This window comes from Falco biarmicus, chromosome 5 (assembly GCF_023638135.1).
Source record: "Falco biarmicus isolate bFalBia1 chromosome 5, bFalBia1.pri, whole genome shotgun sequence".
Lineage (NCBI taxonomy): Eukaryota > Metazoa > Chordata > Aves > Falconiformes > Falconidae > Falco > Falco biarmicus.
Window position 1 is genome coordinate 23,761,807 of NC_079292.1, and position 141,783 is coordinate 23,903,589.

General features: G+C 46.1%; 4 protein-coding genes across 10 annotated transcripts in view; 2 read left to right on the forward strand and 2 right to left on the reverse strand.

The window, feature by feature from the left end:
• The window catches only part of PHYH (phytanoyl-CoA 2-hydroxylase), a 13,256-nt gene extending 1,362 nt beyond the window's left edge, over window positions 1–11,894 (forward strand). Inside the window, exons 2-9 of the mRNA XM_056339722.1 lie at window positions 2,594–2,649; window positions 3,221–3,331; window positions 3,450–3,615; window positions 4,305–4,386; window positions 6,163–6,344; window positions 7,129–7,278; window positions 8,601–8,732; window positions 10,878–11,894. Coding sequence (XP_056195697.1) covers window positions 2,594–2,649; window positions 3,221–3,331; window positions 3,450–3,615; window positions 4,305–4,386; window positions 6,163–6,344; window positions 7,129–7,278; window positions 8,601–8,732; window positions 10,878–10,931 — 933 coding nt within the window. The 3' untranslated portion in view covers window positions 10,932–11,894. The remainder of the gene's footprint in view (window positions 1–2,593; window positions 2,650–3,220; window positions 3,332–3,449; window positions 3,616–4,304; window positions 4,387–6,162; window positions 6,345–7,128; window positions 7,279–8,600; window positions 8,733–10,877) is intronic.
• A 3,035-nt stretch (window positions 11,895–14,929) lies between these two features.
• On the reverse strand, window positions 14,930–37,565 carry MCM10 (minichromosome maintenance 10 replication initiation factor). Of its 4 annotated transcripts, XR_008822032.1 has the most exons (22): window positions 37,522–37,565; window positions 36,393–36,445; window positions 35,276–35,596; window positions 34,395–34,499; window positions 33,664–33,798; window positions 32,950–33,136; window positions 31,987–32,152; window positions 31,089–31,256; window positions 29,473–29,589; window positions 27,902–28,101; window positions 26,858–26,958; window positions 25,732–25,833; window positions 25,507–25,624; window positions 24,317–24,545; window positions 22,633–22,774; window positions 21,830–21,948; window positions 20,829–20,942; window positions 19,815–19,963; window positions 19,562–19,601; window positions 19,064–19,178; window positions 15,542–15,685; window positions 14,931–15,382 (listed from the first exon to the last, which is right to left on the reverse strand). XR_008822032.1 is itself a non-coding variant. In XM_056339963.1 (21 exons), exons 2-20 carry the CDS (start codon window positions 36,397–36,399, stop codon window positions 19,095–19,097), a joined length of 2,604 nt encoding a protein of 867 aa, XP_056195938.1. In that variant the 5' UTR covers window positions 36,400–36,445; window positions 37,522–37,565; the 3' UTR covers window positions 14,930–15,685; window positions 19,064–19,094. The 4 variants fall into 4 exon arrangements, 3 of the variants coding, with proteins under 3 accessions (XP_056195938.1, XP_056195935.1, XP_056195937.1); XM_056339963.1 differs by having other exon boundaries at window positions 14,930–15,685; XM_056339960.1 differs by lacking the exons at window positions 14,931–15,382; window positions 15,542–15,685 and having other exon boundaries at window positions 17,718–19,178.
• A 5,453-nt stretch (window positions 37,566–43,018) lies between these two features.
• Window positions 43,019–63,048, reverse strand: OPTN (optineurin). 4 transcript variants are annotated; one of them, XM_056340916.1, is made up of 14 exons: window positions 62,900–63,048; window positions 61,941–62,120; window positions 59,894–60,096; window positions 57,154–57,312; window positions 55,734–55,810; window positions 53,560–53,691; window positions 52,364–52,448; window positions 48,819–48,934; window positions 47,990–48,139; window positions 46,880–46,973; window positions 46,062–46,220; window positions 45,234–45,364; window positions 44,221–44,300; window positions 43,019–43,980 (listed from the first exon to the last, which is right to left on the reverse strand). In XM_056340916.1, the coding sequence occupies exons 2-14, from the start codon at window positions 62,104–62,106 to the stop codon at window positions 43,859–43,861; spliced, it is 1,674 nt and encodes a 557-aa protein (XP_056196891.1). In that variant the 5' UTR covers window positions 62,107–62,120; window positions 62,900–63,048; the 3' UTR covers window positions 43,019–43,858. The 4 variants fall into 4 exon arrangements, with proteins under 4 accessions (XP_056196891.1, XP_056196890.1, XP_056196889.1 ...); XM_056340915.1 differs by lacking the exon at window positions 62,900–63,048 and adding an exon at window positions 62,674–62,749 and having other exon boundaries at window positions 57,154–57,309; XM_056340914.1 differs by lacking the exon at window positions 62,900–63,048 and adding an exon at window positions 62,674–62,748.
• A 27,021-nt stretch (window positions 63,049–90,069) lies between these two features.
• CCDC3 (coiled-coil domain containing 3) lies at window positions 90,070–136,685 on the forward strand. Its single transcript, XM_056341778.1, has 3 exons — window positions 90,070–90,860; window positions 91,826–92,000; window positions 134,073–136,685. The coding sequence occupies exons 1-3, from the start codon at window positions 90,448–90,450 to the stop codon at window positions 134,346–134,348; spliced, it is 864 nt and encodes a 287-aa protein (XP_056197753.1). The 5' UTR covers window positions 90,070–90,447; the 3' UTR covers window positions 134,349–136,685.
• Window positions 136,686–141,783: the final 5,098 nt, after the last annotated feature.

Sequence of the window (141,783 nt, forward strand, 5' to 3'; positions counted from 1 at the left end):
TTTCCTCCCAGAAAAATGCCTCTTCTTTTACAAAAGAAGAAGTATCTTGACAGCAACACTGGTCACCCCTGGAGAAACAAAAAGTGAAAAGCACGGGGTCTCTGCCCTGCCCTGGCGGAGTGCAGCTGTGTGCGCCCACCCCTGCGCTCAGTGAGCCCTGCAGCAGGGGTTAGCTGCCTTCTGCCGGCCCACCCCAGGCTCCCACCTTCCCAGCCTGGAAAAGACGGCATCCTGACCTTCCTTGTTTAAAATCAAACCTGTGTAATAGAGCGTTTAAGACCATCTTGTTTCCTCCTGCGGTTGCTGTTAGGGATTGGTATGTCAGGGGCTGGTGTGTGTTGGTGGTGTTGGTGTACTGGAAGATGAGTTATCTCTGCGTAACAGCAGAAAAACTCCGCCTTCACAGAGCTGCCTTGTGTGGTCCCGGGAAGGAGAGGCAGCATCAGAAGGTGAAATGCAGCAGATTTTTCTTAGGAGCTTGATGTAGGAGCCAGAGGGGAGTGCTGAGCTGGTAACACCAGCACTTACCTCCTTACAGGAAGGCAGGTGAGAAAAAGCCGCTTTCACTGGTGCTTGTGGAAAACCTTCATTCCTACAGCTGTGAAGTCAGCTCGCGTGCTGCCTCTGGGCCACGGGGCAAAACCCAGCACACTGACTGCAGAAGTGAAGGTTTCCTCAAAATGCAAACAGGTAGGGGAGGTTCAGAAATCAACTGCACCTCTTGAGTGATTTGGGTGTTTGGGTTCTTCAGGTCCAACCCTGCTCTGCTGCTGGCAGAGAGGGGGCTGTCAGGCCAGGACCACCTCACCAGCTGTTCGTGAGATGGCTTCCAAGAGAATGACACACGTTTACTGTGCTTGTCTTAGATACGCAGGAATTTGCACCATCCCTTGAGACTCCGCAAGGAGATGCTTTAGGAAAGCTTCTGGGGATCTTGAACGTGCTTTGCCTGTGGTTTGGTCTGTCCAGGAGTGTTTACTTGCTTCTGAGTCCACCCAAGTGTTATATTGCCTGCGCAGCTGGCTGGCATGTCTGTGAATACCTTAATCCCAAAAGGGGCGTCTGAGCGGGAGGGAAAAGTTTAAATACTAAATGTCCTCACCAAAAGGAGCTGCTGGAGGTGGCATCTCCTTCCCAGCCTGCGTGCCTCTTGTTTTTGGTTGTCCAAGCAACCCGCGCTTGTCCTTTGAGCATTGCAAGGTGGCAAGAGCAAAACCAGTGAGAGGAAGAGGCACTGCAAAAACCAGGAGGAAGGTGCTCAAATGGAGCCCAGGGCCTGGAGGACTTGCCTGCTGTTCCCTGCTTGTGGGAGGTGGAGGAGTGTTGGGGAGGGCATCGCAGCTGGGCTTCAGCCACTGCCTGTGTCTCCATTAGTCCAAGTGCCTGTGGACATTTAGGAGCCTGAGTGGCCAGGAGTCCCATTTTGAGTCCTGAAATCGGACCTGAAATGTGGCGTGTGGCGCAGCAGTGCCCTCAGTTGGGGAATACCTTGCTCTGGGCTCTGCTGGGATGGTTTCTACCTGGTCTCCCCATTCATTCCGTCTCTCTTCCATCGGATTCTCAGCACCTTTTCCTCCTTCTGGCTCATCATTTTTGCGTGTTTGATGTTTCTTCTCCTACCATATATGACTCTTGACCAGCTAATGTTTAAGCTTCCCGGTGTAGGGTCCATAGACACAATTGTGGTTAAACCTGTTCCTTACTCCAGAAGGGTGCATGCTTTTATGGCACATTTAGGAGGTAGTGATGGGCAGTAGAGGAGTCTTTTAAAACCCCGAAACACAGGGGTCTCCAAACAGGCATGTGCAGACCCAGAGCTCTGCATGAAAATGTTCTTTTTTTGGCCTTGCCCCGGGTGACACTTCCCTACCATGCACAAAGCTCTTGTGAGGCTTCATTAGCAAGTGGGATTTAATTGCTCCCTCACAAGAATGCCTCTCTCTGCACAGGAGGACACAACTGCATTTATTTAACCCTGCTGAAGTGCATTTTGAGGTGGGGGACGAGCCCCGTGCTCTCCTCCCTGAGAGGAGATTTGGTCCCTGTCAGGTTTGGGAGGGACCAAATCTCAGTGGTACCTGGAGCGAGGGCGAGGGTTTGCACCTCATGGGAGCGTGAAGTCGCAGATTCACCCCCTATGACTGCTGGCTCTGAATTTGGGGTGTAGGAGGGGAGGGGTGGAGCAGCACTCCCCGGAGGCCGTGCAGGTTTTGGGTAGGTCTGGTGCCCTCTCGAGCGCAGGGAGGGAAACCGAGCAAGCAGACACGACTGAGCGTCTCACTGGGTGTCTTGATGTCGTGGGAGGTGGATGGAGGCGTGTGGGCTGCTCTGGGGTCTCAGGCGTTTTGTACTGGCTTTGCTACATGCGTTGGCAAGGCTGTACTGTGCTGTTGTTTTATACTTGTCTGCCAGATGTGCTACTCCGAAGCTGGAAAAGATATTTTTAGAAGCAAAATAAACAAGAACACGAGTTGAATGTCCAGCACGGCATTTATCTTTAAGATGAACTGCATTGTAGGATTCAGGATGTGTGTGTACAGATGTTCTTATAATCTATTGTGCTTGAGTGTATACTTCTTAATTTCCATCCCAGGCAAGCTTTCCTACTTCAGCCCAAGTTAGCGCTGTTCCTCAGCCAGGGAGGTTTTGGTAAGCTGCATCTTCCTTTGTAGACATAAAAAAAATAACCCGCAGGACTAAATGCATTTTTCCACCCTAACACGTGTTGATCACTCAACATTGTGTCGCCTTTCACTTTTCAAGGGTATCTTTTCCTTTGTTTAACTGTAGTTTCATAAAAAAGCTTAACAACATATCTGGAAAATGTCTGAGTGGATTATCTGACTGCAGAGGCTATTCTCATGTGCTTCAGCATCTGTGTTGAGAGTAAGGCTGCTGAGGACAGATCCCAGCTTTCCTGCTCACTTCTCCACTTTGGGAAGGCATGAGGGGGACTCCTGGAATTCTGTCGCAGAAGTAGTGGGTGGCTGTGGGCAGAGATGCTGCAAAGCCATGGACACGCTGTGCCAGCTCTGCTGGGGCATGAGAAACACTGCACACCTGCAGAGCTGGGGTGGGCATGGAGGTGGGGCAGGTTTCTCACTGATTCTCCCCAGCTGCTGCTGATCTCCCGCATGTCACCATCTTCCTGCCAGTCTTGCCAACACTGCTTCTGTTGCTCTGCCTGGCCCTACTAACGTGTTTCTCCTCTGTGTCCCAGCTACACCCTGGACAACGATGTCCTCACCACAGAGCAAAGGCAGTTCTACGAAGACAACGGCTATCTGCTCATTAAGAAGCTTGTTTCTGATGAAGACATTGAGCGCTTCAGGTACAGGGTGCTTGCCTAAGGTGATGGGAGATCCTATGTGCAGCAGTATTCCAAGGGAGCTCTGGGAAGCTGGATGAAGCTGAATTCTCCCAACACAGATGTTCCCTCTGCTTTGCAGGAAGGAGTTTGTGAGGATCTGTAAAACAGAAGTGCATCTACCAGGAGCTATGATTATGAAAGATGAGTCCCTGAGATCCCAGTATGGTCAGTCTGAAAAAGTAGTTAATAAAGTGCAGGACTTCCAGGAAGATGAAGAGTTGTTCAGATACTGTACTCTGCCAGAGGTAAAAAAAAAAAAACAACAAACCCAAACCAAAAAAAACCCCAACACTCAAAAGGGAGATGGTGGTGGAACAGCCTGTATGAATGTATCTATGTTTTGTTGCCTCTGTAAAGCTTTTTTTTGGTTCCACTAAAGCTATATCCTTTATGCTTTAGAACCCCTGTATGTCACTCCCATAAGTACCTATGTGAGGAAGGAATATCAAGCCATCTTTTAAGAGTGTTCTGCACGAACATGGGATGGGTGGTGGTCAGGGAAGAAGACTTAAAGGAGCGCCTCTCTGGTCCTGTGGTGCAGAACCAGTCAGGAATGTGACTAGCCCAAACTGTGCCAGGCTAGTAGGATAGATCAGCATTTTCTGAATGTCTTTTATCCAGGCAAAGCATCTGTCCTCTGGGCGGATCCAGCTTTGTAGCCAATGTTCATGTTGTGGCAGACAGCCACAGCTTCATGGAGGTATGGCCCTCCCCATCTTTCCAAGCCCACCCAGCAGCCTGCTGCACCATCTTCCACCTTGGCCCCCTGCATGCCCGTTTGTGTGTCACGCCAGCTCCTGCCTCCTGTCCTGGCCTCCTCTGCCTGTGCCCTAGTCCTCAGCCAAACATCCAGGTCCCAGTGCTTCCTCAGCAATCTTTCATCTTGTCTTTCCTGTTCCTAATAGTTGGTTTTTTTCTGTTTTCTTCCACATAGATCCTCAGATATGTTGAGTGCTTCACAGGGCCAAACATCATGGCAATGCACACCATGCTGATAAATAAACTTCCAGATTCTGGTAAGGAAAACTTGGATAAGAAGAAAACTGTTGCATGTATGCAATCTGTCTGGCCAGAATTCAACTTAGTGGTTTAGAAAAGCTGTTTGAAAAAAATGAGACAAATTGCAACTAAATAACTTTGAAAATGTACAAAGCCACTTTGGAAATAGTTTGTTTTCTTTTTACTTTAGCTTATTGAGTTAACATTTGTCTTTCAACGTTCAGTGGGTGTTTGCTAAAGATGGTGGTTGTCTTGGCTGCACCACTCACATGTTCAAAGTGGGCAAGTGAGCTCTCCACTCAGCCAGCTGCACCTGCGTAGAGGCCCACGGTTTAAAACATGACAGGCTTTTTCAGCCCAACTTGCTGAATGCATTGAAAACAAGCGCTTCCATGGACCCCAGTAAAAGGCAATAAATACAGAGATCATCCTTTGCCTGGAGTTTATACGCTCCCGACCTCACTGACAGTTGTTGTGCGCTCAGTGCTTTGATATGAAGATACTTGAATAAGTGCCAAAAGAAGGGTTTTGAAGCCTGGCTTTGTCTCCTGCTGTTGGAATTTGAGATCGTAATTGATACAAGGGTGATGGGCAGGGAGAGAGGAAGAGAACCAGACTAACCATATTACAGTTTTTCAAAGTAGCTTTGACTCTGCATAAGCTGTTTTGGTTTAGCAAAGCTGAGACCTGAGCTATGTTTCTTACTCTTGGGTGTGCAGCTTCTGAGCAGATACATAGTGCACTGGGTTATTAAAATACTGAGTTTGTTCAAGTCGTCTCCACTTGTCATCTTAGATACTCCACAGAAAGCTGTGCCATTTTGGTTTGGAAATTCAACAGGAGACCATACATTTTTAAAGTAAATACAAACCCATAATTTAGGACAAGAAATGGGAAGCTGCTCCGTATTTGCAAGGTCTCCATTCAGTATCTTTGAGGAGTACTTTAGGAGAGGTGCAGCTCTCAGGAGAGTTTTCCAGGCTGCCCAAAGTCTAAATAGTATGGCAAATGAGGCAAGTGGAAACATCCTAACTATATCTATTTGAGGAGCAAACAATGGCAAAATAAATATATAAATAATATATAAAAAGCTGTTTTGGTGTGGATGATATGTTTCCATTTTCATAGTGGGAAAAGAAGTAACAAACAAAACTTCAGGAACAGTAATTTTTGTTTAGGCTTCAAGGAAAAAGAGCCTCTAGGGTGAAGGCTAATAGATTGCTAGGTAGCCAGTCTAAGGAGGCTGCGGCCCATAAATTGAGATATATATTTTTTTAAAAAGAAGGCTAAATAAACATGTGTTTGGTGCAGCACAGACAGGGTTGATTCTGCTTGCAACACAGTGATAGATCAAGTGAGTACAGGCGGCTGTTTGAAAGTCTTTGTACTGGGAAAGGTTTGTGCAAGACTGTGCTGGTTAAAGTTCACAGAACTGGAGAGCAGCCAAAGTGAATGGTGAAAACTGGGCGGGGGGGGGTTGGTGGTGAAGGCCAGCAAAAAGAGTCTTCTGAGGGACTGGAAAGCCAGGCAGCCTCCTGGCATTCATTGTGTCCCTGTGCCACTGCTGACCGAAGAGCCACCACTGCGCTCCTGGTCCATCTTGGGATGGGTGTAAGCTAACCCATCTGGCTTCCAAGGCAGTGGTGGGCTGGAGCAGACGCTGGGTACACAAAGTCTCTCCAGTGGTGAGCAGCAGCTTCTTTGGACACGTTAGGATGAGTGCAGTGGTTTAACGGGAAGGAAAAGGCTGTGTTACATTCGATGAGGTTGAAGGTTTTGAACCTGTGTTGCAGATAAACAGACTTTTCTTCACCCCATGCATCAGGACTTGCACTATTTCCCCTTCCGGCCTGCAGCCCGCATCGTGTGCTCCTGGACCGCCATGGAGAGGGCCGACCAGGACAATGGGTGCCTGGTCGTGCAGCCAGGGACGCACAAGGAGCCCCTGAAGCCTCATGGCTATCCCAAGTGGGAGGTAGAGTGTCACTGGGAGCTTGGGAAGGGCGTGTGTGTTGGGACCACATTTTGGCTGGGGAGAGTTCACTGTGGAGGGGTGATGCGCAGGTCAGAGCTTAGGTTTTCATGGTTCTTCTGTTTATGCAAGCACTGACTTGTTGCTTCAGGAGAGACTTGCTTTGTTGGCCTCACTGCATGTAACCCGGATAGATTTGCCTCTGTTCCCACTTTCACCTAGAAATTGTCCAGCATGTCATGGCGTAACAGTGTAAACACATGCAACCATTTTCCACTGCCTTTGCCAAATCTGAGGACTCTTTCTCTCCTATGGATTTGTTCCTGCGTGGTGAGCATGTGGGCTGTCCCAAAGAGGAGAGATTGGATAGTAAACAGCTGGATGCAATTAGATATCAAGCAGTATTGTCCTCTTAAGAACAGATGTCTCCTGACCTGGCCTGGTGCTGGTGAGGGTTATACTAGGAGCAGAAGGCTGGACTTGAGACCACTGGTGGCATCAGGCCACACTTGTGGGATTTACCAGTGCTCTCCCCTGTTCTCTCCAGCTGGGAAATATTAGTAATTGTCTGAGTACAGCCTCAGAAAATTGAAAAAGTATTATTTTGCTGTACCTCAGGCTTGAAGTAGGAAGACTTGTAGGCAAGTGGGCAGGCTTTTAGTTGGGCATACCAAATACACTGCCCGGAGGAAAGCACATTAGTAGTTGTCCCTGCTGTCCCTTGCACTGAGAATCGGCACTTGCTCTAATTTTAACCAAGTGGTTTCAACTCAGCCTTTCTTTCTAGGGTAAAACCAACAAACTTTTCCATGGACTGCTTGATGAAGATGAGCAGAGTCCCAGGGTTCACCTTGTCATGGAGAAGGGAGACACAGTGTTCTTCCATCCCCTGCTCATTCATGGCTCTGGGATAAACAAGACATCAGGTTTCCGAAAGGTAGGAAACCATCTCTTGATACAGCTCTTGATATTTTTGATTTTTTTTAAACTGATCAAACTATCTTCCCCCTACCCAAGCTCATGAATATGCAGATGAACTTTTAAATGAGTTTTTAGCTTCCTAGTACACTTTTAAACTCTCCTTTTTAATCTTTTTATTTTTAAACATCTCTGTCTTTTGGGAGAAGAGCATGCTGTGAATCTGTTGGAGAAAAACAGAGCAAAAGCAGAAACTAGATAGCGAATCTCTGTGTGAAGCCTGGCTGGCTGTACTTGCTTTTCCAATAGTTGCCTTTCAGCTGTCCCAAATATCAAGAGCTTCACTAACTTTCTTCCGTCTGCATTCTTGGTATCTCGTCTCTGGATAGCAGGAGTCTTCATCATCCAAAAATTAAGTTATTTATATGATAACGTGATCCATTTTTCTATTAAAGATTTGTTTACACATCGTCTGTTTGTTTTGCGTTGCTATTATTTAACTGAAACAGGCAAAAGTGCCCTCCTTTTTGGAGGCCTGTTCCTTTTTCAGAAGTGGATTCATCCAGGCATGTAAGGGAACTGTAGCCTCTAGTGTAGCTGCTAGTTGCAATGCAGATATTTCCCCTCATGCATGCCAACTCAGGCTGCTGTATTTTGCTTTACCTCCACTGACTACTATAGGGCCCATTCTGTCAGCCCTAGTAGCAGGTTACTGGTGTGGAATTCCTTTCTGGATAGTCCTGTATCCCGCTTCCTCACACTGTGCCAAATCCCAGCATTTGTCTGCCTTTGGGATAAATCAGTGAGCATCCTGGAGCTGGCCAGCTATGGTCCAGCACCCTTTGAGATCTGGCATGATCTCGCCTGCAGCTGGCATTGCTCGTGTAGTGTAATGAGAGAACAGCTTTCTTCTAGTGGGGCGTTTGTATTTATTTCCTCTAGACTCTGCTTAAGCAAGAGCTGATTCCAGATTAAGTGGGTTGATGTGACTGTCTGGGTGCAGAAGGTAAGAATCCTTACTGAACACACAGGTCTGCTCCAACCCTGACTTTCTATTCGCACTCTATTTGCTGGTATTCTGAGATCAAGTAGTACAGTTCATGCTGGGGAAGTGTTTGGGAGAGAAGGGAAGGAAGAAAAGCACATCAGCCAGCGAGAGTATTTCTCCAAGGGGACAGACGCTCTCAGGAGAGCTGGAGAGCTTGGAAAGGAGGAAGGAATTTGCTGCCATGATCTGTAAGGAGCAGGTGGGGTGTCCACAGTCTGGGATGCACGAGATTTTTTAACACAGCTCATTCATAATCAATGTGGTAGTAAGTGCTGCCCAATTTCCTCACGCAGAGCATAAGCTGTCACTTTGCCAGCTCAGAGTGCTACTACATTGACGTCAAGAACACGACTCAAGAGCACCTGGAGAAAGAAATGGCAGAAATGGTTCACAAGAAATACAACATGGCTTCCATGGAACTCAGGGTAAGACCTGGCTGTATGCTGTGTGTTACAATCCAGGTCAGTTCCCTTTCCTAAGTCTCTCTCATGTGACAGATTTGTGCTTTTTGCTATACCCAGGTTGGCAGATCAAGCTGTGCCAAGCAGAGGTGCCTGGCAGAATAAAAGACCTGATGTACAGAGGATGACCAGCAGGCCTTTTTGGGGCCTTTTTGCTCCTAAGGCTGCTTCTTGCTATGCTGGAGAGGTGGCCCTTCTCTCTGGGCAGCCCCTTCACATCCCTTGAGCTCTAGAAGTTCCTCCAGCTCTGCTTGTCCAAACAGGTTTTGTGAGGATGCCTTATCCCTTCCAGTGCTGGCTGAGTTGGTAGAGACGGGATCAGCACTTCATTATGTGACTGCAGCTGATGTTGTAGCAGAAGTGAGGAGACACAGACGCTGCTGCCGTGAAGGCTCAGCTCTGAGGCTGCTCACGTGCACCTCTTACGCCATTCAAGGGGGACCAGGCTTCGCCCCGCTGGGTAGCAGTGGGGAGGGCTAATGTGGCAAGGCAGGAATAGAGTGAAGTCTATGCAACCTTTGCCCTTCACTGCATCTCCTGGTTCATGGTTTGTTGTGCGGAGTGTGTCTGAACCAGAGCTCTTTGCGGTTATATATGGCCTGCACAATGTGAATAGGACGATGGGGTCATCTCTTGCCCTGATTTCACAAGTATAAGAAGGTACAATAAATTCAGTGCTTGTCCACAGTTTCTGTGTCTACAGTTCTTACAGTTTCTCCTCCTAATGGCAGGTGAATTTTCCTTTTAAAACAAGCAGTCACATCTGACTGCAGTAGTAGACTGACTTTTTTTGGTTAAATATAATCCTAGACTTGAGGCTACAGCAGGTATGTCAGCAGCGATATACATCTGCCTCAAAAAAAAAAAAAGGGGGGGGGGGGCGAGTAGTGGGCTCTTGCTGAATAACTGAAACCACTGTGTAAAATAGAAAGCAAATCTAAATTCTTCAGGGATTCAGCCACTGAAAGAAATATAAACCTTGTTACTGGGGTGGCAGTGTTCTGAATTTCTTAATCTGCAGCAGTTCCCAAACATGTGCACAGCCAGTATCAAGGCAGTAAAGTCTAGATGTAATAGGCAGCAATTTTCTTTTAAAATGTGCGTATTTTACAGATATTACACTATCTAGGGCATTCTGTGGGAGAGGACGTTCTTTTTCACTTTTGAGGTTTTTGTTTTGGTTTGTTTTTTCCCCACAGTGTGCTGGCTGTGGTGGGGGTTCCAGCTGTGTTTTGCAAGCCTGATCTTCCATGTTGTCAGCAAAGTTACAGCTTGCTTGACTTTTCCTGGAGTTATTTAGGTACACAGTGAGATACCAAGTGATACATAATCAGGCTCTCTCCTCCTGAATGGAAATGAGGATGTGGCCATACAAGCCTCTGATGAACCTGTGTTTTCATGTAGCTTTAAGCTTTTTTTCACTAGAACTGGAGCTTTCTCCCGAAGTGCCCAGCTCTTACATTTCACCTTCACAAGACTAAAGATAAGAACCAAATAATCCTCACACGAGGAAACTGAGGTAGGAGCCTGCCCAAGACTTACCTCCGTGAAGCAAACAGCAGTGGTCTTCTCTGATTTATAACCGGCAGAGATGCCTGCCCAGCATCTGATTTATGGCTAAGGGCTTGCATTTGTATCTGTTATTCCTGCTGGTTTCTGCTGCCCAAGGAGTATCGCTTACTCATGGGCAGCAGTATGCAAGGCATAGTCAGTTGGTGAGCTTTATTGATCACCCAGAGGCGCACAAGGGAGGCACTGTGTGCGCAAGCAGGCAAGGGCGACTTCTGCAAGGGTAATGTTCACTGTGCTGCTCATGTTTCCTCTTCTGCCTCCTTCCAGAATTGAACCATGGGCACCTTGCCACCCCTGTAACACCCGTGAATAAACTCTCCTGAGGATGCAGGTTGCACTGCCTCCTTAGTTGGGGCTGTATTTTTGTTCTGGATGTTTAGTATTTGAAATTATATTCAGCAAATGTTTTGGTATGTTTTTCTGGATAGGCAGCTAAGCTGAGAATGCTGTGTCTGTTTCCACCTCTGTAAATTGGAATCTTGGTTACCGTTTTGCTGGCCCTTAAGGCTTTTCCTTTGTGTTATTTTTGTTTTGAAGGATATGTGGAACTTCCGAGCACGGCTTGTGCAAGGGGAAAGAATCAACCTGTAGAACAACCTCTGAAGAGCAGGATGGAAATCACATGCCCGAGAACAAGCTTACCTGGTCAGAGAGTGCAGACCCTGCCTTGGCAGGCAGTGTTATGTGTGCTTTGATGATGTCTGTATTGGTAACTTAGCCAAATGCTGCATCATAAAATCATTTTATGCTAATAGAAAATAATTGCACTAAAGTTGAACAGCTGATGTACGTCAAAGAAAACCTAACCTAGAAAAAGAGATTTGCTGTGGTTATCTTAGACAATTGAAGAATTAAGGTCTTGAAAGACACCTTGATTTTCTCAATGTTTTCATTCTTGTTTTTTAAAAGTTTCTCACATGACGTACCTTTGAAATGATACTATACTAACATAAGATGTTATGCAAACGCTTCCAATGTTTCCAACTTCCTTTTCTATGCAAAATAATCAGTTTCACACAAGCCCTCAGTATGAGCTCACCTGGGAAGTTATTAGTACAGCTGATGATGATGGAGATATTGGTACCAGAAGAATCAACGGTGTAAGTAAAGAACAGGATAAAGGGGAAGCAGCAACCACGCACATAGAAAAATGGGATTAATGGGCTGGAACGTGACCTCTAGCAGCGTTCCTCAAACATGACCTGGTGTGGCATCGTATCTTACCGATCAGCACTGGCACAAGTGAAATACGTGGCTGACAGGGTTGGGAGCTACTGGGCCAGCAAACCATCATCCCATTGGACTTGTACAACCCATCCAAGGCTGTATGAAACGAGACAGTCCTCCTTTGAGTCTGGCAGGTCTGGGAAAATGTGCCTTTTGGTGCTGCCAGGTCAGGGAGACAGTTGGATGCTCCTCAGGATGCACTGGTGGCAGGGTGAAGTGACATGCACTGGAATAATCCTCTTGCCTTTCACAATGTTTTTCCTTGCTTTCTGAAAGGTTATTTTGCTGTCTATTTTTCAAAATGCACATTAAATCAGAGCAAAACTGCGTTTGGGGGCTGCGTTGTATTATTTCTGTCACTCAGAAATTCTGACAGTGAGTGCATCGTTGAATACCCCAGTGCAAAACGGCGATCTTCTCCAGTCCCACCTCCACCCAAAGAAGGTGCCAAAACAGCACCTGGAGGGCTTTCATGGCTCCTGCTCTGCTATCCTGCAGCTCAGGAGGTCACTCCAGTTGAGACAGGAGATCAGGTGCAGTACTGTCCTCCAAAATCTCCACCAGGGAACAAAAGGCTGCAGGTCAAAGCTGGTACAGTCATTTCATGCATGACAGCCTAAGGCAGAGGAGGGGTTTGCCCTTCTTTCTCTTTCTGCAGTGTCTATAGGTTTTCTTGTTTGTTTTTATGCTTTTTAAACAAGGTGAGGTTTGAGCACAGTTACTACGTTGGTCCTAAATCCTTGGTGGTGGGGTGCGGTGTGAGGACAGACCTCTCGGCAGCTTCTGGTTTGACCACACCACCAATAAGTCTGACAAGGGGGAGACTTTAGGACAGATCCCCAGCCTTGGTCGGTGGGTGATTTTGAGAATCCTTGTTCCTGCATCTCTTCCCATGCCCTCTCTATAACCCTGACACTGATCCTGCTCTTGGGGACATGTGCCATGATGCCTCTCCAGACTTGGACCTTCTCGGCCTGGTCTTTGCTTGCTGCATGGGCCCAAGTGAATTTCCAGTGAGCTGGGCATGCCTCTCTCTGTTGACTTTTCTGAGCTCTTGCTCCTAACCAAGCTGCTGCTTTCCTTGGGATTTTTGTGAAGACTTGCAGTATCCTGCCTGGTTCACAACACAGGATTCATGGAGACGCTTCATTGTCTGGCATTACTGGTGTAGCTGAGTTGACTGCAGAGGGACCTGTGTCTACAGAGAAGAGCTACAAATTCCCAGAATTTCCAGACTCTGAATTTCTCTTACTGACTGAGAGAGAGAAGGAAAGGAAGAAATTTAGCTTTGTTTTAAAAATGTGTGCATCTTGGCCTATGAATTTAGGTTTAAATTTCCTCTTTCAGAAGAACAAATCCATCAAAGACCTTGCAGATCGTCTAACAGCAGTTGTCCAACCTGAGGAGAGACTGATGTCACTCCTTTCTACAACAGGCTGAGGATACTCCAGAGCCTGGGGAGGACTAAGCTTAAGCAAGCTGCCCTCAGCTGTGTGCAGGGCCAGCACAGCTGCATCCTAGCTATGCCGAGGAGTCAGATCCCTGCCCCCTGAAATGACCCTGGGCAGAGCCACATGCAGCGGGGCTTCCTGGCTTCTTCTCAGCAAAGCTGCATGCTCATGGGTGTAGGACCATGTCCCTGGGAGAGTAAGGCTCTACAGGCACTTCCAGGATATTTGAGCAAGGGCTGGAGTCCAAAGGATGCTTCATCAGTTCATGTAAATATGACCTCCTGTGTGAGAGATCTACCTGGTAAGTGCTTGCTTGTTCCTGTTCCCACCCATCCCAGCCAGCAGAGATTCTGCAGTCACAGGTTTCCAAAGCACATGTCCCACCAGTGGAAATTCACCTCAGTCTCCAGCACTTGGCTTACTGGATAAAAACCAAAACTACAGCCATGTCTCCCAGGGTTTGGCTTCCTGGCAGTAGTGCAGCTGATGCGGGCATGTCAGGCGGGTGGCTGCAGAGGGAGCTGCAGCCGCAGGAGAGCTGCAAGGTCTCATCAGCCTTTAGGTCTAAACTCCCTCTTTGAGCTACCACCACTGCAGCTGGAAGGGGAGGAGGAGAGGAAAAGCCATCAAGTCGCCTGCTTTTTCCTCCCAGGAGGAAACCTGCCCAGCGTGCCACAGCCCTATGAAAAACAAGTGCAGGGACCCAAGTGCTATTCTCAGACACACTGCCCATCCCTCAATGATTTTTGCAATCCCAAAGTATCAAGCTATTTCCATCAGAAAGGGATTTATTATTTTTCTATCCTGTGAAAATCTCCTGTGTAAAAAAAGAAAAGCCCTGCCAAGAGGACTGTGTTCAGCCTGTGGCCTCCGTCTTTTTTGGAGTCTGAAGAGACTGAAGGGGAGCTGACACCACTTTGCAACGAGGATATGCTGCATTCAACCCACTCCCGCTCTTTGCAGCAAGGGCTGTCCTGCCACCTTCCCTCCTGCCAGGGCCTCGACCCGCTGGCTGTGAAGCTGGCCCAGGCCGAGGGGCAGGATGAAGGATAGCAAGCTCCAGCAAGACAAACCCCACCTTTCAGCAGTGTCTGCTTCACAGCACAGAGCTTGAGGTAAAAGTGAGGATGAACTGGCTTCACACTGATGGCACAAGCTCATCTGAACTGTGACGTGGCAGGGCTGAAGTCCGCTTCGCAAGGTGGTGAGGCTCTGTGGCACAGGGACAACAGAGGACATGTGCAAGGATGTCCAAAATCATCTTCTGAACTGTGCTACAGGTTTGTTATGGATCATTATTCAATCTCTTCTCTCAGAGATTGAGTTGTATTTATCTTCTCTCAGATATCATTCACAGAGTTAATGTAGGCAGATGAGAGTACTCAGTGCACTGCTAAGGACAGTGTACGCTGAAGGTATAATTTTTAAATATGTCCCAACTTGAGAGGAATACAAGACCTTTGCAACCTCTGCAGCTCCTTATTTCTAAGCTGGCTTCACTTTTCCACTTTTCCTTCTCTCCGTGCTCCAGGATTTCCCCTCCAGGCTTTTTCTTTCCCAGCAGGACACTGTCAGAGGATGGGAGCCATGACGCTATTTAACTTAGCAAACCACCCATGCCAGCACAGATGTGGTACATGACTGAGCATGGCAGGTTCTGCATGCTTGTCGGCTATGTCCTCACAGCCATCAAGGCAGCTGCTGGAAGCTGTGAATGAGCAGGGTACAAGAAAGGGAGTGTGTAGAAGCGTGCTTGAACTTTTCCCACCTACTTCCCAACCTTGAACAACAAGCCCTCTTCTTCCCAAACCTTCCTGTTCCTTCACTCCTGCCCTTTTCCCAGCCAGGGTGGTGAGATCCACAGCTTCTTGAGAAGGGAGGTCATCTTCACCTCCCCTTCTGTGCAGGGGAGGTGAAGATGAGGAAACAGCACCCAGAGACTGGCATCTTGATGCTGCCCATGCTGTGGTTGAGCTCTGCCCCTGGTGTTGTGCACATCTTGTAAGTGCTGGGCAGTGACCTGGGGTCCTAGCAATGTCTCCTCATTGTCGAAGTCATCATGGAAAAGCCAAAGCCAACCACTTGGCTGGACACCATTCTATAGCGCTTATACCCATGTCTGGGTGCAGCCCCTGCTCCTGTATCCTTTCGGGGCTGGGGCTGGAGTGGAGAGGGAGGAGAGGGGTGAGTGGAAAGAAACAGTGGTCTCCACTTCAGCCATGTTGTGACCTGGACAGCACAAGTCATGATCTTCTTCCAGACCCTGAAACGGGGCACAGAGGATCCTGGAGATCTTTCTTGGATGCTTGATGTAAGAAAGCAAACAGTGCTGTATTTGGTATCCCCAGCCTCCTCTCTCACCATCTGAAAGGTGGTAACAGAGAAAAATCCACATTCATAATTGCCTGTACAAGACCTTTGCTCTTACACCTGTGAATTTGCAGCTCTGAAATAAGCCAGAAGGAAAAGCAGCATTTGAACTTGGCGTTTTGCCTCAAACTGCAAGCACACAAGGAAGCTTACTTGCTGCGTTATTTGAGAGTTTGACTTTCCCAGGTTGACATCTTTTTCTTGGGTGGCTAGGGTGAGGAGGTTGTACGGGGCAGTCTGGATTTCCTGGCTCCTTTGCAGGTTTGTGAAGGAGTTTCTCCTGAAGAGTGCAGGGTACTAGGAGGAGAGAGATGAAATGGCTTGTTACAACAAAGATGTTGGGGTTTTTTTTCCAATTTGACAATGTTCCCCAGCATCCTGCGAATCGTAAGTGAAGTTATTTGAAGATATTTTTTCCTATGCAAAATATCCCGCTCTCCTTGCTCTGAGTACTCCCCTGCTCCTTGTCCATGGAAGCAGCGTGGGTACCCCAAAACCAGAGCTGCTCCTTTCTTGGCTCTAAGTCTATGAAGACAGAACAGAAAAATATAAGCAGCTGTGCTGGAGAGGAAGCCGTGCAACATGTTGATACAGCAGCAAGTCTGGCAGCCTGTGCCAAGAGCTGTCAGGCAGGCGACAAAAGGCATTAGCAAACACCAGGGCAGGGAGGAAAGTCTGGAAGAAATCTAACAGCAAGGTGCGAAGTTAATAGTGATAATTGTCCTGGAAAAGCCACGTCCCCGGAGACACTAGGGATTTCCCTTCCCTCTGCATTTGCCCATCATTCTAGAAGTCAAGTTTTGAGGTTTTGTCTAAGAAACCATGAACAAAGGTTATTTTGCCATTTTTGAGTCACTGTTAGTCATGTAAATAGAAAAAAGCACTAACTACCCAGGCTGTTTCTTCAGCCAGCAGGGAAGGACTCCAGCTGCACCTTGAGGCTCTCCCATGTGGGCATCACTGGACTGTTTTCAGGGCAAAATGAAACAGGATCTGCACCACAGCTTTGCACGGGAAATGAGAATTAAAGAAAAAAAGCTTTGCCTGCACTCTTGTCCCACTTTTACTCAATTTTGGAAGGGAAAGGCCAGGCAGCAAGTAGGCTGGGAAAAATAAAACTATGTGAAATGGCTGGGTGAGTCCAGCTTGCTAGGTTATTACGAGAGAAGTTGGGCATCTTCCTGCCCGTTTCATATATACACATGGAACTTTGTAGCTGGAATAACAACCTTGAAGACAGGAGAATGTTTCCTGGCTGGGGAAAGGGCTGATTTATCAGCTTACTACTCTGCAGATCTTAATAATGGCTCTGAGACTGCACATTCAGCATTATATTTTCAGTGTGATTTTGCTTAATGATTTAGGGGACACAGCAGTTCCAGCACCACTGCTGTCTTGATTCACCAGTGATGCTAACTGCAGTGGCTGAGGTTTCTGTAATGTTAATCCAGTTTAACGACTCACGTTGCTCGACCTGCTGGCTGCTCTCTTGCTAACACAGCCTGGCACGCAGCTGGGCTTCACTGCAAGGTCGGCAGCCTTTATAGCATGTTCCCAAAATTGGGACAGATTCAGTGACAAGGTAGACCGCTGGGCTTGTCAGGTCACGCCTAAGCTGCCTCCTGTGGATCTCTTGACACAGCTCTTGCTTGTCAGTGGAAACGTATTGGTACAGACTGCAGGCCCCACAGGCAGCTCTGGCAGTGCTGGGGCTGTGCGTTCACGTGGCAGCATGCCCCAGCAGTTAGCTCCCCTCCTGCCTGCTTCTCCTGGGCTGCAGCAATCTCTGGCACAGCGAAAGTATCTCCAAAAATAGACTGAGGCACGTAAAATCTAATATATCAATCTCCCTCACTCCGTTTACTGCTGGGGTTCAAGCAATAGGCCTTGGCTTCTTGACCCTGTTCTTGCACACAAGGGTGAACCGAGAGTACTGCCCAAGGAGGCACATACCTTTTTTAACGTATCACAGTCCAGGGGGCATTTATGAAGATAAGTGTTACCCCACCTCTGACAGAAATTTTTGCAGAAATCTTGTCTCTGCTGGCCAGAGAGAGAGAGAGGAACTGGAAAAAGCCTGAAGCTTTCAACATGCTGGCTGAAGGCTGATATCAATGTGGAATTTCATGCTGGTTTTGTGAACCCCAGGTGAGAAACTCTGGTTGGTCTAAATGAAAAAACTACATGGCAGCCAGAGTTGCAGACCACAAACCGATTCCTTTTGGTGATTTAGCACAGAGCTCTCAGGCAAATGAAAATGTTAAATGTTGAGGCAGCAGCTCATCCTTTTCCTCAGAGAAATGATATGATACCATACAAACCCAGGGAGTGCTTTATTTGGCACTGTATTTATTCTGAATGAGGAATCATCAGGAGACATTGCCAAGCAATGTGAAGGGTTAAGTGTTTAGTCACCTACCAGTGACACCACACTCATCAAATAGTATCAACAGGAGACTGAAACGAATGCAACATGCCAAGCAAAGCTGCCCAGCAAAAGCACCAGTAGATTAAGGCTGCAGAATACTGAGGTCAATCTGTCCAGCTGCTTCTCTTCCAGCCCCTGTGCAAGCAAACACAAGCAGTATTGACAAAGCCACTGGGACACATGATTGTTGGTGGCTGTTTCACCAAATCACTGAGGTACTAGTGGTTTTAGGTGCTAAGAATACCCTGTGATCCACATAAGCTAGGGGCAGCAGAAGGATCAGGTCCAGGAAATGCTGGCCAAATGCCACAGACATCCCTAGAGATGTGCTTTAAGAAAAACACCTGTATGAAGACAACCCTTCTCAGGAGCCACCCCATGGAGATCTCATCCTGTTTGGTCTGAGATAGCTACTGTCCTCCAGGGAGCTGTGCCAGCAACCAAGATTGACATGGGGATGACTGACAAAGATTTTGGAAAAATTTAAACTGGGTAAAATTAAAAATGGTGCTAAATTCATTAAAATGCTTTTCAAAGTGGGAGCTGCAGGTTTGCAGCTGTAAAGTTGCTGTAGTGTGGATGGTGCTGGGAACCCGGTATGGGCTGTGTGCTAGGGAAAGGGCTTTCAAAACAACACCTGGTAATCTACAATGTAAACAATTCTGGCTTGCAGTACCAAAGGGCTTTTTAACACATAAGCCAGGGAGACCACACAGGAACTGTTTGACATCTGTTCTTAAGGGTTCAGAGTGAGTAATTTTGGAGTCAATGAAGACTGCTCTATGCCTACAACCTTCTTGCACACCTTTTTGGCCCACAGCAGAAAAACTGTTGACAGGCTTGCATTTATGTACCATGGTATTAATTTCACAAGTGCTTATAGAATTTACAGTCCTCCTAGTTCACAATGATTTGTCACTTAAAACTCTGGTGAAGTCACTCTACACCAGCCATTCAACATAAATTGTGGGATCCCTCGGTATTTCTTGGTACAAAGATTTAACTTGGAAAAGAGACAAAGTTGTCAGTAAGAAAGAACAGGCATGAATGTGTATTTCACATGCAGCCTTATTCAGTCACTTTAAAAAAAAATCAAAGCTGAATGTCTGTGCAGTGGTCAGTGGCCTGGTGGAGAGTTTGTATGTCCTCATTAGGAATTGATTCCCCCTGCTCATTCATCCTTAAAACCAGAAACTGGACATTCCAGTGAAGAAATGTGTGGTTTAAACACAGAAATCCATCTTTACATTGGGATGTGTATGTGGAATCAACTCCAGGTCACTTAAGACTATTGAGAAATTTTGGTTGTTCTTCCCCTCTTGGCAAAAGTGTTTCTCCACCAATCTTCGGACCTTTTTTCTCCTAGAAACACAAACATGGAGAAAAGAAGTTACATGTGTAGCGAGATGTCTCCCAAACACTTCTTTGTCAGAAGCTGTGGTAGGGCTAAATTATCCAGTCAAATACTGACAGATAGTCAAGGAACCTTGACATTCTGAATTCTTGCAACTTTGGTCAAAAGCAAATTTCCCACAGTTAAATAAAACAAAACTTCAAGAACAGAAAGCGAGAAGAGAAGGTCCATTAAAACACAGCCTGCAGGCACCTGTATGTACCTGACAAAATGCAAAGCTGCTTGGTTTTGCTGGGAGCTCATAAGGGCACTGAGGGAAAGCATGGGACAGAAGTACCAAGAGAAGCAGCCAGAGTGCTGAGGCATGCAGAAAATGCTGGCTCACACTTACCTTTAGCATCCCGTCTCTCTCCCATTTGAAGAGGCCACAGCTGAAAGATGGAGATGGCAAGTGAGGATCACTGTGGTGTGTGCTTGCTGCACAGAATGAGGGGGTACAAAACTAGCCCCGCACCATTCCCACACTGCTTAATGCAAAGGCTGACATTCCCATTCCAGGACATGGTTACATGACTCCCAACATGCTACTTGTGAATGGACAGTACAAACACTCCAGTCGCTATTTCACAAGGCTCATTCCTTACCTAAAGCAGGGCTTTTTCGGGAGCTTGTCAAGGGAAATAGCTCTGTTTCCACAAGGACACTTGAAAAATCGCTTGATGGCATCATGCCAGTGGTAGTCATGGTTATCCTGCACACATGTCTCCAGAGGCTTGAAATAGGTGTAATTACACTGTTCAGGAAGGAGAAAGAGAACTGTGAGCACTTCAACAGAGTGTGAGACCTGTTCTGTAGACTGGAAACAGCTGAACATTCAGAGGAAAGTATCTGTCTGCTCCCATCCTGAAGGGCCCACCAGTATGAGATCCTTGGCCCAGGCTTTATCACTGCTCCTTCTAATGCCATCCTCCCCACTTTGCCACCACCCTGTGGCTCTGTTCCCAGCACCTCACAGGGCATGCAGGGGCCCTCTGAGCAGCCCCAAAACAGACAGGAAAGGTAGCAAGGGAAAGTGCAAAGCACAGCGGGGCCCGAAACCCTGGGAACAGGAGGTAACTTGGCAGTCCTGGGTTAATGGTTGGACTTGCTGAACTTAAGGGTCTTCTCCAACCAAAATGATTCTAACTCCTCCCTTCCTCTCAGTACATTTGAGATAGTAATAAAGCTCCACTCCTCTTCCTGATGGCAAAATTTATGGAAAAGCAGATAGAGGAATCCCACCCAGTGTTACTTCAAGGCACTTCACTTATTTTGTCATGTAATATGGGGAACCAAGGGTCCTGGTACAAAGAACTTCAGATAAGAAATTGGTTAAGTATTTCCAGGACACCAACACCCAAAGAACCCACTGGCATAAATATCAAGTTGAGACGTTCAGCACCGCACTAAAGCTTGCCTTGCCAGTGTCTTCATGTCTCAGTTACTCAGTCCATGGACTGCTCTCAGCAACAGGCATAAGAACACAACTGTCTCCATTTGATCCCTGCACTGGACTACGGCCAAGACAGTGACAGTCAGGACTCTGTAGGATGGTCCACATCATTTTGTACAGCCCACGTTCCCCTTCACTGCTGTTACCCTGGCTCCCCTTCACTCACCACTTTACATGTCACAACTCGACATTTCACTGCTTTAATGTTCCTCATCTTCTCTTCCAGTTCTTCCTTTTTCACCAGTGGCTGGAAGTATTGTTCCTGCAGTTCAGCCTCAGCCTGTGCAGGCACACAAAAAGACTTGTGGGGAGACCAGTATGGGGGAAGCCACTCCATGAATGGCTGTAGGGCAAATAACTACTAGGCCTGCTTGAAGAAGACTGCGGTCTGGGAGCCAGAGAAACACCAGTCATCTCTTGCTTCCAGAAATCCACAGAGTGCACATGCTGTGCTTCAACACTGCAGTGAGCCACCCCTGAGATGTGTGAGTGGGAAGACATGTACCCATGGAACAGCATGTACCACTGAAGTCAGCACATAGCTACGAGGACAGTGCAGGGAGAGGTCAGGTAGACAGATGTAATGAATGGAATTGGTTCTTAGCCAAAATATTACTCCTCAAAAGACCTTAAAACAACCAGGACTTCATACCAACACATGTCCAAGACAAAAGCCCTGTGCCACTGGAGGTGCTTTACCCCTGGGAACATGCTCAGCAAAGACCCCGATGGCAGAAATGAAACCTCTTTACTCTTCAGGGCAACTGCTGGCATTTTACAGGCTCCATGACTTACATGAGTCCCAGACGAAGGTGGCAGCTATCTTTATGCAGCCAAAATGTCAAGAAATTAGGGACAAAATAGGCACATGGCTAATTGGGTTTTAAGGCAGATGCATTTCTTTGATCAACCACTAACCAGGAGCTTCACAAATTCTTCCAAACACAGAAAAAAAAAAAAACCAAAAAGGCAACCATGGCTACAGCAATAACACTGACTTGCAGGCACTGTGCCCTGTGTGCTTAAGAGACCCCTGAACTCTACTCATCAGGACAATTTGGTGCCTATGACATGTTTTGAGTGCCTGCTTCTTGCTGAAATCATTATGAGGAGTCCAGACAGCTCCCTTGTTCTGAGCCCTCAGTCACGGCTGGACTGAGGCCATACCTCTTTCAGGACATCTGTGTGCTTGGACTTGGCATTCAGGATTTTTTTGAACTCTTCTGACTCCAGATAGGCCAGCTGCTCACGCAGTTTCTTTTGGGCAGGCTCCAGTTCATCCATATCTAGGGAGACAAAAAGGCTCAGTCCCAGAGACCAAGTTCAAAACAAGGTTTTTGATCTCCAAGTATGGTCACTGCAGTAGATTTTGGAAGTGTCAGGTCTCTCAGGCAGCTGTTCAGGTCAAATAGCAGCCTTTCACAGTTCAGGAACATGAAGCCAAGTTCAAATATGGCTTCAGGAAAAACAAAAGCGTTTTAAAAATAACATTGCATCTTCTCTCAAAGCACTGTACTAGGACTGCACGCTACTTCCAGGGCAGCAATCAGTGTTGCCCCCTTGACTTATTGAGAAGCTTTAATGGGAATTAAACAATTCATCCACCATCACACAGTAAATCACCTGCAGGCAAACTCAAGTTCCCACAGAAAATTCAGATGCCTTCCCAGGTGGGACTATTTCTTGGTTTCCCTTGATTAAGTCAGTTGTGCATCACAGATGCTCAAGTGCCAAAAGAAAGGGAACAAATATGAGGACAGGGAGCTATCAAAGGTAACATCTCACACTCTCTCCACAGAGTTAAAGGGTTTGTTGCAACAATCTCTAAGTTCTAAACAGACCTAATTTGGCGTCCCTTTGGCATAGCAATTAAGCCCTTAACGCAGCACCTAGCACTCTGTTCAGCAGAACATAAGCATACATTTTCTATTCTAGAAACTACCACCACACACCATTCTCTGCTTTGGTACCTTGTGGCTGAGCAACATTTTTCTCAACTCTTTCAACAATTTCTAGGACATCATCAACATCAGCTCGTTTCCTCTTGACACTGTTTGGATCAGTTTTAGCAAGAATCTGGCCTTTTGCTCGTAGTCGTTGTACCGCAGCCAGCTAGAAAACAGGAAAAAGCAGTGAATGTGTTGGTGACCAGTCTGGCCCCCATGTTCTGCTTCCAGAAGTAGCACTGGAAGTCTGTCAAATGAAGAAGACAAGATCCATTGGCTTTAGCACAGAGCTGGCTGAAGACGGGCCCAACAAAATTCCCAGCTCTGCTGTACATCTAATTCACCACATCACCCAACCTCTTGTGACTTCCCAAACCATAAAATCACTCCTCCAGGGGTGTTACCAGGCCTGATATCTCTGCAGCTGTGCTTTAACTGCTTCACAAATCATTAAGCTTTTCAGAGGAATCAAATCACTTTATTTCCACATAAATTGGTAACAATTAGGAACTAACAAAATTGTGTACAACTATTCCTTTCCATACTCCCAGAACGCTAAGATACCATCTTCCTTGCTGAAAGAGAAGTTTCTTTGACAAACATATGAACAGGTTTGTGCCAAGGAAAGACACAGTCTGTTCTGGCTAGAAATCAAAATTATCCAAACTCATGGCACAACCCAGCTAAACTACTTCACTGTTGCTTACCCTTACATGGCAAAAGGAAAACACACCACACTACACTAGCAATGCCAAAGAACAAACATGCAGAGTCTAGCATTTCAGGGATTTACAGCACAGAAACCCTGCCCTTTCCCAGCACTTCAGGGTTTTCATGCTTGTAAAACAACCAATAGCAACAGGCCTTGCCCTCCTTCTGTAAAAATCACTTCAGCACCTCCCATCCTGGTCCAGGACCTATCCACAGCCTCAAGCTTTAAGAGGTTCCAAACCCCCAAAACACAAGAGCAAAAACACAGAGCAGCTCTGTCCCACCTGCATGAAGAACAGAATACAAGACCAGCCACACAGCTGCTCCAAACTGCTCTTCAAAGGTAATTTGCCCAAGGGGTGACAGACTATGTCAGGTCATAAAGAACAGTCAACTCTGCTCAGAGAAGCTGCCAACATGCACAAGGAAGTGTTTTTTCAGCAGATAGCTTAGCATTAGGTTCATGACTTAAATGAGACGCTCTATCTCTCCATCTACTTTTCCCAAGTCCCATCCCAAGAGCATGCTCTGTCCCCTGTCCATGCCCAATTGGCATTTGCTGAAATTGCCAGTTGTGTCAGTGGTTTCAGTGATGCTTGCCTTCAGACAGGATCAAGAGCGAGTTCATGAGCATCACACACGAGACAGATTGTAACAACTCACTGCTGACCAATTCAGGTGGATTTTGAACAAATGAGAGACACTAGCTCTGGTGGCCAAATATCACCCACACAGGCTCCTCTTAAGCAGCTGTTCCACTGCTCTGAAGGTTGACTACAGGTAAGATGGTAGCACAGACCTTGGTACTAACAGCTGTCAGGAACCACAGGTTTCTTGTGTACTGTAATGCAGACCAGTCTGATCCCACAAATCAGAAACTTCACTAACATCAGAGATGAGCTGGCCTGTATCTGACCAAAGACTCCTCTACTACTGCAAACCAAACTTCCCTTAGCCTCCCCTTCCCAATATTTAAAGAGATTCAAAGAGCTGTTACCTTTTTGGCTTCTGCCAAGCTGTCTAGCTTTGGTGTTGGAGGTGGAGACCTGTCAAAGAAGAGGATATCTTCTCCTTCTGAGAATCCTGTGCCTAGCCTGGGCCTTTGAGGAGTTGACATTTTTCCAGCTTTGGGAAACTCTGCTCCAGGTATTGGGGAACAGAGTGAGGACTCTCCAGAGGAGGACAGGACAGCAGGGCTGCTGGCTTTATTTGTGTTCTGGAGAAACCTTGTAAGACAAGAATTGCAATAGGGACACAAGTCAAAGAGACAAAAAGGTTTAAGAAACCGATAGGAATGGAAGGGATGCAGACTCTAATTTTTCACTATTTGGCCTTTTATTGCTAGAAAAACATGCAGCAATATAGGGAACCACAAGAGTAAAACAAGACTAATAAGGAACTCACTGGGTTGCTGAAATCAAGAGTGACTTGAAGAAGTCACCAGAAGGAGTGAACATCCAATTGCCTTGAAAACTAATGTCAAAGAGAAGTGTCAAATGAAGCTGGGAAGTGGGAACAGAAAGCACTTGGAAAAATGGGCTTCTTTGCAGGACAAGCAGTTAAGCAGGGGGACTCTTTGCCACCATAGTCACATAAATGTTTAGGTTTACACAGGTCACAATGGAGGTTGGACAGGTTAATGGGGCGGGGGGGGCGGGGCATGGAAAGTCTCTTCAGAGAAATTTTATCAGATACCACCTTTAGCTTGGCAAGTCCCTGAAATACACACTGTTGGAGGCTGTAAGAGTATTTAGAGGAAATATGTCATGATTGTGCCTAGTCATTTTATTCTCCTTCATGTTCTGTTTTGGCTCCCGTTGAGCCTTTTGAGGCTACTTGGCTACATCGATCTTGGTCTCACCACAGTGGCTCTTCTGAGGTTCTTCTTAGGCTTGTTAACAATATATGCACAAAACACTGTGCAAATCTTGAGGTTCAGAAGACCCCTGCAAGCCAAAATGAACACAACCAGGACTCCTGACCCCAGTTTCCTACTCTAATCAGCCTCTTCCCATCATGCCTTCCAGTTGCCAAGCACTGTGCTGGAACATTTCCATTTGGTTCTCCACTAAATATTGGGATATTTCTAATCTAATGAAGTTTTTATTAAAACAGCAAAACACCTCCCACAGTTATACTTAGGGCCACAATAACGGAATGCTTCCTGTGAAAATATGTATGTATTACCGCCTCTGAATCTCTTCAGATCGTTTTTTTCTGGCCTCCAGCAATTTCTGTTTCTGTTGCTTGAGCAGTGCTGAAGCAGAGATGGACTGAAAACTGGCCCCTTGCTTCTTTTCAGCACCTAGGAGAAAAAACAAACCACACCACATTAAAAAGCCACTAATGTTTGCTGAAAAGAAGGCTGGGTGATTTCAGGAATGGGTCTTCCTTCAGGCAAAAGGACAATACCTGCTCTGGTCCAGTGTTTGCAGAGGTTTCGTGCTCCAAAAGTTGGCTGTGCCAGCAGTTCCTTGAACTCCTCAGAACATTGCATGGGTCTGTTTGCTGCACCTGGAGCACAAGAGGCAGAAATACAACAAATTTAGAGCCAGAAAGGAAAGCAGACCTGGTTTTAGAGATGTAGTCTAGGTTGGAAGAAACCCCTGCAGGTCATCTGGGTGAGCACCCCACCAAAGCAAGGCCAGTTTCCATATTATATTTGGGTGCCCAAGGCCTTGTCCTCACAGAGCACATCACGATGACTTTCCTACCCCTTCAGCAATTTCAACAGTCAGCTCCGCATCAGTCTTGGTTGTCTGTGGTACTCCCACCATTCCCATTTTCAGAATGCTTGAAAGCTGTGAATCCACCAAATCTTATCCCTGGAGAATTAAGAGCAGCTAAAAGCTAGACAAAGGACACACACTATGTTGTCCAAAATGGAGGCAACTGAGGGAACTGAAGGATGTGAATAAGACATCTAAGTGGCATCTAGATCTAGAGCACATAGTTTGAATAAGCTGTCATCTGCTCTCCACCGAGCATAAAGAGGGCATAATATTAAGTGCATTACAGAAACAAAATGGAGGCAGAAAAGATCTATTGGTGACATCCCAAAAGTCATGGAAGGCACATGCTTTGAAGATCCCAAAAGAAAAGCACTAGAAACAAGCTGGGTACTCAGGAGGTCCCCTGCAGCACAGACCTAACTGATTTATACTTAATATTATTAGACGCTTTCAAGATTGAGAGAAGTCATGCATTCCAATAAAATAAAGTAAGTTCTTAAAACTTCCAGTTCCCATTAATCTGGCAAAGATCTGTTACTGTTCAAAGACAGAACAGGAGACTTAATTCAGGAGCATTGATCAAAAAACAGACACATGGAGACACACAGCTGCTTAGTCACATTTGCCTTGCAGCTGCGATCTCAAGAGGGAAGAGGAGTTTAGATCAATTGAGAAAGCAACCTGCAAATGGCTATCTCTTTAGCAAACCAATTGCCAGATTCAATCAGCGAGTAACAGGGTCCTGGGATACATCTACACATCAAGCTGGAAATATCTGAAGGGTAAAGGTATGGGTAACTAGGTACCAATTTTCTGCCTGGTTTCCTGGACAATTGCATCAACACCTCTCACGACCAGGTTGGCGAGAGTGGTTTGAATCTTCCTTTTCGGCACCACAGCTGCTGCACTAGAAAGAAGAAACAAAACCAGAATATCAGTTTTCCCCATGCTTAGAACAAGGGCAGGAGAATGCTAGATTCAACAAAACTCCAGCTACCCTAAAAGGTGCCTCTCTCATCTGTCTTTGGGAACAGTGTGGATCTAAATCCAAATTCTAGCACAATGTTTAGGTTCTCCCATTTCTCTCTAGGTTGAGACATGCATTTCCTATGCAGTGATGGAAAACTAAACATAAGTAATAGCTAAGCTTTTCTCAGTTCTAGGGATAAAAAAGAAGCTAGAAATGCTTTGTCACTGTGGAGTCACACCAGTTATCAGAGGGCAGTTGTAAGGGAATGAAAGCCATGTGCAAGCAAAGGGCTTGATTCAGCTGTTACTCAGAATTTGGATGGAGGACCTGGCCCCTCCATGCTAGTTATAAGATGCATACTCATCTACTGATCCTGGTCACTTAATAATGAACAGTGCACTACTACCATCTCTTCATTAACACACAGCGATACTATTTTATTTCAGTCAAGAAAGAGGAGGAGGAAATACAGAATACACGGAGTCTTGGATTAAACACAACGAACCATAACAAAATATGGTAAGGGAATGGCACTGAAAAATACTTATCTCGGACACTCAGATGGTTGGGATCTCATGATTAATTCCACTTACTGAAATGCAATGCTGCCTGGCTTCACAACACAGTATTAATTCAGAGGTAAAAACACCCCTTACCACATCTTAGCACTGATTGTTAAAATTTTCCTACCAAATAGCAGCTCTGTTACCCCATGGGACCAGGAGGATTATACCAATCATGGGGCATTTATTCCTATTCAGTTAATGTAGTTAAGTCAAAGGGATCTCTGACTACACAGACACCCTTAGAGATAGCTTCAGGCTTACTGGCATATCAGAAGTTCTGTTTGAAACCAATGGAAATAAGTGGTTTATCTTACATTGAGGCTGCATATGCTGCTGAAGAGACACCTCCATAGTAAAACCCATCCTGACACAGCTTCTCCTTCAAACTGGGATTTTTCCGACCAACTTTTTTGGGAATGCGGCCACCAGAGAAGGTGGACTGCAGGTCTGCCCGCTTCGAGCTGAGTTTCTTGTACTGGGATTGTATGTGATACTGACAATATTCACAGTCATTCTAAAAAGAAATGGGAGAAGTCTGTTGCAGAACACCAGCAATTACAATTTACTTCATTCCTCTCACCCACATGCATCCTTCTATGGCTAAACTGAATTAACATCTCTGTTGTAGTACTCCAGCATTCGACCTACTCAGCAAGCGTTTGCCCACACTCCAGCAATGAAAAACAAAAGTAAAATTGCCCGTGCTAATCACTGGAAAACCTGTACATCGAAGAATTTTAAGGTTGTTCCTTGGCTCAAGTCAACTGATGTCCCAGGTCCTCTTGCCCAGATTCTTACTCTTCACTCTGAACTGTACACTATTTTCTTACTGGTATGAACACAAAAAACCCCTAACACCAAAGCAAGATATTTCATATACTCGTTTTTTAATTCATTCATCAGTTTCCACTGTCAATCCAAGGGAGTTTAGAACTGAAGATAGTGAGCCTGCCAGTCAGAGACAGCAGTGCCATAAACGTGCTCACACTTGGGGTGTTTAACTTTTAAAAAAAAAAAACCCTGTCCATTCTCATTGATGTTCATCTACCCCAGATTTGTATAACTACAATTACCACACAATCAAACATTTTTTTGTCACTAATTGGACAGCCTTCATAAGGTTCTTCTGCCAGACAAGCTCCATCTACAGTTTGTTCCAGGTGGCACTGGAACATCTCACTGAAATTGAGAATCTTGTGCACAGCCACCTCCTGCAGTGGGTCTGCTATCACAGCCTTCTTTTGCTACAAGTACCTTCTGTATTTGTCATCCTCCCACTCCACACACTGAGTTCCTCCCCAGTTGTTCTTTCCTTCATTTTCTCTGCTCCTTCTAAGTGCTACCCTACTGCTAACTACAACCCTTCTGACTTAGGGTTCCTTTTCGGTATCACAACATCACTATAGCCATGAAGTGGCATAATCCACAAGTTCTTTAAACTAGTAAAAGCCAGTACGGTCCCTAAAAGAAGAATCCCAACACCTTTTTCCTCTCATGTCCAGGGCCCCACATTCAGGTATAAATATTCTGGCAGCTTACAGGCATGCTGGACCAGGGAACTCATTGGGTTAAAACCACCTCTAGTGCAGTGCAGAGAAGCTTGCATTGGTGCAAAGGAGAATGAAAGTGTGTGGAGACAGTGGCAACCATGGGTCAAAGCCACCTCATTTCACTGCAGCACCAACTCAGCATTTCAGGAACTACTGTGCTGCTCCTACAGGGCCATCACAGAAACAGCTCCTCTGGGTTTCATTTCTCAGTGTCTCCACCCACTTTAGTTACAAGTCAAGAACCAGAAACACGTCAGAGTCAGAGCATCAGTATAAAATCAGCAACCAGAGTTTTACCAACAGCTTAAGGATGGCCTAACTACTGAGATACAGACCAGGTTCACAATCTGCGCACAAGGATCACCATTCTTCTTCCTGGCTTTGCAGGTGCCCATGTCCAGAGCTTCACCCATGAGAAGGATCTTCTGGGGATGGTCAACCGACAAACACAGCTAGAAAGAAATCAGAACATGCCTTGAGGTGGACTGGACAGGCTTCTCTCTAGATGTCACTGGTTTGGCTCTGGTCCACTTTGGTACCTCTGGTATTAACAAAGCAATATTAAAATGCAGTTTAAGAGAGCCACATGTCCTGTTCAGATTGAGAAAAAGTTCAGTTAAAAAGAAAAAAGTTAATTTCTTTCTCACAAAGAGATGAAAGACATTGGATTTCTGTGCTTAGAGCCTCAGGAAACAAAGGACCAGCAAAAGCAGACCTAGTTGTGCTGTAGATGATGGTCCTGTACAACTACTTGGCTCTGACACCATCATGACAACCACACTGGGGAGTGAATGGGAAGGAGATGCACGAGAGCTCTGTGCAAGAACAGCATCTACTTCATGCATCCAGAGATACCAGGAATTGTAGTGTAGTCAGACAGAACCATTTCAGTCATCATGCACAGCAGCTACCCATTTTAAAACATAACCTTCCTAATCAAAGGACACATGAGATAACAAAGAAAAATTCGTTAGTCACACATGAAGTGTCTGACTCCAAGTCAGACAGAACCAGGAAGTGTCTGTAGCTAAGAAACACTTTGACAAGTCAGTTTTAATGTAGTTCCAAATGTGTACATTTCAGCTAAGAGCAGCCATTTTTAACAGTTAAATACAGCCCTTACATTAAATCTGGTATGCCTTTCTACTCACCAACAGGACGTTCTAATCTTTATTCATGTTAATTTAAGCAATTATATACCTTAATAGACAATTAATGAGATTCTTAATTTTTTCATTTGGAGAATTTAAAATGCAAAACACTAAATCACCAGCTACTAGACTGAAATTCCCCTTGACAGAAGACAGTAAAAACAGTTTCCATTCCAGTGCAATTAAAAAGATATTACAAAAAATTAATTTATTAGCAAAATGAAGACACCTTAAATGTTTTGATGCATACAGAGAAGTAATTCATCATGTTTTGATTTTATAAATAATTGATTAAACAAGCGAAGTACTATGTATCTATACATAATACATCATCTGTTTAACAAATCAAATATTGCTTCTTATCAGTCATGATTTTGGAACCACAAAACATTTTGCAATCACATCTCATGCTTAAATTAGCAAAGAGAAATGAGCTTCCCCACCTTCTTCAGCTTTGAGAGACCTCTAGGGTGAAATAGGCATTGCAAATAGCTGAATAAACTGAAATGAGAACACATTCCCTACATCCGTGGAAGAGCCAACTGCTACTGAAATCAGATTAAAAAACCCACTTGAATAAATTCTGGGTTTAGATACCTAACAGGACTTCTTGAAGTTCATTCTTCCAGAAGGCCAGGAGCACATACACATCACACAAATAATCTGAATGCAATTCAAACTGTTTAGGCACACTGCTGTAAATTCAGACTTAACATGCTATAAAGCTAAATCTCGGATATGAAAAAGTTCAGATACAAGTTTTTATCTACAGCTGATGGGCAAGTGAAAAATCCTCTCACCTCACTGGAGCCTTCTTTAGGTTTCATAGGATTAGCATTGAGCAGCCCGATGACTGTGCCTTTGTCTGTCTTCCAGTGCTCTTTGTGGACGTCACCAAACAAGAAGAGCGAGACACATTGACTGAGATCCCGTAGGTCATTCAGATGCCAGATACTGAAGGTTCTGCCCTGGAACAGATATTTGCTTTCCTTTCAGCTGTCAGTACAGGGATATTGCATTCCCTCTTGCTGCTGCTTTTAAAGAATTATTCTGATTTCCCAGCCCTGGGTCTTCCTGACGCAGAAAAGCACAATTTGTGACCTCAGAACAGGTTAGCTACAGCATCTCCAGCCATACCACATAGCCAGTTCTGGGATTCTTAAAGGCCAAAATAGCACAATAATACTGCTACCACCAATCTTCCTGATATTAAAGCTGGACAGCACACTTGCTTGCTGAATGAAGAGGTTTCTACCCCACTGAACAAACAAACCCGAGGCATATCCAGATCTCTGTTTCATCAATGACTTCCTATAGAACATGTACAGCATCTAGGACAGAATAACCTCTTGGGAAATTATGGCAGCAGAATGTGTGGCACATTTAAAACATGAGGGCTGTCTAGAAAGACTGAGAGCCCGAGTCCTTTTTTTCCACACTGTCATTTAGCATACAACAGTAACATATAATGGTTACATTAGCCAATGCTACTGTCTGGGACAGTTGTACCAGATAAGCTAAGGACTTACCCTGAGGAGTAAAAGCAGCATTACTCCATGAAAACAGGTGAGCCTAGATCTTTAATACAGTAACTTTTCATTAACTACATGGAGCTGGCCAATTAAGTTGAAGATCTCATTAGTTTCTCAGGGAAGAAGACCACTTGAACTGAGGAAGGGATACAATGAAGTTACTTACGTTATTTGCACTCTGAGGAGTGACCTTCTTCACTATGACTCCAAATGTTACCCAGTCTATTTCCTCCAGATTTTCTGCAGCAAGTTTGCTCTTCAGCTGAGACAGACGGATGAGCTTCCGGTTAACCATTTTCCTGTCCATTTCAGCCGAAGACACCCGGGGATTTCTAGATCAAGCAAAAGCACGTAAAAGAACACATCCATTGGCATAAATGGACAAGGCAATCAAAGCCATCCAGCGTTCTCCTGGGGAGACTACATCTTGCTGCAAAATGCCTCTGTACCTCATTTCACCCTGAGGTCACGTGAAACAAAACTCTTCGGTTCAGGACACTGTACAAATATCAGAAAGCTACTGATCACAGTGCTTTTTGTCCAAATAGTTGCACTGCAACTCAGCCCTGAGCCTGCATTAAACTCCGCTCATTTCAGGAATGACTGAGTAGGACTGATTGAGCTGCATTTGAAAATCCAGCATGGTTTCTGGTGAGGAAAGACACTGAGCATTCAGAGACCTCTCGTGGCCACATCGAGTATGGGGATCACAGGTGGCTCCCAAGCCTTCCCAGTGTGGAGCAAAATCTGCTCAACTGGAGCACGGCTGGGCTTTGTGCATGCTTGCTGCTTCCCTCCTCCACCATGGAGAACATCCCAGGGAAGGCAGCACTAATAAAATGATAGCTTTTTTTTGTTAGAAAAGAGCAAAGGTGAAAATAGTAAAAGAAATACGATACTAAGCCAGAAGTCAGTGTTACCTATCTACTGATGAACCAGCCAATTCTGTGGCTTTGTGTTACATCCCCTAATGACTAATTTGCCATGGTTAAAGGATGTATATACAGCAAATCAGAAATCCTGTCCTCTGTGCACCACTTGGGTGCACAGGATGTTGGACCAACTGCATTTTCTTTCCCTTTACTAGAGGGTGATGTCCCCAGACCGAGCTCAGTGCTGGGCTGCTTACCTTAATCTCAGTCCCGAGAAGGTTTCCACAGACACTGGCTGAGCTGCTGCATTGGAGCATGTAGGCACATGAGGAGTCTTCTCTCTGGTCACCTTACTGGGTGTGTTCCCTGCAGCAGACTTCAGAGGCTGGAACGCCAAACTGAGGACTTGCCGTGGAGGAGGAGTTTTGTTCTCTTTAGCAGGAACTACCCCCCCCCCCCAAAAAAAATCTTAATAATGAAATAAAACTTCTTAATAAAAATGACACTGATTTATACCTGACCAGAGACAGGAGTCTAATATAACACACTATTTTAAAAAAAAAAAAAAAAAAAAAAAACACAGAAAAACAGATGTAAAACTCTCTCCCAGTCAGCTGGGAACTGATGGCTTCATATTAGTTACAGGTAGCTCTAGCAATGAGTTCCACCTCATGGGGAGCTTCTCAGAGCAGCTCTCATTTTCTAGGCAAGCTAAACTGTAGGAATACATGGATACAAGCTACACTGCTGCATGTGTCCAAGTTAACCATAGCAGTACACAGCACGGTACCCGTTGCAAAGAATACAATAATTAACTCTGTAATAAGCTCTGTTCCACTGTGACCAGGCTGCTACCGGTGTGCTGACAAGTGTAAAGCTATCCTGGATGTGTCTATACCACTGTAGTGCACTAGACAGGCTTTCAACAAAAGCCCAGTGTGTTTCAGTGAAAGATAGACTGAGAACGGTACCTGCTGAGGATGCTTTTGATTTCTGGGTTCCTCGCTTGGCTGGAGGTAAAGGATTGCCCAGCTGGGCTGAAAAACATGGTGACTCTTGCAGCTTCTGAACATGCCTTTCCTTTAAAGGTGGACAGGGAGATTTACCTGGCCAAGGAAACAAAAAAATATGAGATCTCAGGATCTGGACTCAAACACTAAGAATAGCTCTGAACTAAGTAATTCTTTGAATAACAAGTCCAAGTCTGGGTCCCACATGGAAACCCTTCAGCTAAGTGGCCAGCATCTGAAATGCAGCAGCTGCAAAAGCCCCAATGACTCTACCCCATAACAACCTAAAAATTCTAATGTCACTGAAACCACAAAGCTGTGGAAAATAGGAACATCCCCCTGCTTTTCAGTTTTCACCTGTAGTTTCATTGCTACACCCAATGTGCTACCGCAACAAACAGCTGTATTTTCTGGGTGTACCAACCACTGCCAGTAAGAAGGGACACTTCCAGAAGACCCTGGAGGACTTCAGTCATGGAAGCTGCCCCATGTAGAATCAATCCATGATGCAGATACCAAAACTGCAGCTCACTAACTTAGTCTGTAGCTGCAGGAAACATCCTGTGTGGGAATACACCAGATCACAATTCCTCCTTGCTACTCAGTGCCCACTTCAGGATTATCTGGAGTCTTGCCTATAAATTGCATGTTGGTAGGCCAACAAATCAAACGCATTTAATTAGTCTCATTACCAAGGCTTTTCTTCTCATGGCCTGAACTGGATTGCCGCTCAATAGCAGTCTTCTGCAACTGCTCCTGTAACTTCTTCATCTGTTCTTGCAATTTTCTCATCTCAGCTAGGAAAGAAAGGAGAAGGATAATAAGGCAGCGGGAAGCCACTGCAAACAGGGATTTATGAGGTCCCTGGAAGCGTGGCAGTTTTACTACATCATAGGAACTTTGAAAACAAAAGACTCAAGCTACAATACAGATATACTTGATTCTACATGGTTCACAGTAAAGGGACACTTTTCCATACAGCCTGGAGCTGACCTCTCTTGTGTAAGTATTCTACTTGATCACAGCACGTTCCTTGCCATATTGCATGGAACTCTCCTATTGAACATAGGAGAATTTAAATGGCTGATGACTGCATAGCCCAGCATAAAGAAGTGCTTCCCGTATAACCAAATATGCAGCCTGGACACAGGAAAGCTCAGCGGCCAGCTCTGCTTCCACACCAACTGGTAAAGCAGAACCTCCTGCCAGGAAGTCCTGAGGGGGAAGGGATTACTGTGGTGGTGAAAGATGCCAGGATGACAGCCCTGAAGAATGAAGCAACATTTCTCTTCATCAGACAAGGCACAGGTGCATAGGCAGCCTTCCCTATCCTGGTCACCAGAGCTAGTTTAGTCTTCCTGATTTGCTTAAGTCCTCTGTCCTTTTGGGAAAATAGGTTTGGCAAGTTACAGAGCACTGAAGACTGGACTTGGAAACTTTCACAAGGACTTTCTGTATTCCCCCTCTGGGCACCACCCTCAACTGAGAAGCAACAGGCCTTACCTGCTGCCTGTTAACTCTCTAGAGACAAGATATATACAATAAAACACATAAAAGATGCTGTTACAGAAACCTTGCAGTTCTTGGTTGCTTTTCTCTTTTGCCTGACTGGGAGCTGAGGTAGGGACAGTTTCCTCTGCTGCCTCCTCTTCCAGCAGGTCATCTACATCACCAAACAGTGTAGCCAGATTCTCCTTCTGCTCATCAATCATGCTATCCTCAGCATCAACCTCCTCCGTGTAGGACGCATCATCTTCTGCATCAAAGAGCTCATTGTATTCATCTGGTTCTCCCCCATCACCCTCTGGAGCATCTTCCTCCTCAGGAGGATTCCCCTCCTCATTTGTCTCACTTTCTTCCAGGAGGGAGGCCAACAGATCCAACTCATCATCAGCTAAAGCAAAAATCAAACTCACCGTTATTCCTGTTCAGTTAGAGGAAAGGTGCCAAGGAATAAAACATCTAAGATACTCTAATTACAAGCTAAGGTAATTAGCTGTAATTACTGAAACTAAATTGGAGCAGCAAGTGGCATTTTTAAAAAACTGCTTCAGCTTTGGCTCAAGAAAGATAGAGCAGCGTACTGCTGTCTGGTCAGACGGAAACATCATTGCAGACACTTTCAGCTTGTGATCCAGGCTACTTAACACTTGCTCCTCCTCCTATGCAGCTGCTTGTACAACAGCTGCTGTTACAAAGTGAAGCCTGGGGACCTGTAAAAGTGTAGGCAGCTCTACAGGCACCCACGTGGCTTTTCCCAATGGAAGGTGAAGAGGAAGATGCAAGGCAGTCGAGAAAGTGTATTCTCAGGTATGATTTGCTCAAGGAAGAGCATAGTGAACAAAGAAATACAAAAACAAAGGAACAAATATGGAAAAAAGAAAATCAAGTACAGCGAGAGGAACGGGACAGAGAAGAGCAGAACTGACATTCAGAACAAATCAAGAAATTTGTTTAGCCTTTGCTGCTGAAGAAAACAAAACCAGGGAAGGGACAGAGCAGTCTCACAGAAAGGTGACAAGAACGAAAGCAAGAGGCAACCTCAAAGGCCTCTGCAAGTGCAGTCAGTGCGATATAATTTCCTTTCCTAAAAGGCTTACCAAGTTTTCTGAACACTTGAACTTCTTAACTAACATAACCGATCAGAAGACACTTTACTGTTTAAAGTAAAAGAGTACTTTCCTCCTTACCGTCCATGATTTCACTGGGATTTCTTCAAGAGCCCCTCAAAAAGAAATATTCTCTGTTATGGGGAGAACAACAGTGATACTGTTAAAGCGGATATAGCTCATCTACAAAAAAATACTGTGTTCAGGCTCCTTATTTGATAATTTGCAAACCACAAGCTTGCTTTTATTTACGGCTGCAAGTGAGGACTCCACTGAATTTAAAACCCTCACACATTTTCTACATCTAAAGTCTGCCCTATACTGAACTCACTGCAGTGTAGAAGCATGACTTTAAAAAACCAAAAGCCCATAATAGACAAAGATTTTAAGAAATACCTACCATGGTCTCACAGTAATAACCTGTCCTGGACCATAAAACCAACGTGCATTTAATTAGTTATTGACATTTTAAAAATATTGTTATTCCTTAAAGCGTTATGTTTTACATTTCTCACAGCTCCTCCATTTCATGGACACATGTCCATGAAAAATAATCAGCACAGGCCAAGGGAAGACTTGGGTGAGAAGGGAAATCCACTGAAGATGGATTGCACGCAAACTCAAACTCTGTGCTTACAGGCCTTTCTGCTGCAGAGCCTTTTCGTTTCGCCCATAAACTCCACTTTTAATAGAGCTCTTTTCTCTTGCTGCAGTATATTTATTTTCAGCAAAGAACAAAACAAAACTCAGGAGCACACACGAGCAGGGGTGGCTAGTGACCACCACCGTGCCCCAGGCTCCCGCCTCCCGCTGGGACACCGGCCCCGGGGCCCACCCTGCTGCCGAGCGGGTGGTCACCCCGCCTGCCGCCCTCGGGAGCCAGCCCCGGCTCGCCGCCTCCTCCCTTCCCACGGACCCCAGCACCAGCGCGATCGCCAAGCCTGCCCTCAGGGGATCCCCGATTCTCCCACAGCGCTGCCCGGGAGCCCCCCACCCCGCCCCGCCTCCAGGGGACCCTCCTTCCCCTCGCAGCTCTACTCCCCGCTCGGCCGACTCCCCCACCCAGGGGAACCTCGACCCCCTCCAGGGCTTCCCCGCGGACCCCGATGTCCTCTCCCACCAGCCTCTCCCTGCCGAGGATGGCTTTCTGAGGCCCGGTCCCCCCGCAGCCCCAAGCCGCCCGGCTCTCCCCTCACAGCACCTCACTCACCGCCAGCCGCGCGCTCACTGACACCCGCCAAAACTCCAACCCGGCCACGCCCCCTCCCGCGCATGCGCTCCGGGGTGCGCGCGCCCCGCGCCATCTTTACTCCTGGCAGCAGGGGCGCCGCCGCGCGCGGCGTTGCCTGCGGGCGGGGGGGTGGGGAGGGCGCGGGTGCGTGCTGGGCTTTGGGCCCAGGGAGGGGGCAGGGCAAGGGTGGGGGGGGTGTGTTGAGTGCGGTCACCAATGTGAGGGTGGTGACGTGACGCCATTGTTACCCAGCGTGAGTCGCCACCTGCCCTGCGGGGCAGCCCTGCGGTGAGGCCTGTGCCCGCGCAGCGCCGTGCTCTTGGCTTCACAGCCCGCTTCCCTCAGCCCTGAGGAACCCCCCGTGCCCGGTCACGGTGGCCTCGGCGAGGGCCCACGGCAGGCGCCGCAGCTCTCAGGGTAACCCAGACAATCTCACTGCTTGTGCCAAGCGGGCAAATTCACCCAGGTATTTTCACGTGTGGTTGACAGGATTTTGTAGTCCTGTTCAGCGTTTCTTTGGTACAAATGATTCTTTGAAAAATAATATTTCTGGACACATACAAGGTCATTGCTCTAGTCCTTCTACCCTTGCATCAATTATACACAGAAATGAGCCCCCAAATTGCCCCCAAAACAGAAGGATTTGAGCTCAGAACGCAAGGCACTTCCACTACATCCATGCTGCAAGACGGTATACAAAGGAAGAGAGGATGTCTCTGGTAGTGAAGCTCCAGTGGTACCAGTACCAGCTTAGCAAACATGAATTAAGGACACAGAGTCTGTGGTAGTTGAAGGAATCAAGAAGTTCTAGCAGGCGGCAGGAAAAAACTCAGAGATAAACGCTCCACTGAGCAGTTGAAATGCTCTGCTGAATAGTTGTCAGCCGACTCGACTCTTCAGGTTTTCTCCCAAAAACCACTTGCCTAACCCAGGCATGCTGGACTAACTCATTCTGGATGCATCTGCCTGCATGACACCCATGGAAATTTGTTAGGGGGGAGCAATGAATAGTGACAGGAGCTGGGAAGGAGTGTGTGGGCACTGAGAGCCCAAGGGGGCTCCTCTGTATTGCTGCTCATCCACAATGGAAACAGGGAAACACCTTGTGTCCCATCCTGGCACGGAAGCGAATTTGTGGGCAGGCATCAGGACGCTGTGTTTTTCATATTTCTCTTCCCTCTGGCTGCTAATTGCCAATGTGCTATCCAGGCTAATCACGAAGCATCACCAAATCTCCCTACTCGCCATCTGACCAGAGTAATGATGGCTTGCCTGCTCCAGTGACTTGGTTTGCAAATCCTGAGATACCTTGCTCCTCACAAATCTCAAGCTCACCCCACAGGACTGTTCTGGTTCCTTCCCAGTCTGGATTTTACACCTGAACTAAAATGAAATGCTTCTGACTCCTATTCCGCATCAAGTCAGGGTATTGATTGTGGGACCTGCTGCTACACCAAGAAAGTCCTTTGGTAAAAACAGAGATAGTGGACAAGTAGTATTTTGTGGACACGTAGCACTTAGTCACTTTAAAAAACAAATACATTTTATCTTATCTTTCATCTAAGGGAAAACAAAGGGGATGTACTCTTAAACCTGTGCTAATGGACATCTGCTGCCTATGGTCACCTGTCGTGATGGCTCATCTGCTGTCTGAACTGAAGTTAATGATGACAACAGAAAAATAATCCTCCCTGTTGCATGAACAGGTTTCAGCGTATTGTGGTTTTATTCTTGGCAGTTCCTTGTCCCTCCTGATTTGTACTATTAGACCTGCTATCTTTCTATGAAGAACTACTTCAGCTAATGCCCATGTCTTCCTGTTAGTATTCCTGTGCTAAGATCCTCTCTCTTCCTGAAACCTCTTAAAATGATTAATTTTGACTTGACGGATGCATAAGTAATTGCTCCTTTGGCCTTTCACATTGATTTTCTGTGTTTTCATTAAGGTTAATGCTCCTCAGATTAAATCAGCTCTATTATCATTCTGTTAGTTTGATTTTGGCCTAGTAGTGTTTCCATCAGATTTTGATCATTGCGGAATCCATAACTATCACAAAGCTCCCATAATAAAATTGAATTCAGGGAAAAAGCCCATAAATCCTGCTGTTGCAAGGAACCAATTAAAAGCCAATAAGAGATTGTGTCTGCTGGGAGTACTTGTAATTGATGAAGAAGGTTGCAACCAAGCTGATGAATAGGTTTTCCAACAGATTTCAGTCAGCTCTTGCGCCACCTGAAATTATGGACAAAGCTGTGTGAGGACATGAGCTATAGCTAACAGAAAACAAGATTCCCAACTCTAGAAGACATTAATTAGAACAACAGTAACAACAGCAAAATAAAAGCAACTTCTCACTTTAATTATAAGGGCAAAGAAGGGATTGTTTCTCCTGGTATTTGTAGCTGAGAATTCACTGACAGCATGACATGAAGAATACACTACAGGAATATTTTCTTCAGTCCAAGAAACATCTACAGGTATTTTTCTTGTGTATGTTTTACGATTATTCATCTGCTGAGAGTGAAACATAAACCTTACACAATTGAGGCCTTTGTTTTGAATTAATCAGCTCCAGAATAGTTTCTATTTCAGGTTTGAAGCAATACTGAGTAAAATATTGAGTCACAAAACTTTTTATTTCTGATTCTACTATTGATCTGTTCAGTGTATATTCTCCCCTGTGCTTTGGCTCTTCATCTGTAGGGCAATTTGGAGAAGCACTTACTTACAGAAGTAGATTGACAGGAGAATTTGTCACGTACAAGTACAATGTAATATGCTGCAACTCTGCCCATTTAGTTGTGGAATCCAACGTCCCTAAGGCTTTCTTCTGCAGAGTTCCATTCTCCTTAGCCCAACATCACAAGACGATGTAGGCTATACATATAAATTTCACTGCACAGGCATCTCTCTCACAGTTTGTACCATCCTCTTTGTGTTCAGAACTTCAGAGTACAAAGGCATGTTGATCAGCCACTCAGGACCTGGTCTTTGCCTTCATTTGGAAGGCAGGCATTCCTGCCCCCATACCTAAGAAGCTGTGCTGTTCTCTGTCTGCCATCCCTGATGGACAGCAGTAATGCTTGGACTTTGTACCATGGATTCACTTCTTTTCCTTGAGAATGGTCTGCATGACCTTGGCTGAAGCTGGGGGCCCAGGGGAGTTTTCCATGTATCCTATTACGCTGGAACCAGAACCCCTCTTCCAGGCGCGTGAACATGCCCTTTCTGCTCACCAAAGCACTGACCTAGGATCTACTCAAAAGGTCCTGGTGAGCACAGCAGAGAGAGGACAAGCAACGACAAAAATGGATGCTGCTTTTAGCTAATCTCTCTCAAAACTGGAATCCAGTGTTTCTGGAAGTGAAAGCCCTCCATGAAGGAATTCAGCAATAAAGGGCGTGCACCAGTTGCTGTTGGTCACAGAACATAATCTTGTATTTCTTATGGACAGATGACACAGCTCTTAAGCCATGTCAGGGAGGGTGCACACGTGACTTTCACATATGCAGCACCCCAGTGAGGATGTCAGATGTGTGAGGGGACGTGTTTGAACACTTACCTCCCTGGTGTAGTGCTTGTGGGAAAGGGACTGTCTTTTTGTAGCTCAGCAGTGGCAACTGCTATCCCTTTCCGGTGTACACAGAAAATGAGAAACTCCAGATTTTAGGACTAAACACATTGCTAATTTTAGTCATAATTTGTCCTGCTATTTAACACCTTTCAATACATCTTCTAACTGAACTGTACTGTGTGATTCTCTGTGTAACAGGTATGGAACTAGCTGTACTTTTCAAATGAAGAAAAGATCGCATTGATGGAGAACTGTTGAGTCCTGAACTCATCTTATTCTGTCCCACCTCCTTTATCCCTTGCCTGATTTACTAAATCTAATGCTATTTCCTGTAACTCTTGCAATGGGCCACAGTAAATACTGTCAGCTGTCAGCGTTCTGTTCAGAAATTCCCACTTTGGACTACTTAAGGCTTACCTGATGAATAGTTAACATTACAATGCTCTTTTACCCTGATTTTGTATGTTGTGAGAATTTTTATTAAATAACTTTTTAACCATTTTATTAAACTAATGCTGAAAAGCTATTATTTTGATCCAGCTGCGCAGTAGTAGCAGTTTATAATGACTGTAGCACTGTCCTAATGAAGCTGGACACATGAAAGAAGTCAAATCACTTCCACTCACACCAATGCTGTGGGAAGCTTATGGTCCACACAGTCCTTCAGGGGGATTTTAGATGACTGCCTCCACAAAAGACATTTTCCTCACCTTTTCCCTTCTGCTTCTTTCTTTCTGCATTAGGAATATGCAACTGCCTAAAATTCATAGACACAAATTCCTGCTTGCTTGCCTTTATTCTGAACGACTTTTTAACTGATGAGTCCCTCAGGTAAGCACACCCAATGGTTAGAGCAAGGTTTTGGGATCAGAGCACCCCATCTTTTGTTAAAGCCATTACAACCGCACAAGTAAACACTAATTACAATTGCATTTTGTTATAGTTTTTCCCTTTACATAAACCTACTCCAGTAGAGGTGCTTTAGTTATAAATGCAGTTTCTCTTGCATTTTATTTTTGAGAGATCAAAGTATTTCCACAGATCACACTGCCTATATATGAAGGAGGATTCAAGCTTCCCATTCTGGCAACCCAACACCTCTGAGACCAGTGCACCACCATGCCAAATCAGGAAACATTCAGTATTATTGTAATGTGAACTTCAAAGTGGAAGGGTAATGGACTGGCATTAGCAATAAAACATTGATCTTTTATATTCAGGTTATGCAATCATCCCACCCTGCTCCTTCTGAACACCCAGCTCACAATTCTGGCAATCAGAATGAAGCGGACTGGGCACAAAAGAACCTTGCTGGTGCTCCACAGTAAGCCTAACAGACCTACCATGGACCATTTAGCTACTGGATTGTAATGAGCGGTGGCATATTTGCTTCCAGAAATTCAGTGCTGCCCATGGGAGGAAAAAAATAAAGATCTTTTCCTACACCAAGGTTGGCCGATCAGTCCAAACCCACATGGAGGCTTCCTTCCAACTGGGCAGTGCCAAAGTGATCAATGCTTTCTTTTCTTCAGCAGGAAGACGATGCCATAGAGAGACACAATTTTGGCCGAAGATTTTCATGCATCTCTTCCTTCCCTTGCCTGCCAGTTTCTACCAGTGCAAATGTTAGCTATTTGCAAAAGACATGAAACTCCTCATTTGCATGGATCCCAGCAATTTGCTTGGGTGGTTTCCTGGCATTCATGCTAGTTCATATTTTGTTAAGGGTTGAGTATTTTCCTCCCTTATGCAATGGCAAGTTCAGAACTGTTTCTTTGTTGAGATAAAAACACCAGGGAGAGCAAGAACAGAACTAATACACTATGGTTCTTTCTATGCGAGCTCATCAGCCATAGGTATTTGCAATCGTGTTTCACCTTCGAAGTATTCACAAGCATAGATAATTTTATACTTGCAACAGATTTATTTTGACATGTGAAAATCCATTATACTCCTCTTTTTAAATTAGGTTACATCCATCTCAGCGCTTTCTAGCACAATACTGTACAGATTCAAATGAATATTATAATTAAGAATCAAGACAACACCTTGAAAATAAACAGTTCTATAAAACCAGGTGACTTGGGCACACCAGCAGCTACATGTATCAGACCTAAATGATCTGTTTTAAACCTCACCCACATCTGGCTAAAGCAACAAGTTACATAAGCCATCAAAAATTTAACATCAGATTAGTATGGTCACAAGGGCAGCAATAAAAATGCCATCTGGAGAAAGAGTAGGGTTCATTTCAAATGCTCAATGAATACAACACTACTCCATTTTGCTGAAAGCTTCTCAAACAGCTTTTTTAACGTATTAGTTTCCTGATATATATAGTATACAAGACAGAAGTATTTACAGGCTCACAGTACTTTCACTTGATCAGCATATATCCCATATCCCTTCTGACTTCAGCGATTCAGCCCCATTCTGTGGGCTAGCTGTAAGAGTATAGCTCATCAGGGGAATGTTCCTTCAAGATTTCATAGCAGCAGACACACCGGGAGTTCTTTAACCCATCCATGCTGTTAACCTATAAAAATTATTTTCCTAAAGCAGATTAAAAAGAGATGAGTGAGTACAAGGCAGGGTAGGTATTTTACCCTTTTTCCCATTGAATTAATGAGAAAAACCCTGAAAACCTCCTTCATGGGATGTACAGCTGAGTGTTATTTGAGCAGGAAGAAAAAAAAAAAAAGTGGCAGGTGAAATTCCAGAAGATGAAGAATTGGAGGGCATCAATTAATACAGTCCATAACGTGAATCTGCAGTGTGTCCAAATCAGGTAGAATTTCTTCACATTTGGGACATGAATACATTGAGATATTCCGCTGCTCTGGCCAGTCTTGACTACCAGTTCCTGCAAGCAAAGAAGACAAATAACTACCTGTTATACTACTTGATTTTTCCACCCTTTCTGTGGAGTGGTTGAAAGAGGACTGGCTTGCTCCTAACAGTCAGACAATCGCGCTCTCTGCGGCTACCCAGTTGCCAAAATAGCCACAGGGGAGGTGGGGAGCTGCCTGCAGCCAAGCAAAGCTCTTTTAAACTGAACACAGCAGGCCCTGGCCCCGTGAGCTGGAGGGGTTGCTTACTGTACCTCTTTGGACAAGACGAGGTGAGTGCTCCCGATCTGGTGCCCTGGCTCCATGACGATTCTGCATCTCCGCCAAAGAGTTTCTGCAAAGAATAAGTAAGTCAAGGGCTCTGAAAAAAGACTCGGCAAAAGGTGTCTTCCTTTTGTCTCCAGAAAAGGTAAGATGATTAAAAATAAAGGATTTGCAAGTAAATCATGTCAACTGGTCATGCATTCAGTTCACAACTGCTGCTCAGAAACAGGACGCTGAAACGCTGCTGCTTTGTGAGATCATGCCAGGGTTCTGCTGAAATCAGGGTCACACAATTGACACCAGCAGGATTTGGGCAGCTACACACCTAGGGATCTAGGGCGTGCTCCTCTAGAAAACTCCAAGGACTCTAGTTATTCAGGGCAAACTGCAAATTTTACTAAGTAGAAAAGCAAGTAACATCAGAAAAAGGGTTCAGTGTACAGCTAATGCAAAATGTAACTCGATTCTTCAAATTCTAGGCACTCTTCCTGTACCCATGGCTTCCACAACATGAGTTGAGGACACATGGTTAATATTTCTTTTTTCTTTTCTACAGCTAAGAGTGCTAAAATGGTGCAATTCCAGGGGATCACAGTACCTGAAACTATGGGTACTCACCACTGCCACCTGCAGAAGCAGCAGATATCCGGGGCACAAATGCAGCAAGCTTAGCTGCAGGTTCACCAGTAAAATTGAGGGCAGAACCCAAAGAAACTCACATGAATCAGCAGGGAGAATTTACCAAGCATGAATCATCCAAAGTGAAAACTTGCTAAGGCACCCAAGTAAGAACTAATACACTTTACAGAGATCCTATCACAAAATTAAAAGTCAGCCAATTCTTCTTTTTTTTTTTTGTCTTTTAAAATTCAAATTAACCAAGAAATGAATGTTTGCAAAGCTGTTTGCCTTTCTACTGAGATGCTACAAGACAATGTTAGTCACTCCAGCACATAGGGTAACAAGACAGTCTAAAGGCAGCTCAGCCAAAGTCTGTTCTCACCGGCCAAGATCTTCAAGGTTTTGCTGCTCTTTTAGCAGGTATGCCAGCTGGACAGCCAACTGCTCCTTCTCCTCATGGATCTTTTCTCTTGCTGCCCTCTCAGCATGGAAATCAGAACAATAAACCTCCATCTGAGCAGAGAAATGAAATCATGCTGAGAATTTGTAACTTAGACCGAACCATAGTCCTATGCCAAAACGGCAGATTTGTATCATAGCCTGAATCTACTCAAAACACTCCTGCAGCACCTACACACTGCAAAGCGAAGACCTGTACTACTTACAAGGTGAAGAAGACTTAGTAGTTTCTGGATTCTGTTTAAAATACTTCAGGTGTCTTATCTGGGCCGGTGCTATTGCCCTCTGCTGTTACAGAGGCAGAAAGGAGGCACAGACAAGCAGTGAGGGGGTGACTTGACTGATGACACAGACAAATCTGTGGCACAGACAGTGGAACCAGGCCAAGATGCCAGTTATGTGCCTTTAATGTGAGGCAGACCCTTTATAATCACTGTTTACACACACTGGTTTGAGTAAAATCATCTCTAAAACATATGCAGAGATTCTTAAGACAGTGGTTTTAAATACAAATCTATTCTCAACTTTTGTTTGTTGTGCCAGACTCCAGCATACGCAGTTCCTCCTACAGAATGTTAAGATATGGTGGTAAAGGCTCTCTAGGGATCTGCAAGGCAGGCTGAGTAAGGGCGTTATGCTTTGGAATTGAGGAAATGTATTCAGTATTCCAGAGTGAGCCATTAAATACCTCCTCCCAGTGTCTGAATATTGGTGGGGGGGAACTAGCCAATTTCTGAAGAAGAGCCAATACCTGAGCACGGAGCACTGCCATGGTTTCAAGGTCCTCCTCTTGCTTAGTAATTATCTGCTTCATTTCATCTATCTGGAGCTGCTTTGCTGCAAGGGCTTGTTCTGCCAGCTCCACCTTTGCATTCATTTGTTCCACCACAACTCTATCCACTCTGTCCAGCTGCAAGGAAGAACTATGATTATGAGATGAACTCAGAATACAACCCTGCTTGAAATGAAAGTTTGCTTCTTACTCCTCCTGCCCTTGGAAACCTTCCAATTTGGTCATCAAAGGAAGACAGCAGTGGTGACTGGTATTTTATTTTAAAGAATAGTTCTGAGCTTTCAAACTACATTGTATGAAGTTAAAAGAGAACTCTCTAATGGACACTGCAGAGGATGTTTCCCACTTTCCAAAATTATACAGAAGAATCTGGCACTTCCACGGAGCCTCAGTTATGAACAAGACCTCACTGTGACAGCCATTCTATTTAAGTTTACAAAAATATTTGGAGGTCTGCCTCCCCACAGCTACAAAGAATGCTGCAGGAACACCTATATGCCTTTGCATATCAATGATCTCCAAGGACTGGACTCCACACTGCACTCAGGTTAAACCTTAACTAGAAAACACCATGGAAGTACTGATGTGTGGATAAAGTTTTCTTTAACTGACAGCACAGGTTCTAGGTTTATCAGAGCAATGCTGCTATGTTGCCTGCTATATTATATGGAAGGCATGACTCTTGTTTCCTGCCCAAATTTGTTCCTAGATGCAGTCTTCCATCCCCTTCCCGCTCCCCCCTAATTAATTATGATTTCTTCTTCTGGTGAGTTTACCTCTTTGATTTTCATTTCATCGATTGTTTTCATTGCCTCAGTGAGTTCAGAAAGGAGTTTGTTATATGCATCCTGCAAGCTACTATATCTTGCCCTGTTTATGACAAGAAAAGAGGTGAAAGTTTGAAACACTTAAAAATTACTTGAAATCCAAAATATCTGTTAGAATTTAGAAAAAAGCCACCACCGGTTCCTTGCCAATCAGTCTGCATTTCTGATGAGAAAAAAATCATTCTCCATGTCTCAACACCTCTCTTCCAATGAGTTGTGTGCTGCTCTATCCAGGGACTGAGTCCAAACAAATGTCCTTACTGATCATCTGTGTTTAATGAAGAATCCATCACCCAATATTTTTATATCAAACTCACAAATTCTGTTCAAAATGTAACACCTCCCTTAGGAAGACATTCAAGTCTTGACTCAAGAGACTTCAAGAGAAGGAGAAACGATCAGAAGAACCAGACACAGACTCCAAAGATAACGAGCAGCTTCTCCAGCAGCTGAAGACAGGTCCTTCAGGAAGTTCAGCTTGGACTGACATTTTCATGCTCCTTACATGGACTGCACATGAAAGGGAGCAGGGAGCCAGAGCAAACAGTAAGGCTCTTTACCTCAGCTTCACTGCACGCTTACTGCAAATATACTGCAGGGACTGCAGACCTCTTCATTAATGTCACTTTCCCACCACTGTCACCACCTGACTTGTCCCCGCCCTCCAAGATGTGGACACATTTACCCCTGCTAGTCAGTGGGACAGCTGCTGTCACTTTTCTGCTTCCTCTGCTTGTAGGTTATACCTGAGTGTATTCCACCTTTGGCTTTTTGACAAAAGGAAGATACAAGTCAGAGCTTATAGCTCAAATTTTCCTATGCGAGGTGTTCAGTAGAAGAAAGAATACAGTTTGGGCCTAATGTGGAGACTCCAAATTCAAAGTGACGTAGATTATGAGGCAAATGCAGGTTTCTAGTTCAGACTCTACAAACATAACATGGTTTCAAAAGAATACAAAACTAGTATTTTCAATCCGATTCCCTTTTGGCAAGGTTCCCTTGGACTACTCTTCCTCACTGACAATACCTCCCTGGAATATAAACACAAGTCATACTCACTTTTCTTCATGCGTCTTGGCTTGTTCCAACTTGACCTGTGCTTGCATGCTCTCCACTTGAAGTTCCAGCTTCTTGTTGGTGTATATTAGCTGCTGCTTCTCCTCCAATTCCGATGCAGCAGCTGAGCTTTTTCTTTCCAGTGCTTGGCACCTGAAAGAAGAAGGAAAAAAGGTTGATCTCTCCTGTTCACCTTTTCCTGATAGATTTGGCACACTAGGCATATTACAAAAAGAATCTTTGTGTGGTTCACTTTAAAGGTTTATTTTGATGAAGACCAAAGAAAGTCAATAATGAATCTATACACAACCATGAGAAAAAAAAGATACTGAAACCCACACTTACTTTCTTACTACTACAAATCTCAAAGAACTGGAATTTGACAGAAAACTAAGCAGCTAAACTGAGGGTCTTGTAATCACTTTTTGCAACCTACTCAACTGGTCTTCAAAAGCACCGACGGTTCCTGTGAAAGGGGTCATAACCAAGTCCCTTTGCTTCTTCCTCTAAGACTAGAGCAGGGACTGATTATGTGAAGCAGAAAACAGGAAAGATTTGCCTTTATATCAGGAAGGGTTAAAATCCAAATCTCGAAATTCAAGGCACTGGGGTTCTATTTGTAGAACTAGGCTGGCAGCTCAGATTTTCTGACAATTACTGTATTTCTGTACTTTCATCTCCACTTAAAAAGAAGGACCAATCTTTTACAGCATTTCTGTGAAACAGATATTTAAGTTGGCATTTGCAGAGCTGGTAAGTTTCCCAAGGTGGGAGTTGTCATACAAGTATATACTGTGTGTCACGGCAGAGCTTTTGTTCTTCTGAACCTTACTTTTCTTGAAGCTTCTTCTGAATCAATTCTGCTTCTTTTAACTTCTCATGGGCTTCCTGAAGCTCTTTAAACAGAGCACACACTTGCAAATTCAGGTTTTCTACTTCACTGCCAACCTTTTAGGGGGAAAAAAAAAAAGAAAATTACAAATGGAAAATTCAAGATTAGCAAAGTTGTAGCCTAAGAGATCTAAGCAGGAGGAAGGAAGTATCATTCCTCCTCCAGAGAAAGCAGCCCAAGTCAGTGTGTGCTGTTATAGTCTATACTCAGTAAAACAGCCCTGTCCCCAAGGCTTCACAATTACCAATTAATCCTAAATATAGCAGAACCCCATTCTGACTTAACACTTTCATAAAATCCAGGTGACTCAAAGACAACACTACTACAGACTTTCCAGCACTGGCGAGAGTACACCTCATGCAGATGGGAAACACATCTACATTTTCTTTCCCAAGAGTTCACCATTTAAAACACATGAGAAAAGCAGACAGACTTGGTGATTTGTGCCACTCCTCTGAGCAACAGTTACAGTCTGTCAGAGAAACATAAACCATCTATCCCTAGGTAGGCTTCCAGTCTGCTAGCATCAGTGTGCTCTTTAGAAAGAGGCATGACAGCAGTTGCAGATCAGATGCAGCAGTTTGGAAGTAGATGAGGCAGATGAAATCCTTAAGACTTTCTACTCCCAGTTATATCCTGCACTGGCATTATTCCTTCCATTCTAGTTTTCTCCATTCTGGTTTTGGGCAGAAAACAAAGAACACGGAAGGTTTTATGCACTGTAATTTATTTCAATTCACATGAAACCCCTCCAGCCAACTGGCACTCCCCCTACATATACCAACCAGCCTCTCCTATGCCACATACATGAGAACCATGAGTCTGGAAGACTTCAGTTCTTGACTTTTTGAAAGAGAAAGTACAACCCCAGATGGTAACTCTGTTACCATGCATTCATAAATCAACTTTGCAAATCAAGATTATTTCTAGTGCAACTGTAATCAGTTTTCTTATGAGTTTCTGGCCCTTTCATTTGACCTTCAGACCACAGGAAGATCACTGAAGGATCCTAAAGGTAGGCAAAAAACAAAAGGAGGAAAGAAACAGCAGCTGGGTTCTCCTCCAACCAAAGACACACAGGACACCTCAGAGTTTCAATTCTTAAAATATATCCCCACTCTAGAAGGCATTAAACCTGTGATTCCTGCTGGTTTGTAGTCTCTGGAGGTACATCCTGGAGTTTTCCTAAAGAAGCACCTGAATCTTTTCATCATGCTAGCATCAGTTTAATTGTCCCTAGTACTGTAATTTTCACTGATAATATCTTATTAAAGATATGGAAAGTCTTCAGTCCAGCTTGGGAATGAGCTGGGTGGCTGTGGCTAGAAAGATACCAAGTGTGTCAAGAGCATGCTGCTGTTCTATTTCCTTGAAGAAAAGCTCCAGTTTTCTGACAGTGAAAGTCCATCACTACCCCAGGAAACTGAAGCAAGAGAAGTTGTCCATCCATGATGACACATGAACATTTCCAGTTTTCATCTCAGAGCAGAAATGTGGAGCACAGCCAGTGTGACTGAGGCAGGCAGAACACAATTGTCTACTCACAGATGTGGCTGAGGACACTCTCCACAAGCTGCCTGAGCTAAAATCATTCACCAGTCGTACCAAGAAAAAGGGACTGAACATAATGGTGTAAATACTCACAAAGCACATTGCACTACACTTTCTCTATCTACCATCATAGCTGCAAAACAAGCCATTAAATTAAGCAGCAATCCAGCTAATCCAATCACACTCACAGACGAAAGTACTGATTTCTGTAAGGTGATGGCATTTCAATTTGCAGAAAATTATATATCAGTAGAAACTGCCTTAACAGAAAACACGTCAACAAATGAAACCATGTATCACTTGCAAGAGTCTGACTTCTAATGAAGCTGGGCTGTGAATTCTTGGTTCCTGGTGAAAGCCATTGTAATTCAAGAGATTTTACTTAATTGGAACACAATCAATCCATGCTTCTGGAAAGCAAGTCTGTCAGCCTCGCTGAAAGAAAAGGCTAACCCGACTCAAAAAAATCCCATCCCACAGTACAGACTGTGTCTCCCCAACACACATCTCTTACCCGGCCCAGGAAAGGAGCAACACCTAAATCATAGCCTCCTAGATCTCTGCTTCTGGGAAGCTTTCAAGCAGCCTCCCAGGAAAGGCAGAGCAATAACTGCAGTTAACTCATCTCAGGAGACCTGGCTGAGGTTAGTGTCTAGCTGCTGTTTGGCAGAGGATGTGCTCTAGCCTCTTCTTCCCCAGCCACTTCTCACTCTCCAGGGCCAAAGCAGGTTTGGAAAACTTCCCTCTCTCCCAGGATGTCTCCAAATGCAGAGCCCTCAAAAATGGTCCATGCTGCACCCTCACGTTGTTTCATTAAAGATCTACATTTTACAATGGGAGCAGATAACTTAAGCTCTGCTGACAAGAGCCCCCTGAAGAAACCTACCAGCATATAAATGGGAACAACTGCCATCACAAGCGTGTAACTATGCTGACCTCAATATCAGCACTTAGATGAGGAGCATCTGGCTCAAGCTGTAACTCAGGCAAAGTTGAGATAAAAATACTGGAAAGAATTAACTGAGACATCATCTGCTTTCCCTAGAAAGGACATCTCTTGGCCTGACTGCAAACTGGTCTTCTTGTTTAACCAAGCCAGCCCTGCCCTAAAATACTTGTCCTGGCCTTCAGAAGGGCACAGGTCTCCAGCAGATCCCATAGCGTATTTGCTAGCCCCATGCAGCAGCTTGTCAGATAATCCACACTACCTCAACCTCATATAAAGGCACTCACTCCTAGATGCCTGTATTAGGCAGTTGCGCTGAATCTGAAGGGATCTCCTCTGCTATGGGAGTTTCCATGCATACTCACATAGAGAGGCTTACAGCCGTAGGCACATAAATTTAGGTGTCTGGATGTGGAGCTGAATCCCAACCCCAACATCCAGTTGTTGGATCACACCCTTAATTGCAAACACCCAGACTGATTTTGCCTGGAACTGTCTCTTGATCCAAGACAGTTATGCACCACCATTGTAATACATCCCACCAAAACCATGAAAAAACCCCAAACCAGGTGCCATATGAGCTCCACATTTAAAGTCTGTTTGACAGTATGCCGTCACTGGATTCTGATCCAAAAGCTAACCTAGACAGCTGTGAGGAAATTAACTCAGTCTAGAAGACTTTCTGGAGCTAGAAATGACTGCATCTCACTCTGTTTAGCGAGTGTGGCCAGGATAATGAGGTAAACCTGCAGTTATGCCATGCCTCCCTAATTCTTGGCCACCAATCTCATCTCTTTTTGGTGGCTGGTGTACTTTGGAACCACCTCTGAGATATGGACTGAAGGGTTCAAAATTCACTGCCATATCCTGTGCAGGATATTTGCCCCTTGCTCCCTGAGTGCAAGTGGAAATGTAGTCCCTGAGGTTGCTGGCTTCAACTAGTAAGCTGTATGTTGTTAAATTTCAGCTCAGGAGGACATGTACTTACAGCCTCTGAACTCTCCTCTTCTTCCTGTGCAGTTTGTGTCCCACTCTCCAGGCAGTTGCTGGTTTCCTTCTCCAGCTTTGAGAGTCTGGAACAGAAGGAGCCAATAATGATGGATTTGGCCTATATTTGGAGTGAGATTGTGCCTATTCAAGGATTTCATGCAAGTGGTGTAGCCTTTTTCTAACATCACAGCCACAAACAAAAGCACAGACATGCAGGAAAGCCTGCAAAATCACAGGGTTCCTGAAGAACAGAGGACACCCAGCATGTATATTTAATGAAAATGGATAAATAAGTCTGCAGGTGTGGTGAAGGACAGTGACCAATCTTTGGGTACAGTCCAAAACTTCCAACTCTTTGGAAATGGGTCAGTCTTTTCACTGAATCCAGTAATTAATACTGCCTCTATTTTCCTTTGATATTTTCAGAGGCTGAGATTTCTAAGAATCCTTTGGTTATGGCCCATTACCTTTTCTAGGAAGACCATGTAGAAGCAATTACCACGACACCAACCTTTCAAAGCAGATAATGTCCAGGAAGTCTTTCTCTGTCTCTGCGAAGTGGGGATTTGGAACAGCTACTGCTTAGGCAATTTTCCACACCTGAACAGTCATGGCAATTTACAGCAATATAACTGAACTGAAACAGACCCTCATGTACATCTCACTGGGAAAAACTCTCTCTTAGGCAAGTCTGGAATTAAATTTGTTTTAGACATTTCTAAGGAGCTTTTGCAAGCTCACACATTGCTAAATGTAGCCTGTCGATATCATGAAGACTGTAATCCCCGTTTTATACATAGTGATTTGCTTAAGGCCTCACATGCAGATGATTCATACAAAAACAAATAACTATGGAAGAGGGAGTGGAAAGAACATGCTCAACTAGTCATTATATCGTTCTGACATAACCTGGGGAAAGTTCAGACCCAAGGATAAGTGGGTAATTTGTCTTGATCTGTGGTGCTATAGGAAATAATAATAAAACATGGAAACTCTTCTGGCCACAGAAGAGAACCTAACAGGGATAAACCACATGACTACCACAAAAATAAGTTATTACTACTGAGTGCTTGGGAAATTCCCCATCCAGGTCACACTGATATTTCAGTGTGCCTCTGATTAGCCACAGCCTTGGTAGTTGCAGCAGCCCTGAAAGAAAACAGCTCTAAATGTTAGAATGCACCTACTCCATACCTCTCTTTGTGATCCTGCAGAGCCTTCTCAAGTTTTTCCCTCTTCTGAGTTTCATTTCTAAGGCAGCAGAGCAGCTGGCTCACAGTTAGCTCCTCAGACTCCAAATTCTTAGATTCATCTGCAGGTTTGCTCCTGATTCAAACCAAACCAGATGTAAATAACAAAAGCTATGATTTTACTAGAGCACTCCCTTATCCCTAATTCTGGGATCTAGTCTGAGAGGCCACCATTTCACACAGTGCTGAAAACCAACACTGTGAGCAAGGGGCTCATTCCCAAGAACCAACACTGCTAACCACAGTCCCCATGCAAGCAAATGCAGTCCTTGCTTTGCGCAGTGCTCAGACAGTGCCCTTCAATCTGGGGGAAGAATCTAGTACTTAAGCAAGCAAAACAAAAGCAGTGAAGACAATACAAAAACCAGTGCATTTATTCTGACCTACTTTGCAGCCCCTTCTGCAAAGTGCTGCTGTCTGTTCCCAAAATAACATTTTCTTCCAATGAAACATGCAACATTTCTTACCCCATTACATTGCTTTCCAGAAAAAAAGGCACATTTCACTAAAAATGGTCATCAGACCAATGGCTTTTTTCAGAAAAAAATCTCATGTTTCACCTCCCTCATAATTCTATTGCTCTTTTCAAAATTGCATTATGCTAATGTAAAAGTGAACCAAAACTATCTGAAAAATAAGGTAAATAAAATACTGTATTTCATTCCCTCCATTTGTATGTCTGTCTAGACAGAAAATCAAATTCCCATACATATACGGCAAGATACGCAGGTTATATACACTGTACATTTCAGAAGCTCAGCTGTAAACCAGCATGTGTTTAAAACTTTGCTTTTGTAGTTCAGAAAAGAAAGTAAAGCGCAGTCTTCTATGTGCTCATGAGAGCTAGAAATCTTTGGTGAGCAAAATTCAATACCCCAAAGACAGTGTGCAGCCAGGATATTTTAAGTAAATAACTTTTATCAGGGGATTTTTAGTGCACAGTTCTACTCTTACAGAAATAAACCCGTCCTGAGTATATCACATTTCTTTGAACCTGTTAACAGCACCTGTCTAAAGTTTCAATGCTGGACAAAGACACGTAGTGACACAGGAAATATTTTCAGAGGTACATATGCCCCTGTTCTTGAAGATATGGCCCAGATACTCATCAAAGGGAAGCAAACCCCACAGAGAATGTCTTCTCATAGTCAGCGTTCTCAAGCTACCACTAATGACAAGCTTAATACCTGCAGCCTGGTCTGCAGTCAGCGACTCTCTCGGTTTCATCCATGACTGTAACTCCTCCCCCTCCAACACTTGCACTTCTTAACTGCACACTGAGTGACAACTTTTCTATGTCACTACATTAAAATGCTGCTCTCCCTTGCAGCGACAGAGTGACAAGCTATACATATAGCATAGCTTTCTGGGCTGTTGTGCCCTTAGCATTTTCTATATCCTTTCCTTCGAAAAGCAAAGGCCACAAAGTAATTACAAGAGTTCAGCCACAACCATCTAGCTGCTAAATTGAGCCGTATCCAAAATGGAAAGTTTAATAGTATCAGCTGTCTATGTCCATAAGGAGTAAAGGTTCAGCTAGGGGCAAGAAAGTCCCTTGTGGCCTGGAGCTGATGTAAAGATCAAATTTTGAGAGGTAACCTAAACAGAATGCTGATATCTTAAGCCTAGTAACCTGAAAAATAAGAACTATGTTATTGCAGTGTCTGTCTACTCCACCGTGATACGCTTTACACCAATCACACGCAACCAGAACAGACAGGTTCAGATGTGGAAACTACAAGACCTCTGATTCTTACCAACATCATTTTAATTGGGTAGAGGACAGATACTCTATTAAATGATCTCCAGTGACTAGAAGGGAGGGAGTCCCTGCAGCCTCTATCTTTTCTGTTTGGCTGAAGCCTGAAAGGTTGGCAAGTCAGCATGTACATAAATGCCTGGCCAACTGGCCAGAACATGCATTCCCTCTTGTCAACTAGTGAAGATTGGAAGCAAAAATGTCAGACAGCTGAGGGTCTTTCTGACATGGTAGGAAGGATGCAAGGCCACAGAAAAACAGGATTTTCTAGTTCATTCCTCATAGAAAAAAGTTCCCTCATATTGGAAACAAAACACATTGTCTGTGTCTAAATCATAATCACACAAGAACCTACGTACATGTAGATTGCAAGGTTACTGGTCATTTCACCACTATTCCCTTGATGTTCCTTTGCAGTTCTATTTATTTCTCCTTCCTAGGAAAGAAAAAACACTATTAGCTTGGTATTTGGACTAAGCAGGGGACATTTTTATTTACTTAAGGAAGAAAAACAAGGAAGACTACTATCATGGCAATAAAATTAAATAAAACTACAAATGATCCGTTTCATGTTTGGAAGTTCATAAATACTTCCCTGCATCTCTTCCAGACTGATCAGAGGAGAGGAACAATGAGATTTGGCCTTCTTTGATCAGTGATTTCCATGGCCACTCTCCTCTATAAAGACAACTGGCACCACACAGCAACAGCCATCACTGCAGGTGACTTTAAGTCTCCTGCCTCCCCAAAGAACCACTCTTCTTTCCCACTACAGAACTCACTCCTTGGTATCTGTAGCCCAAAGGAGAATATTTGTAGCAAAAAAAGGAGAATGCATCCTTGAAGGTTTCCTGCAGTCTGAAGTTTTCTTCAACAACTCCAAACAAGTTTTAATTAAATTCTCCTGAATTTTTTTTGCACTTGTACTTTCCAGAGAGGGATCTGCTATTATGGAGATAGCAGAGAAACACATTTTCACATTTTGCCTGTGAAAGTTTTTTAGATACAGGAACAGAAGAAAAAGTAGACTTTTGTGCCTCTAGGGAACACTCTAAATCTTTGCACTTAGTTTGGTTTGCCTGCATCTCTATGTATCTGTCAGTAGAAAATGAGCCCCATTTTCAAAAGAAAATGCCCTTGTCTGTACATAGGTGTTGCCCCTTAACAAAACAGCACTCAGGTTCCCAGGAATTCCAACTAAGATAAGACTCTTAACATTTTGAATTAGTCCAAAGTCACCTGCTGGACCATATTGTTTTTTCCAAAGAATATTTTTAGTGTGTTGGAGGCTATCTATGCAATTAATTCACTTTGAGCATGGAAGTGGAAGGACAAAAATAAACTCCTTTACTACTACATCTTGTAAAACACAAGTGACCCATGTCAGGTAATCTAAGAGACTACAGAATCTTCTAACTTGGAAAAGATCTTTAAGATCACAGAGTCCAACCATGCAAATCTTCTCCCAAATCCACTGTCGCTCTATCTTGTGTTACTGCTGTTGCTGGCAGTGTGCTGTTCCCTCTCTAAGAGGCATAAAGACTTTTCATTAACGCAGGTATAGATTCACCCTTTCTACTACAGGAAGACAGGGTGCTAAATACCTCACTGTAGAATGTCATCAAGTAAACATTGTCACTGTAATTACACTCAGACCTGACTTCCTCATCATTTAGCCTGGTGAGAGAAGAAAATTCTGTTTGCCAAAAAAGGAGGATCAAGGTGGAACTAAAGTTTCTGGCCGCAGGTCAGTGTGTTCTTTTTATTCCCTTCACTTACGTTCATCCCAATCTCCACAAAGGAATCCTCTGCTGAGGAGATGTTCAGCTTGACCTGCAGTTCTGAAATGATGGCTAGCAGATCTGCCTTCTCAGCCTGGAGCCGCTGCACCTGGGATTTCAGCTGCCTTGCTTCCTTCTCGGGAGTCCTGCAGCCCTTCTGGGATAAACCAACCCTGCATTAGCCAACCAAAAGGAAACACCAGGCAAGGACCACAGAGCCTGAACATAACAACGGTGTCCCACATCCCTTCTTCTCCATTTAGGTTTGCCTGGAAAAGCCCACTGTACAGATCCCTAAACTACATTCTGGTCTACTAGACTGAGAAACCAAATTAATCAAACAATAAGCATCATGCTTCTGGAAAACATAGGTCTGATCTCTAATTGCACAGATATTAGGATGTAAATCTTTGCCTGAATCTATGCCTCTCACTACCATGCAGGGTCTCAGCCAGCCTACAGAATTATTGTCCAGAACGACTGTATTTTTTCACCCATATCCTTATTCCTCTTTCTCCAAATCTACCCAAGATTCTAGGGAGAAAACACCAGTGGGCAGAGAGCTTCTCCACATACCCCTTTCAGCCTTTCCCCGCCACATAGCTTCTCTGTACCCCATCTCCATGTATGTATCTCTCCCTGTATCCCTGACCTTCACACAGTCCTATATCCCTTCCACAAAGCCTCTGTCCCTCAGAGATCCTCCACAAACTTAATCTCTCCTTCCAGTCATGACTGTCTCCTTTACCTTTTGCCTCTTTCCTTTCCCAGGATCGTCAGTCTTAACCCTCTGCATAACCAGGAAGCCTCATTTTTTTCTCTCTCCATTAAATGCCTCTCCCCATTATGAAACCTTCCCTATGAGTTTGTTGCTTCATCATTTTCCAATCTGAGCTTTCCATCTCCTAGTAATGGCTTTATTACACCACATACCATAAATGTAAATTCTGGACAATTCCTGGAGTCTGAACTGCATTCTAAAAACTTTTGCTATGCTGACAGTGTCTCTCATCCCACAGTACCGCTCCACCCACCCGACTTGCTGCTGTCTCTGATTTTGTGCTTATGCTGTTAAGAGGATGCAATTATAGTTGGCTCTAGTGAAGAAGAGCTTTACAGCAGTCTGTGCTAACAGAGATACGGTTTTGAGAGAAAGCCTCCTATAAATGCTAGTTCATCACTAAGGTAGGCAACACAATATGTCTGTGATTTACTCCGAGTGAAACAGAGATGTCACTTAATGGCAGCAATGGACTACAGACTACCTCAGTTAATAGTAAAACACAGTGGTGAGAGAAATTTGACTAATTTTAAATCAGTCTTTTTGTTAGAGGAATTTTTTTCATGCTTTTTCTAAACAGTTCAAAAAAGAAAAAGAATTAAAGTAGAACTAAGGCATTCAAGAGAGAATGCAATTTTGGCTTAAATGAACTGTCAGCCTGAAAATCATAATCAGAAATTAAAACACTGCTGTTTAAATTACAGTTACCACTGACTGATAAAACTGCAAAAATCAGGGAAGAACCAGGGCTTACTCTATGAAGCTCTTGGAATGAGATAATTAAAAGTGATTTATCTTTACTTTTCTGAATGCTAGATTACTCAAGCAGGTTGTCAATAATATACTTTAAGCATTCAAAGTGCAAGAAGTTCTAAAACAGGTAGAGGCAGAATAAATTCTCTACTTCCCCTTAAATACTATTCCAGATTTATGAAATTCTGAGTTTCCTTGACAATCCCGAAACACAACTTTTAGTCTGTAAAGACTGTGTAAGCAATACAATCACATTGTTTATACACGACTTTCTTCCCCCCTTGTAACTTCTAAACTCACTAGCCAATTTTGGTTTACATGCTGAAAAAAATTCTTACAGAGTTCCATCAAATAGGCAGTCAGGAGAGGAAAGGAGAGTCTACTAGTGTCTCCATTGAGAAAAAGGCTAATACACTCATCCTTCATCAGGCAACAGAGAATCCACCTGGGTCCAGGGTGTACCAGATACCAGGATACATCAGTTTGGCTCTGCCTGAAACTTCTCATTAAATACCTCTTCACAAGACCACATGGGACACAAAGCATGTTTTATGTTAAGAGTCTTCGTCCATACATGTCTTTGGTCCTACATGCAATATGTTGCCTGGCTACTAAGCAATCATCTGCAATAATAGAAATGATGTCTTACAGAGCCAAAGGTAAGACAGACGGAGAAAGCTCAGTCAGGCTCAAATGGGGCAGCAGAAGCACAGATCTAATCTGACCACAGTAAAAGAGCTTTCATGAGAGAATGAGTAATAAAAATAGATGGCAGGTCATGTTTTTGCTTACATGTCAACTTCTCCCCAGAAACACAAATTAAAAAAGTAAACAATCACGAGACATAGATAATCTAATGAGCAATGGAGGGACAAAGTCAAGAGATACCCAACAGAAAAGAAAAGAAAAGTTAGCAAGAAATGTTAATTATTGTCAAGATGTTAAATAATGTCAAGAATGTTTATTATTATTGTTAATTAAAGTATTTACAAATGTAAATTACCACAGGTGTGGCAGAGATTTCTGCTACTACACTCTGAGAAACCTCGCTTCATAAAAAAAGTCAGGCCAAGAACTCTTGTTAGAGCATAATGGTAAAAATGGAGCCGTTAACAAGTCTCCAAACCTCCCACTATGATGAAGGGACTGAATACTCCAGACTTTTGATTCAAAAGCACGTTAATCCAAGCAATTCCTTACTTACTATTTCAGATCCTTCTTCTCTTTCCTTTAAGCTCTGAAGTTGTTGCTGTAGTTGTTCATTTTCAATGCACTTGGCTAGCAAGCACTGCTTAGCCTCCTTAAACTTTAACTCGTAAAATTCTCGTTCTTCTTTCTGCTTCTCTCGCCAGATGGAAAGCTCCTCATATCGGTCCTTCATAACTTGGTTATGCAACTTCATGGCTTCTAAATGACAGCCAGAGACAAGATATTGATTCACATTAATACGCCATCAATGAAACAGCAGATTTCCACTACACTGAGCTCAGCATTCTTCAATATCAAATGGATTAGCCATAACTGGGTATGAAATGTGGACCTCCTTCTCGTGTACCTTAAATACTGAACCAAAACTAAACACATTAGAGTCCGTTAGCACAATAATAAATACCATTAAATCCACTGCTGAAATCACATGCCCACACTCTCCCACTTCTTGACTTATTCCTAAACCAAGAAGTACAAGCAAGAAGTATTGTTCTCAAGAGGTACTTGTTATCTTGCTGCGTGTGTTATTTACATGATCAACCCACACAAAACTACTGAACTGAGATTCTGAAACTACTGAGACTTGGTAGGGAAAACAGACATCCTAGACTGGCAAATTACTGCATGGAAACACACGTTATCAAATCAAATGTCTCAAATATGCCTTACTTGAATATTTGGTTAAGATTTGATTGAAAGTATTAAAAAAAAATATAACCAACAAGTTACGTCAAAGTCAGTTCCCCCTGGCTAGAAAGCCATGCATATGTAACAAAGTCAGTATGCAACAACATCAGTCTTACTATTGCAAAATGCTCACAAGATTTTTTTAGGAAGAGTCAATGATTAAGCGTTTCAGACTTGTTTTATTTAAAGCAACAAACTCAAAGCCAGTTGCTTGAAAATATTTTATACATTGTATCTTCCATAACTTCCATTATGTCCGGATGTGGTATTATGAATTGCCCACAAATTCTTCAGGTTATATAAATAAATGTAGAATGAGAATGACTCTGCAAGGTATGAGTTACAGCAGCTGTAAATATGGTCCCTGAAACATTATCTTATATGATATAGGACCTTTTAGCAAAATACTGGAGGTACTTCTAGAAACAACTTTCCTGCCAAATATCCATGAGACTCCAATGCAGAGAACTTGGACCAGGTCCAAAAATTATTCAGGTAGAATTTAAAAACCAGTGTAAAATCACAGCACACAAGATACGTGACTTCATGCTCTGTTGACATATAAACAGTGAGGTACCTCTGTCTTTTACAGAGAAACTTTCCAGATCCCTTGTGTTTCGCTTTATCTATTTGAAAAAAAAAAAAAAAATCATATCTGACACCTAAACTCCTGGGATCCAGAAACAAATCTATCTCACCTGAAAGATTCAAATCATTAGGCATTTTCAGGGAAACCTCCTCGTTTCTCCCAGATAGACCTTGCTGTGGCCACCACTTCCTTCTGAAGTATACAAGGTACTGCCACATCTAAATGTTCATAGTCTGTACTACAGACGGTGCACGACAGCCTGCTCCAGTTCCCCTCTCTGCCTGAGAGGATGCAGCTCCTTTCAGACAGCATCCTAACCCAGACTGTTCTGGGCACTGTGCAGTACCCATCCCTCCTGATGCAACTATGGCAAAATGTTGGGCAGCTCCATTACAGACTGACTAAGAGTCCTAAAATACACACCAAAAAAAGCTTTTAGAGGGGGATGAGCAAAAAGCATATCTTAGCAGGAGATTTTTCACCTTGCCTTCTACAATACACAGTGCTATACTGCTTATATGTATAATTCTAAAGCAAAAAAACCCACCCATTGGGCTGTTCTCCCTCTCATCTTCCCTACTGGTTCAATTTGATGTGTGCTATCTGACTGGGCTTGCAGAGTTGTTTATACAGCGAATGCTACCCAGACACAAAATGTTATCCAGCAAGGGCAAATGAACACAGAATTCGTACTCATAGGACAAAACACCCCACACAGGAGACTTGGAGCTTTTGCATTTCAAGACCAGTCCACGTGCACATTCACCTTTTAGCTCGTTGTTCTCAGTGATTAGCTCTTTCATCTGTTGTACCATCTCTTCTGGCGTGTAGGTACTAAGGGCAGGGGCAGCCACGCTGCCCATTCCGTTTTCCATTTTACTCTTGGGATGCCCTCCATTTTCAGCAGGATGGCTCTTCAACTTGCTGGACATCTCTGAAGCCTCTGCTACAAGGTTTGCAAAGAGAAAACTGTTGATTTCTTGCCCAATGAATGCTTATAAAGAAAACATAACTATACCTTCATTTGATTGAGACAAGCGAGCCACACATCTTAGCCATGACACAGAGGCACCTTCCAGTCTCTCCCACCCCGCTACACCAGAGCGTCCGTGCACCTCCACGTCCCACCGACCCCTCCCAGGCCTGCGGGGCTAAAGCAGCTGAGCCCCGAGCCGCCTCTCGGGCTGGCCCACCCGCCCCCGAGCCACTTCCCCCGGGAAGGGGCCAAGACGGGCCCAGCTCCCGCCCGCCGCCCCCTCCCGCAGCAGCCCCGGCCTGCCCCGAGGAGCGCGGCCCGCCCGGCGGCCCTGACAGGCCCGGGAGCCGCCCGGCAGGCCAAGGTGCCGTTCCCGCAGATTTTTAACTTTCATTTTCACTTTCTTGTCCCCCTTTCCCCCCCCTCCCGCACAGCGGCACCCCGCCGCGCCACCGGGGCAGGCCGAGGCGCCGGCACCCGCCTCTGCCCGGACACGGCCGCTCCGAGCCGCCGCAGCACGCACACCCGCGCCCCCCGCCTTCCCGGGCCCGGGGGCTGCCTCCGGGAGCCGCCAACCGGAGCTTCCCCCGCTTGTCCTTCCCCGGCGCGGCCCGCCCTCCCCGCAGGCCCATCCCGGGATCCGCCGAGTCACCGGGCGAGCCCGCCCACGACGAGGGAAAGGGCCGCCGTCCCCCCGCGCCGGGCCGGGCCGGGCCCTCCGCAGGGGCAGCCCCGCCGCTCCCGCTCACCCCGTCACGGCGCGCCCATGGCGGCGGCGGCCCGGCTCAGCTGACTGCCCCCCCCGCCGTCCCCGCCTCCGCCTCCTCCCCCGCCGCGGGGAATTCCCAGCTCCGCGCCGCCGGGGCAGGCGGCGGGGCTCTCGCCGGTGCCGAGCCGGGCCTCGGGTCCCAGCGCCCTCCCGCGCACACGGCGCCTCCCTCCCCTCACACACCCGCCGGTGCCCGCCGGGGGCCCGGGCCTGCCAGCCTCGCGGGAGCCGCAGCAGCCCCCCAGGAGAAGCAGGGCCGCCAGCCCCGCGGGGAGCATGCTGCCCCTCGGGGGTGAAACCGTGGGTCCCCGCGGGAGAAGGCAGCGAGGGCAGCGCAGATGATGCGGCGGGGCCGAGCGGGGCTGCGCCAGGCCTGTCGGGGGGCCGGGGTGGCAGGTGCGAGGCGAGGGACAAGGGCTCGTGGCGCTTGCCTGGTTATCGCCACGGGATCGCATCCGTCGGGACGGGGTTCGCCGCGCTGTGGGGCCGCAGCCCCCGAGTGGCTGCCCGGCCACAGGGCTGGATGTGGCACGGTGCCCCGCGCATCCCGCGCAGTCCCGGCGCTTGGCGGCTGTCCTCAGCAGCGTGCGGGGCTGACAGTACCCCGCAGCGCCTGTTCCCAGGTAACAGGGCTGACGATGCCATTTTGGTCCCTTTGTTTTACATGAGGAAAGCACCGTTGTAGCGGAAATGTCAACTTTCCACATGGATGTTACCAATCTTTCATTAAATAACCACATGGCTTGGCAATAAACTCTTTTTGATCTGGAAACGGCTGCTTTCCTATCTCCTAGTTGCGAGCTGCCTGCCGTTCAGTGACACTGTGCCTTTCTGCAGACTGGTCTCCCCAGGTGCCCTCCAGGTGCCACAGCCAGGGACTGCCCAGCACGAGCGAGAGAGGTGCACGGCACCGCGGTGGGTGGCGGACACTGCCAGGGGGCAATCCTTTTACAGCTGAGGAACTTCAGCATTCAAACTGAGGGTGCAGGTTGCAAATCTCCCTAGAAATAAAACCAGCAAATATATGGGACCCCCTGTGTGTGGTGAACAGGTCCGGTAGCAGATTTATGTATACTGAGCCCATAATCCATGTGCTTTCTGCTTAGACTGCTAGCAGGCGGAACCCAACTCTTTGTAGGTACACCGAGATCTTCTCAGCTTGAGGGAGTGTGATCTCTGAACTACTGTTGTCTCCCATCATTGCATCCATGGCTGGTACGTTAGACAGGAGCATATAGAACTTAGAGGGCAATAAAGGTAGCTTCTGTGAGAATGAGGAACAGAAATATGAGCAGCTCATTGTGGCTTTTAATTTGAGCTCTGAGCTAAGTTCTTTCAAACTGCAAGACCTTACTGCAGGTCAAGAAGAGCAGCAAAGACCAACTGCGTTTTACTTGTCAGAGGAATTTAATGAAGCATTTGTTATTTTATCACACTTTAGATAGCTGTTCCCCCCCCAGTAATCGCAGGTCTGGTTTTAGTACGCGGAATTAATTTTTGGGAACAGATCTTATTTACACAGCAAATACCAAGTTTTGGGTGAGCAGTTTAGCGTTTTGATGCGTGCTTCGATGCCAGTAAGATCTATGTATCTTGCAGTTGTTTGAAGAGATCCAAATGCATGAACAGTCCTTGCTTGCAGTTGTAAAATGGAGGGGGTTACTTAGAATCAGAAGTGGTATGTCTGATTCTAATTGCAATGAAACATTTTGCTTTTTTAAAAGCCAAAGAAATGTTAAAGTCCTTGTGGACAGGGAAGGGGGAGAAATAACCAAAGAGGCCTTGTGAAAAATAATTTTAAAAAAGGCAATTCAAGTTTTTTACATAAAAGGAAAAATTACTTCTACCTAAGGAGCATCAAAGTGTTTGCACAAAGCTCTTGTTACACATCAGCTTTGTGGGAATACAACAGAGAAAACAATTGGGCCCACCTATTTTATTCAGATCCTTTTTTCACCAGTCTCTCATGACGAATTTGTTCTGTCCATTCTGCAGGTTATGGGTAACACACAGGAGTGGAGTGTTTGTTGGCTCTGTGAAAGAAGGAGACTTACTTGTTCTAATTCTCCTGATGAGCAGTCTGAGCTGCTGGGCTCAGTTATAAGTAGCTCATCTATTTATGCTGTACTGCACAGATGGTAAATATTTGGAGGCAAGAGGTATAAAATTGTCTAGCTTTCCCCAAACCACTCTATAACATTCGTTTGTGAAAACAGACATCTGTCAGCTTTGGGTCTGAGGCCTCAGATTCAGTCAAGTTGCTTAGGAAATTTCCTTGTGGCAGCTGAGCTGTAGAAAGAGCCTTTGTGCACACCCTTACTCCCTAGCAAATGTGAGATAATGCAGCTTAGTCCGGAATGATGGAGGTTGCGCTGAGTTATCTTCACATCGCCCTGAGCTAACAGCTTGGATACTGTTAACTGCAGTTGTCCAGGAGCTGAACCCTGAGAATCAAACAAAGCTGGACGAAGGCTTGAACTTCAGAAAGCTCTGATGCAAAGAACATCTCTTTATATATATCTCCACGTATATACACATAAAGCTTACGTTTTATCCATCTATCTGTCTGCCTTATGTGGAACTCATGCTGCCTTTGACTCTCTTATGTTGGCTCTGCTCTTCCTGTTTTTCTAGTCTCAGCATTGCCTTCTTGCTTCTGACTGTTGCTGTGGTAGCTGCTGGAAACTCCTGATTTTGACCAGGATCCTATAGATACTGTACAGACATAGCCTGAAGACTGACTTCTCTCTCAGGACGCTATGAATGTATGCTACACTAGTCTGGATTGCTTCCTCTGAGCAGCTCAGGTTCCTAAAGAGACTTTGCTTTATTCTGTCCACCAAGGTATCTATCTACAGGTCCATGGAAGGACTACTACCCTTTGTTAATACTTGGGCTTCTTGCCAAAGAAAATGCTGGAGTGTTTGCTGTGACTTCAGATTTGCTGATTAAACTTAATTTCCAATTGACAGGTAATTTGAAAACACCATAAAGATATGTTCTTTGCAGGCTTAGAGCAGATTAAGTGGGGGAGAAGGGATGCTATGAAGTACATCCAACTTCTGTAGTCAGCAGTACTGTATGATGAATGTCACCATAACCTAGAGAGAAGTAAGATAATGAAATGCATTCGTTTTCCCCAACAACTAAATGCTACCATGGGCTCAGAGTCAGCTGGTAAAATTTATGTTAAACAGTGTCAGACCTTAGATTATCATCTACAGTAAAACAACTACAAAGAGCATGTAAGCCAGATGTATGATCTGAATGTTTATCTGCCATTACCAGATGGTATGTTAAATTTGGGATCATAAGTTTTCATTATCAGTCCAGTATTGAACCTGTTGCTATTGATACTGTTATTACCTTCAAAGGAAGAATCATCTGATATGAAGTCCAGGAAGCCAAGCAATGACAGAAATAAAATAGTAGAAAAAAAGTGACCCAAGATCATGTTTTCAGTCTGATAACCCTGTTGTGGGCAGGATACGTGAAGCAAAGGTAGTGCCAAAGGATGTATCTAGCTAACTGCTTTTGGCCCATTCTGTGCAGTTTAATACAATGTGTCATGTGCCACTTTCCCTCCCACATACAGCCGAATGGATAACTTCTTTTACAGCTGCGATTATATAACATCCCTGTGCAATGACATTGAAGAGCAAATCTCTAGCACAGCTTTTAGATGGTCTGATTTGGAGCTTGCTGGTATGTAGAGAAATGGTAATGTAACAGTTTTCCTTTTCAGATTTTTCCTTCCTCAAATAAGTTGCAGTCTGTGCTGAGATGCTGGAATTCCTCACCAAGCAGCTCTGATTTCTTTCTTGAAACTAACTCATTTCATCACCAGTCAAAAATATTATCTGAAGTGTTCTTTTCTAATAAATTTAGCGATTGGAGTCAAACTGGCAAAAACGTCCTCACTTATTCTCAGTCTGGAAAGGGCATCAGCCATGAGAAGTATTCCACGCTATTTCCACTGTGTTGGTAGCCCTGATGACAAAGTAATTTTCTGCCTGTCAGTAAGATGCTTTAGCCTTTTCGCTGAGAAGAAGAGCAAAATGTTAACCACAAGTCTGGTGGTTTTGTGATTCTGTCTCTGGCAGTTCAGAAGAGGTGAACTGACTTGTGACTGAGGAATAACTGCCGTTGACAGTACAATAGGATCCATGCCCAGGCTGTCTTCTCCTTTCTTGACCACTCAACAGATACTGGTGTCCACTCAGGAAGCAGTACATTTCTCTCAACAGCTTCCATGCCGGCAGGTGCTGCTCTTTATGTCCTTACACCCTTGATGATAAAAGGGAAGGAAAAAATAAAATGGATAAATGTGCCCAAAAGCTAAAAGCCGAACCGATGACTGTTCTTGTTTTCTCTTTCCGATAGATGGCATCAGTTCTCTTTCCAGATCAATGTTGGTTGAACAGGTCAGGAGCTCTGAAATACCACAACTGTTTAAAAAGACAGGCATCTTTGCCCTTTTCTTTTTCTCTTCTGAGTGTGAAATTCGGACCTAGAAGGCAGCAGACTGAGAAAATGTCTGAAGCTCTTGGAATGTGGCACTGCTGCCAAGCACAGCCATGCCAGGAAAACACAGGCAGATCAACGAGCAAACGTGACCGACGGCTAGGAGATGGGGGAGGGAGGTTTACTTTTCCTAAGGATGGTAAAAAATAAAAGTGAGACTATTTTAGGATATTATTGAGAAGGAATTGGAGAACCATGGAGAGAAGAAAATGAAACATGAGGATTCCAGGTCAGATGGAGAAGTCTTGGTTAGCCAAGGAGCAATGACAGTGCCTGTTGTTGAGGGAGAGCAGTGGTCTGTCCAGCACAGCATGCTCCTCTTGGAAGAAGTGACTCCTCAGTGTTTCCATGTAGGGGGGATCTGCATTACTTCTATAAAGACGCAAGAAGAAATGAAGCCAGAACAGGTCTGAGGAAGCCTCTGTTCTGAAAGTACTGTGGCAAAAATCCCTCACGGATAATACTGTTTTCTTTATCCTGAAATGCACCAGTTTTCATCGTTAAAAGAGAACAGTGTCTGCAGCTCCATACCACCATATGGGCCATGGGGAGAGATGAGCCAGGCTCCATCATGCATTATAACATAAAGGAAACATTGCTTCCTGGCTACAAATTGATGGTCAGACCAAAAATAATTGGGTGGAAGCATAGCATTATTTTAAAAGGCATAACTCTCAACTAAAGCCTTGGAGGCAAATGGATTTTTCGTGAATTTCACCACTTAAATCCTTCTGAAAATCCCCTTCTAATATTTTTAGTCATACATGCCCCTTACTTTGTTTTTAACTCAAATGATATTTGGTTGAAGGGCTCTTTGACTCCACAAGCTGGTTTCCTACTAAGTGTGGGAAATGTCACTTCTGGTGGGTTGTGTAAATGCACTCATCGCCTATTTCCCTTTTTGCACAATCCGGAGGAGGGAAATACTGCTGTCATAGGAGCTGCACTGGCATTTTTGATAGGATGCAGCAAAGACCATGTCAGGCGTTACAAACCACTAAGAGGACAATTCTAGCAGCATTACGGAGGTTGTGCCAGTGCAGTTCCCTAGTGAGAGGCCCCAGATCACACCCATGGTAGAGGCCGGCTGGGTTTTTTCTAGGGCACCTTCTGGTTCTAGAAGCCGTGAACCCTCAGCGGTACTCCAGAGGCATGGGGCCATATCGTCATCTGGCTCCTGAGATGTTGTGGCTGCTGCTGAGTGGAAACGAAGCTGCAAGCACATCTCACAAATCGCAGTATTCCTCTGATCGCTTGGGGGACCTTCTGATGTTGCAGCCTTGCCTTATCTCTGCCAGGGCTGTAGGAATACTCCGCATCCACGGGAACGCACCTCCTGCGAGGAGCCTTGGAGTGCAGTTTACACAGGGTTGAAGGCTGTATAAGACAGCAGGGCCACTGAAAGAAGAGCAGGTGGGGACGTACAGGCAGCCAGAGCAGAGGGAACCAAAGCAGAGCTTTGAACGTGGATCAGTGTTTGCCTGAATCGGTTTCACTCATGCTGGCTCAACACGTGCTCACACAGCTTTGGTGGAAGACTGTGAGGAACTGGCTTTTGGGCCTGCTGGAGAGAGCCCAGAGGAGGGCCATGACAATTCTCAGAGGGCTGGAATGCTTCTCCTGTGAGGACGGGCTGGGAGAGTTGGCATTACTCAGCCTGGAGAAGAGCCGGCTCTGGGGACACCTGAGGCCATTCAATACTTAAAGGGGACTTAGGAGAGAAAGGTGGAGAGAGACTTTTTACCAGGGCCTGTAGTGACAGGACAAGGGGCAACAGTTTTAAGCTGAAAGAGGGTAGGTTTAGGTTGGACATAGGGAAGAAATCATTTACGATGAGGGTGGCAAGGCACTGGCAGAGACTGCCCAGAGCAGCTGTGGGTGCCCCATCCCTGGGGGTGCTCAAGGCCAGGCTGGACGGGGCTGGGAGCAACCTGGGCTGGTGGGAGGTGTCCCTGCCCCTGGCAGGGGGGTTGGAAGTAGATAGTTTTTAAGGTCCCTTCCAACCCAAACCATTCTGTGATTCTATGATAGAGGGCAAGAAGGGCTGATTCTTTCAGCAGCTGTGCTGGTTTACGCTGGCATAAGCTCTGCATGAAACTACAGTGTGTTTGAGAACCTTGAATCCCAAGGCAGAGAACATCATCAAGTAAGGACGTCATCATCATGGGGACCTAGAGGGAGAGGCCTTCAATGGACATCTGTCCTGCAGACCGGAGGATTATCTCAGTTTTCAGTGATGCCTAGATCCCTGAGGGATGCCAGCCCTGGCCGCTCAGCGCTTCTCTGCCTCCTGGGCACAACAGGGGTAACCTGCCCTGCTTGTGGCAAACACACAGCCCTTGTCCTCTGCAAAACAGGCCAGAAATCTAGAGCCTGGCATTGCACTGTCTCTGGGGCAGTGGTGAATACTGGGAAGAACTTGGTTTGCAAGAAAAAGAAAACGAGAATTTTTGCAAGGCTCTTCAAGGCAGCAAACAAACTGCTTGTCAGACAGCTGAGGGCGCTGATCACTTCTGTGAAGTTCGTGTTCTGCGGATTTGAGCCTTAAGATACAACACTGAAGTGCACTGATGATCAGAGATTGATCAGAGATAGTGCTGCTAGTGAGCAAAGCCTGGGCAGGGGCTTAGACACTCACACTGCCAACAGCTGAAAAAGAAAAGGCCCAGAGCTGGTTAAATAGCTGCTGATGTGCTTCATTACAAGCATAAATTTAATGCCTATATTTTAATAGCACCTTGAAAGAACTCTGATCACAGATTTCCCCTTCTGAAAGCAGAAGGGTTTTCTTTATTTTTTATGATCTCAGCTATCTCCATTAAAGTCGAACTGATCTGGAGAAAGATGTTAGGCTAATATACCTGGATACTTACGCTATGACCATCTTCTTGCAGTTTTCTCTCTTCCTGGTTTTATTCTTGTCTTTGGGATCTGCTTCTTGGCATGACACACCTTTGCCGGAATCTCCCTCTATATCTGCCCTGATTTTCCTAGAAAAGGACCTCTGCTGTGGTGGGTTCTGCATTGTGGGCAAGTCTGTTCTGTTCTGGAAAGAGACACACTGACCTCATTTCACCCAGACCATATTCTTTATTGTTTTTAGGGATTTTTAATATAGACCAGATTTCTTTCGGTTTTCATTTATCTTCCAGTGATTTCTGTAGATTATTCAAACTTCTTAAAATCCTTATGTTATTTTTGTTTATTCACCACTCTCTATTAGCAAATCCTTAATTCCCTCATGCTTCTAAAACTCCTTAGGACATGAAACAATGCTTCTGATTTGTTAACTGTTGCATATGTGGTATGAATAAAAATTCACATATTTTGCTGAAATACACACACTTATTTTATTTAAGCCAAATAATTACTGCTACTAAAGTCTTACTTAGTTGGATACCTCATGTTCTTGAGAAGAAAGATTAATCTAGTTATCATGGCAGTGATTTCTATACTTGTTTCAGCTCTAAAGGGATATCTTGGCTTAGAAAGTTAAGGATTTTTATGTCAGTCAATTGCCATGTTTTTCATCTGCAGAGGCTGTGATTTGGGTTTTAAAGCACTGGTAATTAAATTAAAGTACCTGTTACTTGCAAGGCCACTTGAGATTGGGCATCTAGCTCATCTTTCTTAGGTACACATGTTCATGGTAAATTCCCCCCATGTGGAAATAAATTGTCTTAATTTAGAGTTTGTGTATAACAATGTGACTGTAACAGTGCTTCCTAACTCAAGCTGTGCAGAGCCCCATGGCATGGCATAGACTAGTTTATTTGCTTTGTTTAGTTGCCTTGGCACCTAAGACTCTACATAGAGTCATGGAACAAACATCTCCCTCCCTCTGTCTTGTGTGACGGGTCCAAGCACACAGCCAGGCTGCAGCTGGCATGGGGCCTTCAGGTGGGATTTCCCTTTCACCCCCAGCACAGGGCTTTGCTCCTGAGCTGCTAGACTCCAGGATTTCCCCACTGAGGGCTGAAGCACAGTGCTGCAGAAAAATGGCAAAGCATTTCTTTCTTGTCCTGGTGCTCTCTTCACTGGGAAAACACTGCTTCTCAGTACTTAAAACCCGGAATTCCCAATCCATTTGAGCATTTCCAGAGAGATAAAAAAATGGCTTTGGCAACACGTAAGTTCCTCACAGCATAGCCAGGTAGCACAGTAATCATCTGTTTTCTCCACAGAAGGATGTACCTGTGTATTAAAGGGAGAGACACTGGTGCATGCAGAAATCAGGTCCAGCTTCCTGATGAGATGCAGACTGACAACCAGATGTCATACACTTTATTGAATCCCGTTTCTGCCTGTCAGGTCTGCTGGGGGTGATTCAGGCTGGATTTCTCAAGGTATAGCCTGTGGATGTCCCCAGTAGCAAGAGATCCCTCTCAGAAATCTCCTACTCAATATATTGTCTATCTTTGGCCTTCAGGTGCCCCAGGCAGCATCATAACTATCAAATCCAGAGGGCTGTTTGAAGGGCATCCACTTCGAGTATCTCACAAGTGTGACCCATGAGGACCATGGGATGCTAGAATACAAGACAGAGGCATTTTGTCCCTTCTGCCAGCCTTCCTGTCTTCCTCTGCAACTTTGGTCCTCACTTTCCAGCTAGGACCAGATCCAGGTGGGGGTTAATGGTTGGAGGCTCTGTAACCAGACATCCTCAGATGCTCCATCAGAGCCAGACTTTGCTTCCTGAACCAGGCAGTGTTAATGGCAAGCCAGGGAGGGGGTGGGTGCCGCAGACAGCCACCACTCTAAATCCTTGCGATTTTCAAATGTGAGAGCCAGCCAAGGAACAAAGCAGATGAGGGAGCAGGCTTTATAATCAGATTTACAAGTTGATCAATTATTATCATAGCTGCAGTAAGCTAGTTACAGAGAGGAGAACAAGCTGCTGTTGTAGAAAGGCAGCTATAAAGAATGTGTTTCTAGACCTGCTGAGTTCTGTGAGGACAGAGAAACAACCTATTAAAAGATCTTGTTAACCCATAGGTTGTGGCGTCAAAGCTAATGCTTGCTTTACACATGTTATTTTTTCTCCCTTCTTCACTTACTTGTTCCCTTCCTTTCTTGTCTAAAGAAATACTGTTTTCTTTGGGTAGATTATTGGAGAATAGGAGGTAAACACGGGTGGTTACTTTGGTTTGCTAAGTGCCCCCAGAGTGAACAGAGTTGCACAGGGCATGATGCAGACCCAAACAGGACCCCAGGAAGCTTCTTTGCAGTCATTCCTATGCTGCTCACTTTTTACTTGCAGCCATCTCTTTCAATCTCTTTCCTTTCTCCCTGGCTGTCTGATTCTTCTGGCTGGCCGTTGGATTGCAGGGTACAAAGGAGAAGGGGTACCTGGCCTCAACAACCTGTGCTGCAGAGAAAGAAGAGTCAGGCTTATGTTTGGTTGCATTACATCATACCTTCTGTCTATTAAAAGGGGCTATTTATGCAAAAGACACTGAAAAGGGAAGGAAATTTAATGTTTTTTTGGGACCTACCTGCTCTTGCTGAAGAGTTTGGATACTCATTTAAGCTACTACTAGTTTGATACATCATTCTTACTTTATGCATTTATTAGCATTGCAATGTCAGAGTAGAGCTTAAATGACAGTTCCTATCCAGGCCTCATTGCTTTGGTTTAGCCTGTTCTTCCCCAGGAAAGGGACCTGTGACAAAATCTGAATCGAGCCCAGGGTCAAATATAACTAAGACCTGGCACCATTCCCAGTAGGGTTTTCATTTAAAGGACTGCTTCTACTTGCAGTTTTCTCTGTAGTGCATCACTATAGGATCTGGGCTCCCCCTGATGTCATGGTAAAACCCTCTTGATCTATATACAACCAGTTCTGACTTTTGCAAAGATTTTTCCTTGACTTGATAACTTTCTGAAACCACCCCCTCTGTTCATAGGCTGTGCTCTGCATGGGGATTTAGTACAAATCTCCTTAAAAGCTCCAGTAGTTCCTCCTCGAGGCCAAAGCTCGGTTCTCACATAGCCGCTGCTGGAGTCCCAGCTGGACACGGTGGCTTTTAGCAGAAGTAGTGTGTCCCAGAGTGGAGAGACCATGTTGGAGAGTGCTTTGGGGCCCTGGAGGATTTTTGTGTAGGATGTGTAAGCTAGGAGGTAGCTTGGGGCTGGTGGGGGCAGAGCTCATGAAGGTAAACTTCTGAAGAGGCATTTTCTCTGCTTTGTTCTTTGAAAGCAAGGTGTCATCTAAGATTTCAAACTGCCTGAGACTGTAGCCAGTGAAGTACATTTTGGGATTGAGGGGGGAAGATTGTGTTTGGGAGTGAGAGCTGGGCCAATATATTACTTTGGTTTCTTAACATGTTTGCCTATAGGCGCTTCAGTGTGATATCTACCTACTGAATCTCAAAGAGCTTCCTCGATTACAGCCAGCTCTTCTAAAGGTATCATTTGCCCAAAGCCATTACCCCAGAACACCTCATCCTTGAACCTGGAAAATGAAGAATATGTTGAGTGAAACTAAGTAGAGGAATTTGAGAGGGGGAAAAAAAAACTTGTGTAGGAATGACTTTTCACAAGTTAACGTAATTCGTGGGCCACCTGGATTTCAGATGACTGAACCGTGTTGGAAGTAGATGTTGTTTTCTCCTTGTTCCCTTGCTTGCCACTTCCATTTTTCAGCACTTGTTCACCACTGAGCTCAGGGAGGCAAAATCAATAGTACTCCAACATTAATAATTGAGTGAAGCAGGCAGCCAGCTGAGTAAACCCCATCTCACTTGAAATCAGAGCAGTTACTTCCTAGCATGAGTTAACATATGTGAGAATTAGGTGCAGACTGAGGTGGAAAATGGGATAAAACCACCAAAACAAAACAGAACAAAAAAAAAAGCCAGACAGCTTGTTCCCCCCATGTGCTGTACTGTCATGTCTGTCACCGAAAGAGTGGCAGAAGTTGAATAAGGACTGCTCTTTTGAATCTTTTAGTATTGGGATGCAATCAGGCAGAAAGGTTTGAAAGCATTTTTAGTTTGTAGGAATGAACTCTCCAGGGGTCTGAGTGCTATTTCCAGGTTTCATCCTAAAGCTTAAATGATGCATTTATTGAGAGCTGATCATATAAAGTACATGAAGAAGAAAAGAGCCTGACAAACAATAGCTTTTAACTTGGGGAGTGAAAAAATAAAAAAAAAAAAGAAGGCGGCAATAAACACACTGTTGGAAGTGTTTCTCAAGGGCACTTGGATACTCTCGCAATGCAGGGTGAGAACCCCACTAGAATATGATGCTCCACAGCATCCCCTCGCTGAAATGCTGTTACCTCTGGAAAAGACTGGAATAAACTTCTAACACCACTGGTGAAATTACGCAGTGGTTAAGGGACAGGGTCTCTTAATCCCAGTAAACCGTTGGGAAGGGGTGCGGTAGGATGACACAGACTGTCGTACCACCCCAGTGGCTTTTGGAGTTTACAGGTGGAAGTTGCCCACATGGTGTGTTCTTTGAAAGTACTGGATTTAGGAATCTCCAGCTCAAACCTGCTTATAGATATTGAGAACCAGGGGGGTTCTCTGAGTAGTAGTCTTGTTTTAATGGGGTAGACTGTCTATTGATGGACTTGTCAGTAAAGGCATAAACCATATCTGAGACATCAGGATATAGCCAGCAAAGAAATCCAATGAAGATTAATGCCAACGTGTCAGCAATCCAGGAGTTACAGGATAGCATCACTGCAGAACCAACAGACACAAAATACAATGTAAAGATTTCCTTTCATGGGATCTCCAGAGGTTCTTCTGCAGAGTGCCCAGGGAAAGTGCTCTGAATCCTAAGTAGTGTAAGGAGGCAGACAGCCTGGTTTAAAGGTGTTTAAATATTGCCAAGGAATGGGAGCGTCCACCAGGACAGTCCTCTGGGGTGATACTGAACACTCACTGCGTCAGGGCTTTCGAGTGCCATGTTGAGGACAAGCCATGTGATGCACTAAAGAAATTATTCCATGCAGAATTACATGCCATTTCTATAAGGGATAAGAATCAAGAAAACCTTCTGTACTGGTGTGTGTGAGAATCCCAGTACTGTGTATCAAAGCTTCCTTTAAAGGGACAACACAAGCTGCAGTTGTGGACCCAGCTTGTAGTTTGGGTGAAGCCTGTGAGTTTCTGAGAAGCTTGGCTAATGCTGCATTTCAGCAGTGTAGACAGAGTTTGCAGCCTTTCTCCCAAACAGCAGGGTGAGATCAAAGCCTTTCATTTTCGTGGCTTGCAATGTGCTTTTGTATTATTTCTTCTCAATGGCCTGCAGCATAAGAGCTGCAGCACAAGGAGATCATGATATTCAGAAGCCAACGAACCCAAAACCTTGCTAGGTAAGGCCCATCTGTACCTCCTCTCCCAGCCCTATCTTTCCCCACTGGTTTTCTGTGCAGCAGCTGGCAGTATGTGTGAATCCAGGAAAAGCCCTGCAGAGCCAGGGGAAACCCAAGAGGCAATTAATTCATCCTGAAAATAGCACTGCCTTAAACCATCAACAGTGACCTGGAGTTTCGATACAGAGAGTTTAGGTAATTGTGCTTCCAATTTGCTGCAGGGCTGAGGTTTTATGAATTGGTTTTTTGGTTGTTTTTTTTTTTTTTTTTTTTGCAATGAGCAGCATTTTATCAAATGTTGCCTTTAAACCTGTCAGTGAAGGAGCAATCACATGGCTTTCCACTGCAGCAAGCACTTCTGGTCTCGTGGTCTCTGCCCACCACCCTTTGAGACCAATGTGGCTCTGGCAGAGGCCACTATGTTGGAAAAGGCGCTCCAACTGTGAACATGAGGGTCGGAAGAAAGGAGGTGTATGGCTGGAGTGAAAAATAAGACCATATAACATGAATCAGCTGATCCCAAACAAAGAATAAGAGTGAGGAGTTCTTACCTGAGGAAAGGGAAGCTTCTCAGGGAATTTCCCCTGGCTGCCTTTCAAAGCTCTGGCTTCTGCATCGTGACCTGTGAGGCATTTGTTTCGTTTGGCTTTTATTTTCTTTTTCTTCCTTTTTTTTTTTCTTTTTTTCTTTTTTTTTTTTTTCCCTTTCAGTTCTTGTCTGTTTTATTTCTGCAAGAATGACATCCCGGCCCCTAACATTTCTGGAGGCAACACACACATTCCTTACAGCTCTGTGTTACCAAGAAGACAGAAAATGCTCCTCATAATTACACATGATTTGATCATTCCAGCATTTCCACCTCTTCCCAGAAGTTTTATTATCATAATTAATTTCTCTGGCACCTACTTGCAGCTCTAGGCATTTTCCCAAACCTTTAAACACACAGTTAGCGATTCTGAACATTTCACTGCTGTATTTCTTTTCCTCGATTTGCTAGTTATAAATTCTTCATTAGTAGTCTTTCCTACAACATGAGCTTTATTCATGTAGTCCCCATTACTGTAGTATCGTGATCCTCTAGGATCTCTGCTTTGCCACACCACTGTGATAAAGAAAATGGTGTTCGTAGTTACAAAGGGGAGTCTGGGGTACAATGGGACTAAGTCTCATATTTTGAAGTATTTGGCCCTTGGTGACTCACCTAAAGTGCCACAGGAAGCCAGTGGCATTAAAGGGAATTACACTCTGGTGTCCTGAGTCCAAGTCCCTACTTGCTGGGCCAGCTCGGTTTTACTGTCTCTCCGTGCATTTCTGTTGCCTTTCAGAAAATATTCTGCAATTTCCAGTCCATGAAGGACTCATCACTTTCTCAAATGCCTTTAAGGAAAGGTGAGCCAAGAGGAAAGTGATTTTAAGAATCAAGGACTCCTCTTAGGAAATTGTCTTCTAACACTTCTGGATATTGGCTAGAAAAAGATCTTTTGCTTAAGAGAGATCTGAACTCTGATTTGAACTGTGAAGTATTCATCATATCATATATTAATCATATCTATGTATGATAGCACTTGTCCATAGTAAATTTCTTGGGTCTTGGAGGAAGAATATAAGAGAGATGATCTCAAATAATGTTGGGTTTCAACAGCCAGCCCAACTCACATTAAAAACATCACTTTCAGCATCCTGTTGATTTCAGTGAGGTAGATTATTGAAATGAGAAGCTCCAAGCATAATCCAGCATGACTCTTGGTATGATTCAGTGTGATCCATCAGTCACCATGCAACAGGCAGAGCTGCACATTAGCTTGAGCTTCTGCATGTCCCCAGGCACAGCCGTGTCCTGTAGTGGTGGAATTCACGCTCACTCTGTCATTCCAAATTAATTGCATAGGCTGCAAAAATCTCACAGATTCAGACTTTTCATTTATTTAAACCCAACCCCAAGTAACCCTCCTGCCATAACTCACAAGACCCTCAGGTATCCTCGGTCTGGAGGCAAGTCACCTATGGCTTGCTTGTTTGCTGGAAGGGGAGCAACAGCCCCAGAAGCAAAGCTGCTGACAAGGACGCCAAAATCTCACTGTTTGTCAGACAGAAACTTAGCCAAAAGTCAGGTTTCAACCTATGCAGAACCTGGCCAAACTTAATTATTTATTTGGCTTCTAAGACAAGCAGCGCAGCACTGAAATGCAAAACTACCTTGGTGGTACATTATTTTCCATATACTCTCAGGTTATAGATGAGTAGGATTAGAGCTGTCCTGGTGTGGGCAGCTGCCCCCAGTGTCAGAGCCAGGACCATGTCCCCTGGCTCAGCACCGTGAGTCTGGGGGTGGTTCAGTGCGAGAAAGCAGTGAGCAATCTGGTGGGCTCCCTGGTCCTGCCAGGTTGCGCTCCCGAGACAGTCACAAGAGAGACGTGGTCACCAAGTCCATCGCACCTGGAGAGAGAGCAGCTTGCCAGGCTTGGACACCATGGCTAGTGGTACCCCACACAGTCCTAAATATATTCACTTCGTACAGTTTCACCAATGAGCTGGGCAAGGACTTCAACCGAACAAACAAACAAAAAAACAGCCCTGAAAGAAGAAAAAAAGGACTTAATTTCCCTTATGTTATTTAAGCTATACATCTGTGTCAGTCAGGCAACATATATTCAGCAAACCTTATCTCTGCAGCTTAGAGCCTGATAAAGGTCTCACTGCCTGAGAAACGTACATCCCTTGGGACTGCAGCAGCACATGCAACGGAGCCTTAACAAGCCCCCTCCTGCTTAATGAGAGAATGAAGGGAAAAAGGTAGGGGTGTGGAGCTGGCATCTGCGTGGGGTGGCTGGGGGTGAGAGGAGCCCCAGGCAGGGCAAGAGGTGCCAGTGCCATCCCTGCCGGCATGGGGCACCCCGCCACACGCCTTGGTGTGCGGGGATCGCCTGCCTTCCATCCAGCCCTCCCGGGAGCAGCCAGGGCATCGTGCTGGGCCCCACACGGGTGGACTCGGGTCCACCGCCGCCTCTGTTCGCGGGATCGAAATCCGGCCACTGGTTGCCGAAGCGTTTGGGGATGAAAGTGCCTGGATTGAGGAGAGAAGTATTTGTAACTACAGTGTTTCTTTGTTTCAAGTAAAAAAAAATAAAAAAATTTCAAGGCAAATCTAATGCAGGATACAAAGATGACCCTGGGGTGAAAGACATCACTGAGCCTCCTCAGAGGCTGCCTTACCACCCCCGAGCCAAACCCAGCTAATCTTTGGTGCATTAGCATTTAAAAGTGAGAGAGAGACACCAACCCCCCCGCCCCCCCCCCCCCCCCCAACTGTTCTACTCAGAGAATAAAACAACAGAAGCAGAAGAGGGTTAATGTAGATTTTGCAGCATACATGGATACAGGACAATTTCTCAATTTCCTTTCTGGTTTAGAAATAAGAATTTATTGACGCAGGTGGGGGCTGTTTGCAGCAACTTTTTCTCGCCACCCCCCCCCCCCCCTTTTTTTTTTTACTAATTAAAAAAAAGAGGAGTTAACACCTGTGCCTGCTTCACTATGCCATTTTTCAAGTTTGCAGTTGTTCTCAGGGGAATCAAAGTGACAGATTTATGCAAAGCTGAAGTTTGGATCTTTTCTTGCCCTGGAGCAAGGCTTTTATCAGAGGCTTTTCTTCCCCCCTTCACCAGGGGATGGTGAAGAGGAGGAATGCATCGCACTTTAAAACAGCAAATAAAAAAAATCTTTCACAGCTGTTCCTAGCAGCTGAGGTATATTTAATCAGAGCTAGAGATTAACACGCATCTCTGTGAAAGAGATATTTTCCTTCCCCCTATGGTTACGGTATCACCTGTGCAGCAGGCAAGGCGCAGAGCTGAACCTCAGCAGTGAACTCATGGCGAGAGGATGGATGGGCTGCAATGGAAGGACTATGAGCAAGTGACTTTGTGCCCTTATTCCCGGTAACTCCTGCAACAAGTTGGCCCTCCAGGTAATGTGAACAACTTCTTTGGGCCATCTACATTGTGAAAGCCCTTCCTAAACGACTCCTGCAAGACCTCAGGCTGTGCCTGTGCCCAACTCCAGCTAGCCTCAGCACAGCAGGGTTTTTAGCAGGCTGTCTGCAGCAGCTCTCCTCTAGCTATTGCATTGGAGATGGGAAAAGCAGAGAAGGTCTTGCCTGGTGTCTCAACAAGTGCTACAGGCACATGTATGCAAATGAGTAATGGTAGAACTTCAGTAGCACAAGAAGGTCTGCTGTTTCCTAAGCCTTCAGTCAGGGTGGTGAGCTATGAGCAGTGGTTTGTACTGTCTCCTCCAAGGGGGCAGTTGTGTTTTATCTTCACTGGTCAGTGGATAAATGTCCTGAAATCCCCTCTGCTTAAGTCATTGAGGATTTGAGAGGCAGAACTTGAGAGACAGAACCATTGGCACCTACAGGAGCTTTCCTGTGATGATTGTCTCCACATTATCTGAGTGCCACAAACATGTTAATAGATTTGAATTCACAATCTTTCTATGTAGTGAGAAGCTGGTGCTTATGTAACCTATTGGGCTTGGCTTTTTGGTCCCCAAATCTTATCTTTCCAGTAAATCTCCTTGTCCACCCCCACCTTTCAGCCAGATATGAAGGTCTTGCCTCTACTCATAGGAAGATAGTCTTCAACACAAGCAAAACAAGACATTACTCTTCAGCCTCCTACGGTGAAAAGGCCATTGAAACATTTTTCACAGAAATCTACCCAAGATAAACATGCACAACGTGATGTTTCAGCCCAAACAGTTAATACAATCCAAGGAGGAGCCAGGCAGCTTTGCTGACAGGCAATATAATCCAGCAAATCATTTGCTTCGTTTGCTGCTGCTGGATTTTGTAGCCTTCGCTGGCTCCAACACCACCTGCTTTGTACATGTGTCATTGGCCCCCGAAGTGGTGGCCAGGGGACAGCTGTCCTGGTCTTGACGCATGGCTTTGCGCTGGCTGCTGTGTGCGTGCCAATGCACCGATCTGCTGTGCAGCAGCACAGCAGCCAGCCTCTCCTGGTGGGCTATCAGCAAGTTGCATGGATGTATTTCACATAGCAAAGGCACGTTCGGACGTGGAGAAGTTTCCTCCTTGGCAATGCTGATGGTGTGTGGGAGCATCCTGTTGGCAAGGAAGTCGGGAGCAGGACTAAACGACCAAAGGTTGCCCATTAGCAGCATGGCCCTCAACGCTGGTGTTCAGGTGAATCCCTGAGGAACGTGGGAGGCATTGCTAACCCAGCTCCTGGGGGAGGAAATTACCCTGAGTCAGGTGGACAGTTTTGCTCAGCAATGAGCCAGCTGATTGCCGTGAGAAGAGGGAGCAGTCTCGGGTGAGGGAGCTGGGTCAGAGCCTATTTCACTACCTTGGCCATGTGCTTGGATTAACTCACTGGGTTTTGTGGTTTTTTTATTCTTTCCTGAGAGCAATTTCTGAAATCCAAATAAACCTCCTGCACAATGGCAGGGGAGATGTGCTTTCATGTCAGCTGCTCTGTGAACAGAGCACCTGTGTCAAAGACCTGGAAAGCCCTATTCAAAAGCATACCAGAGAAGAACAAGAGCTACTCAAATTAGAAAAATACAGATATGCTAATGAAGCAGGGCCTTGAGCTATTTTGTGAGGTTTGTCTAGATGGTTCAGTGCTCTCCTGTAGCAGTTAAAGAGAGAAACTTGCTGCCTGGTGGTTGGAGAATAGGCGGTTCATGGGGAGCGGGCACATCTCATGTGGGTGTTGCTGGATGTTGGTGGGAAGCCTGTGATCCCACACTGTCAGGGATGCATCTTATAAAGCCACCCCAAGCAAGAAAACCCACCTCTCTCCTTTTGGTACTTCATTAAGAACAGCCCAGAAATTGATGTAGATGTGGGGATGTTTGTGAGACAAAAGGGAGGTTGATGGTGGGGCCGTGTCGTGGGGAAGGCAGAGCAGCACTCCGGCTGCAGGCAGGTCAGGGCCACGGGGACCAGCCGAGAGGCAGGCCATGACACTCAAACTAAGCCCTGCTTTCTACAGGACAAGAGGTGATACAAGCTGGCAGTGTGAAACTGCTGAGCGAAAGCTGGCTTTACAGAAGGGCTGACAGCTCCTGTGGGGAAATACAGGTGTTTCTGAAGGTGTTTGTGCTGGATGCCTCCCATCATTAAAAAAAAAAAAAGCAAAAAAAAAAAAAAGCTTAGGATTCTAGTTGCTCCTTTTTTCCTTTCTTGTTCCCATTTCTATAGTTTTACCATATGATGTTCAGTAAATTAACATCTTCATTCCTTCATTTGCTCCTCCTTTGACTAAAATTTTCCTTGACCAGCTGCTTCCCTCATTGCCCCTTCCCTCCTGTCCTGAGTAGCTTCCTGCTTTCCCTCCCACTTTCTCTGCCATTTCCCCACTGTTTCAGGCTTTCTCTTGGGCTCTGCAACCCTGTGCCTGCTTCATCCCTCATGCTATCTCCTGTTCCCTTCATCTGTGAGACTTCATGGGTTGCAAGGGCATTTCTCACCCCTGTAGTAGTCTACAGTACTCTGCCGCTCAGTGACCTGTGCTGCCTTGCTCCTCTTTCGCACAAGCCTCCCCCTCCAGATGCTCCTGCACATCTGTACACAAGGTAAACATAGCCCCAGCACCAGGAGGCTGCAGTCAGATCCAGTTCAGGGAACTGCCAGCTTCAGTGGGATTCCCGCCTCCAAATCCAGAGCTCCTTGGGTGTTGGATGAGACATGGATGGCAGGCAGTTGTGTTCTTACCATATCCCTGGAAAAACATCAGGTACTCCACTCATTGGTGCAGTTTGAGAGAAATGTGCTGAAAAATAAGCGTATGTTGTCTTACAATGGAAAATATTTGAAGTAAAAATGCTTTAAATTGCATAAAGGTGTTTCGTAAGAGAACTGTCATATACCATGAGACAACTTTACTGGAAAGAACATCTGTAATGAGAAACAAATCACACTGATCTTTGCAATAGGGCTTGAAAGCAGGTTTCTCTGGGGTTGTGGAGACTCATTTGCCCTCCAGCAGTGGAAGAATTAAGATGTTATGTTTAACATAAACAAGAGAGGTTTAATCCCAAATCCTCGTGTAAGAGCACTTTGTGTTCTCAAAAGTTCAGTAATTCCGTAAGCAAGATGGACAGCTGGGTTATTTTAGGCACAATGAAAGCAGGGGAGGGACAGAAGGGACATCAAAGGAAATTAACTCATCGGAGTAAGAACACGGTTGTGAAAACTGAGCAGAATGTGAGTTCAGTTGCATTAACTATATGTGGTGCCAAGGTGTCTCGATAGAAGATGCCTTTCTCCCTTTTTCATTTTATCCAGGCAAACTGCAAGAAGAAAAGTTGTTCTGCATGGGACCATCACAAGTCAGGGCTATGCAGCCTCCTAGGCACATGTGCCCATTCATGCTCGGTCAGTAATAGCATGAGAGTCATGATTCTCATTACCATGTGGGCTCTACACAAGATCCTCTGACGTCAGATGCTAGTTTCTGAGTGATGAAGGAAGGGCAGGGTGGTTTCTGCAGGCTGGAAGGCTGCCCAGAGGGAGATGTCTCCGACGATCCGCCTCTGCTGGGTCTACCTGCACATCACCTCTGCACTCAGCAAAGACAGAGCGGGCATGGGTTTGGGAGCGTCTTGGCCCTTTTGGAAGGTAACCCCTTCCCCAGCTCAGGTTTGTCCTACTGCTTTTCTGCTGGGGGCGCAGGAAGTCAGCCCTGGCAATCTGTTGCCATTTAACAGCACTTAATTCACTTTAGAAGAAGGCATCAAACATGTTACCTCCAGCTGTGATTCAAAAATTAAGAGATTCAACTCTTTGAAAACATAGGAGGGGCAGCATATAAATACAGAAAACTTGAGCTATTAAAGCAAAGGTGAAACATTTCACATCTCCACTTTTTATTTCCGGACAAGAAGCCACTGCTTCATTAGGACTTAGACACGTACAGCACCACTGTCTTCGTCACTCCCCTGTGATCCTGCAGCTGAAAAGACCCAGTGTGAGTGACTGGGTGCTGGAGGGATGATTGCAGTGGCCCAAAACCAGTCCAGAATTGCCTTCACTTGACTGAGCTGGGGTTGAAGTGCAAACTGTACTGTGCCCATACAACTTTTACCCAGGAGTGACCAATGGGAATTGCTCCATGCTTGTGTAACACTGGCTGGCAGAATAAATGTGGTTCTTGGATAAAGGAGCAGAAAACCAGATAGGAGCTGTGGTGCTTCCCTCTCCCTGGCTTTTTGGAGGCCAGTCTCTACAATCCAGAGTTCATCTCTGGTCTCTGCAGGAGAAAAGGATGTTGAAAATCTAGGGCAATCAGGCTACAATGACTGATAGTCTGATCATCCTGCCACTGAGTAAAATAAACTGTATTCAGTTTATTCAAGGGAGTGCTTGATCGTTGGATTATGAATGCCAAAACTGGGTGAGGATTTCTAATAAGAGGGTTCTTTTTTCACATAGCAGACAACAGCACAACATGATCCCATGGCTGGAAGCTGAAGTCGGGCAAATCCAGACTGAGAAAAAGCCCAAGATTTTAACATTGAAACAACTCATCAAGGGATGATGAGCTTGCTTCCCTACCATCTAAGATTTTGAAGTGAGGGTTGAATGTCTTTCTTCCACTTTCTTCTTCTAAATTCAGTTATGATCTCGACACAGGAGTCCCTGGGTGACATCTTGTAGCCAGTGTGGTCAGATTAGACTTCTCTGCTTGTAAAACCTCTGATGTATAAGAAGTACATTTACCTGGACCAGGGTTCACCCCAGGGACAGGGGAATTAGACATCTTTATTCACTCCTCCACAGCTGTGGGAATGATATGTTTAGATATTTTTCCCATCGCCAGTTGTGTCAGTGGTATGTGTTATGCAGATGCATGTCTACTGGGAGCTACACTCAGACAGAATATTTCACATTGATTTATGAACAGACTTCTGAGCACAGCAACTTCTGGCTTCCACTGACTTGGGCTGGAACCAGCTTGCATGTTGTTGCTATTCTTATTCTTGGACCTGCAGTCATGGCCCATGAACCAGATGTTGCAGAAATGCAAAGCCGAGGAGGTCCTTGCCTCCGAGCTCTTCTGTAAGAGCCAGGCGTGAAGCAAGGGGTGGATGTGGGTAACCAAGGGAGCCCAGGGTGGTGAACGTGATGGGTGGTGAACATGATCAGTAGTGATGAGCTAAAAAAGCAGTGTCACAACAAGTTGGGTAGACAGTGGGGGGCCAAGGCTGGGTCTGCCCAGGAAAAGATGCTGCAGGACTCAAGACATGAGAGGAAAGAGCCTGAACAGCATCTTTGTTGTGTGAATGGTAGGAAAGGCATGCCTGGGAGAAGTTACAGGGGAAGGGTCTACACAGCCCTGAGAATAGAAAGTCTAAGGTGAGGATGACATCCAGATAAGAGTTTGGGTAGGAGGACACAGTTAACAGCGGAGGTTCATATCCAAAGGAAACTGCATTTAAATTGGTGAGATTTGTCAGAGATGAAGGCAGAGGGAAACAAGAGCAGGACCCTGTGGGCACAGTCAGGGTGGGATGGGGAAGATGGATAGTGGGGAAGGGTAAAGGCTGAAGGGGCCAAGGAAAGGGCAGAAAGATACGATGAAGGTGTAGGCAAAGATCTCCATCCATACCAACTCCTTGACCCTTCTACTAATTTTTCCATTCAATTTCTAAAAGGTATTACAGGAAGTCTTTTTACTGCTGTACATAAAGTAAATATTCGCAAACTCTTTGATACAGCAGTGTATTCCTGGCTGATTCCCAAAGACAGATGCTGTTTATTCATGGTCAGATTGCTCTTTAAAAGAAAGAAACATGAAGAACTACAGGGTACTTTGGCCAGGGAATAGGATTTTTTTATTTTAATAGGAATCACTCAGGCCAGACATTGGTAGAAAAATAGTTAAATATGAGGGACCAAATGCTAGACCACGAGAAGAATGACTCACATTAGAGAAGCATAGACAAAAGAAGCTAACGAAAAATCTCTTCCTGTGGGGACACTAACATGGTCAAATACTCATCTTTGTAGGTTGCCCAGTTTAAAGAGGGGTGGGCAGGGAGAAAGAAATCTGGTTTGATACTTTGTACCCTGGGCTACAGAGGAATCACTGTGGTTGTATAAATAAAAGACAGCTGGGCTGAGGTTTCAGATCACCTACACCCATCAGAAAGGCAGCCAGCCTCTGAGCATCATGCTCTTCCGTTTGGTACCTGGACTAATGCTCAACTCTGTCAATACTTCAAAGGCAAAGAGAGACAGAGAGTAGACCTATGTTTTGTTAAATGGCTTAAATCACCTGCATCGCCACAGAAACAGTGAAGAAAATGACACAGCCCAGAGGGAGAAATCTTTGGTTTGAATATCTGTAAAGATGTGCGGAAGAGAAGGAAGAGCTCCTGCCTGGGAAAACCACAAGCCTGTCTCAAAGTCTACAAGGCTATCTAAGCAGAGGAAGTTAATGAGTAACTGTGGCACATGCATGAGTAGCTGAAAGCACAGCCTGAACGGCAATTGGCTGTATTGGTGCTCCTCTGCTTAGCTAGTTTGGGCTGCAGCACTTGTCAGACCCACGCTGGGTTCACAGCACAAAGGTATTCCTGCTGCACTGAAGAACATCTCAGATCAGCCGGCGGATCCCTGCAGAGAAACAGCAAACACAGATCTGAAGGATGCAGTCTCCAGGGAGGGCTTCTAAATCCTTATTTCATGTCATTAATTCCTTGTTATCCAGAGCTGGAAAAGAAAGGACTCCTTGAACAGATTCACATGCTGCTGCTACTTTTCAATACCTCAGAAATGAAGGAGAAGAAAATTGATGGTGCTTCTGTGGAGAGAAATTCAAGAGCCAAATCATGTTAATCACTGTGATCTGAATATAGATGGTTCTAATTCTTTACTAAAATACTGATCTGAAAGTTGATAATGAACTCAGATTTCAGACAGCCCAAGGGACCAGCTTGTCGGGATGAGTAGGAAAGGTTACACACTGATGGATTAGGCAAGAAAGCCTAAAGGAAAGGTTACACACTGATGATTAGGGCAACGAAGCTGGGGAAGGGGCTGGAGCCCAAGTCTTTTGAGGAGCAGCTGAGGGAGCTGGGGGATTCAACCTGGAGGTGGGGGGGCTCAGGGGATTCAACCTGGAGGTGGGAGGGCTCAGGGGCACCTGATGGCTCCCTACAGCTGCCTGGCAGGGGCTGTAGGCAGGGGGGGTCGGTCTCTGCTCCCAGGGAACAAGCACCAGGACACGGGGAATTGGCCTCACGTTGTGCCGGGGGAGGTTTAGGTTGGATATTAAGAAAAATTTTTTCATGGAAAGGGTGGTGAAGCATTGGAACAGGCTGCCCGGGGAGGTGGTGGGGTCACCATCCCTGGAGGTGTTTAAAAAATGTGTAGATGTGGCACTTAGGGACATGGTTTAGTGGTGGGCTTGGCAGTGCTGGGGTAATGGCTGGACTTGATCTCAAAGTTCCAATCTGAATGCTTCTGTGATTCCATGAATCTCCAGAAAGCCTCCTGACAGGACAAGGTCTCAGCTGGGGGTGTCACACAGAGGTCGTGGGAGAAGATGAGCCACCCCAAGCCCTCACAACGACACTGGGCACAGCACCAGCAAACATAAATGGAAGAGAACAAGGAAATCGGGCACTTCCAAGTGAGAGGTATTTTTATGTGCAGACTTGCATACCTACTGTGTCTGCTCCAGAGTCATGGCCTTGGCCTCCTTTCAGCTCATTCTGCTCTGAAGTCAGCTCCATGGATTCCTGTTGTATCCTCAAAATGCCAACAAAACCACTCTGCAGAATGATAGAGAAATTCCACAGAACATCAATTACTTGCTTCCCCACTCTGGTAATCACCACCAAAAAGTGAATTGGAGAGCATCAGCCAGCACCAGCCTACGCCAGAAAACACTGTTGTGTTTTCTGAGATGGCTCACTGGTTGAAAGACTCTGGTGAGATATAAGCAGTTTAATTTGCACTATTAATGGCAGCATTAAGAAAAGACACATCCATATTTTGGGTGTGAGCTCCCCATGTCACTCCCTTTCTCACCCTGTCCTCCTTTCCAGTTGTTATGTGGTGGCTAACTGAAATGTGAGGAATAGCAGAACAGATCACAGCTTAGATGAGGCATTGCTGAAGTGGTTTGAGGACATTTGACCATAATTCACTTGCAACACACAATAAACAGAGGTGGAGCTTAAATATGAGGCTCTTCTACCCAGAAGATATCAGTCATGTATTTCTACACAGAAGAAATAGCAGTTGTGTTTCACACAGGCTAGGAATTTGGTTCCCAGGACAAAAGCAGCCAACCTATGGTTACAAATGTCTCATCAGCTTCCTGGGGCTCCCTCCTCAGCAGCAGCACACCTGTATGTTACTGTCCACAACCAACACGAGGTTCGTGTTGCTGAAGCCACCAGGCTCTGACACCAGTCATAATGCTTAGAGAGACCACCTTGTGTGGGCTGAATGTCTCTCCCATCACTTGCAGTGTTTCTCTCTTTCTTCACATGACCCTCGTGTCTTTGCCAACATCTCGAAGCACCACTTCTCAGCAGAAAACTGCAGTTGGTACTGAGGCCTCCATGTATGCTGGATAGCACAACTCCAGGACTGTCCCAGCTTTGTCTGAAGTCAACATCAGCCTCAATTCTTTGTTTTTCTCCTTAGTTCTTATTTATGTATCTAAACCCTACTGAATAAGGCTCTGAAACCTTCTCTACCACAGTTTAGTCCCTTCAGTTTCCAAAGCAAAAGCAGTTTTTCCGATGGTTAACATTAAAAAAGCATCGAGCTTGTTGGTCTGTTGGGATTTCCTGAGCATATTTTCTTCAAAAAATTCTTTTCAGGATTGTCTTTTAAGCTTTTTTTTATCTGAAATTTGCAAGCAATTTGTTGATCTTCAAGAAACAGATTATAAAAAATTTAGAAAAGCTTTATCTGTCATTCTGGAATTTTTGTTAGGAAAAAAATAAAAATCTGTTTCTGTTTTAGCAAGAGCCAGCTTTGCTGTTCTTGCATAAAGTTATGATGAAATACATTGTAGGACCATGCCATCATGAAATATGAATATTACTGCTGTTAAACTCTTCAGCACACAGCTGAGCCTGATGAAACTATTCCAGAGGGAGACACTTGTCACAGAAGAAGTCTTGTCTCACTGTTGTGAAGTTGGCTCAGCATTATTTAACTGACAATTCATTATTTTGCACATTATTTCAAACACCAGTCATCCATGAGCTGCTCCTCCCCCCCCCCCCCTTCTCCCACCTTATGGGGGGCACATCACGAACACGGAGCAAAAAGGCACCTTCTGCTCCCAAAAGCTCCTTGTCCTTGCAGAGGACCAGAGAGGCAGATTGAGACAGACAGACAGACAGAGGATGAGACTAAGGGAACCAGCCAGGACATGCTGTCAAACTTTCAGTAGTCATCACAGCTAGGGAGAGATTTAGCCGGGACCATGTCTCCATCATATCCATATTCTAGCAGAAATTTTTAAGCATCCCATGCCCATTCCTGACTATTACCCCCAGTGAGATCAGATGTGGGAAAAGGAGAATACTGAAATAGAAGGGGGCTATTTCAGGCTGCGAGTGGTGCGGGGCCCCCAGGGGTCCTCGGGAGAAGCTCCACAGTAGTTTGTATGCAGGGAGAGGGTCGGTGTCTGAGCCATCTGCCAAAAAGCTGGAGAAGCCCGAAGCTGCCTCGGCCAGTTCTAGGAGGAAACAGTGGAAAGCGAAAATGTATCAAGACCTGACTTTTCTTTTTTAGCTTGCTCCCAGAAGCATTTTGAAAAACGGTTGCAGGATGCTGGGAAGAGCTGCTCTCTTCCACTCACAAATTTTTGCCCATACTCATTTGAAGTGGGAGAAGTAGGTGAGCAGGGTTACAACCTTCCCCCCCCCCCCCCCTTCAGTTTCCTAGGCTCCGCTTCCACAGCAGGAGCTGTGCACAGCCCCTTGCTCCACCGGGACCCTTGCACTTCCAGCACCCTGGGAGCCCCCCCTTCGCCTCCCGAAGCCCTGGGTGCCGCCAGTGCCCACCCGCGGCCAGGGGACGCCTGGCAGAGCTGCCCCCCTCCGGGGCGTGCTGGCCCTTCGCATCTCTGCTCTTTTACATCTCTCCCCACTCTCTGTCCTGTCCACCTCTCCCCTTTGCATTCCTCCTCTTTGCAACTCTGCCTTTGCATCCCTCCCCTTTGCATCCCTCCCTTTTCACCTCCCCCTTTGCACCTCTCTCATTTACATCCCTCCCCTTTGCCTCTCTGCCCCCTTCACATCTCCGTCTTTTCCCATCCCTCCCCTTCGCATCTCTGCGCTTCGCAGCTCTGCCCCTGCACACCCCCTGCCCCTCGGCCCGTTTTGCCCCTGCCTGCCCGGATCTCAGCCCTTTGCGCATCTGCCTCCTGGCACAGCCCCCCCTCCCGCCCCAACCCCTTTGCACCCCCGCCCTCTCGCCTCCCTGCCCCTTCGCATCTCCGCCTAGCTGCTCCCCTGCTTTCTCCACCCCGGCCCTTTTGCACCTCACCCCCCACCCCCACCCCCCCGCAGCCTCCGGGGCAGCCCGCAGCGGCTCCGCACCGCCCCCCCCCGCCGCTCCAGCCGCCCCCAACCCCCCGCCCCCCCACCCCCGGCCGCGGAGCCGCCCGCGATGCCGCCCCCTCCGCGGCTGTTGCCGCTGCTGGTGCTGGGGCTGGGGCTGGGGCTGGGGGCGCGGGCGGGAGCCGGGGGGGGCTGCCAGCTGCCGGCCGAGTGGCGGCCGCTCAGCGAGGGCTGCCGAGCCGAGCTGGCCGCTATCATCGTCTACGCGCGGGTGCTGGCGCTGCACCCCGACCCCTACGGCGCCTACAACTACCTGCCCTGGCAGAGGGGCCCCCCCGCCGGACCCCCGCAGGGGGCGGGGGGGCTCTTTTATTCGGCCGAGATCGAGCTGCTGTGCGACCAGGCGTGGGGCAGCATGCTGGAGGTGCCCGCCGGCTCCCGCCTCAACCTCACCGGCCTCGGGTACTTCTCCTGCCACTCGCACACCGTCATGCAGGGCTACGCGTATTTCTTCTTCCTCCGGTGAGTCCCGGGGCGGGTGGGGGGGTGGCCCGGGGCGGGGGGCGGGTCGGCATCCCGGTACCAGCGCATCTCCGCTGGCGGGGGCATCTCCGCGGGCACCTTCTGCCCGGGAGGGTTCGCTCCGCGCTCCCTGCTGCGCCTTCGCCCACGGTTTCATCGGGGGAAAAAAAATGCACACACACACACACACACACCCCGCCATCCCCCAGCCCCTAAACCCATAATATTCCAACACTGCAGGGCAGCGGATCCGCAGGGAGCGGCTGTGGGGCAGCCCCTGGGTGCTGCTGCTGCTGCTCCCGCGGCCGGGGGTCAGGGCAGGGGGGGAGGGGAGGCCGGTGCCTGCCCGCCCGGTGTGCCGGGGGGGTTCCAAACCCGTCCCCCGACAGCTTTCTCGGTGCTCTCCCAGTCAAATCCTGACTTTGGGCTCATCGAAAGAACAAGAAAATAAACCCGCTGTGGGAACAGAGCCATCGCCGCGACAAGTCCAAGAGGGTTTGTGAAATACTGCTGAGCGGCTTGTTTTGAAATGCTCGGTGTGTCCTTACACTGGGTGCACAAGCAAACGGGGATGGATGGCGCCCAGCGCTTGGTTGGTAGCAAGGTCCTTGAACACGTGTTACAGAAGTTACATTGACTGTTCAAAGGAGAACTCTGGGATCAAGGGCAAAGCAGTGCAAATTCAGTAGGAACCATGGGCCAAAATGTAATTTGCTTGATTCATGGGGGTTCCTTGGTGTCTGCAGGGTGGCAAAAGCCCATTAGGTCCTTACTGCTGCTGCCTGGTCCAGTCCTCCATGGTGGAAATTGCCATCTTGGCAACAAAGTGCCAGGAGAGCTGAGCCAGGTGAGCTAAAAGCCTGTCCGTGTGACCTCGGTGGCACTGGGTGAGCCCAGCTGAAGTATGGGAGGTGACTCCTGCTGTCCAGCCTCACAGCAGGCTGCCCACACCCTTTGCGTTTCAGAATGGATGAGAACTACATCCTCCTGCCGCATGGAGTCAACTTCCAGGAGGCGATTTTCCCGGACACTCAGGAAAACAGAAGGATGTTTGCCAGCCTTTTCCAGTTTTCTAACTGCTCGCAGGCACAGCATGTGTTGAGCTTCTCCACTGACTGGGAGATTCAAGAGGACAACCGGGTAAGGTTTTTGTTTGCTCTCCAGTGCTTGTTTTCGAAGCGGGCACATCCATGGCTTTTGCAAACATATGTCTATGAATGCAGAGCAGCAGGTCCCTGATTTTCCTGGCCCTTTTGCGGTGTCACGGGCAAAGTAACACACTGGTGGGACGATGTTAAACTCTGTTTCCAAAGCTGACCTCTGTGGTAGCTCCTTAGCTTTCTGTGGACCCAAGTAAAGCTCGCTATCAACCTGTTGATGAGCAATAGATTGGAAACCAGTATTGCTGGTGACCCTGTTCTGCTCCACCCAGGTCGTGCTTGGGTTTGCTGTCTCTAGACCCCGTACTTTTAACTTCAGCTGAAGTGTTCAGAAGCAGATCTTTGCTTTTGTGCTTCTGTGTTCATCTCATGTAGTGAGAGCAGCGCCTGGACCATGACAGACTGTGAGGGATTACTTTTGCCTCGCTCCACATAACAGCATAAATATCTCCTGAACGAACCGCCCTAAGCTGTCTTTGTAGCAGCTGGGGAAAAATAGATTCTTGAGGGCACGTTTCGCCTGAGTGATGAGGGCATGGTTCGTCTGAGCGATGCTGGCACTTACTTCTGAACAAGCTAAATGAAATGCCTCTTTCTCCTCTCAAGGGGGGCCACAGCAAATAGTTCACCCTCTAGGCGATCCTCCCTTAAGAAAGTACATTTTTAGTATGAAAAGTCCAGCGATGCCTGTTGTTAGTGGCTTCTGAGCCCCTTTATGGGACTGTAGCGTGTGTAAGAAATACAGGATTTTAATAAATACTTCCTTGGCAGGGAGGAGCAACCTGTAGTTTTGTGTGTGCATAGTCTGGATGTGCATCTACATTTACATAAGTGGAACTTGGAGAGCTGTTTTAGTGCCAGACCTTGTTTTGTCAGCCTGGTGGTTTCTACTGGTAGCCAAGAATATTTTAGGCGTCTCTTTAGCTCAGGATGGACAGGACATGTGTCATCGCTTGTTTTCTGTGGACTGATCCAAAGGACAATGTTTACATATGGCAGGAAATGCACTAGTGACTTGTTTGGGAGACGGATGGAGGGAGCTCTGTAGCCAGCTGAGCCCTTTCCCTTCACCAGCTGGCTGATAGCCAGCATACCAAGTTTGTACTGCTGCATGGCTGTCTGGCCAGGGACACAGCCCTACTCCTTGGGATGATCCTTGGGATGTCCCGTGAGAGAGTGTTTTCTCACTGCTGGTATTTTGGGGAGTGAGTGGGGAACAGTCATGTTGAAATATAGATTTGGGGACAGCAGCAGGAATTGATGTTGAAGAGAAAATGAACCTTACAATTAGATCACAGAGCTGTAACCCTGGCTGGGCAAGAAGGGGGAGGCGGAGAGCCCCAGTCCCAGCCCTGCCTCCTCCCTGCCAGCCCGCAGGCTCTCCTCTGCCCCAAGCAATGTATTTGGCAAGTAAAGACACTGCTGCTGCCAAACCCACAGATTTTTCTCTGGGGGAGCAAAGTGGTGTTGGGGGACCACCAGCTCCAGCTCCCAGTCTCTGCTTGTGATACCTCCATACTGTTTATTTAGCTGTGCTGACCTAAAGGTAGGGGATCTTGATGGATTGGTGCTTGCTTATGCCAGCAGTGAATCTTGCCAGTTAGCTTTAATGGAAATTACAAGGCAGAAACCCCCAGGGTAAGTTGAGGCAACCAAAAGTATATGTATCAAAAGTGCGTTTCAGCTGCTGTGCTCTTTGACCCTGCACAGCTGTGAGCAGACTAGGGGGATATTAGAGCTGCTGGTTGCACAGACCGGAGCTGGGGGCTTTACATACTTCAACACCCACCCGTTGAGTGAATAAATTCAGCACAACGGACGGACACTTTGCCTCCCCTTCATAATGAAAAGTAAAAGCTTCCTCTGCACCAGTTAAAAATAGCTGGGGCTGACTGTGCTCCCGTTCAGCGCCTGCATCTGTGTTTGCCCAGCCGAGCACGGGCTCCCAGCACCTGCATACCCCAGCCTGGGAAGGGGATGGCATTTCTGGCTGCCATGGTATTAGGAACTTGTTCCCCAGCTCTTCCCAGTGTAGCTGCCCATGTCCAGGGTGCAGCTCTCTAGTGTTTTGCTCCTTTCTTCGCCTTGTTACATGCACTGGTGACTTTCCCAATTGCCACTGTGTCTGCTTGTATCCCATCACAGACTTAACAATTTCCATTTCCAAATGCACTTGCCAAGCTGCCCTGTGCTGGCTCCAGAGCCAAAACCTCTGGTGTATGCTGGCTTCATGGCACAGAAAGCAAGCCTTACTTGGAGCATTGTTCTTGAAGCTTTTTGGAAAAGAGGCTCTTTGGAAGCCTCGGGACATCCAAGGGGGGCTTCTGAGACAGTGTGAAGTTGTGGAGAGCTTAGAGGGAGAAAGGTCTCCTGATGAGGCTCACAGTGCAGCAAGGAGTCACAGGTCTCACTAGCTGCTGCGTACTGACAAAAATTACTAGGTAAGTCCATCATGGACATTGTGGGCAGTCAGAGGCAAGAGATGAACGCGCTGAGAGCCTCAGAGCAGAAGGCAGCTGGGTTAGTTAGCAGGTAAGGTCCTGCCTTTGGGTCTTGGGACAGCTGTGTGCAGGGACATCTTAAAAAGGAGCTGTGTCTAAAAGCAGCATGCACAGGTAGGTTTGGAATAAAGGGATGATGAAATCTGTTTACAGCTGGATCCTGTACTCCAGAAGACTTTTTGAATCCCTGTATTTGCTTGTGGCCCTGTGCCCTACTTTTTTATATGTTTCTGGGGCAGACATTTTAAGGGAGAATTCAGCGCTGGAAGCATGTGCAGTTGCTATGAATGATTCGTGTTTGTTAGCTCTGGGGTGCTCAGCCAGAAGGTGAGAGACCCTCATGAGACGTGAACATCATTTGCCTCACCTCATGCCACTCCAAGAAAGAGGTCCCTTCTCAAGGGTGTGCCCGAGCCAGCCGTGGGGTCGGGGACCCAAAGATGATGGCTGGCATGCTGTCCTGCTTGTCCTCTTCTCTCTGTAATGCCTTGTGCGCAGGCAGCCTTGTTTGGGCTGTCCCAATGGGTGAAACAAGGAAAACCCTGACAGCTCCTTTTCCCAGCAAATGTGCCTGATGATGCAAAAGAGAGGCAAGAGATGTGCAGGAGCTTCTCAATGGACAGGGATGTGCCACCTGCCTTTTCCATTGCAGGAAAACCCTTTTAATTTTTAGGAAGCTCATGGCACATGGTAAAAGGAGGCCAGATCCACATCTTGTTGAGGATAATACATTCCCCATCCTGGGCTTGCTGCTGTCACTGGAAGCTTAATTCCAGCTGTGTTTTTTAAGCCCCTTGTAGTCTGGGCTGAGGGCCAGGTGCTGCTTTCCATAGTTTTCCAATAACTCCACAGTCTCATAAATTCATTCAGGTGCTTGTTCTGGCCACTCTGGAGAGCAATGGTAGCTCCGGCTGTTTTTTCTTTCGGCACTTGCATTTTGCCTTCCACATTTGCAGAACAGTAATTAATTGGACTTTGTCTTGACTTTTCTTACAGCCCCTTAGTGGTGTTTGCAGACCTCCTGCTTTACCCGGGCTTGCTGTCGCAGTGGTTTCCACAAGGTTGTTGCTAAAGCTGTGAGTTCCCACCAGGCTTGGGGTTGGAGCTGGGCTTGTAATGAGTCACTGCAACTTTTTGCAGAGCGAGGGGACCCTTCTTGTAGCATGTTGCAGATATCTGGGTCCCAGGTTTGGCCCAGTCCCAGAGCTGATGTTGGTGGAGATAATAACACAGGAACACTCCTTTTTTCCCTTTTGGAATTACAGTTTTAGTCAATTCTTCCCACCTTCTGCCCCTGGGGGAAATGCAGTATTCACTGTCTAAGGAATCTTGGAGTCACAGCAGTTTCTTTTAATAAGGTGCTTTTTTTTAAAAGAAAGGATCAATTAAGATGTAATCAAAACCTAACTAAATTTCTTAAAAGCTCCATGTTTTTACCAACATCTCATGTCGACCCTGAGAGAAGACCTGCAGATGTATCAAAGAGTTTGTGAAGTCTGACAGCTTCCTATGCAGGCATGCTAGGCTGCCCCGTGCCGGCCAGTGTGCAGCCTTTGGGTCACCCTTGCCTCAGGAAGCCTCCCCAGGCATCCCTTTTCCTTTACCTCCTGCTTCCCTCAGTGCCCCTAAAATTGCTCACAAACCCCTGAGTGCCACCCAGTTCTTCTCTGGTGCAGCCCGTGGTGCTGGTGTTTCATTACTGATACTTTTAGGGAGCAGTCTTGCAACATTTTCTTGCTCAAAAGGAGTCCAAAGGGTCAGACTTTTTTTTGGGAAATAGGGATGACACTCAGTGGTGCAGCCAGCATCCTCCTGCAGGGATGGAGAGGGGGAATGGGAAAGTCTTGAAGGCCTGGAGAGCATCCATATGTGCCAATGCCTCTTTCTCACAACAAATTTTTCTTATGGCTAAGTGAGAAATGACACTTTTCTACACGGAGGGGGTTGATTTCTGCTTGCTCAAGCTGGGAGGTGGGAATCATCTGTGCGGTTTCCCCCTCTCACAGTGCCTGCTGCTAGGCCTGGGGGTGACACAGTGGGTTGGGGCTGAAGTCTTGCCCCCCTGCAGAGTTTTACCATTTTAGTGGAAATCCAGAGGTTGTAATTTCTCTTCCTGACTTGGCCTTCTGCAGGGTTGTACAATCTGGTAAAGAAGTCCTTGTTGCCTTGTCTGCACACGAGGGATTAAGCCAAAGAGACTTGAGGTCTGGTGATAATAAGGTCAATAGAAGTGTCTAACAGCGCTTGTAGTTATTTGTTATTCAGAGAGGCTTTAACTCCTGGTTTTGTTAACAGGTTGATAGGGAAACATGGTCTTTCTGCCTCCCTTTTTATTCTCATGGGAGAGCTGTAAAATGACCCCATCTGCTTCATAACAAGAGAATAACAGCAGCATGTCAAACCGGTTGTGAGCAACTGTGAGAGCACTAGCATTGCGATAAAGTCCGCGGAAATTAAAGAGTCCAATAACTTCAATTAAGCTTGGTGAGATTGCGGGGGGACATTATATTTTATTAAGCCTCTCTCCCTGCATTGTTTCTGCTCTCAGCCACGCTGTTACTTCAATTGGTTTAGATGAATGAACTTGCCTTCATCTCCAGAGATTTATCTGGGTGGTAATAAAGCTTTTATGAGAGTAGTCAGTGTCCCAAATAAAAAGCAAGGTAATTAGTGGGTTAGCAGGGCAGTCTACAAATATCTGCTTAGCATCTTTGGGCCTGGGTCCTCTTCTCTGGTGGCACTTTGGCTGCTGTAACAACCTGACGGCCTGATTAGGACACTTGCAATTGGAACACTTTGGAACAGCTGAAAAGGGAACCGTGTTAGAAAAGCAAAGTAATTGCATAAATGGCCTTGCCATTATTATGCGAAGCAAAAATTAATTAAATGTCATTCTTCCTCTGCAGAAGTAGAGAAAATAGCTTCAGAACTCTTTGTATTTTACCAGCACCTGTGTGCATGAACTGGGAGCCACTCGGTCGGGTCATTCCCTGAACCCATCTATGGGCAGCAGCACTTTTGTTCAGCAATGGTCCCAGCCTGTCTCTTCCCTGATGCTCTCCACCTGGGTGGATGGTGACAGGTCTCATTCAGTAGCACTTTGTAGGACCACGAGGGCTGAAATCACAGAGAAATAGCCACTTACACAAAAGCTCTTTGGGCTACCAGAGAAGGGCTTGCGCATGTGGTGTTTGCTGTGGGGGCCTGTTTTGATCCATCTCCCCAGGCAACATGCCCCTGGAGAGGGGAAAAGAAGAAGGAAAGTTGGGAAAGTCCCCAAAATTTTTCTAACCACCCTGATTTTGAGTCTAGACAGTGATTAAATAGTAGCATGGCTAGACACCTGCTGGAGAGATCCCTGTGGCATCTCTGGTAAGGGCCTGAGCTGCCTTGGATGCAGGGACCAGAGCTCTTCCTGCAGTGGCAGGACGGACATTGGTGATGCAGAAGGTGACTCCGCTGTGTGAATCATGCAAAGCCTGGCCACTGAAGAAAAAAAAAAAAAAAAAAAAAAAGCTGATAACTGTAATGGATTGCAGCTGAAATTTCATCCATGGTATCCACTGAGATAGAGTGACAAAGCAATTTGGATTTTCTCTTTTAACAGTTAAGAACTTCTGCGCTTGAGGAGTTCCCTCTCTGCTCCAAGTACTGGGAGACGAATCACAGAACTGGAAAATGCTTGTTGTGGAGTCCAGACCCAGCAGTTTTAGGGAAAGGACTGGTCTGGAAAAGAGCAGGCAGCAGCCTGGCTTAAGACAGTTTTCTTTAATTCCCATGTACTGGTCTTTTGTGTTTGCTTGTGGGATGAGCCACATAAAGGATCTTCCCTTCTCTGGTCTTAAGCCACTAGGGAAACAGAAAATATTCTCAGTTCAAAACAGAGCTATGTGGCAAGGGCAGGGCAAAAAGACCTTGAAATAGATGAGAGTAAGGTCCAATATTTAGAGGTTTGAAAGATCTTGTTTTACATTCAGTTTCTTGCCCGGCCATTTGTTAGTATAGTTGTTGCTCCATTAGCCCAATAGCATCGTAGAAAGCGTACTTCACTTCTGGGTTGTTGTAATAGTAATTTACAGCACTTTTGTTTTCGTCCCAGAAACCCACCCAGAGCGTACCCCCTCCCTACGATCTGTGTTTAATTTGAATACATGTAATCAATATTAGATGAAATGGAGAACTGCTGACAAGTGTCTGGGATGACAGGAGACCACGAGAGAGTTGATATGTTCGGGTAACATCCCCGAGAGTCTTTTGGCATAGAAATGGCATTGACTTATTTCCAAGACTTCCCACCCAGGCTGTGGTAGGGGAATCTTAGAGGTCTGATTGGCATCTCCCTTTCTGTCTTTCCACATGCCACACAGGCTGCTAAAATACAGAATAAAGATCACAAAGGAGTACACAACAGTCTTATTATCCACAGGATGTTTGCATTGCATATGGTCTTTATCATATTTATAGCACCCAGAAGGTGTTCTGAGCACTCCCCAGGAGAAAAATGGGGAAATTTCTTTGTTCTTGGGGTGTCTTTTAGAGGCACCCAGTTTCTGTATTGGGAGGCAGGCTGGCTGGCTGCCATGCACAATGCAGGAGGGATGGCCTGAGGCAGCATGGGAGCCTTGAACTTGATATTGGTTGTGAACAGCCTGAATTTTGGGGTTGAGTAAGGAGCTTTTTCCCACCCATGTGAACTCTCATCCCCACTGGCAGCCATGATCAGTGGGTTGCTGCTGAGGTGAAGCTGCCACTTAGCACCCTCCTGGTACCATCATGGGTGCAGGATGAGATGAGGGGAGTCCCAAATTGCTGTCACAGTTCCTGGTCAATGAGTCTGGACTGACCTGCTCCCTATCAAGCAGTGCAGATTACTCCAGAGCACACCTCTCTGGCTATGTCTCAGACACATCCAAGTACATGATATCCTTAAAAATATCCAGTTTCCAGCCCTCTGAGCGAGGTAATGCCTAGAGAGCCATGGGTATGTGCATGTATATACATATCTGCCTCCTCTGAAGGGTGAAACAGTGATCCTTCCAGGAACTGGAACTTAATGAAGACCCACATGGCTCCAAGCTGCTTTTAATTATCCAGAGCCACGCTTTAAAGTTCTGCCAAATGCACCAAATCTTCTGGATTTTGTGGTACGAGGCTATCTGCTGGTGTACATGAACTTGGTGGCAAGCAGGCATTTGACTCCAGCCCCAGGACACCTTTTCAGCTGTCTGTCTGGCTTCTTCCACCGTCACAGAGGTAGAAAAATGCTAGTGGCCACACAGGCAGTTGGCGTGAGCTGAGCTCTGCATGTTGAGACAAAGAGGGGGCTGAAGGAACCCCATTTTCCTTCCTGTGTTTCAAATCCAAGGGTGCCTGGAGGGGTGCTGTACCCTTGGGGTTTTCAGCCCAGAGGTGGTTGAAAGACTTGTGGTGGTGCTGCCAAGCACAAATCGTGCCACAGTGCTTTCTTAGATGGAAAAAGATTTTTTTGGAAGCCCCTGACTGCTGACTCTTAGCCAACGGCCAAGGTACTATGTTTCCCAGTCACGCTGGAAAGATGCAGCTTCCTGGCTGGGGCTAACTCTGTAGGGCACAGCACAGGTAGGATGTTGCTGCTGTTGTCTCAGGGTAGGTAGGATGGGACTTTCACTAAGCTGGTCACATTCCCTCTGTGTTAGCACAGAAGTGGCTGAAGTGGGAGATACCTCCCTCTGGGGAGCAGGGCAGTGGAAAGTTTGAGGCTGCCCTCCCGAGCATCCACATGTGAAGGTGGGCTGGGAATTGCAGCACTGTAATGAGAGGTGGACCTGTCATCCATACCCTCTGGAAATGACACTGCCATGGGAAAAGTAGCAACAAGAAGACACGAGGAGGCTGACTTCTGTCCCTTGTCTCTTTCCATGTGTGTGAGTGATTTGGTGATTCCTCTGCTTTTCTGCCCCGCCCTCCTGTTCAGGGCCTCCCCAGTGTGGGAAGATTAGAGAGGACATCCTACCACACATAGACTGTGAAGGACGGAAGCACTGTCTGGCCAGGGGAGGCAGCTGGTGGGGACCTGGGAAGTTACTGGAGCTGGGAAATGAAGTGGTGCAGGGCAACATATGCTTGAAAGCACTTGCACCCACAGCCAAATCACCTTCCTTAACACAGGCTCCCATACTCAAGGTGCTCCTCTGGGTACCTGGGACCTGGCCTCCAAGTAGAAGAGTTAAGGCTGGTGTTCTTGTAAGATGTACATATTATTTTAATAACCCAAGGCAAAACAAAATGTGCAGTCCGAAGAAGCAGGTCATGGGTGTTTCTTGATCCAGTCATGCTTATTATTCATACTTGTCGCATGATTTTTCAACCTTAGAGAGTGGAGGTACTGATGTAGTAAGAGCTACTGGAACATGCTCATATATGACTCCTGCGATTCCGCTCGCAGCAGCCCACTGGGACTATTTCTGTGCTTTTGACTGGGTTGGGAACAGGAGGGGGAAGGAAACATCTGAGCTGGGTGCACCTGACTCTTCACCTACTTGGTTTGGAACAGCTGGTTTGGGGAATACATTCAGAGTGAGTCTCAGGCAAGTTTTCTGGGTTAAGAGCAGCCAAAATGAATGAGGGAGGTCCCATATGCTGTGTTGTTCAGCCCAATTATGGCAGCCACCAAACTCCTCTGTAAATCGGTGAGTCTGTAGATGTGTTAGGTGTTTTTGTGTGTGCAAATCCATGCTTTGTGTTGGTCAGCAGTTGGGAAGGATGATTCATGTGGACCAGCAGTCAGTCCTAGGCCAGCATCTGTCCCTGATGCACACACTGCTCCTACAGGCACTGTGGGCAGATCCGGACTTTGGTCTAGTTGCTGGCCCCGGTTGACCCTGAATCCAGGGAAGAGTCTTTCCGTTCTACTTCTCTCTCTCCTGACCCACCTGAGAGATAGATACAGAAAAAGATGGAGCAAAAGGTTTATTAAAATCAACAGCCACCAAAAGCCAGTTGGCAGCTGGCAGGTGGGACACCTGTAATGCTGTCTGTAACCAGATCAGCCATTGCAGCTTGAAGGGAGATGAGATCTTTCAATTTGGGACATAGTTTTTCACAGCCTGTGCAGTTTGATGGTTATTTTCAAAAATGGCAAGCCAAGTTGGCTGCGAGGCAGCAGTGGTTATAATGCCTAATGGAAGCTGCAGACAGAGCCTCGTAAAGCCCATCCTGCCTCCACCAGCCAAATGCCTATTCAAATTCCCCTGGAGAAGTGTCCTTGCCCCATTGCGCTTGGCCAGGAGCAGCCACGCAGTGCCAGGCTTGGCTTCATTGCCAGCCCTGGAAGCACACAGCCCCTTGCAGCAGCTAATATGAAGTGACAAACCGGAGCAGTCGGTTTCAAGGGACTGTGAGTGTACAGTTTTGGTGTGACCAATTGCAGCTGGTTGCTGCTCAAATCATTGCAAGTGCCTCTGGCAGTTGGTGCAGTGACTACCTCCTTTTGCTGCCCCAATTTGTAGGGTCTTTTTTAAGAATATGGTACAAGTGTTAGCCCAGATATCTGTAAAATGAATGACGATAGGGAAAAATATACTGAGGGACAAGCAAGTTTCCATGACACTATATAATGTGAAGGGGAAATAATACAGCCAGAAAACCAGGTCTGAATTTCTGCCCAAAAAACTTAAGAGCAAGAAAGCAAAAAACCTATTTCCTGAGATCTGAAAGCACTTAATGGACTTGTTCTGCAGTATTTTTGCATTTCCTAAATCAGAGGGGAACCAGCAGAAGTACTAGCTACTGCAAGGGCGAATGTCAGTACAGTGTTTTATATTGAGACAAGATGTGGGACTGAAATGCAAGCTAGTACTTGCATACCGTTGTCCTCAAACTGACTCATCATCACTGTGCAGGGGTAGCAGGAGAGATATTCCCGTTCTGCAGGTGGTAAAAGTGAGGCAGGTGTGTGTTAGGCTCTGTATCCCAGTCCAGTGGAGACAATTCTCTTTGACCCAGGATTTATCCCCACTGGGATTAGAAACAACTATCTGAACACTTTTTCTGGCTCTAAAATTATTTGTCTGAATCCTGTGCCCTTCCCATTCTTCCTCTGAGGCTTCCAGCCCTGTTTCACAGGCAGTGCTGTACTTTGAGTAAGGAGATATGTTCAGACAGGTGACACATGAGCAAACATGAAGTTTGGTTGTTTATTCAAACCAAAGCATGCTGGTGCTATGAAGCCTGGCTTCCTTCTTCAGGTAGATGGTGACAGTTTCCTCTTCATTGCCTCAAAATGCAATGAGTTTATCACCTTCTTTTGTCTTCACTGTTTACGCACTTCAGAGCCTGTTCATTTGTTTGGCTTGCTTTTTGTCTTCCCAGAGCCTTTAGACAGGGTCTGAACACAATTATGTTCTTCTAGATGGTTTTGATTATAGTTTGTTATTGTGGAAAAAATTCAGTTAGTTGCTTAACTGGATGATAGTTGGGGAGAGAAAGGAAGGGAAATCAAAGTGGAGGAACAGTTTGTACTGATGTTGGCTGAGGACAGGAATAGAAATTCAGATGCTGTAAGTCCCCACTTCCATTACATGGGCAAAAAAGTCCTGTTTCAGAGCCTTTGCAGTGTGAATGTAGCAGCCACGTTCACTTGAAATGCTCCATTTCATTGTAGGGCAGGAAAGCTCTTTTCTACCTTAAAAGCATCATCTTGGGGTGTGGAAGAGGAGGGATAATGAAGAAGGGGCTTAGCCATAGGGACCAGAGGGGACCTCAGCCAGATGCCAGCCCATGCTTTAAAAGAGCTCTGAGGTCTCAGATGGATGGGAAGGAGTTTGTTTGTTGTCTGTAAAAGATGCCTTAAAGTGAGAATCAGTGTATGTGCCTTATCTGTGGGAAGAAAATATGCAGCTGCTTCTTGGTCTCTAAGTATTTCTGTTGGGGAGGTATCTGTAAGCAGAGACTAAGAAAAAATAACAGGTGTAAATGAGAGAAAATGAAAAAAAACCATGGAAATAGGAAATGAGGAAATAATCCACCAAAATGTGTTGCCAACTGATGTGACGAAATCTCCATCGTTTACAAGGCTTGGGTCAAGCTGGGAGATTGTGGTGGGTCTCTTACTCAGAAGGAGACATTCTTCTTTTGCTGCCTGCCTCCATTACACAGGTCATGACATGGCTCTAGGAGGGACTATATAGGGTTTTAGAGCACTCTCCCTGTCCACTTCTTGTTCCTCAGACTGGATGGCTATGGTGACAGCAGTGACTTGGTGCCTCTGGAGAGGGTTTAGATCCCCCACGCTGTCACTGAGCAACTCTAGGAGTACCAGATAGCATCCAAAGCCCACCTCTATCAGCTGACTCAAAAAGACAACTTGGAGGTGAATTTTTCTAAAAATCGCTTGCAGGGTCCCTGGGCCCTTCAGACAACTACAGCCATGCTGGACACGAATACTGATGTTGGGAAAAGCCTGTGGATAGCAAACAAGCGGTTTTAAGGTGACCTCAGGGAACGGTTGTTACTACCATTGGTGGTTGTGTTTATGCCCTTTTACATGTTTTAAATCCAGGCACATTTTGTTTGAGTTCAGTGACCACTTCACAATCTGTCCCTTGAAATCCTAATTGAGCCTGTGTTTTCTTAAATCTTAGTTTCAAAGGGCAGGGGAACAAATGTGATCCTTGGTTCTTTTCCAAAAAGTGCAGAACTGTAGATTAAATGTGTCTTGGAAATAATATTTTATGCTAAAATCTTTCCCACTGCTATCAAAACGGCTCAAAACCACATCCAGTGACAAATCCCTCCTATATTTAACCGACGTCTAGAAGCAGCTGTGATACGGACAGGAGCTGCCCTGGCGCTTCCAAGTCAGTGGCACTCTGGAGCCACCAGAACGCATCCTGCTTCTTACAAATGGTCATTGATCCAGGAACACATTACAGATGTTGAGGATGTGAAGGAGCACACTGGTGCCATCACAGCACCAGCACAGAGAAAGGCCAGATGGGAGGCACCCCAAGGCATTTGCCTGCCTGTTCTGTGTCCAGACTTCAGGACCGACGTCTAGTTCCTGCTCATAGTCAGAAACATCTGAAACGGGAGAAGCCTCCTGTGGTCCCTGCTAACGAAGTGGTGTTTATCACACTCTGGTAATTGCATTTGCTATGGTATTTACAGCATTTCCTATGTTTTGAAATGGAGAGATCTCAGACTTGCTCAGGGTGAGCTGTGTACTCTAACCTGCTCCTAAGCCCACAAGTACTTTTAAACATTAACATACACATTGGTGGCATCCAGGGTCAGTCTCAACCCCACAGCTACTGAGCTGGGAACGTGGCTAATGCAGTGTTAATGTTGGCTCTCAGTATTTATTAGGGGCAGTATCTTGTCCCTTCCTCTACACATCCTAGGGAATTTTCTTTTCTTTTTTTTTTTTCTTTTCAGATCTTGGAAAGGTGCAGGTAGTCCTAGTGGGCAGTGGCACAGGCAGCCAATGGACAAAGGGAGGGGAAGCAGGTTATCAGTCTGGCTAAATGAGGATTCCCAGCAATTTCAGACTCCAAGAGCAGAATAGAGGTTGTTAAAGACTTGCCTTGTGTTTTCAGGGAGAAGTTCAGCTCTGCATGCCCTAGGAGGTCACCAGCACCAAACAGATGTTCAAATGTGGTATTCTCTTATTCAGCGTCTTAGAAATGTGCTTTCAGTTAGTGTAACATGCCTTTTTCTAATAAGGGAAACCACTAATAGAATAAAAATCAAGTTCTTTATTTTTTCCACCCTCAGGCCCAGAAAGTTCAGAGATAAGGCCAACTGGGTGTCATTGGCAGTTCTACCATGGGTGGTAACCACAGAATGGTTTGGGTTGGAAGGGCCCTTTGAAGGTTATCTAGTCCAACCCCACTGCCGGGGGCAGGGACACCTTCCACCAGCCCAGGTTGCTCCCAGCCCCGTCCAGCCTGGCCTTGAGCACCCCCAGGGATGGGGCACCCACAGCTGCTCTGGGCAGTCTCTGCCAGTGCCTTGCCACCCTCATCGTAAATGATTTCTTCCCTATGTCCAACCTAAACCTACCCTCTTTCAGCTTAAAACTGTTGCCCCTTGTCCTGTCACTACAGGCCCTGGTAAAAAGTCTCTCTCCACCTTTCTCTCCTAAGTCCCCTTTAAGTATTGAATGGCCTCAGGTGTCCCCAGAGCCGGCTCTTCTCCAGGCTGAGTAATGCCAACTCTCCCAGCCCGTCCTCACAGGAGAAGCATTCCAGCCCTCTGAGAATTGTCATGGCCCTCCTCTGGGCTCTCTCCAGCAGGCCCAAAAGCCAGTTCCTCACAGTCTTCCACCAAAGCTGTGTGAGCACGTGTTGAGCCAGCATGAGTGAAACCGATTCAGGCAAACACTGATCCACGTTCAAAGCTCTGCTTTGGTTCCCTCTGCTCTGGCTGCCTGTACGTCCCCACCTGCTCTTCTTTCAGTGGCCCTGCTGTCTTATACAGGCTTCAACCCTGTGTAAACTGCACTCCAAGGCTCCTCGCAGGAGGTGCGTTCCCGTGGATGCGGAGTATTCCTACAGCCCTGGCAGAGATAAGGCAAGGCTGCAACATCAGAAGGTCCCCCAAGCGATCAGAGGAATACTGCGATTTGTGAGATGTGCTTGCAGCTTCGTTTCCACTCAGCAGCAGCCACAACATCTCAGGAGCCAGATGACGATATGGCCCCATGCCTCTGGAGTACCGCTGAGGGTTCACGGCTTCTAGAACCAGAAGGTGCCCTAGAAAAAACCCAGCCGGCCTCTACCATGGGTGTGATCTGGGGCCTCTCACTAGGGAACTGCACTGGCACAACCTCCGTAATGCTGCTAGAATTGTCCTCTTAGTGGTTTGTAACGCCTGACATGGTCTTTGCTGCATCCTATCAAAAATGCCAGTGCAGATCCTATGACACTAGTATTTCCCTCCTTTTGCTTAGGAGAATCTGCACCCTTTACTGGATGCGGGGGAAGCAGCGACACAGGCTGAGGCAGAGGCTGAGGTGCCCAGTGCTGCCCTTGCCCCAGTCCTTAACAGTCAGAGCAGTTGTTCTCCAGGCACCCAGCCCCCTGCGCTGGATGGCAGGGATGGGGAGCGGCATGGAGCCCCCGTAATCCAAGGGGAAATGGTCAGCGACCTGCCACACCACCGAGACACACACACGTGTACGGGGCTGGATGGGATCCACCCGAGGGCACTGGGGGAGCTGGTGCAAGTGCTCACAGGGGATCGGGCCCCGCCAGCGTGGGGCTGTGAGAGGCAGGTCCTGCGTGAGGAGCCCCATCTCCTGCTGGGACAAGGGGACCCGCTGGGTGGCTGAGGGAAAGGCTGTGGCTGGCGCCTGCCTGGGCCTTAGCGAAGCCTTTGGCACCGTCTCGCCCAGCATCTCCTGGAGAAGCCGGCTGCTCCCGGCCGGGCCGGGGGGGCTCTGCGCTGGGCACAGCCGCTGGGCAGGAGCCCCCAGCGTGCCCAGGTGGCCAAGGGGGCCAGCAGCGCCCTGGCCGCTGTCAGAAGCGCTGTGGCCGGCAGGGCCGGGGCAGTGCCCGTCCCCCTGTGCTGGGCACCGGTGCGGCCGCCCCTCGGGGCCTGGGCTCAGGGTCGGGCCCCTCAGGGCAGGGGGGACGCAGAGGGGCTGGAGCGTGTCCAGAGCCGGGCAGGGGCTGGGGCAGGGGCTGGGGCAGGGGCTGGGGGGGGGCGGCGGGGGGAGCTGGGGGGGTCAGCCTGCAGAGGGGGGGCTCAGGGGCACCTGGTGGCTCCCTACAGCTGCCTGGCAGGGGCTGTAGGCAGGGGGGGTCGGTCTCTGCTCCCAGGGAACAAGCGCCAGGACACGGGGAACCGGCCTCACCTTGTGCCGGGGGAGGTTTAGGTGGGTGTGAGGGGAAATTCCTTCATGGAAAGGGTGGCCGAGCCCTGGCACAGGCTGCCCGGGGAGGGGGTGGCGTCACCAACCCTGGGGGTGTTTAAAAGATGTGCAGATGCGGTGCTCGGGGACATGGTTTAGTGGTGGGCTTGGCAGTGCTGGGGTAATGGGTGGACTTGGTGATCTTTTCCAACCTAAATTATTCTATGATCCTATGGTACTGTGACTAATTCCTTGAAGAGCTGGAAGTTTGCTTTCCTAGAATTCATGGTCCTGAATTTATTCTTCACCTGACCCATATCCCTCAGGACTGTGAACTCCACCAGTGCATGATCACTACAGCCCAGGCTGCCTCCAATCTTGATGCCACCGATTATCTCACTTGCATTGGTCACTAACAGGTCCAGTGTCACATCCTCTGTGGTAGGGTGGTCCATTACCTGGCTTAAGAAGTTTTCCTCAGTGCATTCCAGGGGTCTCCTGGACTCCGGCATTCAGTCTGAGATACCCACCTTTATGGAGCAATTCAATTGCCTTGTGTCATTTGAGGCGCCATAGGCGATCTGAGACATAGGGCACAAGACCATATTCATCACTGAAACATCACCTTCTCTAATGGCAGCTGGAGCCCACATAGGCATTTCAGGTGACACTCGGTGTCATAGGGTGGGCAACTCACTTCATTTTACTTCATTATGAGAGTTACCAACAGAAATACTGCTTACAAAAGTGCTTGAGAAAAAGAGAGCTACCTGATACCAGTGTCGTGTCCTCTGCTTTGCAGCACTGATGCTTTCTCCAGGCATATATTGGTACTGAAGTGACAGGTTAGTGAATGTGCATTTTGTGGCACATAAAACATGATTGGATGTCAGTCCAAATATTGAGACTGGTTCTTCCTGTGACCCAAGCTGTGCTTTGCAGTGTCAGCTGCTCTTGGTATTCCTGACTTCTTTAGAGCAGCACAGTGATTTGGAAATCCATGCCCAGTGTAACATGTGAGTTGAAAGAGCTACTGTGTTGTACCCCGTGGTGATGGTTGCCCTGCAAATAACTGGTTTCAGATTCTGCTTGCCTTTTGCGTGAAGGCAATATATGAATGTAGCAGAAACAGAGCTCGTTTGAGCTCTCCTTGTAGTCTGGCCTTGGCCTCATATGGACTCACTAGCATCTAAAAAGGAGTGATGTAGCCCTGGACCATTTATGTTACAACACTTTGACCATGACTATGGCCCTGTCTCACTGTCTTCTTTTCCTGGATATAGCAGTTCTGAGCTTAGTTTCAATGGATTCTGGAAAAGTCCAGAGCTTGAAATAACCACTGCAGCCTGCCTGAGGTCCTCCTTCCGTATCTATTGCTGTGTGGAGCAGGTGGCTTGCATTTGACTGGAGCTTATGATAGATTTTGAAGTCTGTCTTCTAGCTTATAAAGCCTTTTGGATGAGATTTGCTGAATGCATGTAAGATGTTGAGTTTTATTTCATAGATTTAAAATCAATCTTATAAATTGCTTTAAAGTAATTCCTTGTGTTTTGAAATTCCAAAACCCCTGCCCCTGCTTTTTTTAAATTCTTGTGGTCAATTACAGACTGATTTAGGAAATGGTGCAAAATGTGTAAATGAAACTAAAAGCATTTTTCAAAATGGTGTTAGGAAAAAACAAAAAGAGGACACATATGTTATCAATACTCTACCAAAAGGGAACGATGTCTCTGGCCATAGAAAACCTTAGATTTCAAAACTTGCAGTAACATCTGGAATAAGCTTTCTAATCCAGGCAACATTGTTGGAACCATCATGGAGGATAGCTTTTTTACATGGGGTTCTTTGAATTACTTCAATACTGATTTTAGGGCTTTTTATATTTGGTCTCCAAGTATATACTCTAGATGGGACTCTGAACATACTTTTTCCATGCATTTTATGTATAAATATTCTGGTTGGGGATTGGCTTCTTGGTTGGATTTTTTTAAGTAGTAGTTGAAAGGAGTTAGGGAGCTTGTCTACTTCAGCATTGTTCCCAAAATGTAAGGAAAGACTGAATTTCATTGCAGGAGTCCTTTTGACCACCAGGAGCCCTGAACTGGTGCAAAATAGTGGACTTCTGAGGGAAATGTGGAGAATACAAGTTGGGGTTAAAAAAGAAGTGCGAGATATGTGCTGGTTTGATTTTAAAAGTTTGAAATGGAAATCAAACTACATTGAAGTGAAGCAACCCACTGAATAGGTAAATATATTGTGCTTTGTATTGTCTACTTAGAGGAAGTACACTAAGGACTTCTACCTCATCCTGTTTCCACTGAAACTCCCACTGACTTTAAAGGAAAAAGGAATAATGTGTTACAGAATGTAGCCCAATTTCTCCTTCTCCTGAGTTTGTGTCTGTTATTTGAGAAGTGTGTAATCTCTGGTTGTGATGGAAAAAGTTGGCGTGAGACACTTTGGGCTCTTTCAGGCTGGAGGAAACTAAAGATGTTCTGCAAAAGAACTAGCCAAGCCAACCACAATGTTGCTTCTGTTCTGGGGGTTTGAACAGAGGATTGCCCCATGCCAGACAAAGGAGATGTGCTTTTGTGGAAAACTCTCAATTTCTGGAAAAGGAAAAAGGCAGGAGATAGGGTTTTCTCTTGCCATCATGAAGCAAATATGGTGCCTGAAGGGTACTAAGGGTCCTGGGAAGATTTGCTCTTGTCAGGATCTAAAACACTGTATTGGTTTATGTTGTCTCAAACCATTATTTAGAATTTGTCATTCCTTATGTGGTTCCATTTCTGGGGAGACCTGAACGTGGAAGTAAAAGATCTAACCAGATCTAAGAAGCTTGAGCATCATCTTTCTAAATTAAAGGATCAATTAGCCTAGTAGCTGCAGCAGTCTCAAGGCCTGGTTGACTTCTTGAAGTGGACAGTAGGTCATGACATGTTGAACATGAAAGCCTAGCGATACAGTAAAGTTAAACTTTTCAAGGACACACAGTTAAGAAAAAATTATGTGATTTGCTCTTGGCATGGATTTGCTTAACTGGGCTGATCCTCAGCCTTTCAGCTATAGGCTCCTCAAGTGTTGAGTTGGTGGGATGTTAGATACTGCAGGGGTCGGGGCTTGTTGGATAAAAGATTTCTTAGACAACTTGTTCATACATTAATACCTACATTGCAGACACCTAGAGCAGGATTTTGTTACCTAACCATAGGATCCTTATGCGATTTGAAAAGCCTTCAGTTGGCCAAAACCTTTGTGCAGGGCTGGCAGATATGTCACAGGACTTACAGAAAACTCTAAACCATTTGCAGTAGCAGATGGCAAGTGAGAACCTGCCTGCAAATGTACACCACCTGAAATGAGGGTAGACACCTCCATGTGGGCAACTGGATCATCTCCTTAGAGTCAGGTGTCTAACCTAGAGCTGAATCCCAAGCTGGAGGACATGAAGTGGCACAAAAGTCTATAAAAAGTCTTTTTTTCTGCTCATCTCAAAGAATCAAAGTAATCATGCAAAAAAAAAAAAAAAAAATCAGTACTTTTCAGGAGTTTTGGTTTTGTATGGGTTTAAGTGCTGTTCTAGTGAAGAGGAACTTGGGGCTGGAGTGCCAGCAAGGTGGAGAAAGCACATTTTTAACCGGTGTGGCATCATGCCCATTTAGTGATGACCTCAACCTTCAGAGACTCCACAAAGTAAAATCCAAAGTGAACTGGAGGCACTGCATAAGGGAACTTCATGAGAAACCACCAAGACAGTGCCCAGAATTTATGGGGTGCTTCAGCACCATTTCTCCTTTGCTGAGGTCCACAAAGGAAAGCTGCGATACCAAATCCAGGGGCTGGAGTCCTCTGTAGACACTCACTTGTGGAGCTCCACATATGGTAGAGCAAGTTCTCCCATGCCTTCAACAAGGCATCTCTTCTCAGTGCTTTTCTGGAGAAGCATCTCCATCTGTCAAGAATAACAGGATCCAGAGGAGACCAGCCTCATCCACGAAAGGTCAGCTTTTATCAGTATCCTTCCTCAGCACAGCACTGGTCTTCAGAAGTTCCCAAGAGTTCAGGTAAGTATTTAACCACTATTAACCTGGGCAGAGTGACACGGAGAGGTAGTGTCTTTCCCCAAGAGATGCCAGAAAAACTCGATGAACAGTTTAATGGCTGAGAGTTCAGTGCTGGGAAATGAGTTGAGATCCATCAACCACAGAAGTCTCACCCCACCTCTGGTCCTGGAGTTTCTCCTCTCTTATGCTGGAAACAAAGTAGTATGCTTGGGAGGACATGCTCTCATTTGGCATGGGAACAGTGATATAGTTTCCTGATTAAAAAATAGTATTGCTGTAGGTGAGCCAGAGGGCTTTTGATAACTGTTTCTTCATGGCCACTCGTCTGCCTAATTTTCAGGAGGAACCAAGCAGGATATTCTGGAGATGAAGGTCTCTGTTTGGGATGTCATTTATGAGTGTTGTGGTTTTCTGGGATGACGTACTTGGACATAGTTGCAAGCAGCAAACTGGTGTGCCATTAATAAATCAAGGTGACTCACGTTTCCTGGTGTCTCGCACACAAATGTTTAGACGTGGAAATAAAACAGAGGATAACAGTAGAAAACCAATTTTCTTAAAATCATTCTCAGAAGCTTCCATCAAGGTGAAATGTGTGTGAGTTTCTTCAGTTAATATGCTTGAGCCAAGCAAAGCCAGCTTGCGAGCAGTCCACAAGATGAGTTTGTTGGGAAGGCAGAGGGATGAGTTTTGCTCCAGTGCTAATGAGGGGTGACTTTAGTGACCTGTAAGGGATTTTCACAAGCCCTGTCAAGTCATGCAGGTAGTTGCCCCCACCACATCTCTCAGAAGGTGGGAATTCCTTTCCAGCACTTGTCCCAGCCTTGCCTTCTAAAATTGACAATAACTATTTCCTATTGATGACAAAGAAGAAGGCAGCAAGGAGGAAGGACACAAAGACTGTGGATCAAGAAGAACAAGCATGATGTGAAAATCAGGTTGCCCATGTCTGGTGCCAGTACCTGGTCAGTGGTAACTCAGGGGAGTACCAGGCAAAGATGAGCTTCAGAGCTGAAATGCTCCTTGCCACCTGCTTGGCTGTGAAAGAGCTGAAATGAACCAGCTGCACTGTTCTTTTTTTCACGTACAGTATAAGGCTGGTAGCATTCCCCCCTGCCCCCTTGAAGACCCACAGCATACCAACAGATACCTAAACCAGGTACCCATGGAAGACTGTAAGTGGAGGGTAATGCTATATGGTGGTTCCTGCTCATGCTCTCCCACCATCCAGTGTTTTAAGATGAAGGGCTCTCTGTGGTGAAGTAATTTCCATGTATTTAGTTGTTTCTACATATGCAGTGACTTTCAATGGATTTATGCTCCATGATGCTGTCCAGCCTTTTCTTGAGACTCACCACTTTTTGATTGCCTTGAACCTGATTTCTACAGTATCATTTGATGCCCCCATCTGATGCCCCCATCCTTCTGCTGGAAGACGCTCTCAGTCTCTGCTCCCTCCATGGCACCTGTGATTGTGTAGACCTCTGGACTCAAGGTCACAGACCATACTTGATGTCTGAGCCCCAGAGAAGCTTGTGTGTCCTAACCTGGATGGGAATCAGCTACCACAAATGTTCTGCAATGCAAGTCCATGACAAAAGAAGGAGTAAAGCCCCTTCCCTGACTGTCTGGGACCTCCCACTGCTATTGCCACAGGAAAATTTCAGAGTTTTGCCTAGACTGCTGAAAGTGCCAACAGGGAAAGCAAATAGTTGTGTGTAAGACTTAACCCCAAAAAGATTAAGTGCAGATGGCTGTCAGTAGTGCCAGCAACCTGTGAGAGAAAGTGGAAACTGAGAAGGACATAAAACCAGAACATAGTGCAGGGAAAAAAGAAAGAATAAAATGCAGTACAGACTGGAAGCAGATCAGGGAGAAGGAAGATTTCTATAGGGCTTTTTGCTTTCCCAGAGAAAGGGCAGCATGAAGACCTGCAAGAGGAGCACTGCAGCAGGGGCTCATCACTGTTAGCAGCTTGGGAGGCTCCAAGGGTGAGCACAAAGCGGAGAGGGAGTAGAAACATCAGCATGAGGGGTGCATCTTGGTGGAAAGATACATGGAGAGTAGATGCCTTCGGAAACTGGGAAGGGTCCTGGATGTCTTGCATGGCCTTTAGTTCCCACCTCTTCAGCTCTGGAAGTTGATTGCTAGCTGGGGAAATGGTGATCTGTGGGAAGAGGTTTGGTTTTATGAAGCTTGGCCCATGTTCTGTGGGAGGAGAGCCATGCAGTTTGGAAAGTGTCCATCTTGGGAAAATTATAAGTGGTACGGCTGTCTAGACTAGTCAGGAAGGCGTGAACAAATAGCTAGGGGAAAACAGAAGAAGAAAAGAAAGCATGAATCCTCATCTAGAATTAAATTAAGGTGTCAGAAAAAAATGAATCAAAGCTTCAAAGGATGCAAACAGTAGATGCTTTTAGCTGACGTTATTGTAATGATGTGAACCCGGTTAACAAGGAGGGAAAATTAGACATGCCTGTTGTTGGACTTACGTGCTGCTGCTGGAAGCAGGTAATGAGATATGTAATAGGAACGTTACAATTAATTATTATAAATGTCTTCGTAACAACTGTGTGGGCATCATGCAGGTGTGTGTGAGGACCTTGGCGGCCTGACAAAAATGTAATTATCAGTTATGGAGTTAGTGGCAACATAGGAGTAAATGCTCTTTGGTGCTTCATCGATCAGCAAAGTGCTAATTAACGATTGCTTGAGGCCAGTGTGTTTCTCTGGAGAGGAAAGTAGTACCTCCTTAAACACCTGGATGTAGCGTGGGTGGGAGTGCGGGGGAAGCGTGGCTTACCTGGGAGACTGCAATTACAGCCAGGTTTTCCTGACTTGGAAATCAAACCAGAACTGTCCCTGCCTTAAATCTGGGTATTGGGCTTTTTTTTGACATGCAACTGGAAGTTGTTAGCAATGGATGTCCATATAATCCAGCTGAAATATGGTGGGTTTTTTTGACTGAAGTAGGTCATTAATCTTTAGTTTGCCAGGGGTCATGATGGACTTCTCATCACTGAAAAAGAGGTTGGATCTTTTGTCTAGGAAACATGTACCTGCTGAGATCATTTGGTGAGCATAAGGGATGATTTTCAACAATTTTATAGAGGGAGTCAGATCTAATTTTGTTCAAACAGAACTGATTCTTGTTGTCCTTGTTGCTCTGTACTGGACCTGAGCTTTCAGCATGCTATTTTCTAGTTTGTCTGACAGAAAATGTGGTGTTTGGGGCTATATGCCATGTAATGGAGAATTCAGAGTCCTTGCCCCACAGCCCATCCTTAGGGATTTTTCTCCTTGGGGGCCATAGGAAGCATTGTACAGCTATGATTACAAGGAAATCTTAACCACAGGGGTGAACAAGAAACAGCCCTGAAAGCAAGTTCAGAAGCTGTCCAAGGCACCATCTTACCAAGCTCAACTACAGCTGAAGAGTCAGGGTAAGAAAAAACATTGCTGTATGGAGGCAGTCTTCTAAAATCACTTCAGAACAGGAGCCTTTTAAAGTTCCCGGTGAAATGCAACAAAACATGCTGCAGAGCAGCTTTAAAAACAGGAGGAAAGCAAAGACTGATACATCTCCATCACAGCAGCGACAGCCAAGTAGTTCTTGTCAGTGTCGTGTTCCTTTTAAAATGTGTGCTGAGCCCTTTCGCGCTTTTAGTGCTGCTTGCTGAACTATTAAGGAAATAGGAAAGCATCCAGAAAACTGGCTCAACTCAGCTGACACTGTGAAGTTTAAAAAAGGAGCAGGAAGGAGATTGAGGTCTGCAGCATGCTGCTGGCCTGCCAGCGGCTGGGGATGTGGTATGCATCACTCCAGTCCTGCCGGTGCAGCCCCATGTTCGGAGGTGTCCGGCAGCTGTTGAAAGGGAGGCTGGAATAACATCTGCTCACGGCTGCTGAGATGGATTTTTGAGGTAGCCTTCAGGAAACTTTTGACTGTGCTGACTACAAGGCGTGAAAGTGCCCCGTAACACCATATTGCCCTTGAAGACACAGAAAATCTGTAACAGTGAATTGACTGTAATTTGTCAGAGCTGAACAGAGCTGTGTCCTCTTCCTCTGAACTTCTGCAAGCCTCACAGGTGTTGTGTGAGAATTATTTGTGGGCTGCAATGCCTGTGATGGCTTAATGCATAACACAGGCAGGATGAAGATGGAGGAGTGCCCATCCATGGTTGCTACGGATATGCTTTGTCATGGCTGTTACGTGACTTCATTATTTCTTAACCACGATTTTTAAAGTCCAGGCAACCCACATCTTCATCTACTGTGTCACCATTCAAGACTCAAAACTCAGCTCAGAACTGGTTAGGTTTAACTGCATATAACCGCTTCTGGTGATTTAACATCAAGGGGAGTCAATACTAGAGGATACTTACCTATCTTTTCAGGTAATGCAGAATTTATTATGAGATCCCTCCCATTTCCTTTTCCCTTGTATGTGTTTTTTTGTAGACCTCGTGAACCATAGTTCATAGTAGAAAAAGTTATATGTAGAAAAATAAAGTAATAAATAAGTTTGAAATCTGAAGCCACTTTCAGAATTTTTTGGATAAAAGTGGCTTTGTTAGTTCAGGGTATTGGTCTACTTTGATAAGCAGTAGAGGTGGAATATTACTTTGTGAGCTCTTCTTTACCACTGTCTGAAGTAGACTTGGGTTTGGGGTTGGCCAAAGAACAGGCAAAAGGTTGTCTGCAAACCCGAGGAGGAGCCTGAACTTTGGGGTTAAGCCCAGTAATTGAATCAACTGGTGTTAATGTTGGATTATCCATATAATTTTCATGTTTCTTGGTTATTGTTACATATGCATCTGTTCTAATTGTCTGAAAAGGCCTTTGAAAAATTAAGTTTTGAAATGCTTGGGAAATATTCTGTCAGCAATTAAAGGCATGAACAAAGATGTGGCATGCATTTTCAGTAGTCTTCACTAGATTTAAGTATTCAAATTAGTGACCCAAGACATGAGTTTACACCTACCCAGCAGTAATACCACTGACTTCAAAAGGCATGTCTAAGCTGACATGTGGCTGTTGGACAAATAGCAGTTTCTTTAACTGCTGTTGCATTACTTTTGCTCCCCTTTCTGTCACGTTATCCAAATTGCTACCTGGTCATGTAAGCAAGTCTTAGACTCATTGCCTTAAGTCTATAGCAGAGCATCTCCCTGATCTGTCACTCTCCAGCTCCTCACACAAAGCAGAAAGTCAGGGCAAACTCAATTTCTTGGCATTTTTTAGTAGATCTGAACATCTGTGGTTTTTACTGAACTCAGTCCAGCTCCAGCCTCATGGTTGTTCTGGTTGTATCTGAGGGACTCATTCCAGAACTGTAGTATCAAAGCAATTTTTAGCTGTTTTTTAAAGCATGGACAGTCATTAGCAGAGCTGGGAGGCAATACGGGGATCCTCATGTCTACTGACTTCTTGCTGCTAGAAATCGACTTTCCTTCACACGTAACTGAAACCAATATCCCTGTCTCTTTGCCTGTATTTCATGTGTGGTATTTTGGGGAGAGCTCATTAGAGCCAAGCTCAAGCTTAACCAGTGCTTAGTTACAAGTGCAAACATATCATGAATGTCTGTCTTGCATTAGGGTCTTTCCAGAAGGCATTAAAACACAGCCAAGGTGGCTTCACAGGCTCTGTGTTCTCCCAGCGCTTGTTGGTTCAACTGTTCTTAAAAAATATGGGAGTTTGGGAGAGCGTAGATGTCAGCACCAGTAAGGATTTGCAGTGTGTCAAGCAGAGGGAAATAGGTGGGTTATTTCAGAGCCAAGCTAGCCCTCTCCTTTGCCCAAGCTTTGAAGTGAAACTTCAGGGAAAGAAATGTAGCAGGCTCTGGTAGTAGATGGCTCTTTGGGGAGCTGTCACCTACTATTTTTGAGTTGCAGCTGGATTACACAATCCTGGAGCCTCATTGCACTTTTGTCACCACCTCCTGTCCCCAGATGAGCCGTGAGAGGCCTCCACCAGCCCAAAGCCAAGATCTCCAGAGGCTGGAGCTGGCCCATCAGGAAGGATGGGAGGCAAATGTGAAACTGGTTGCATTGCAGGCTGTGCAGTTATTGTGGAGTCTACTGTTTGGAGTTTTCCCAAGCCACGGGAAAACACCTGTGGGAACAGCAGCCATCTTAGGTTTGTCGACAAGATGATGTGTGAAATCAGTGCAAACTCCTTCATGACAGGGAATGAGCCTGTTGAGTAGAAGATGTAGTTTTGCTTGGCAAATGTTGGTTCAGTTCACAGAGAGCTTTTTGGTGCACAGCGAGTAGATTCCTCCTGGGGGAAACACAGACAGGCTGCTCCAGGCGCCTGTCTGGTGTGCACCAACTCCTAATGGGAACACAAAGGCTCCATGGTTTGTCCTTTATATACTTTCAGATCCCCTTTCTCTGTATATTTGCTCACCCCAAACTCATCTAGAGCTTCAGTGTGCAAATATGTTCATCTTGCTCCAGCTGTTTTGCTAATGTGGATGCAGCCAACAGCCCCAGCCTTTTTACAGTGTCTCACCTGAGACCTTGAGTTTTGGGCACCCAAGTCTCACCATGGGTTCCTGGCACATGTAGTTAATCTCATCTCTGCTGCTTCTTTGCTCTTCGCTTTGAGCCAGTCCATGGGCAACTGGTCCTGCCACCTTACTGCTCAGGCATGGGTCAGGCCATCACTATTGCACTGGTCTGGCATGGCAAATGTGACAGAAGGGATGGAGGAGTACAACGTTGCCCATAGCTTACTGAGGGATTTCTGTGTCATTTTGCTGGAAGACTGACTGTAACACCTTCCAGCTGACAAGCATCAAACTGAATAATCTCAGCAGATCAGGAGCATCTTTAAGGTCCTCATCAAGACATTTGCTCTTAAGTTTCCAAAAAGCCTGATACCTCAAGCAAAACTCAACTTCATATTGTCCATGGTCAAGTGCAACCTCTGCCTGGCTTTCAGTTTGCATCCAAAGCATTTAAGAGACACAGGTGCATCAACATGTGCACCATTTTTTAGTAAGCTGGGGCTAAGTTTCTTCTTTCTGATGGCTCTGCTTAGACTGTCTTATGTTCCTGACCTCTCCTTCTGTGCAAGGATGGCTCTCCTTATTTCCATTGAAAACCTTAGTGGTGCAGAGACTGCTTTTATTTTGGCACATATCAGAAATTACTTCATAAAAGTCGCTGAGGAGGAGACTTGGAATTCTCTTCAGATTTTATAACTTGGCTAAAAAAAACCTGGCTGCAAGCTAAATCTTGACACATAAATCTCAGCCAGGAAATAATTCAGTTTCTCTCCTTCCACCAAAATAGTAAACAACCCACCCCCCTCCCAAACACTTGCAAAGTTATCAATGGTAAAAGGTTATTTTAGGAAAGGATTAAATAAAGAAACATTAGTAAGTGGCAGGTTCTCTAGGGTGGGGAGAATATGAGAGGAAAAACACTTGAAATGATGCAATTTATTATGGTTTTTTTGTGCTTCTTCTCTTGAAATCCCTCACAAATATCCTGAGGGAGTAGTGTAGATCATCAGTTTGCCTTTCAGTAACGCCACCTGCCATGCAAAGTGTAGGTGCTGTATACCAGTACAGTGATGTACTTATTAACAGAATTAAACAGACCAAGGCAGAATGGAGAGATCAGTCTGGATGGGAATCAGGTTAAACAAATGGGCTATCCAGTCTCTCCAGCTGACCTTGTGTCTTCACACCCTTCGGCTGGCAAAGAAAATGGTTTTTGTGAGTGGTGAAATGACAATACACCATTTCTAAGTCGTTTTCAACCTACCAGGCACTTCTACAGTGCCACACCACTTTCATTAGGCTGAGCAGATCTGTCCCTGTCCATCAGGCAAACAGGATTTAGAAATAAGCATTAAAAATATAGAGAAAATAATCATTATTTAATGCCACAGAGATCTCTCTTGTCCCAGCGTTATAAACATTGGAGATTGAAGCCTTGAGTATGTCACCTGCAGAGCATTCTCATGTCTTCAGTATCTGAGAGGATGAGGGTTCAGGATTGCACACATTAGCCAGGTTACTGTTCTCTTCACAGAAAACTTAAACTCTTGGTAACTCAGAATTGTGGGGGGATTTCCAAAAGTGTCCAACGATTTGGGTGGGATCTGTAATCCTCTTGGCTTTGGAAACTCCTCCTGTCTGTCATGAGGGAACCGGCGGAGGATCTCTCCATCCCCTACCAGCAGCCCTGGCTCAGGGGGGGCTGCAGCAGCCGGGGGTCAGCCAGCGTGGGCCCGGCCACGAGAGGGGCAGGAGGAGGGTCTGGGCAGCTGCAGGTGCCGGCCTGGCCTCGGTGCCGGGGCAGCCACGGGGCAGATCGCCCTGAGCGCCGTCACACGGCACGGGCAGGACGGCCGGGGATCGGGCCCCGCCAGCGTGGGGCTGTGAGAGGCAGGTCCTGCGTGAGGAGCCCCATCTCCTGCTGGGACAAGGGGACCCGCTGGGTGGCTGAGGGAAAGGCTGTGGCTGGCGCCTGCCTGGGCCTTAGCGAAGCCTTTGGCACCGTCTCGCCCAGCATCTCCTGGAGAAGCCGGCTGCTCCCGGCCGGGCCGGGGGGGCTCTGCGCTGGGCACAGCCGCTGGGCAGGAGCCCCCAGCGTGCCCAGGTGGCCAAGGGGGCCAGCAGCGCCCTGGCCGCTGTCAGAAGCGCTGTGGCCGGCAGGGCCGGGGCAGTGCCCGTCCCCCTGTGCTGGGCACCGGTGCGGCCGCCCCTCGGGGCCTGGGCTCAGGGTCGGGCCCCTCAGGGCAGGGGGGACGCAGAGGGGCTGGAGCGTGTCCAGAGCCGGGCAGGGGCTGGGGCAGGGGCTGGGGGGGGGCGGCGGGGGGAGCTGGGGGGGTCAGCCTGCAGAGGGGGGGCTCAGGGGCACCTGGTGGCTCCCTACAGCTGCCTGGCAGGGGCTGTAGGCAGGGGGGGTCGGTCTCTGCTCCCAGGGAACAAGCGCCAGGACAAGGGGAACCGGCCTCACCTTGTGCCGGGGGAGGTTTAGGTGGGTGTGAGGGGAAATTCCTTCATGGAAAGGGTGGCCGAGCCCTGGCACAGGCTGCCCGGGGAGGGGGTGGCGTCACCAACCCTGGGGGTGTTTAAAGACGTGCAGATGCGGTGCTTGGGGACATGGTTTAGTGGTGGGCTTGGCAGTGCTGGGGTAATGGGTGGACTTGATGATCTTAAGGGTCTTTTCCAACCTAAATGATTCTGTGAGTCTATCAATGCAACACAGCACACACTGAAATCCCATGGACATTGCTCACCTATCAAAGCCAAGTGTCCACATAATCAGGGTTCTCCACTTCTTGGATAACGTGGACTTAAATCCCTTGATCTGTGACACAGAGTACAAACTTTTTTTTCTTTTTCTTAACCCCAAATTCTCCACCACCCCCCCCCCCCCCCAAAAAAAAAGTTTTGTAGTACAAACTTTTGTTGACTAAACCCCTAGTTATTAAAAGCCCAGCCAGTTACATGCTCCAGTGCTGGGCAATTTATCTAGGATCTTTACAGGAAAATGTGTTTCCAGATCACCAGAGACAAGGCTGTGGTGGTAGGCAATGCCTAGCAGTACCATTCATGGAAAAATATGGTTTCTGGGCTCATACTCTGAATTTGCACAGCGAAGCACCGAGACCATTCTGCATGCAAGTGAAGTATCTGGCCACAGATCCTCGCTCCCCTATTGCTCCTGTCCCCGCAGTATCCAGACTTTGATTAGAGACAATTCTGGTTTGGACTGTAATGGCTCAGAAAACTCTGTAAATCACAGATGTCCTGTAATCCCCATTTTTGAGATGGGGAATTGAAGCACAGAGAAACTGTTCACTGGGACTGCTTTTCCTCTGATTATCGCCTTCTCTGTAGCAGAGACATCCAGTTCCTTTCCTCTGACAAGGACATTCATTTTATCTGCCCTCTTTGATTAGGTGTGAAGTGCGTGTGTTGCTTAATGAGAACAAGCTATTCAGATAAGGCAGCTCAAAATAATTATGATTTTGCTTTTCCAAAATTATTGCCAAAAGACAAGGAAAGTGTCCTAGTTAAGGGACTAGACTGGAGCCCAGGTCCTGGCTTCCTCACAATTGATTTTGGGTTTTTTTTGTCTTTTTTTTTTTTTTTTATTGCTATGATGTTAGGCAGTTCTTGTAGGGTTGTGCAGATGGTGCCTGGTGTGGATACTGTGATGATTGCTAGTGGGGGGGGTGGGGGGTGGTGGTGGCGAGAGGGGCTCTTTGGGGCTGTCCAGATCCTGGCTCTTGCTATTGCTAAAGTGATGCAATGCAAAGCTGGTGAAAGTATAGGTAACTTCTGTGTCAGAGAAAGGTGAGAAAAATAAAATGAATAGCCACAGAAGAATTTTGAACTAACAGAGAAAGTTATTTTAGTAACCAAATTTAAAGCCCTCTTATGCACACACATACACAAATGGTAACACAGACTTACAGGGGATACATTTGCTACTTGTCCCTAAGTATCTGGCCAGGAACAAGAGCAGATTTTATAGGTAAGTGCACATGACAGCAGGATTTTACAAGATTTCGCACACCACAGAGCAGTTGTTCACAAAAAAGCAAGAAACCATAGTGCGTGGTTGAACTGTAGCTCATAGGTGTTGCAGTGTGCTTTCTGTGCAGTGGTGTGGCACTTGCTATGTAATTATCTTGCTCCAACAGAATTATTAATTTAGGATTAAACAGTTGAGAGCCACCATTGTAATATTAAACAGCAGTGGAGTGCGTGCTCTATAATTTAGATGCTTTCAGGGAAGGGTTTACCACAGGACATCTGTCAGCCCTGCAGGCGTTTTGTCCAGTGTAGCTGTGGCTGCAATTCTCCTTCTCCTGAAAACAGGCTGGGAAGAGGGCTCCAGGCTTGTGTGTATGGGGAGACTTGACTCATGCTTACCTTAATACCTTATTTTCCATGGGCATTGTAACCAGTCCTGTGTGATGTTTTTTCCTGTATAAGGCAGTAAGCTGTGCAGCACGTGATGGGAGTTTCTGATGTTTCTGTGTCTATATGAAACGCAGCAAAGCAACAGGGAGAGGGTTTGGCCGTTGAATACAATGCTGGATTTCAAATACGACTCTATTTCCCTGACCTGATATTTCTGCTGAGAATTGAAATACTGGCTCAGGAACAGGACCTGATCTGAGGGATTGTACTGGAGTGAAATGACAGCTTTTGACTCCCATGGAAATAGCCATTAATGCCCTGAATGCTTAGGGCCATTTAAGCACAGGCAAGCAGGAGGGTGGTCCCCGAAATACTGTGTCTCTGCACCTCGAAGACTGGTTATTTGCCAAACCCTGCCATGCTCAGAGTGGCCTGTTGCCCATTTATCACATCCAGGGTGGTCTGGGGCCCTTTCAGGATTTACAGCCCACGCAGCAGCTGGAGCTGTGGACAAGCTGCTCAGAGCTGCCTGGTGGGACAGGAATATCTGTGAGCAGCAGTCAGCTCCCGTCAGCCAGATGTTAGTGCTTGGAGGTTGTTATTCAGAGCTGCTGATTAGTCTCTCAGGCATTTTGCCTCCTTGGTTCCTTTCTCGGCATGCTGACATTAGCCAGAAAGCGCCTGCAGATTGCAGATGGGTTTTTTTTTTCCATCCCTTTGTCTTTGCTTCTTCAACCTCACTGCAGCATTTCCACTTCACTGCTGTGGCAACCTGTGGCATTTCTGCACTTGAATGAGGGCTGAACCTGGTCCTCTGCTGTGCACGTGCCTCTTCATCACTGCTTGCTTGGTCACCTCTTCCAAGGCTGCAGGTGTGGGACACAGCCAAGAGCTGCTTGCTGAGGTCTCTTCTTTGCTCTGGGCTGTCAGAGCAGCTCGGGAGCAGATGCAGATGCCCTTCATCAAGCCCCTGGGCTTCAGCCAGTCTGATTTCAGTGCCGCTGCTGTCATTTCCCTCAAGGCTTCACAGATCCCTTACTGCTTGCAGGGAAAGGCTTCACAAGAACTTCTTGCCCTGCTCCTGCCACGGCAGGCATGTCTCTGGCTGTGTGTGTAAGCACGGTGTCAGGGTTGTTTCCATATCACTCAACTCTGTTTTAGTGCCTTCTTCCCTGCTCTAAAATAGTTTCTCTGAATCATCCTCTGGAGGAATTTCTGACTCTCCATTGACTGTAGAAAGAGGCCAGAAAACCAACGTTTCCTACCCAGGATCTAGGTTAGATATGTTAAGCAATGGGGGTGCAAAGACTACCCCAAGAGACCCACCAAGCACAGAGAAATACAGGTCTGAGTATGCCTTCTCCACTCCCCTCCTTTTCTGCACCCAAGCGGACTTCACAAATGAAGTAAAACAGATCCAGCAGTTCCTATGGATGCTCTGGAGAGATGCAGGCACCAGAGGATGGCAGATTGCTGCAGGGCACCTGCATTTGCTCTTTGAAATCCAGAAGCTGTGCACAGCAGCAGTGCACGCTCAGGGCTTCCAGCCGAGCCTGCAGCTGAGGAAATTCTATCTGTTTGTAAAGGCAGCCGAGCCACAGCAGCTTATGTGAAGTACGAAGCCAAGACGTCCAGAGTGGAGGGATTTATAGGGGAACATGACTTTTATAGATGTTGCATTAACTTTAAACATTTGCCTTTCTCAGCACAGGTTCTCCTCCTGTGCATAAAGCTTCCCCTAGGTATGATATATATGCTGGGGAGGAGACATGGACCCCTCTTACAACGAATGTCCCTGTTTCTGTGCTTTCTGGAGAGGCAGCTTTTAATGCATCGCAGTCACACTGTGGCCATTTGTCAATACCCATCCATAGCCCGCTGGGATTTGCTCTGCTTCTCTCTTTCCACATTTTGACTTAGAGGTAACAGAGAAGCAAAGTATTTCTCATTTTATATATAAAATGTATTGTATTGTATTATATATTTACTGATCCCAGTCCTTCCCTTCCCTTCTTGGCAACAGAGGTTGTGGGCACTGAGCATTTGCGCTCTGAACCTGCCAAGAGGTACACAGAGATCTGGCACTGCCTTGCCCACGGGAGGTTTTGAATTCTTTAAGCCCTTAATCAACCTTGTTTCCCTGTTTCCATGTGCCCCCTTGTCGTCCCACTGCCCACATCTCCCACCTGTTACTTTGTACCTCTAACAGCTATGTTTAACCTAGACCTCAGTTCACAGACATCCACACAGCACCTGCTGCACTGAAGCATCAGCCACGTCTGTTAGGAACTTACACAAGTTGTAATACGTTAGACTGAAGTAAACTGTAAACACCCCAAACCTGGTATAACCCTGGTTTAAACTAATATTGTTCTCATGCAAATTAATACAGGTAAAGATAAATATGTTTCCTCACCAGCTGATGCTGGTTCTCAGCTTCAGCTGCATCTGGGGATGGCGTATTTGAATATATTGTACTTCCCCCACTGCTACCCTGCTACAGGGTGTATACTGTGTATTTAACAGGACAATTAAACTAAATGAAGATTCTAGGAGCTGTTGAAACACCAGCTCATTCAAAAATCAACACCGACATTTCAATACATAGGAGCAGAGCGCAAGATGCCTCATTGCTCTGATCAGCAGTTTCTCATTTCCCTGCATTCCTATCAGTGAGAGGGAAGGACCCAGTACACTCTGTTACTGGGTCTTGCTGGCTTTATCCCTTCCTTGGTAGTTAATTAATGCGTTGTGTGTATGTGTTGGGGGAATGATGACCTAATCCTATTGAAATACAAGCCAAATAAAACAAGTTTAGATGGCGGCGTGGTCACACAGCAACTTTCAGTCCCAGAACAATACACATGAGGTAAGGTATATTGGCAGAGTAGTTTTAGGCATATCAGACCTTATTAGCTTTATTGTGATAATAATAATAATAGGTGGGAAAAAGCTGAGTTGGAAGTTGAAGTGGATAGCAAGTTTTGGAAAGTTTGGTAGCTGTGGAAATTGAAAATTTCTGTACACGTTAAAGAAAAGAAAGCTTCAAACCTTTGAAGCCCAGCTGAAACTGAAACCCTAGTTCTGAGACCAAAATGAGAAAAAAAAAAAGAAAGAAAAAAAAAAAAGAAAAAGCAGTAACTCAGCAATTCACTTATTTTCAGCTTTTGGGCAGAGCAAAATGCAGAAATCTATGAAGCAGCCTGTCTTGTAAGGTAGACATAAAACCATGTTTGTTCTCAGCACCAAAATTGCTTCTAGCAATAGAAAAAAAAATTTGGTTTTCCTTACCCAAAACATTTTCCTTTAAACTCCGCATAGTTAAGCTGGGTGGTGCACTTTAACATTCAGTGTAGTGTGATTTACCTGTAAGTAAGCAGCTTAATCCATACCTGCACTGTGCACTCTCCAGGAAGAATCTACCACCTATGTGTGATACCTGGAAGGAACCGGAGCAGATGCTGCATTGCTGATTGTTTTTGCAATCTGTATCTTGGGAACAGCTGTGTTGCACAGTTTGTGAGCTATCTGCCCTTGCAATGAAGTCTGCACAACCTGTAATCTGTGAAGACAGACATAAATGAAGTCTGTCAACCCTGTAATAGGGATGCAGAGCCTGGAGTAGTGTCCTGGCTGCTGTCTCTGCTTTTGCACCCTATGGAGGCATGTGTCACCTCAGGTTCCTTATTTCACTGGCCACCCTGAATATTTTTGGTGGAAGGAGTCAGAGGGGGGTGACATGGGTCTCAGCAAAGAGGCTGGCAGGGTGGTTATCTGGCTAAACCCCTGGGAAGGCTGTAAGACCCTCTGCTTCCCCCCAAGCCCTGACCCATTTCAGAGGGTATACATTGCCCAGCCTCGAGCTGGGAGCGGCGCTGAAAGCTAGGAAGCTCTTGGAAATGCAGAAAGCACAAGGTATGGGGCTGGTGGGGCTGAGCACGGAGCCCAGCACTCAGCAACTGCAGCCAGGCGAGAAGGAGGACGGCTGCTCCTGCTAAACCACTTAGACATGAGACTTCACTGCTGCTTCCCTCCCAGATCCACCACCGCATTCCTGTGGCATCTTGGGCGAATTGCTTGGAGGAACATTTTTAAAGGAAACAAGGCGAGAGCAGAGCCCCTCCACCTCAGCGATGGGGAAAAGCAGCCGGCTGGCTCTTGGTGTGCCTCCCTCTCTGCACAGAGGACAGGAAAGGGACTTGGAGATGCCCCAGACTGAGGTCCTACCCTCTTTATTTTTCTCTTCCTGGAGACCTTCTGTCTCTCACTGCCTAGGCAGGGAATTTAGGGATTTCCTGTCAGAACTCACTTATCTGCTCACTTGGCACAAGTGAGGTGCCTGTGGTAGGCAACCTGGCTCATACCCTATACCTTTTTTTTCCCTTTCCTGTCTTCTTGATTAGTGTGGTTTCTATTTGAATTATACCATTGCTTTTTTTTCTTTTGCAAGTATAGGCAATAAGGTGTTGATCCCTTTCTGGGTACTGACAGTGACCAATTCAAGTACCGTGGAGACACATTTCCACCTCCATCCACAGTCTTGGCAAAGGGGACTGAGTGTGACTGTCACCTGGTCTCTTTGCATCCTTCACCTCAGCAGCGTCTCTGGCTTCAGGGCTTAAAGTGTCTGGAGAAAGCGATGCCCCAGGACATGCTCTATGCGTGGTTTTGGGGTGAGGGACCTCTCTCCAGGTACCTGCAGGATTGAGAGTCTTTTCCACAGCCCTCAAGAACCTCCTGATTTCCCTGTGTCCTCTAAAACTACTCCCAGCCTGGGAGCAGGGGTAGAAGAGCTGTGAGTTTGAAGTCAAAGGGTAGTTTTTTTTAAATGAATGGTGGCTACAGCCACTGTCGATGAGAGCCACCAGCAATTCAGACACCTTGCCAGAAAGAAAGATCTGTTTTTTCAAAGTACTTAATCACAGGGAAGTATCTTTTAAAAAAATAAATCTGTTGTTTAGCTGAAGATCATTATTTAAAAAAAGATGAGAAGAAAAAGAATCAATTGTGAGTGATTAAACCCTGCGAATAAACCATCCTCTGTGCTGAGTTGGTGTCTTGGTGGAGCTGCTGGCACTCGGGCCTTATGATACAGCTTGTAAACACTGTTCATATTTTCCAGGTAAATGGGCCCTTCTCAGCTGCTCAGGGGGACGTCAGGGGCCAAGTATCACCCAAGAGACCTGCCAAGATGTTGTCCAAGAGCTGCCCCTGGCAAGCCTTCCAACAGTTCTTGGAATGGTTTTCCACCAAGCAGTGGTTTGATGCAAATTGGAACAAACAAGGCTGTTTTTAAAGACACCCATGGACATGGATTTGGGTCCATTTCCAGGGCAAGGTTCTCCAAACCCCAAGAAAACTATCTGTATGCTGCCCTTGCAGCCTGCCTCGGGTAGTCAGTGATGCCAGGTGCCATTCTGTGGGACTTGGGGTGGTATCCAGCTCAGTCTGAGCTAGTTATCTAGGCAATGCAGAGGGGTCCCCAAAAGTGGTCCACCTGAGGTAAGCATCTAAGGTAGGCAAGAATTGTCCCTTTGGACATGACCATTCCTTTCCAATGATGGTTAGGAAAGGTGAGATAACTTGCCTTGACTGGCTGCATCTTAGGAGTTTGAAGTGAAAATCTGCTTGTAATGAGCAGGGAAATGGGGAAGAAAAGTACCATTCACAGTGCCAAGACACCTCAGTGTGGGTGTAGCCTGGCAGAGGTTCCCTGCAGGCAGTGCTTCATACCCCAGTGCAGTCCTTGTCTCTAGTATCTCGAACGAACTGGAGACGTGTGCCACAAGCCTTACACCCCCCATGGCAAATGCTGACCCAGCATCCAGTAAGATAAGAAGAGCCACAATAATGTCTTTCTCCATCCAGGTCTTATGCATCTTGATGATTCATATGAAGTCCTAGGGTGAAATCCCAGCTCATCTTTGTTAATACCGGTGATGCTGGATCTGCCCTCGGGACCCTGATTTGGTACCTCTGAAAGGTGCAGTCTTGCAGCAAGCAGAGGTGGTTTAACCCAACACTATCATGCCCCCACCACTTCACCCGAAACAATGGTTTAACAGTGCTGACAGGGGCTTTTCCACACTTCAGCAGGACTATTGGTCTTGGCTGAGAAGTCTCAGTAACTGGAGCTTAAGTCACTCCGTCCCAAACCCAATCCCCTCCGCTGCCAGACCCCTCTTGCTATCGTTTGCTGCACCGTCCATCTTTCCATCCAACATGCTCGCTTCCACGTAGCCTGTCCAAAGGGGCTGAACAGAAGGAAAGAGCGATTCTCAGTCTGAAATGTGAGCATGGCAAGGCAGGACTCAAAGGGAACCTCCTGGACCAAGAGAGATGAGGATCATCTGCGTGAGCTGTATATGTCCTTAGAGCTTCCCCAGGGCACAGAGCCCTTCTTGTTAAGAGTACAGAAGGGTTTGGGAAGTAAATCCTGCTGGAGTTAAAGAAAAATAAAGAACTATGTTTGGCTCCTGAGTCTCTTGAGAGAGAGTTAATGAATTATTGCTGTTCTGAGACAAATAAAGCTGGAGGTACACTCTTAGTGCTGCATAAGGTTTTGGTTTAAGATGTTTTATATAACTTGAACAGCAGTAAAGCACAGAGCAGCAAATCAATGTGCAGCAAATGCAAACAGTTTTTACTTTTTCTGTGGGGCAGATTTATAGCAGCAAAGGGCAAGAGAACAGCCGTGCTGGGACATGGTGAGTCCATCACTAGGATGCAGTACGGAGGAGGAGGCTCAGTAGCAGAGCAGATGCTGTGCTGCCCAGCCTGCAGTGCTTGGGTGTAGAGGAATGAAGCTGGGTTAATTAGCATTGATAATATACAACTGTGGATTGGCTTCAGGGGCAGCGGGTTGGTTGATATAGACAAGGTGCAGCTGTGGCTGGTTAAGTGGTTGAGAGCCAATGAAGAGAGAGCAGCCGAGGAAGAAGCAGAGAGAGGAAGAAGCAAGAGGGGAGAGAGCATGTGTCCTGGATGCGGTGAGGCGAAGGCAGCAGAGGGACTGTATGATGAGTATGCTGGTATGAGATGGTAAAAGACCTTGTTGTAGCTTGATAGTTTGGAGAGTGCTGTGACACTTGGGCTGTGTTTCCGGTCTCATTTCTTCCACCAGACACTCCTGATAGGTTGTGCTGGGGTGATGCTGGGTCTGGGATGCTTAGGGAGTATCCTGGCTGGGATCTGCTCCAGTTAACATTGTGTGTCAGGAGGAAGATTTGAGGGCAAGAAACAAATGTGACCTGTGCCCAGTTCTTTCAAAACTACATTGTGTCCATTCAGAGATCAGGTCACATGTTTAAAGGTGCTCCTACAGTCATCTTGCCTGATGGCACTCTATATCTAAATGTCCAAACCACCATCTGATGTCAAAGATATTTTTAGGAGACCTGAAATGGAAGACTTTTGGCTAGTGGGGCTCCACTGCTTTTTAGCAGTGCTGCCCATAGGGAGCATGAGCTAGCTAGAACTCAGCTCTCTATTTGGTAGATGAAGGGCAAGACCTGGGTGCCACTGCTGGGTTTTGAGTGACATGAGCTCTGTAATGCTAACTTCAGCCATTTACAGACAATTTGTGGTGGATGAATGCTACCATCATGCCTTTATCTATGGGGTGTTTCCTAGCCACTGTTCCATTCAAATGAAACTTACAGAAGACAGATGTGTGTGCCTGTCAATCAGACAAATGTGTATATATATATATATGGGTCAATTCAGGGTGTTTTGTAAAGGGCTTGCATGCCTGTAACGTGACACTCCAAAAATCAGTTTGATTTGTTACAGTGCTGATTTGTTTGGCAGATGGACAGATTTTGTGAATCATCTAGATGCAGTAAAACTTTAAACTGGGTATATTTGTGAGAGGATGTTTCAGACAAATACTCAAATATATTTATGTTGTAATTTCACAGCTGTAGGCTATCTGGGATAAATCCTAAAGAGTTGTATGGTTCTTGTTGTGCGACCTTTCTTGTTATGTCTCCTGGTACCACTCTAGCTAGACTCAAGTTTAACCACTGCTGAGGATTCCTTGCTAACAAAACTGTAACTTTTGAAGGAAACCTAGAAAAACAGCCCATAAGATTTTCTGAGGAGCCGCTTCCCAGTCCTTCTCTCCATTTCCCAGGTCTACAGGCATTTATGCCATGCTAAGTGCACATTTTGGAGCTGTTGCTTAACTGTCTGCCATTGATATCTTGTGGGAGTTGTCAGTTATCCATCCTTCCCTTCAATGGCACTAAGTGGAACTGGCTTCTCAGTGACTTACCTTGCTGGATGGAGGTTTCATTATCCCTTAAACATTGTATTAAAAAAGCCACCCTACCTTCTCTAGTGTACCTGACATGGCAAGCTGTGATGAGGAATGGGAGCACAGGCCACGCCTAGAAACAAAATCCAGTTCTCTGTAGCTTTTAGCAATACTTTTGGAGTAAGGTCTGATCTTGATGGTCATCAGTGCAAACTGTGCACATTTGTGGGTGCATGAGACTGGATGAAATGGCATGTGAGATTCTTGTCTTTAGAACTGAAGGTGTGGATGCCCCATCCCTGGTAGTGTTTAAGGCCAGGTTGGGTGGGGCTTTGAGCAACCTGATGTAGTGTAAAGTGTCCCTGTCCATGGCAGGGGGATTGGAATGAGATGATTTTTAAGGTTCCTTTCAATGCAAACCGTTCTATGATTCTATGATATGTTCCATAGAAATGACTGTGCAATGCAGGGGTACCTCATCTGGCTGTAAACAAGAAGTATTCAAGTAGCAATATGGACCAGGGGCTGGTTAACTTCTCACCTATTTGTTCAGCAGTTGGGTTAGTTACACAGATGGTGCTGAGCTCCTAGCTGTCACAGTTACACAGTTCTCAGCACCAGTTTAAAAATAACTTGGTTGCACCTATGTGAACTGCAGCCCTAGCAGGAACAGCAAGGGTAGGATTTTTACATCACTTTTTACATCACATTTAAACATTATCCCCACTGCAGAGTCCTGTGCAAAATGCTGTTTGTAACCAGCTTGTGAGAATATGAGGACTCCACCTTGTTGTTTTTCCCCATGTAGAAGGAGCAAAGAGTTTTATTTTTTCAGCTGGTAGTCTTGTGATTGCAGGCAGGCATCCAGTTATCAAGCTGGGCTCTTCCTATCACCTACCCTGTTGGTAAACAAAGCTGTGCATGTCAGACAGTAACTCATTTTTTTTGTAACCGTATTGTTCCAGTAATCCCTTTGGATATCTCCAGATAATTTAAGCACTAAACCGTGAGTTTCAGACTGGAAAGTGAGAACCTGGAAGTGGAAGAGCATAAGCAAATGAGCTGGATAGCTTTTTGACGGGGTTTGAGAGGTTTCTGAGTGGCTCTGTAGAGCTGGACTACCTCTGCTGACAGAGGGCCAACCTCAAAAGGTTTGGGAGTGCCTTAAAGGATGAGGCTAATGCCACCGCTGAGATGTTTGCCATCAGACATTACCATTGCCCCACCAGGCAACCCAGACAGATGAGACACGGTTGGCTTTGTACCACCTCATACTTCAGCTGCATGAACTGTTTGTTCCTCTGCGTTGAACTGTCGTATGCAATGCCTACCATTGCATCAACGGAAAATGCAAGAAATCCCTTATGAAGTAGAGTTTCCACCTCCTGTCTTCCCAACAAACATCTTTTCCTAAGTCAGTGCTCTTCTTTGCCGGGATTTCAATTCAAGTGTTCTGCTTGAAGTTTTGCAAGGGTTTGGCAAACACAAAAGCCAAGATATGCTGGCTGTTTTCAAATAGCACTTGGAATGAGCTGTGGTCAAAACCAAATTCCCCTCTCTTCAGTGCAATTTCTGGCCCTCTGTCTGTGAGCTCCCAGTCTCTCTAGTATACATTTATAAAAGAGCCCTAGTGAGAGGATGGTCAGGGCAAGCATTTGTCTTTCAGCAAAGCCCTGCAATACTTTCGCACAAGAAACAAGAGCTTATGGGGACTGGAAGCAGTTGCTGTGTTTGTGTTGACTGGCCACGGTTTTCAGATGCTGGGGGTTTCCAAAGCAAATGAAATGTTATTCATCAAAGCGGGCTCCCTCCCCTACTTTCAGTTGTTGAAAATACTACAAAGTAAGATGGAAAGAAACATGTAATCCTTCATCATCACAGTGAGGATTTACTTGTTTGTTTAGATTCCCTGTCTGTTCCAAATGTTCTGCCAGAGAAAGCCCATCCAGGCTCCGGGAGTGCTTGACACACATGAAAAAAACTCTAGATGCATATAGGAGATAAATCCAGCAGAAGACACTGCCTCTCCTCACAGCGCACCAGTGCAGCAATCATCTGAAAGGCCCACTTGCACAATAAAATAGCTCAGGATGCTTTTTGTAGGAAAAAGGGGGCAGAAACAGATGTTGATGGTGGCTCTTCTACATGAGAAACTTTATGGAAGGGCTGTCCTTGAGCCCCAGGCACCTCCTCTTTTTCTGCTTGGAAAATGTTGCCCAGGTAGAAAACACAGAACTTGGTGCCTTTGTGGTCATTTAAATGAGAGAGTCATATTCAGAGGGTGATTCTTCCCACTGCCCTAGGAGGTGGAGATCACCCTTTTGAAGGCTGTCCCTCCCTGCAGTCATTACAGGGGAAACCAAAAGAGAGGAAAAAGAGAGGAGCTCAGACCCGAGGCTCACTTTTGACTGCTTAAAAGGAGGCAGCTGAATCCTGTCCGGAGGAACACAAGTGCTTTGCATTGAAACTAGTCAGCAGTCTTTGTAGCTGGTGTTTCTCATCCCATTGTTATTGCTGCACCTACAAACAGAGAGCAAGTCAGAAACAGGGGTGGTAAACATGGCAGTCATGTATAGCTGAGATGAGGTAGACCTCTGGGTCATCCTAGGATGAGGTAGTAGAAGAACAATTGTCCAACAGATGTTTTGCATTTGCACCATTATCCAACCCAGCAGTTTTGAAAATGCCCTGTGAGCTGCTCTTCTAGTGATGCCTTGGATGCAACACCTTTGAAGCTGGCTCCTTTTTTTTTTTTGCCTATCTAGGAGCCAAAGGCATGAGTGGACATCAAGAGCTTGATGACCCTGCTGGGAGTAATGCGACAGTAAGTTGGTAGTGGGTAGAATAGGAGGGGCAGTTTTCAGCCAATGACACTGTCCCCGGGCCCCCAAATCACTTCTGTTAAAAGTTATGAGATCTTGAATGCTCCTAGAGACTGCTGAGATTTTACCCTTTAGGGTTTTGTCTCAAAGAAGCCTGTAAAATGAGATATTTAAGACAACTCAGTTCTTGAAAAGGCAAACCCAACCAGTTCTGTGTTGTGCAGGTGCCGTCCTTATTTCACACTTCGACATCAAGAGCAAAGGGCAGGCTCACATCAAAATCTGGGGTTTCTGAAGGGCTGCTAAGGTATCAAATCTAGGGTTTTCCAAAGTGACACCCCTTTGCCTGAACTCCAGTTTTGTAGCAGAAATAGGGCATCCTACCTTCATAAATCCAATGTAGCCTCAACGGGCTGGACAAGTCTGTCAAAACAGGTCATAAAAGTGATGGTGAATCACTATTATTGGTAAGACCTACAATTTTGGGTCTTGCCTGAATACAGAAGTGAAAGAGAGGATTTTACAAAAAAAGGTATAAAAAAAGAATAGAACTTCCAAAAAAAGCAATCTGCTTTTGAAGAGCTGTTTCAAGGAACACCTGAATTAACCCTTGCTTCAGTAAGCTTTTGTGTAAAGCTCACCTGTTGCCATTTTGTTTCTGCTGTCCCCTCAGCTCATGTGCTCCTCAGTCCAGAAAGCCCTGTTTGAGGAGGAGGACAGAGTGAAGAAGCTGCAGCAGAAAGTGGCGACACTGGAGAAGCGCAACAAGCAGCTGCGAGATCGGGTGAAGAAAGTCAAGAGGTCTCTCCGGCAAGCTAGGAAAAACACCAGGCACATGGAGCAGATGAACCGAAAGCTCAGCGAGAAACTTTCCTCTGTAGGTGGTCAAATCCCTTATATTAACTCTTTGAAGCAGGAGAACTCCCATGCTACCTACCTTAAAGTATAATGCAAGAGTAAGTGCTCAGGCCAGTGATAATGGCGAATTTTGCCTACATTAGATCAGGAACTGGCCCTCACACCTTCTCTACAGTGTGCTTCAAACCTTGCATGGAAAAGGAATCTGAACTTGTTTTAGATGCAGTGCTAGATTAAACGTGAATGCAAACTGGGTTTGGCTGTGTGTTGGAGGCACAGCCCAAAGCTGTGTCCTCACCGTCTTCAGTGGACACAGAGTCAGACAGTGGTCTGTACCTCTCTGCCCTCACCTCACTCTGTCTCCATCACCACTTTGATGAAAGTGCCAGTTCAGCCCCACAGGATGTTGCAGGCCCTTGGTGCCGGAGCTGTTCTTGCCAGCTTATCTCCTCCATGTGGGCTGGGCAGGCAAGGCCAGGGGGATATACAGAGATGGTTGCTGTGGGAAGGATGCAGGGATGAATGGCCTTTGCTCAATCACCACCCCCAAGCTCTCAGCCTCCCTTAAGCTTGACTGAAGTCTACACCCAGTGCCTGAGCAAAGGCTACGTCTGGGACACACTCAGTTTGGGCCTCGCTTTGAAAGGAAGCACAGATGTGCTCAAATTGTCTTAAGAGCATTTCTAAATATCCCTAAATATTTTTATTTAAAATATCTAATATTTTTTATTTTACCAGGAAGTGCCTCAAGGGTCTCAGTAACTCCCTCAGGTGCCTTTATTGTTGCTCAGCTAAAAGGACTGGAAACCACATCATTTTGGGACCATGTCTAGGGCCTAATCAAACCCCTCAGTCAGGAGGGGACTTAGCCTGGCTATTAGTGGGTGCTGGCTTAGGCCCAGCAGACAATTTCAGATCCCATTTTCAAGCAGGTTTTATTTACAGTGTGGACAAGGCTTCAAGTTTTGTAATCACTGTTTGAGATATAATGGAGGTTGCTGGGCAGCCTCACTTAGTTACACTTAGATGCTGTAGAGACCACATCAATATCAACAGGGCATTAAAAATTAAGGTAGTTTATATATGTATATATTTTAAAATCCTATAGAAAATATTTTTATTACACATTTGATATAGTCTAATTTCTTAAAATATGAAGTAATACCCATTTCTTGGTTATCTTGTTGAAAAAAAAGTCATCATGTCCTTTATGAGTCATTTACAACATCAATATTCATGACTGATAACATTTTCAGCTGTGTTAATGTATCAGAGCATATCTTGGGTCTTGATGCTTAACCAACCTTTCTTCATAACAGGGCGCCATAAGGAGAGAAAGGTAGAAGAAGAGATTTTGTGTTCTTCTTTCCTTCTCAAAGTAATTTTTCTTGCTCCAAGCCTAAGGCCGAAGTGCAGATGTGCTTCATGCTTTTTGACAGGGGCAGCCCGTGCTTGCCCAGCCTGGAGCAACACCGACAGTCTGCCAGGGTTAAACCTGATTTGTACAAGGTGGACTGATCCAGGTGATCTTTAACATAAGAGGTGAGGTCCTCAGAAAAAACAGTGTGTGGACCACTAGTCTGCTTCTAACTTGCCATACGTACCAGATCACTGCATGGTCTCCATACTGTGTCTCAGCACTCAAAATTAAAGTATATCCAGGATACAGCCCTGCTGGACCACGCTTTAACTATCCCTGTGCTAGGAAAAGCCCGTATCACCTTTCAGCCATCAGCTTCATTCCAAGCTGAACTCAGAAGTTAAGCCTTGTGTTGGCTTCTAGGATGCTGCTGAGTTTAATTACCTTCCAGTTTTTCTCCTTTTGGAAATAGAGCTTCCCTCCCCCTCCCCACCCCTTGAAATAATATTGGCATTTCTTAAGATTCTGACTCCTCCACAAGCTCTGCTGGTTTCAAAGGCTCTGCCTACCGAATCAGCACAATTTGAGTTGTTTTGTGCTGTAGTCAGCAATGCTGTTTCCTGAGAAATACTACAGACCCAAGGCTTCCCTAGAAGCCATCAAGAGATTTTAACTCCAAACTTTAAATCCATAGGAAAGTAACTACTTTTTTTTTTTTTTTTTTGGGGGGTGTGTGTGTGTGTGTTTCTGGTTTCTAAACTGCTGTTTAAATAAGTGAACTGTTTTTCCTGGTATAGGTATTAAAAGCCTGTGTTTTAATTTTTTGTTAATAAAAATATTCCCTCTGGTATTCATTCACATTTTATAAATGTTTGTATAAAGCTGAGAAAGTATAGTTAATATAGCTACACCTTTGCTATTCTTACAAATCTTCCAAACACGGTGTTGAAAAAGCTTTTTCTTTTGGCTGATGTTTCTTGTCTTTTGATTAAAAGATTAGAATTTTCTTCCTATTTCCTCCTTTTATCTAGCTTAAAAAAAAAGTAAACCATTTTGTTCTCCTTGTCAGTTTTGTGAGAGTTTTGTTACTTTGTAAAGAAAACAAAACCAACACTCCCAAATGCAAAATCCAAGTGCAACCCAAAATGTCCCCTCTGCATACAAAACCAAAAAAGATTGTTTCCTTGGAAGTTTTTTTCCTTTCATTCCTGCATGGTTTTGGATCATTTCCAAAGATAAGGACTAGCAGTCAGATCAGATCACAAGCTAACCCTCTCAACAAGTAGCAGGGGGTGCCAAGCCCAAATAAAAATGCTATTACAGTGTTACCACTGATTGCCTGTCCCTGGTGGGGACAGTATCCAGAGTGACCAGGGAGGCTGTATGGGCAGACAACGTGAGTGCAAAGAGGAATTTGGGTTACATCCATCAGGTTGGTGCATGTCAAATAGGGCCTGACACATACTCTAATTTTTAGCCCACTTTATAGCAACTTCAGGGGCCAGCTAATTTGGAAACCCGCAAAAAGGACAAAATTCCACGCTGTTTTCTGAATTAATGTGAAAGGCATGATTAAGTCTGTTCCTCTTGAAGGGCTATGTGGGAGAAACTGGGGTGTGGAAACGCAGAGGCTGGATGGGTTAGCAAGGGATGGTGTAGAGACTCAAAACACAAGGGGGGGTGCGGGCAGGTAGAGAAAGGAAGCAGAAGTGCTCAAATGAGGAGAGCAATTGCTTAGAAACAACACCAAATGCAGCAGCCCCCCATGAAAAGTTCAAAGATGCTTTACAAATTAATAACATCTGCTTCTGCAAACACATCAGGAGCTTGAAGCTGCCAGAATGTCTGTAGGGCCAGTGCTAGGGGTTCCCATAGCAGATAAAGCCAGAACTGGGGGCAAGGAGTGGCTTTTCAACATCTTTGTTCACCATGGAGGAATTTAGGGATGCTCTCATGGCCAAATCAATTTTTCCTGGTGGATCCAGAGGAGGACAAGAAGAAGTGAAGGAGCAAAATGAATAGCAACAAATTGGAAGGACAGAGAGCAAGTGGGTATGCACAGTGACAAAGAGTAGACTTATCTGAGTGAGTGACAGAGAACAAAAATAAATGAAATGCAGTGTAGATAACATGAAAAGATATTAATGGGGGAAAAGAAAAACAGTCCTATCTTTTCCTATGAAATGAGATGCTCTGAACTGGCATCAGCCATCTAACATTGTATATAATTAGTGGTCAATTAGTCAATCAATTGGGTCAATATATATCACGATGATAGAGAGGTTACAACATACCATTCTATGAAAACATTGGCTGAACACTTAGCAGCAATCATAAAAGGTAGGTGAAGTGGCAGAATTTGTTAGGAAAGGGCTAGAGACCACCATTGCGCTGCTGAGTATGAGGTATGCCCACTTCTGGGAAGCAGTGTGCAGTTATTCCCTGTCTCAAAAGAAAGTGTCTAATAGGAAATGTATAGAGAGGCAACTTGAAAAATCTAAAAACTAGAGGAGCTTCATATGACAAGCAACCATATTTTCCAGGCCTTTGGGCTGGAGAAGAGAAGAGACAGGAGAATGACAGAGGGAAACGGGAGAGGGGAAATGCTGGGATTGTCCTTTTTTCACCAATGGCACCACCAGCACCACCAGTACCACCAGCACCACCACCACATGTCTCTGTTGTGCTTTTTCAGTCACTGGTTAAACTTTTGCAAGGTTTATGTGTCTCACCACAGCAGAAGTGGATACTTCAGATGCTGATCTGCACCCAACAAGCACCTTCTGTCCTTAGACTTTACAATAGGTTTTTCTGGATTTTTTAAAAGGGGATCCTTACAGAGTAAAGTGCATCAAACGAACTGTATTATTTTTGCTTAAATCCCAAGCACTGTCCTGGTTAAACAAGTCTATCTGGGTAGCTCAGGAAGAACCATATAGTACAGGAGGATTTATGGAGAGCAGAAAATGTTAGCAGCACTCTTTGCTCCTTAAGACCAAAACCACTGAGAAGAGAACAACTTCCACGTTTGAACAATAATTTAGGGAAATAACCATGTTGTTCTGTTTGGGTTTTAGCAGAAAGGTTTTTTTGGAACAGAAAAGCATATTAATGTTTCAGAGCTGTATCAGTAAAGCCCATTTCTAAATATGCAAAACTTCTCGCCAAGTTAAATAATCTCATTAATGAGGCAAAGGAGCCCAAATTCATTTCTAAAAGTAGGACAAAAAACATGAAGGGAAAACTGTGGAAAGCAGGTAAAACTGACAAGGTATGTCATTCTTTCTTATAATAAATCTAAGTAATTGCAAGGAAATTTCATTTTCCTCCCCATTTAACCCCAATTATTTTCATTTAATCACAGAAACATTGCTATTTCCCTCCAAACTAGACTGCTTTGCGTGTGAAACACCATTTCCAACATGTGCTTGGGTTTAGGCATATTCCTAATCCCCTAAAACAAACACAGTGAGCAGGACAGCACGTCCCAGCATATGTGGCACTGCTGGGAGGGCCTGTTGGCCCTGGTGGCATTGACTCCACGGCAAACCAGGCCAAGTCATCCCAACAGGGATTTCCCAGGTGGCATCAATGCTAACACCTGGGGAGGCAGATGTAGTTGGGCAGGAGTGATTCTGTCTTTCTGAGGGGTCATCTTTTGGTAGATCAGGATTTGATGTGGACAACAGCGAGCTGAGCAGGAGTGCTGCCGTGCCGGGGGGCAGGGGGCTCTGCGGGGGCTCTGGGCAGCCGGGCCGAGGGGCCGAGGCCAGTGGTGTGAGGGGCAGCGGGGCTCAGTGCCGGGCCCTGCCCGTGGGGCACAGCAGCCCCCGGCAGCTGCGGGCTGGGGGCAGGGGGCTGGGAACTGCCCGGGGGAAAGGGCCGGGGGGGCTGGGCACAGCCGCTGGGCAGGAGCCCCCAGCGTGCCCAGGTGGCCAGGGGGGCCAGCAGCGCCCTGGCCGCTGTCAGAAGCGCTGTGGCCGGCAGGGCCGGGGCAGTGCCCGTCCCCCTGTGCTGGGCACCGGTGCGGCCGCCCCTCGGGGCCTGGGCTCAGGGTCGGGCCCCTCAGGGCAGGGGGGACGCAGAGGGGCTGGAGCGTGTCCAGAGCCGGGCAGGGGCTGGGGCAGGGGCTGGGGCTGGGGCTGGGGCAGGGGCTGGGGGGGGGGAGCTGGGGGGGTCAGCCTGGAGAGGGGGGGCTCAGGGGCACCTGGTGGCTCCCTACAGCTGCCTGGCAGGGGCTGTAGGCAGGGGGGTCGGTCTCTGCTCCCAGGGAACAAGCGCCAGGACACGGGGAACCGGCCTCACCTTGTGCCGGGGGAGGTTTAGGTGGGTGTGAGGGGAAATTCCTTCATGGAAAGGGTGGCCGAGCCCTGGCACAGGCTGCCCGGGGAGGGGCTGGCGTCACCAACCCTGCGGGTGTTTAAAGACGTGCAGATGCGGTGCTTGGGGACATGGGTTAGTGGTGGGCTTGGCAGTGCTGGGGTAATGGGTGGACTGGGTGATCTTAAGGGTCTTTTCCAACCTAAATGATTCTGTGATTCTAAGACTTGGTTGGCTTTCCTTGGTGGGCTTGGTAGCATCATACTACTCCTGAGGCGCCTGATAGTTTCTTCTGCTGAGAGTGTCTTAGCAATTGCTTGCCGCTTTGGTTAGTGTTTATTGTGTGCAATCTCTCCCTTTGGTTATCTGCCTATGAATAGGTGGTTTTTTTTTTCTTTTTACTGACATTTTCTACAAAGAGCTATTTTTCTGAACAAGGTGGTGATGGTGGTGAATAATTGTTTTGAAACATAAAAATATAATCAGTGAAGTGACATTTTCTTTGGCAAACTCCAACTTTGGAGTCATGACAAAAGTTGGAAGAAGTCTTTTCACATGCTTATACCCCCCTGCTCCATCAAAAATCAGCAGGAAGCCTTCAAAACGTTTTGGTTTTGCAATGCACACACACCCAGCAAAGCCTTCGTGGTGCATCATGGCTAAAACCACAGGAAATGCCCTTAATAAACATTCCTGAGTCTGTCTTGGGTCTTCAACCCGACTGGACAGTCAGGTTGTCAAAGATGGCAGCACAGACAGCACATGCCAGCAGAGATAAAAACAGATTTTTATCCTATGTCCACTCCAGGATGCCTCCACAGTGCCCTGGGCCTGGGGCTTATGCTGGGGAGGCCACAGTCTGTGCATCCAGGGAGGTGCCATAAGGACAAAGGTGCTTCAAGAAGCTCAGAAAAGAGACAAGGAGTAGCTACAAGAAAGAGACTGGAGCTGGAGAACTCATAGGGCCAGAACTGGTCTTACAGAGGTGGCCACCAGTACTTGGATGGGATTCCAGGAAAAGGGAGAGCCACGGCCATCAAGGGTGTATGTAAGGGAACCCAAAGGTCCCCACTGGTGAGGACTCAGTTGTGTCAGTGACATTTCAGTGAGGTGAGAAGAGGTATTGGTTTGATTCAAAAACAGAACTGCAGAGGACTGGTGGGTGGTGAGTGCCCGAGAAAGTTGCAGGATGCTGCAGGCAGCACAACGCAGGGACTGAGCAAAAGCCAGAGCGTTCAGCCCATTTGCTCCAAGCTCACCAAAACCTCTTGCTTCTTTGGACAAGTTTCCAAACATCAGGCATGGCTACAATTTCAAATCTTAACTTTGAATTACCAAGAAAAATTGGTAGCCTTAATGAGAACAGACCCAAGTTGATGTATTGGCAGCAGAAGTCTACTGGAGATTGGGGAAAATCCTCTAACCGTGAGCTGGACAGAGCTTTGGTCTCAGCTGGTGCTGTGCCCACAAGCCAACCCACAAATACTATTAAACCCCCCCACATTAGCTCAGGCATGTGGGTATATATAGCTTCCATGTCACTCAACTCACCTGGCCAGAAAGAAAGGCAGTTGGATCTACCAGACTAGTCTGCAGCCGTCTATGTCAACATGCCCTTCCAACCCTCCAAACCCCTTGGTACAGAGTCTAGAGTGGGTTTTGTCTTGCCACGTTTTGTCACAAAATAAAGTGTGTAGGAGCTACAGTGCTGTTTGCAGTTACCTAGCTCTAAGTCAAGGTGGGAACCAAGTGGAAAGTTTCCTACCAGCATGAATCTTTCTGAGTGTCAGACAGGTGATTGCTGACTGTACCCTCTGAAAGTCAGATTTTTCAGCACCCTGCCCTC

Excerpts from the sequence above, each read along its gene's own strand:
- MCM10 (XM_056339963.1), bottom strand. Across the intron at positions 24,546-25,506 it reads TCTGAAGAGATTCAGAGGCG|GTTTCTCCAGAACACAAATA; the intron begins GTAATACATACA and ends TTGTCTTACAAG. Across the intron at positions 19,179-19,561 it reads AGAGAGACGGGATGCTAAAG|GAGAAAAAAGGTCCGAAGAT; the intron begins GTAAGTGTGAGC and ends TTGTGTTTCTAG.
- OPTN (XM_056340916.1), bottom strand. The coding sequence starts at position 62,106 with ATGTCCAGCAAGTTGAAGAGCCATCCTGCTGAAAATGGAGGGCATCCC. Across the intron at positions 46,974-47,989 it reads GCCAAGACGCATGAAGAAAA|GGCAAGATATAGTAGCTTGC; the intron begins GTGAGTATGACT and ends TGTCATAAACAG. Across the intron at positions 45,365-46,061 it reads TGGCAGTGCTCCGTGCTCAG|ATGGAGGTTTATTGTTCTGA; the intron begins GTATTGGCTCTT and ends TTCTCTGCTCAG.
- CCDC3 (XM_056341778.1), top strand. The coding sequence starts at position 90,448 with ATGCCGCCCCCTCCGCGGCTGTTGCCGCTGCTGGTGCTGGGGCTGGGG. Across the intron at positions 90,861-91,825 it reads GCGTATTTCTTCTTCCTCCG|AATGGATGAGAACTACATCC; the intron begins GTGAGTCCCGGG and ends TTTGCGTTTCAG. Across the intron at positions 92,001-134,072 it reads AGATTCAAGAGGACAACCGG|CTCATGTGCTCCTCAGTCCA; the intron begins GTAAGGTTTTTG and ends CTGTCCCCTCAG.